General features: G+C 43.5%; 10 protein-coding genes across 13 annotated transcripts; 5 read left to right on the plus strand and 5 right to left on the minus strand.

The window, feature by feature from the left end:
• Nucleotides 1-2004: 2004 nt before the first annotated feature.
• On the minus strand, nucleotides 2005-5689 carry PHB2 (prohibitin 2). The gene is made up of 8 exons (XM_065742223.1): nucleotides 5522-5689; nucleotides 5360-5444; nucleotides 5197-5276; nucleotides 4947-5131; nucleotides 3805-3934; nucleotides 3223-3326; nucleotides 2689-2766; nucleotides 2005-2148 (listed from the first exon to the last, which is right to left on the minus strand). The coding sequence occupies exons 1-8, from the start codon at nucleotides 5646-5648 to the stop codon at nucleotides 2038-2040; spliced, it is 900 nt and encodes a 299-aa protein (XP_065598295.1). The 5' UTR covers nucleotides 5649-5689; the 3' UTR covers nucleotides 2005-2037.
• Nucleotides 5690-5743: 54 nt separating this feature from the next.
• EMG1 (EMG1 N1-specific pseudouridine methyltransferase) lies at nucleotides 5744-10873 on the plus strand. 2 transcript variants are annotated; one of them, XR_010622529.1, is made up of 7 exons: nucleotides 5744-5962; nucleotides 6037-6138; nucleotides 6483-6624; nucleotides 6931-6989; nucleotides 7123-7272; nucleotides 7646-7955; nucleotides 10244-10873. XR_010622529.1 is itself a non-coding variant. In XM_065742241.1 (6 exons), the coding sequence occupies exons 1-6, from the start codon at nucleotides 5828-5830 to the stop codon at nucleotides 7757-7759; spliced, it is 702 nt and encodes a 233-aa protein (XP_065598313.1). In that variant the 5' UTR covers nucleotides 5744-5827; the 3' UTR covers nucleotides 7760-7969. The 2 variants fall into 2 exon arrangements, 1 of the variants encoding a protein (XP_065598313.1); XM_065742241.1 differs by lacking the exon at nucleotides 10244-10873 and having other exon boundaries at nucleotides 7646-7969.
• LPCAT3 (lysophosphatidylcholine acyltransferase 3) lies at nucleotides 8155-23490 on the minus strand. Its single transcript, XM_065742215.1, has 13 exons — nucleotides 23298-23490; nucleotides 14157-14264; nucleotides 13939-14045; nucleotides 13687-13780; nucleotides 13528-13565; nucleotides 12280-12458; nucleotides 11799-11907; nucleotides 10761-10847; nucleotides 10285-10451; nucleotides 9516-9663; nucleotides 8869-9027; nucleotides 8625-8751; nucleotides 8155-8497 (listed from the first exon to the last, which is right to left on the minus strand). Exons 1-12 carry the CDS (start codon nucleotides 23488-23490, stop codon nucleotides 8635-8637), a joined length of 1506 nt encoding a protein of 501 aa, XP_065598287.1. The 3' UTR covers nucleotides 8155-8497; nucleotides 8625-8634.
• A 5040-nt stretch (nucleotides 23491-28530) lies between these two features.
• On the plus strand, nucleotides 28531-37376 carry C1S (complement C1s). Its single transcript, XM_065742193.1, is given in 13 exon segments — nucleotides 28531-28753; nucleotides 29203-29258; nucleotides 29665-29866; nucleotides 31083-31260; nucleotides 31523-31648; nucleotides 32436-32635; nucleotides 32832-32985; nucleotides 33258-33373; nucleotides 33602-33680; nucleotides 33931-34068; nucleotides 34567-34641; nucleotides 36125-36892; nucleotides 36895-37376. Coding segments are annotated over 12 exon segments (2100 nt in total). The 5' UTR covers nucleotides 28531-28753; nucleotides 29203-29220; the 3' UTR covers nucleotides 36921-37376.
• A 2474-nt stretch (nucleotides 37377-39850) lies between these two features.
• C1R (complement C1r) lies at nucleotides 39851-47425 on the minus strand. Its single transcript, XM_065742192.1, has 11 exons — nucleotides 47359-47425; nucleotides 46399-46627; nucleotides 45989-46181; nucleotides 45669-45812; nucleotides 45314-45510; nucleotides 44705-44852; nucleotides 44497-44618; nucleotides 43842-43920; nucleotides 43278-43418; nucleotides 41520-41594; nucleotides 39851-41308 (listed from the first exon to the last, which is right to left on the minus strand). Exons 1-11 carry the CDS (start codon nucleotides 47364-47366, stop codon nucleotides 40512-40514), a joined length of 2133 nt encoding a protein of 710 aa, XP_065598264.1. The 5' UTR covers nucleotides 47367-47425; the 3' UTR covers nucleotides 39851-40511.
• Nucleotides 47426-51607: 4182 nt separating this feature from the next.
• RBP5 (retinol binding protein 5) lies at nucleotides 51608-53113 on the minus strand. The gene is made up of 4 exons (XM_065740983.1): nucleotides 52906-53113; nucleotides 52513-52691; nucleotides 52036-52137; nucleotides 51608-51751 (listed from the first exon to the last, which is right to left on the minus strand). Exons 1-4 carry the CDS (start codon nucleotides 52976-52978, stop codon nucleotides 51698-51700), a joined length of 408 nt encoding a protein of 135 aa, XP_065597055.1. The 5' UTR covers nucleotides 52979-53113; the 3' UTR covers nucleotides 51608-51697.
• Nucleotides 53114-53223: 110 nt separating this feature from the next.
• On the plus strand, nucleotides 53224-68858 carry CLSTN3 (calsyntenin 3). The gene is made up of 18 exons (XM_065742175.1): nucleotides 53224-53452; nucleotides 55987-56109; nucleotides 57059-57254; nucleotides 57728-57936; nucleotides 58248-58397; nucleotides 59168-59353; nucleotides 59791-60060; nucleotides 60289-60401; nucleotides 60481-60643; nucleotides 62343-62399; nucleotides 63144-63301; nucleotides 63484-63632; nucleotides 64068-64294; nucleotides 65559-65729; nucleotides 66288-66433; nucleotides 66566-66701; nucleotides 68179-68396; nucleotides 68481-68858. Exons 1-18 carry the CDS (start codon nucleotides 53224-53226, stop codon nucleotides 68649-68651), a joined length of 3072 nt encoding a protein of 1023 aa, XP_065598247.1. The 3' UTR covers nucleotides 68652-68858.
• A 390-nt stretch (nucleotides 68859-69248) lies between these two features.
• Nucleotides 69249-77860, minus strand: LOC136052224 (solute carrier family 25 member 33-like). Its single transcript, XM_065742176.1, has 7 exons — nucleotides 77786-77860; nucleotides 72750-72926; nucleotides 72257-72334; nucleotides 71851-71951; nucleotides 71201-71267; nucleotides 70739-71022; nucleotides 69249-70639 (listed from the first exon to the last, which is right to left on the minus strand). The coding sequence occupies exons 1-7, from the start codon at nucleotides 77824-77826 to the stop codon at nucleotides 70440-70442; spliced, it is 948 nt and encodes a 315-aa protein (XP_065598248.1). The 5' UTR covers nucleotides 77827-77860; the 3' UTR covers nucleotides 69249-70439.
• Nucleotides 77861-86507: 8647 nt separating this feature from the next.
• PEX5 (peroxisomal biogenesis factor 5) lies at nucleotides 86508-96611 on the plus strand. Of its 3 annotated transcripts, XM_065742178.1 has the most exons (15): nucleotides 86512-86793; nucleotides 87176-87211; nucleotides 87392-87524; nucleotides 88133-88264; nucleotides 89249-89351; nucleotides 90474-90564; nucleotides 91010-91126; nucleotides 91512-91604; nucleotides 91779-91898; nucleotides 92445-92588; nucleotides 94463-94533; nucleotides 94700-94915; nucleotides 95055-95220; nucleotides 95405-95562; nucleotides 95917-96611. In XM_065742178.1, exons 1-15 carry the CDS (start codon nucleotides 86644-86646, stop codon nucleotides 96116-96118), a joined length of 1932 nt encoding a protein of 643 aa, XP_065598250.1. In that variant the 5' UTR covers nucleotides 86512-86643; the 3' UTR covers nucleotides 96119-96611. The 3 variants fall into 3 exon arrangements, with proteins under 3 accessions (XP_065598252.1, XP_065598250.1, XP_065598251.1); XM_065742180.1 differs by lacking the exon at nucleotides 95055-95220 and having other exon boundaries at nucleotides 86508-86793; nucleotides 95917-96004; XM_065742179.1 differs by lacking the exon at nucleotides 91010-91126.
• Nucleotides 96612-132906: 36295 nt separating this feature from the next.
• LOC136051529 (olfactory receptor 10AC1-like) lies at nucleotides 132907-133906 on the plus strand. The gene has a single exon (XM_065740984.1). It carries the CDS (start codon nucleotides 132907-132909, stop codon nucleotides 133873-133875), a length of 969 nt encoding a protein of 322 aa, XP_065597056.1. The 3' UTR covers nucleotides 133876-133906.
• The last annotated feature ends 6182 nt before the right edge of the window (nucleotides 133907-140088 follow it).

Here is a 140088-nt window from a genome sequence, read left to right on the forward strand (position 1 = left end):
TGAAGACGATGGCAATGGCACACAGTAGAACCAGAACCAAGTTGCATCTTGAGAGGCTGAGTGCAGGAAACATTCTCATCAGACACCATTCAAAAATATTACCTCTACTGCTCTCTCACCCTTGCAGGTTTTCAATCCTGGACAAATTCCCCAGCCCATATAATCTGCTGGCACCACTGCCACATCTAGCAGGAGCCTGGAACTAATGCCTTACGAGACCCCTTCTACCACCATTTTCTATGGATTCCAGTGAGCATTCCCAAGCATTGCAGCCCATCCTCGGTGGTGGGCTGAGCTTCAGCATGGCTTTCCAAATCTTACCAGTTAACAGTAGCCACTACCCATGAGATACACCTACCTGGGAGCTGCTAAGGCAGTGCTTGCAGTCAAACGAAAGCTCAGTTCCACCTTTCCCTACACAAAATAACTTTTTTTGTAGGCACCACTCACAGCACACACAGTATAAATTTTGAGATTTTTAATTTTTACAAATGTTTCAAAGAATTCACTGAGCACACAGTGACAAATATTCCAGCAGTTGACAGGCACCCAATGAATGATATTTTCCTGAATTCGGTATTGGGATCTCTTGGGATTAAGAGTGAGAGAGAAACCAAATTTACTACAAAAAGGTTTTGTGCTGATGACAGCAAAACTCCCCCAACTTGGCCCAAAATAAAAAAACAGGTCTGATTTTACCTTACAGAAATCTGAAGATTAATGAAGATCAGAAGTGAATTACTATATCCATGTGGGTTAGTTTACCAGTAAGTCCCCTTGCTCCCTCCCCAGATTTAACTGGTGAGCTGAAGAAGGGATTACAGCTGTGATGTGGTAGAGCCCACTCCTAGAACTGGGTCACTACAAATGGAGCCGGGGCATGGAAACCAAATCTAGGTACTGGTCTAACAATTTCCAGGTGAGGTCAAACAATACCAGTGTGCATGAAATTCCAAGCTCCTCACTCCTATCTTCTGCTGGTCAGTGCTGGAGGTTCTAGAAGGCTTTAGTTCTTTCATTTCTTCCCTTGCTTCAGTAGAAGACTGTCGCTGTAAAGGAGACAGAAGCGAATCATTAGCCCAGAAAGCACAACCAAAACTCAGTCAGACCCCTTCTGCAGACTTGGGAGCATGGGGTGTCACACTCAGATAATCTGGACTTCAAGTCTCCTGAAGTCCTTTTTTCAAGACCCCTTTAAGCCTGCTGGGACAAATAAGGTAGAATCTGGCCAAACAGGTGCAAAAAAGACCAGAGATACCACAGAAAATAAACCAGCTCCAGCTGCCTTTCTTGATTCTAAAGCTTTGAGCCACACACTACTGATTCAGCTGGCACTGCATTATCCAGCTAACACTGGACTAATGATGCTAAAATTCTGTCCAGCTCTGAATGCGGGGAATGACATTTTCTTGCATGGACTTGAAAGCTTTTGGAGGGTAACAAGCATCTTTTCAAGAGAACACTATCCCAAATCAGCACAATTTCCTACAACCATCTAACTGCTGCCAGAGAGCCCTCTGCTGTAACTGCAGGATGTCCTGTACATGTAGGATAAATCAGAGGACACTCCTCAGATTATTAATCCTGTCTTCCACACGCAAGGTTCCAAGGGTGACACATGCATAGCTCCAATTACTGAACATCCCCCACTTGATGCAGATGTTTGTATGGCTCCTGCGAGGAAAGGCTTCAAAAGCTTCATATGACAAATGGGAACTGGGGCAGAAATAAAATGAACAGGTAGCCAGAAATGGCCAAGAAAAGCAATATCCTGGGCAACTATCGATATCATCAATGTCCTTGTTCCAAATACTAACAAAAGGATTAAAATAAAGTTCAGTGTCCTACCTTCCTCTGCGTCAGGAGATGTAGTTACAGGGTGGAGGGGAGAAAAAAAAAAGAGTAAATCATTAGATTGGAAAAAAATGAACTCATTTCTGCAGTAAGCAAGAGCGCACTTCACTTGGATGTGTTCTCTGGCATCAAGGATCTTCTCAGGAAAGATCCTGAAGACCAGCTTCACAAGGAAGGTGCAGGTCAATTCCCCCACAACAGCTGCCTGTCCACGTACCTGGTAAAGCCCTCATCCTGCAGGTTCAGTACCAAGTTATCTGCTGTGAGATACACACGGTTTTGTGAGCCAGCAATCTGAAAAATAAATCCATCACAGGGATGGTGTTAAAAAGTTTCAATACACAAGGAAGGATGGCATTAATAAAGAATCACTCTCTCCCTCTGGATATAGCGCTCTTACACTTAAAATCGTAGTTAAATGAATATGGTTTCCAAAGCTAACTATGTAACATCCTGACTTCCCATCCCAGTGCCGTCAGACTGTTAAAAAGCAGTGCTCATTCTGACTCCTTGTCAGACAGACCTTTGATCCCATGCCTGTCTGTCCCCTCTTCTCAGTGTGCAGCAAGCCAGGAGCTTGTGCGGCTGAGGGAGGGTGATGAGATCTGATTTGGATCTGGCCTTGTCACATGAAGGGCATAAACTTCTAGCCCCACATATAACTGCCAATTGCTGCTAACTAAATCTTTAGATCTGTTTGATCAAATTGCAGAGCTGGGATAAAGATCAGGACAGGGCAGGTCACATTCGCCTTAAATTCATCATGTGGCCACTGGGCTACGAGGACAGCACAACTGCAAAAGGAACACGGAAATCCTCTGCTCCTCTACTCACCGTTTTTGAGATGTTCTGGGCAGCTCGTATCTTACGTAGTTTGATGTAGCCTGGATTCCTGCTCAGAGCTTCACCAAGGTACAGGGTACAGTCACAGAAAAAAACTGCTACCAGAAACCCCCTGCCTTCAATTAATTCCTCCTAAGGAACTCACACAGTTGTATGAACACTTATCAGCAAATATCTTGAAAGGAAAAAAAAAAAATAAGATTGCTACACCAGTAACTTGGGCCCCTAGGCAAGGACATTTTTACATTTCCAAATCAAGTACAAGGTTTTTGCCCCAGACAGCAAACAGTAATTACATCTTACAACAGGGAGCAAAGGCTCATGGTGTCTTCTGCCCTGATCTGTAACCTTAGACAAGTAACTGCATTTAACCTTCAGTCTGGTTTCTGCTGGGAAAAAAAAAACCCGAGGCCTACTTGAAACTATCACCTCCTCAAAGTATCCTAAACACGAACCCATGCAACAAACTCCAAGACCCATCAAGCTCACAAGACGCAGAGCACAAAACCCCCCAAAGCAGGATATCATCTTAGCAGCTGTAGCTTCTCCTTCAGCCTGAACAATCTTCTGCTTCTGCTCCTGCTTGGCCTTCTCCACCAGGAACTGCGCACGCTGTGCCTCTTGCTGAGCTGCAGGGAGAACGGACAAAAGCATTCAAAGCAGATCCCACCTCTCAAATCTTCTGCCAGAGCTCTGTGGCTGAGGCCTGGGGAGCTCATGCTTCTGTAAGAACTGAGCATTCTAAGGCCACATCCACAAGTAAGGAACGAATCTGAGCATACTTTTGCTGTTATTGTTATTTTTTAATAAATCCAACAGCAACCGCAACTTTTAAGTATAATCTCTGTAGGAAGCAGTAGGGAAGTCCTACAGCTTTGGGAACACAGTCCCATTCATGTCCTACTCCATTAGCTATGGCCCAAGATTTTCTGCTAATACTCAGAATAATGAAGTTAGATCCATCACCTAAGGAAGCTGGGGCTTGTATCCCTGAAGTTGTATTAATACAAAACTAATGACAGACCAGCTCAGATTTGCTTTCTTGTTTATTAATTCAATACAAAGAGAAAAATCAACGCACCCTTTCCAGGCACAAACGGAACTCACCCACTTGCTTGGCCTCCACAGCCGCTGTGTATTCACGACTGAAACTCAGCTCTGTGATAGCCACATCATCCAAGATGAGGCTGAAATCCTTGGCTCTCTCTGTGAGTTCTCGCCTAATGAGCAGAGACACCTAAAATGCAAGCACAGCAAGAGCACTCCACACAGGCTGTTTCTCACTTCCTGTACACTACAAAACCTAATCACAACCACTCACAGCTCATTCACAGCATGGCTGAGAGACCATACCTAAAACAAAACCTAAGATATGGACATTAATGCCTGCCCTCTAAATCTGTCACCACTAAATAACTCCGCATACTCAGTGTTATGTGTAGCACTTTCAAAAAGTAACTACAGTTACTTATAATTACTTAACAATGCCATACAATTAGCATTTTTCCTATTAAAACAATAAAACCCAGAAACTGAATTCAGCTGCTTACTTTTTTTTGTTGTAATGGATTCAAAACATGATAAATGAAACTTTGCATTTCACCTTTCTGCCAACTTATCCTCTTTAGCAGTCCCATGCAGGACCTCCTCCAAAGCCTTTTAATTGATCAATAATTCCACTCTCCCTCATCTGGATTAAGTGGCAGATACTCTCAAAATCCTTGGCACTCAAATTACTCGAACATAAACTTACAGGTAAAGGTTTTTGAAAGTTAATTATTTTTATTATAACTTCGCAATCCCTCCAAGTTACCCTCTAATCTTCTCCTAAACAGAAACATTTGACAATTTTTTCTGGCATCTATCACCAAAAGCTTATCGCTTTGCTGACTCCTGACCCACTTCTCATTTCAGATCCACTTAAATCATTCACTTTGCTTTGACACCTTCATTGATAGCCATGAAGGGTCAGACAACCACTTTTAAGACAGTTCCAGTGCTGTGTGCTCACTACAAATGACATTAGCTTTCCGTCCCCCATTATTATGTTACAGTGCAGTTTTGCCCTCTTTCCTCAAAAGCTGGTGGTACAGCGTTAGTGTCTGTACCAGAATCAAACCACAAGCAGAATACAGTTGCATACCCTTTCTGCCAGCAGATATGCATCTTCCACCCCTTTTAATGCTCCCCACGTGCACAATTTAAACGTCCTTTGCAATGTGAGCAGAAGCTCCCTCAGGAAGGGTCACCTGGGCTCTCTGTGTGATGAGCTGCGAGGCGTTGAACTTGGCTACCACGCTCTTGAGCACCTCGTTGACAATGGAGGGCAAGACTCGCTCCTCGTAGTCAAGGCCCAGGCGCTGGTACATGCTGGGCAGCTCTGCAGCGTTGGGACGGGTGAGGACGCGCAGTGAGATGTTCACCATCTGCAGGTCTGAGGAAAGAGACGTGAGCAGGGCCAGAGCCCAGCCCCTCCCGCCCCACAGACCCCGCTCTTACCTTTGGAGCCCGTAGGGGAGGAAATCTTCCGCGGCCGGGCGCGGATATCGTAGATGATGGGGTACTGGAACCAGGGAATCCTACGAAGGAGCAGGAGGCCCGCATCAGGGAGGCCGCGCGGGCACGCGGACTGTGGGGAAAGCGGGAGCGGGGTAGGTCCTACCTGAAGTGCAGCCCCTCGGCCAGGATGGTGTCCTGCTGCACGCCGCCAATGCGGTTGAAGAAGATGGCCCGCTGCCCGCCCTCCACTGCGGGGAGAAACGGCACGGTCAACACGCGGGGGATGGGGGACGTAGGGCCAGGGCGCGGACTGGGGAGAACTCACCGATGAAGACGGACTCGCGGACGCCATACGCCAGGGCGCCGGCGCCCAGCAGCAATTTGACGGCGGTGCCGACACCCCGCGGCCCAGCCGGCAGCCGCCCCGCCAGGTCCTTCAGGCTCTGCGCCATGGCCGCGCCGCGCTGCGCCGCGCGCCCCGCCGGGAAGGACACCGGAAGTTGGTGGCACCGCCTTCCGCCGCGCTCCGGAAGTGGTCCCAAGGGGGGGCTGAGAAAGGCAGACATCTTGGGTGGCTGCGGCGGCCATTGGCGGTGCTCGCGGTGACGCTGCGTTGTACAGCTCAGACAAAATGGCGGCGCCCAGGCGGCCGCGTGAGGAGGATGAGGGTGGTGGCGGTGATAATGTTCCGCTGGAGACCAAGCGCGTCCGCGGGCAGCGGCGGCTCCTGGTGGTACTGGAGGGGGCGAGCCTGGAGACAGTGAAGGTGTGGGCCGGACCAGACCGAGCCGGGGGCGCTCCGTGGCTTCTGTCGTCAACCTGTCCGTGTTTTGGCCCTAGGTGGGGAAGACGTTCGAGCTCCTCAATTGCGACAAGCATAAGGCCCTGCTGTTGCGGAGCGGCCGGGACCCCGGGGAGGTGCGGCCCGACATCACCCACCAGGTACCGTCCGGGTACAGGTAGCATGGACTCGTCTGGGGGTGCAGGCCCGTGCCGCTGCGGTGCTCGCTGTAGGAAAGCGTCCGTGAAGTGTGGGGTATCGTCATGTGGGTCTGGGGTGGGAACGAAGTTAGCTTCACTACCGTATTTGTGCCTAATAACGTGTGTGTTTCTATTTATTTACATATGGGATTGTTTTTCGGCAGTGGTACATGTACAGCCACATGGACTCTTTTTTTCTCTTGTCATTTCTGCCCTCGTGGCGTTTAAGTCTTTTCCAAGATCCCTCCCCTGCACCATTTTAATCTCCACTACTGCACGTTTGTTTGCTTTTTGTTATGTTTCAGAGTCTTCTCATGCTTATGGATAGCCCTCTGAATCGGGCTGGTCTTCTGCAAGTTTACATCCATACCCAGAAGAATGTTTTAATTGAAGTTAATCCTCAGACCAGGATCCCGAGAACATTTGATCGATTCTGTGGCCTTATGGGTAAGTGATTCATACTTTGTACTGGCCACAAAATTATGCAGGGTGGTGGTTAGGAGCAGAAAGTTTGTTGCTGTGCGTTCCCAGCTACATACTACAGATACACACTCCTTAGTTGACGATGGGGATTTGCCTGCACGAGACTGTTCTAATGGTAAATTAACTCTCTGAGTAGTATTGTTTTGAACTTCTTTAGAGGGTGCTGAGAACTCTAAAGTTCTTTCCTAGGTTGAGCTCTCATTGCTAGGCAGAGAACGTGCTTCCTCCAGCAAGAGAATAGACTGCTTAACTGCTGTTCTTTTTTGTCAGTTCAGTTGCTGCATAAGCTCAGTGTTCGAGCTGCTGACGGTCCTCAGAAACTGTTGAAGGTAAGTGATGGTTGACTGTTTACAGGTAATAGTACAACATTTCTCTTTGCATCTAGTAATATATTTGTTGTAAGTGCATTGTATGTTGTGGACTTAGTTATCCGACAGAGCCTCTACCTCTTGTTTTCTATAGGTGATAAAAAATCCAGTCAGTGACCACCTACCTGTGGGCTGTATGAAGATAGGCACCTCTTTTGCGGTTCCAAAAGTGACAGATCTGCGTGAACTGGCTCCTGCAGCAGAGCCAGTAACTATTGTTGTGGGGGCTTTTGCCCACGGTTCAGTAAGTGCATGTAACCTTTCTTACTTGGGGTTGTAAATATCTTTATGAATGTAGATTTTAGTGCCGCTCTGAGTTGGTTTTTTTTTAGTTGTTTTTTTTTGACTCCTCTGTTATTTGGTCACCATTCCCTCAACCTCTTCTCTGTTATAGGCCTGTTAATAAACTGCCTGGCTCTGTAACACTTGAGCCTTTTTCTGAAGAGAGGGCATTCAGTTGCTTTGAGGAGCTTTAACGTGGCTATATTAAGTCTTGGATGAACCACGGTCATACAAGAGCAATGCCTCTGAAACAAATGGCAGTAGGTGGGATTAAGTGATAGTATGCGGCTTGATATACAGACACATAGGTATTTTCCTCTTCTTTCTCCCCCCAGGTCAATGTGGACTATACAGAAAAGATGATCTCTATCAGCAACTATCCCCTCTCTGCTGCCCTCACGTGTGCTAAAATTACTACTGCCTTTGAGGAAGCCTGGGGAGTGGTGTGAGGTTCTGTCTCTGCTTCTGTCGTGATGGACTGCTACACAGTGACTCCAGATTCTGGAGAGGCTTTTTTTAGTTCTTTGTGGACCTGGTGCAGCTTTGGGCTCCTGAAAGGGAAAAGCTTCAGTTTCTTCTTTGTAGCTCCTGGAGCAATGCAACTTTAAATGGACTGCCCACCAACCCTTTTTCCTCCTATTAAAGGTAACCTTTCATAAGACTATGTATTGTACTTAATTTTTTGTAAATGAACAGCCTTGTGACATCACCCTTGATAGTAAATCCAAATTTGTTGCGGAACCAAAGTTCTTAGCTAGGCCCAGCAGCTCTTTCTTTGTGGTGTGTGACAGCTCATGACTCCCACACTGATGCACCCTGGAGGAAATGAGCTGAAGCAGATATGAAAAAGAACAGGAGCAACTTTATCTTGGATGACAAACGTAGAAAAGTCAGAGGGTAGCTCCATTCCAATATAGTGCCTGCGTTGTTTTACAATCATCTGGTATCAGCAGAGAGACGAGAGTGTCCACTGGAGGGCGGCAGAGAGATAAGGCAACATACAGAAAGTGGAGGGTCTGGCAGGAGGCAACTCCATTCCCCTCCTTTTGGGTCTCTGACCCTGTGCTTTCTCTTTTCCCCCTCCTCACGTTGGAAAAAAAGTCAGACTTCAATACAGCAAACTTGGCAGGTGACGCTTTGCTTCTGGAGTGTTAAATTAACTCCTACAAATGCATGGGTGATACAATCTGAAAAAGAAAGAGCTATTAGATCTGTTTCAGTTGTCTCGGGGCTGTAATGCTGCTGTTTCATGTCACCTCCTAGTCCGATGTGTGGGATTCTTTTCAGGGACACGTGGAAGGAGCACAACCTTACCTGCTGGCTGTTATTCTGCTTTCTTTAGCTTTTCTTTTCGTGGCACAAGTAATTTACGAATATAAGGCAACACGAGTAATAAGGTGAAAAACAACACGTGGCCAAGGAAATAAATAGACTTGTACACCTGTAAAGAGAAAGGGGTAAGGATCAGCGATCAGACTTCAGCTAAGACCACATGAGAGGGCAAGCAGGGGTAAAAGGGCTTGGTTGCGTGGACTGCGTGTTTACGGTTAATAAATACCTTCATCCATTTGTCCCAGGTGAAAAGGCAAAATGGCACCAGAGAATAACCCATAAACATCCAGTGGTTAGTCTGCTTTAGCACATAGAAAATAGGCTGCAAGGGAGTGATGGAGGCCAAAGTGCTTAAAGTAGGACTGTCCCGAACAAGGTTTATAACCTAATGGAAAGAGAAATAAAGTTTTCCTCAGTTAGATATCTTACAGCTGTGAATGTAGGCTCTGCAACCAAAGTATCCTTGTTAATTAACTTCAGTAACCATTTAACAAAAAACTAAAGAAGTACCCTGTCCTTCTTGAAGTTTTAATCAAAAAGGAAAAGGCTATATATGGAATATTGTTCTTTCACTATCAGAGATTGAGCAGAGGCGTTCAGCTCACGTTCTTGCCTTCCAACCTTCCCAGCTGCCAAACACTTCAGTTGCACTGTGCTCGTGTGCCAGTCGTACCATAGGAGCTGACAGGAAGAAAGCTATGGCTTGCCAGTATATAAGCTGGGAACCTACAGAACCCCTGAACAGGACTGTTCCATGTGTGAACGCCAGTTTCTAAGTGAACACTTATTAAACCCTTCAGTGTGGTAGTTTCCAGACTCAAGGGAGAAGGTTAATGCAGGTGACCTTACTCAGGTAAGTCAGACAAAGCGCACCTGTCTTTCAACGATGACTATGAGCAACTCCATTTGAAAGCACACCAGGTAGCCAGAGTGTAGTCCATGCCAAATAGCCAGGAAGAACAGGGCCAGTGCCTGTGACAATAGTTTGTTACCCAGGAACTTCAGACGCTTGAAGATGTAGCTAGAGCAGAGAAGAAACAAAGTGCTTCTAGTTTATTGTTCTTCCCTCTCCATGTCAGAGATGCAAGGCCCAAGGGACTGTGTCTTCACGTTTCCCTGTGGTAACATAAACAGCAAGGCAGCTTCCCTTATCAGGGCAACTTACGCTTCAGTCCTTATCTTAAAGAAACGCCAGCTAGTGGGGATAGGTGGTTCTGCCAACACTCACAGAGATGAAGATATTTCACTATTCGGTTGTGGTCCAGCAAGATCTGAACCAAAATCTGCATCACTGCACAGGAAGCAGCTGCCAAACTGTGGCAGCTGTTTCACCAGTTCTGTGGCTGTTTGACCAAGAAGCCTAGAGGGCTTGCTGTAGTTGCATTCCAGCCTCCTCCCTCTGGCTTATGCCATCTCCAACTTCTTGCCTCTGTTAACAAAGAACTGCCTTTTTAAATTGGATCTAAAGATCCACCCAACTCAGTAAAAGCTGTTTCAAATGTAGCAAGCAGTGAAATGTGGAAGGAGTAGTGTGAGAACTGAGAACTAGCAGATGCCAAGTGCTCCCTTCTCAACTTATGATCTTGGTTCTGTTGACGCAGGTACTACTGACATTACAGAAGTAGAAATTTGTCCTGCTTACCGGGCCACCCAAGCATTGGTGTTGATGTTGAAAGAAGCAATGGTTCCTGTGAACAAAGGTGTTGTCTCATACAGCCAGACCTTCATGTTGGCACAGGCATCCCACATAGGTTTTCCACTCTTGTCATTCCCGTTGTACCCTAAACCAACAAGGATGCAAACACCTTCCTATGGAAAAAGACAGAAAGATGACAAGAGGGCATCACTTTTATTTTATTTTTTTTTTTGGAAAGGCAGAGCTGAGGAAGCTCTGATTTGTGCTCAGCAGACAGCACCACTGCAGATGGAGAAAATGGGTTAAAATCTCCTTTTTGATTAGTTAACCTTTGCTTTGCTTATAGCAAACCACACTGATCTGCACTGATATCTAGATACTCAAATTGCTTCTGTTTAGTACTAAGTCCAAAACCATACTCTTAACTTCAGAGATGCTAACTTTGTTCATTTGTCTTGTTTCTAGAAATACTTTTGACTTACCGTAACAAGCCAGCAAGTTACGTATTTGTAGAGTATAATTTTGCCCCAGACAAGTATGTAACCACAGCGGAACCAGAAAGGCTTCTCCTGCACAGATAGAACAGAACGAAAATAATGAGTTCTGGCTACATGTGATGTGGACAGATGTGATCTCATCACCGTCTTTCATTTTAATCTAATCAATGTGCTGAGACACTAAATGAACTGGACTACCAGGCGACAGGGTTATATAAATTCATACACCTTTTTTCTTCCTTTGGTAATACTTGACTGTACCAAAGTAAGTACTCTGGAATAAGCGTAATAACTGCTGGAGCTGATATCTGCATTTACTCGCAGTGACACAGAAAGACTGAACAGGGATTGATGTCCCTGTTTGTTCTAGGGAGTTGGACTAGGTGACCTTTAAAGGTCCCTTTCAACTTTGAGGATTCTGATTCTATGATCTGCAGATAGAAATTGCTTGCTTCAAATAACCTCAAAGAATCCGTAAATTTTTAATTCAAATTACTCAGTCTGCACAATCTGCTGCTGCATCCCTCTACACAAAATAATACTGTACAGAGAAGCAAATCAAGTTTTTTCTTTCAAAGCTAGTCTGTACTCAAGGACAGCTCACCCCAATAAAGTCCATATAATGAACTTTCATCTTCAAATTTTAAAAAGCCTCAGAAACTACTATGGCAGAGCTCTTTGCATGTAATGGTTAAACGGTTAACTAAAAAGTGTCAAAATACATGTTAGGATTCCAAAAACAGCTGTAATATCCCAGATGAATTCTCTATTTGTAAAAGTTTGTATTCAGTTCAGTTCAATTTAACACATTCTTGTTCTTCACCAAATGAAATACACAGGACAAGCAGCAAAGACAAATCAGTTATGGGAAGGCATATCACCAGTTGCTGACTTATCTTCTTTTTTAATTGAGGCAAACTTAAAAAAAGAAACTGAGTTTCCTCTGCTCTTATAGAGTGCCCTCAATGCCCTCCAGAGGAGCAGCATTCTTCCACATATCAAAACTATTGAATATATACATACCATGTAATCATCTGAGATGAGGTACTCATCAGAGATGTATGGGCTTGACAAGGTATAGGTCACTAGAAATAAGAGACCCAAACTCAGGCGCTTGAGAGCAGGTACAAAACTGAGAAAGAAAAATATGAAGGTCAAGGAAAAGCCCTGTAAAAAACAGAAGTGGAAACAGGGAGACAGTCATAGAGGAACACCACATTCCACTGCAGCAGATGCCTCTACTTGGAAGCTTGAGGTGCTGACACTACCACGTCAGGACTGAGTGTACTAAACAAGTGAAATGTTAACGTTTGTGCCCTGGAACAATGCTAGGAAATCATGCAGAGTCTATGAGCAACTTCTGAATGGCTGCCTTCTCTTATAAATGACTTTTAGTCACAGTATTTCAGCGTCCAGGTAAGAAGGCACTCTGCTGCAGGGAATGCATGGAGGATTCAGCATTCTGGGATTTTAGGAAAGCAAGGAGCTAAGTGGATCTCATTACCTATTGGGTCTCTGGCCAGGAACGTCAGTCATCTCACCCCTTGCCAGTTTCTGATAGTCTGTCATGGAGAACTGAGGCCCCACCATGAAGGCACCATAGAAATAGGAGAATCCTGAGACCTCCAGCAAGGTAGGAACTCCCCGGACAGCAAATCGACGCTGCTCAGGGGTCAGGAGCTCCTGCACCAAAGGGATTGGATTAACATCATCCTATGGGTTGTCATACTTAGCTCTGGATGTTATGTTTTCAGCCCATCTCCTTTATGGTCTAAGTTCTTGCTCTCCACATACAGGGAACTTTTCACTTTGTACTTCATGCTCATTCTTCTTCTCACCCCTGTTTCTCTATCTCCAGTCACTCCAAATAGCAACGAGATCCAACAGTTTGAGAACAGCTGCACAGATCTATATTCTCAAACAAGCTCAAAACAAGAAAGAGCTTTATTAACATGCACCCCTGCCAGGGTAGATGCATAGTAAAAGCTCTGTATCTGACTTTTACCAGTCCCTGACTGCAACAGTATGTACCCACACCATGCTGTCCTACAGCTCCTACTTCTTGATGCAATAATTCAACGTCTTCATATACTTGAAACTTCATCTTAAGATATTTCAGATAAACATTTTTTTCTTGCAGCTAGTGGTGACTGGGTGGATGCTGAACACGGGGTCAGGCCCTGAACAGGAGGTGAGGAACAAAGACACTTGAAGTGGGATTAGGAGACTGTAACAAGTGTTCCATCCTTTCCCACATGCTGTGGTGTGTGACTTCTGTCACCATTTAATTTGCTGTAATAACAGGGCCCTAATAAATGGTAAAGGGCAAAAATCCAAGAAGATATGATATGACTCAACAAAAGAAAGGAAGATGGGAACTGAGATCCAGTACATGTTAAGGGAGTACTACCCACAAGACACAAAGCATTGGAGATTGGGAATCTAAAGCAATAGATTTAGGGGAAGCAGACGGTGGGGAATTTGGAAGGGGGCAGAATAATATTTTGACACAGTTCAGTACTGAAGCAACTTCTGTCCATCTGTAATTGCTATTGTTTCTGTTCCAAATTATCTTTTTCCACTCTGAATTTCACTGCTCTCAGATATTCACACATACTCCCCTCTCAGTTCAGACTTTTGCCAAACAATGAATGCAGCTTACTAATTTACATCCTTCGAACTTGATTTTCTGGCTTCTAGATCTTTAGAGCAGCAAACAGGAGGAAGGAAGGAGAATTTGTGTTTTACTCACCAGATCTTTTCCTCCATCATAGTAATCGATGGCCAGACCTGGAGGTGAGAAACAATCATTTGAAGATCTTTGATGGGCTACCTGGGCTGAACCAGCAGTCCTCTTTTCCCTGATGCATGGCTTGCAAAATGTGAAAGATAACAAGGCAGCATCGCTTACCAATCAGCTTGAGAGTCAATACACAATGTGGCATTGTCCACTTGATGTCATAGTGCTCTGTGGCTGTGAAGTAATAGCCAGCCATAAGGTATGTCTGAAAGAAACCATTATTTGGATTATTTAAACCAAACCTCTGGCAGTTTTTTATCTGTTTCCACTTTTCCACCCATATTTGCTACTGAGTAGTGCAAAACTGAACACAGAGCTCTTTCTATATATAACTGATGCAGTAAGAAAGGAAGGGAATTTTACCATCTGAAAGATGAACGTGGTAAAGATGGCAGTGACTGTGCGACCCATAAGTCTCAGGATGAGAAACTGGACTAGGACACATAGAAGGGAATGAAAGAACTGCATCCCTGTGGAGAGAGAGAGAGATGAAGCAAAAATCAGATTTTCCCATTACAGGTCCTCCCAAAACTGCAGCAAGCTCTGGGCCTAGTAGCTCTCTCTTCCAAAGCTCATCTTACCAAAATTGAAGTAAGCAATTGAGAGTCCTGTGAACACATTGTAGAGGTGAATGAGGTAGGTCTCCTTCTGGAAGAGGAAATAGCGCTGGAACAAGGCAAAAGGATATCCTAAATAGAGGGGGAAAAAGATGGAAGAGTTGTAAATTAGTGTTGGCAAGCAGCAACATTTGTAATGGTCCAGATTATGGCTTTGTTGAACACATTATAAGGAACATGCACTTGATATAGGTACATCATCAACACAGGTCACTGTATAATTGCTGATACTAAATTTCTAAGGGGGATAGATGCTAGATGACTTAGTGGAGTTTCTAGCCTTATACATTATGTGAGGAGGGACACTGCTGAAACACACGAATCAGACTTCAGTGGCCTACTCTATCATAGTTTTCCAAATTCTGTAACAAATACAGTGAATATCACAACGAGAAGAAGAGAGAACTTTATGGTTAATACCATTGCACTGTCTTCAAAATTCAGTCCTTGCTCCCCCTCAATAACCTCTTATATGATGCTGAGTAACTCTGTGGTCAATGGCTCTATGTCCAGGTGGAGGCTGGCGACAAGTGGTGTCCCCCAGGGCTTTGTCTTGGGATGCATACTCTTCATCAGTAAAGCCACAGATGATGGGATTCAGTGCACCCTCAGCAAGTTTGCAGAGACACTAAGCTGAGTGGCACAGTTGATATGACAGAACAAAGGGACACCATCAAAAGGGACCTAAACAAGCTCAAAGGGTGGACCCAAGAGATGATGAATCTTAATGAGATTCAACAAGATACTGCACTTTGGTCACAGAAATTCCAGATATGTGTACAGACTGGGAGAACTCCTTGAAAGCAGCTCTGCCAAGAAGAACTTAAGCGTCCTGGGAGATTAAAAACATGAGCTGGCAGTGTGTACTTGCAGCCTGAAAGGCCAACAGTATTCTGGGCAAAGAAAGGTGGCCAGCAGGGTGAATGATTGCAATCTCTACTCTGCCCTCAACAGATCCATCTGGGGTAAAGGGTCCAGGTCTGGGGCCCTCAGCACAAGAAAAACATGGAGCTTTTGGAAGGAGTCCAGTGGGGGGAAATGAAGACATCAGACCTCTCCTATGAAGACAGGCTGAGGCAGCTGGGCTTGCTTAGCCTGGGGAAGAGAAGGCTCCAGGGAGACCTCACTGTGGCCTTCCAGTACTTAAAGAGAGCTTATAAGCAGGAGGGAAATTAACTTTTTTGACAGGCAGATAGTGACAGGACAATGGGGAACTGTTTTAAACTAAAAGAGGAAACTTTTAGATTAAGGGGAAATTTTTCATTGAGGAGTGAAGTGCTAGAACAGGCTGTCCAGAAGTTACGATGTTCCGCCCCTGGAGGTGTTCAAGACCAGGTTGAATGAGGCCTTGGGCAGCCTGGACTAGTGGGTGGCAATCCTGCTCATGGAAGAGGGATTGGAACTGGATGGGCTTTAAGGTCCCTCCCAACCCAAGCTATTCTATGATTCAAAGATTTTGTCATTTTTAATCCCCGTGCTCCCCAGGTGACCTCCAGTCACACATCCTTTCTTTTCTGACTCTCTTACTTTAGATTTGCATCTAAATTGTTAAGTACTCTGTATACCAAGCTGTAACTAAAATCTACTGAGACTACCCATGCAGTATTTTGAAAATATTTTGAAAAAAAAAGAAAAAAGTCAGAAGCATTTCCTATTCAGTAGCTAAGAGAAGTGGAAGAAAGTTTTTCCTTGCGTTTTCTACATTTTAGATCATGTCCCAGTTTAGGAATGACTCCAGATTATTATCCGTGCCTTTAGTGAGAAGTAAACATTTGTGAAGCACTCTGATAGTATGGTGAGATGGGCCATACAAAATCCCAAGAGTAAATAAAACTGTTGTCTTAAGGTGAGGTTCATGAAGTATACAATGAACACTGCCACAAATGAGACAATAAATGTTTTAATACATATTGACATTATAAGTTTTGTCTATCTTATAAGTATCTGAAATCTATTCTTGCAACTGCTGTGTTTCTAAAGGTATACGTGTAAGGAAGTTGAATTGGGATAGCAGAAGCAACCTTAATGCTGGCTATGAGATGTCAGAAATGCGTGTGATCGCTTTACTTTGCAAACTTGTGTTCTGTTATCCTGATTAAAATCCAAACAAACAAATCTAACCCACAAAAAAAAAAAAAAATAAAAACCAGAAAGATTATCACAACACTGGAGCCCACACTACTTATTAGCACAGATGAAGTCTGTAGCAGTGGATAGATGTCTGCTACCTGAACAAATGGAGTAATAATAGCAGTAAGTAGTTATGTTTTATATGCTGCAATACTAACATTGTCAAGTGCATGTACTGCAGTCAGTGTTAATGGCTGGGGAGATGACTAGAGGCATTTTCTGGTCCTTCCTTTCTTCCCCAGATCCCTCATGAGGGAATTACAGAGTCTGGGACTTGGGCTACCTTACAGATCCTGGAATGCAGCATGCTCTACTGAGCCTAGTTGTGTACCTCTTCTTGAAACTCAACTGCTCTTCCCCATTTCCTCAGCTTCTTGCCATCTCTCATTCTGCCCTTCCTCCTTGTTACTGTTTCTTCCACATTCTGTGCTCTGCACCAGTTTTCACTTTGCAGACTTTCTCATTCTGAATGATTGTCCAGTCTCCACATTCCACAACTCTTTCCCCACAGACCCTGGCAACCTTGCTCGTGGATGCTCATTCAGCCTTGCTTTCCCTTTTGCAAGAACAGCTCCTAATTCCCATACTAAATGCCTTACTCAAACCTTCCTTTCCCTTCCTGCTCTACTTTTGTCTGATTCTCCCAGCCCTATCACATCTACCACAGCATTCTCCCTTCAGCACATGTCAGCAGCATCTTCTTCTACCATCCCTGAAAGCCAGCCGAGAAGGAAAGAAGTAATTGACAGAGTGAGTTCAGCACATGGGATCTCTGGGGATACAAGAGTAATTCAAACAATTAGAACAATTCACATGATTAAAAAATAAGGCATTGCCTACCAGCCTCAAGCTCAGAAACATAGAGACAGACACTCAGTCTTTCTCATTTCAATTTTCCAGTGAAACAGACACTATTCAAGTTTAATAAACTTATTAACAACTGCCCACAGTGCTGTAAAACCAAAAGTGGTAAAAAAAAAAGCAAAACAAACCTAAGAAGCGTTACTGTTTGCTCATCCTGAAAGCTAAAATACTTAAGTTTAGAGTAGGAAAATACTTTCCCCTTTTGAAAAAGCACTAGAAAAATAAGATTAGAAATATAGACAAAGTACAATTTATTGCTGCTTATCAACAGTTCTGGTTTTAAAACTTTTTTTTTTTTTTTAATAACTGTAATCTCGCTGAAGATTCAATTTTTATTAAAAAAAAAAAGTTTCCCTCAATTTCTGTATACAGAATTAAACTGTGACTGAAACTTTAGTGTACCTCCAAACTGTAAAATTCTGACATTTCACCCATTTTCTTTCATTCCCAACCAGTGTTCCTGCTCTTTAAATAACCCTGGCTCACATTTCATGCTTATTTCCTTATAATCCCACACAGGAAATCATATAATAGTTTGGGTAATGCTGCTTTAATAAATATGTATATATATAAATTACAAGCCCTCGCAAATGGAGGGCTACTAATACACACATCATGTCTGTTTTAAGAAAGCTAGACATTTAAGGCCCACTCTTCTACTACATAGGTGCTACTCCCGGTCAAAAGTCACAGTGTCAGCCCACATTCTTCTGATAACCAGAAGAAGCTGCTGTTACTGTGGAGTATAGTTTCCTTACAGCTTTCCTGCACACAGATTGTTTTCTTAGTTTTACAATTGGGCTAATTCCACACTGCAGATATAAACTTTAACCCCCACGTGGCAGTAGATACCGACTATCAGTGGACATTCTGCTGCGGCCTGTCCACTTCAGAGCACTCCCATCTATTAATTAGTTGTTCTTTCTGATAACAGTGGCAGCACTCCTACCCCACCACAGAGGCCTTGATAGAACATGAATTAGCACAGGAAAGGTAGGAAAGCAGTTACTGAAATTAGTGTTGCCATCTGGAAAACCTGCAGTCGTATTTAGATAGGTTGGATTCAGGACGCCATGCAACTTTCCTTTTGCAGTTCAGAAACAACAGGAATAGAAGCCCTGCTCCTCAGTGCTGGGACCATGCATACCACCTCCTGGCCTGCCAAACTCATCCTTTGCAGCTCTTTCAGGCAGAGCTGACTGAGACAGGAAAGCAGTCGTAATACTCTTGGAGAAAACAAAAGGCAACCTTCTGATCCAAGGTAACTCTTCTCTTCTGTGCACCATCAAATTGAAAAGCTGCCTGCATGCAGTTGATTTTTTTTGCCTCTAGATAAGACTTTTTATAACAAGGAATTAGTAATTGATGTAAAAATGACAAATTAACTGAGATATGCTTCTGACGATAAAAAAAATATGGAAGAATTTATGGGAACAAGAAGATGATCTCTGGTTAAGAGAGCCCTGGAGTTAGAATGAACAGCTTCTTTGCCACAGGCATTTGGGAGAGTAGTGGATTGATGCACAACATCAAGGTTGTCCACAAATACAAGAATCTAACTGAACAAAAATGTAAATGATTAAGAGGAGGGACTGGGGAGGAGGACTAATTCCAAGCAAAACCAGTGTTGTTAAATCCGCCATATTCTAGAATGTGTGATTAAGTTGTCTGTCATTTTCTAAAGATGAAACTGCAAATAAAAATACCAGAAGCCTTTTCTTATTTTTTTTAAGTCTTCGTTCCTTTTTTGTATGCTTATTCCATTTCATCTTCATACTTTTACTCTTCTTCCTATTGCTGATTAGTTAACTCTACCTTTGTTGGAATCCAGCAGGTCAATTGCCTCTGCATTCTTACAAGAGCACTAAAACTAAAAGGAAAGGGACAATGGGAAAAAAAAGATGCATTAGCATGTAAGCCCTATCTAGTATTTTGACTTCAACGGTGTTCTCTTTTTCTGCCTGTAATACCACAAGAATTCCACACTTTGGTGCACGTATGTGAGAATTTTAACTGAACACGGGAGTGTACTTTTGATGTCCACTTACAGTGATTCAGTTTGCACAGAGGAACCACGTCAAAGCATGAGAGCAGGATTCCTCTTGGATAAAACTAAACTGAACATTCACTCCAACTCTCTGTTCATACAGCCAGCCAAAGAAAATTCAAAGAAAACGCCTGCAAACCATTGGTGGAGATGTGGAAGATGAGTGGAGAATACTCACTTGCAAATAAAGCATATGATTTCTGGGACCTATAGGAAAAGTGTGACTCCTATGTGTCACTGCTGTATCTGTAGAACAGGGAACACTTCCCAGTAGTGTTTCTGGCAGGCCCGGGTAGATCAGCAGGTCAGTTCTGGCTCAGGGCTGTAAACAGCACGTTGCCCCCACCTCCATGTAAGGCAGTGGAACGTGCTAGGTAACTCCACAAGGCAGTGTGGTAGCATAGCCAGATCAGCACCTCCAGTTCTTGTGGATCATGCTCTGCTTTACAGCTAGCCACATAAATAAGGCCAACTTATAAGATAGACACGTAAATAGACAGTGTCAAGGCATCCTGATTCCTGGCTTATGCTCTGAACAGTGACAGCACGAAAGAAGCCATTCTCCTTTCACAGAAGAAAGGACAACCTCTTCCTCTTCTCTCTTCCCATAGTTGGAGGCACTCCCTCCCTTCCTCCTCCACAAAGCAAGTGCATTGCTGGCTCAGCCTGCTTACTTCAGTGACCAGAACTCTGTAAGCATGGTGCTAAGAACACCAGTGTCTTCCATGCTGACTTAAAGACAGGACTTCTCCAGGTAAAACCCTGGGCCCTCCACCTAGCAAAGAATAAGGTGGAATATATCTCTTAGAAGGCAACTTCATATAACTGACTTAAACACATCTCAGTTTTGAAAATTATAGGGCCTACTAGAACTATGCTTCAAGTAATGTTCGTAATATTGCCTAATTGCAGCTAAATTTCTTCAAAGTTTGTGTATACAAATTTTCATGTGAAGTGTGAAGTTTGTTTTTCATCCTGTACAATGTGAGCAATGGACTCCACTCACATTGTATTATTTGCTTCAAATTTACAGGATGTAAAAAAAAGCGTATCGTTGATACAGCAGGGTGACAAAAATCCCCACTGTTGACTTAGAAACATGCTTTTACAATCGCCATTAGTTTGCTGAGGAATTGTGCCACTCTTTAGGATTACTCAAATTATTGTTCTTGGTTACTCTTCCTTCCTCCTCCTTATCGTTTCACCCTATCTTTTTTTTTTTTTTCAACAGTGACAGACTGTTAACAGTTTCAAATGACATCTTTTGCTCATTTCAGATCATGTTTAAGTGAATATTCTTACCCTGAATCAAGAGCGTTTGTTCAGAATACTTTTTCAAAGACAAAGCAGCTTTCTCCAGAAATTAAAATAAGAAATTGCAAAGTCCTTTGCAATTCTTTCCATTTTTTCAGAAGGCTGCTTTTTGTCAGTTTCTGGTGATCTCCTGAACAGCAAAACCCTGGAGACAGCTCTTGCATTAGAACTGCATAGTCAAGATGGTGAACTGCATCACCGGAGGAGAAAAGAGCAACAACTTTTTAATCCATGTTTGGAAAACAAAATCATACTTCATCCTCACGGTCTTGCTCTGATATAACTCAGCAGTACTAGCTGCAGGCAATAAAAACAATTTTCTTCCTGAATCCCTGCAAGCACCTGAAATGGAGGAAGTCAAGAAAAGGCAACATTTTGCTTATCCTAACGCAATTTCCAGCTTTTCAAAATGCCTTTCATTTTTGCCCCATGCCATCCCATGAAGCAGTCATCGACAACAGTTTCCTTACTAAAGGCTTAAAGTCATCAGTAACAATAAGAGGACTTCAAGCTAAGCTGCAATGCAATGACCACTCCTTTTAATGCCAGTGGCAGGTTAAGAAACCGTTCTCTCTCTCCTGTTGCTCTAGAGTGGTTCTTTGCACTTACTTTTAATGCAATCATATAATACTTTACTACCTATCCATTAAGCAGGAAAGCTGGAGCCAATCCTCTCAGCCTGAACCTACACGACTTGCATGAGGACCAAACTGCAGGCAGGGTTGCTTTGCATGCCCTTAAGCTTTCTGACTGGAGTTATGTCTTCTCCTGAACGCAATTAAGAGACACTTTAATAAGAAGAAAGGTCAGGGAAATATGCAGGTCTAGCCTCTTGTTTCTGCATACATTTTGGTGATGCAGGGAGAAAAGACACGAGCAGGTTCCCAGCTCCTGATCCCAAGACTTTTGATACAAATTAAAAAGACTCACTGAGACTTTATGCAACTGAGTATCAAAAAGCTGTAATGATACCAACAAATCTTGGGCATGATTACTCTACTGACTGCAGTGGGTACCTCCTCTTATCAAGATGATACATTAGCTGCTGTTCATTTCAAATAAGGGATTTTATTCACCCATAAAACACCAAGCAGGAAACAGTGCCCTCCAACGTCACATTCTAGTTTACTGCTTCCCAAAGTAAGAAGCTCTAAGAACTGTGCAATGCATCACTCTACAGTATGTGTTTGCCTCCACATACACTTTCCAACACTTCTCCTAAATCAGTTCTTGTTGGACAAGTCCCTTGCTTAGTTCAGTTGACTTGCTCAGTAGTAGCCTATCTGCTTTTTCTGGTTTAGGTTTCTGCCAGGAAAGTAAATTGAATCAGCTTATAATTAAAGTCTCAGAGAGACGTGGGAAAAGCTGTGGAGAGCTCCTATGTTAATTCACACTGACCTATCTGCATGTCCTGTATGAGTTTCCTACTATTATTTTTTTTCCTTCTTTTTTATAAAGAAATGCAGCGACTTCTGAGAGTTCAATCTCCTGTATCTACCTTTGTTAGGAAGAATGTTTTGGTTCTGTTTGATGTTATTGCAGATGAAATCAAGCATGTTTGGTCTAGACTGCAGTTACCAAGTGAAACAACTTGTCCTCTCTGCCTTTCAGAAAGTACATTTTCAGTTAGATTAAGCTGTTTTTCAGACATCTCACACAGTAGCTGCCATTTTCCTCATATACATGTCCAGGTTCAGAGAAAAGCTTTTATTTCTTTTCTGGATGATTACACCATCCTTAATTTTTATTTTTTTCCCCCCAAAACTCAAAGTTTCATAGGTATCCCCAGAGATTTATACAGGCAGTGTATAAAAACAAACTTGAATGAATGTTTTGGGAGCTCTAACACCCATCCCCACAGCCGTTCGCCACATCCTGACTCCAGCCTTGCCTTGACCATTTTGCCTGTGACTTTTAACTTATGCTTAGATAAGCATAAGAAGCATACGTTTTGCAACACTCAGGTGGAGCACAGGACAACATGCCAGTTCTTCTAGCCACTTAGATGGCAGGCTTCGCTCACCCTACGTGGTAATGTGCACAAGCCACTCCTGCACACTCCCATTGCGGCTGTGGACACAAATATTGTCCCTTGGCCAAGAGGTGCTTGGACAGGGCCACGTCTTGGGCACTCTGAGTATCCCTGCTTGAGCAAAGTGTGGAACAGAGGACCTTGCCAACCGCAGCCATACTGAAGCTCTGTGTACCTGTGGTTTCCTAGCACGCACGTCTCCGGACCTGTGCTCCTCCGGGACCTGACGCAGCACAGCACCCGGCACACGCACTGGGGCATTAGGAAAAGGTCCCGCACCACAGGGCGGTGGGCCCTGGAACAGGCTGCCCAGGGCAGTGTGCACAGCCCCACGCTGCCGGAGTTCAAGGAGCATCGGACACGGCTCTCAGACACAAGGTTTGAGTTTAGGCGGTGCTGCGTGGCTCCGGGAGCTGCTCTCGGCGATCACGGTGTTCCCCTCCCGGCTCGGGGATACCCTGGTGGACGGCGAGAACACCGCCAACAAAGTTCTGCACCCAGCAGCGCTCAGGATCAGCTCTCCATCGCGCCCACCCCGCGGCGTGCAGCACGCCCGCCCCGCGCTATCCGGAGCCACAGGTGCCGGGCTCGCCCTCCTGCCTCCGCGCCGACAGCCTCGCCCCGCGTCCGGACACGCGTCGCCCCGCCGCCCGCAGAGGCCCCGCCGATTGTAGGGTCTCTGCCCGGGGCCGGAGCCCTCGGCCCCGCCCGCCCTTACCCATCAGGATGGACACGATGAGGCGCAGCGCCTGCTCTGAAGAGCCCAGGGCCTCCGCCGCTCGGGCCAGGCCCCAGCCGGACCCTGCCACCGCCATCTTCCCCGCCGGCCCCGCCGGCCGGTCGCTCCTGGAACCCAGCAGCGGCACCGACACCGCGGCCCCCGCACCGCTTTCGTCCCTCTCCGCTCCCATTGGCTGCGCTGCGCCGGCCACGCCCTCTCGGCGCCTCCGATTGGACGGCCGTTGGCAGAGGGGCGGGGCTCTGCGCTCACTAAGGCAAAGGTTACCCCGCGAGTGGGCGGTGCCGCGAGGTGTCCCCGCTAGCCAATGATTGGAGGAAGCGCCTCAGGGGGCGGGGCTCGACCCGGGCGGCGGGGGCGGGGCCGCGCCGGCGAGGCGGAGCTCGCCTTCCCATTGGCCGCGTCGGGACAGGAGAGAGCCGGGCAGGGAGGGGTAGCGGATGCGGTCGGGTTGGGGTTATTCGCGGGCAAGAGGCGCGTGGTGCTAACGGTCGTGAGAGCGGAACGGGGCCACTGCTGGCTCTGCCTACTTAACTTGCGCTGCGGGGCCCTCTGAGCGCACGGCGAGGTCTCCTCCTCGATGGCAGGCTCTGGTGCAGCGGCAGCGATCCTCTCAGTTGTGCCCCTCTTTTATGTGCTACTCAAGTCTTGCCCGAGGTGAGCGAGACTAAACGCTAGCCGGCCTAATGGCAGTAGCAGCTGTTAGATCCCGCTCCTTGTCACATCTGGCGATAGGCCTCATTGACTCAGAAGGCTGAGCAAAAAACCTTACCCCCTTGCCTTTTTCCTGGCTAAAAACTGCAGGTTCCTCAGTACTGGTTGTCCACTGGGCGCTGCTGAGTTTGCTCCCGTCTGTCTTTTGCTGAAGAAAACAGTGGGCAGATACATCTTTATCAGCGCCGTGTGGAGGGGAATGATCATTTGCCTTCATTCATTTCACCATAATTTCACTTTTGTTGTGGGCTTGTTTTATTTTTCTTATCCTCATGCTTTTTTTTTTCTACCCCATAGTGGCAAAATTAGAAAGACTAATTGAAAAGACTATTATCTTGAAAGAGAACAAATTTCCCTATATGATGGGCATATACAGCAGAAGTCAGAGTGCAGGAGTTAGCAGAGATAAGGAACGAAAGGAATGAAGTAATAGTTTAACAGAAACCTCACAAAGTTCAGAAAAACAAATGCTTTGCACCTGAGGTGAAAGGCAATGTCTTAGGAACATAAGGAGCACTAAACCTCCTTTCAGAGGTCCACAGTGAAACAGCGAGAAGCCATGGTTTCACATTCACATTCACAGTCAGACTGGTTGTTCAGGGAAGAGGTGCTTAGTCTGGGAAATCTTCACCCTCAGAGATGTTCAGAAGACACCTTGACAGTGCCCCGAGGCTGACAGAAGGTGAGAAAAATGGGAATGAAGAATAATCAGTGCAGTAAGGAAGTGCTGAAGAAGGGAGGGTCTCAACTCTGTGTTCCCCAAATCCCTTCAAGGCAGCGCAGAATATGGAGCAGCAGGCCAGGATGGCCAGCAGGGGGTTAGAAATCTTGCTAGATAGCCTGTTTGAGTTTACAGATAGGATGTTGTGTTCACCCTATCTTGGTTGCTATTAACCAAACTTTTTGTAAAGCTCAAGAACTGACTGAATACCCATCTGTTTAAATGTGCAAATTTATGGGTTTCAAACTCATTTCCCAAGTCAGTGAGGCCTCTCTGCTCGTACTGACTCTATCATCCCCTAGTCATATTTTACAAGGAACGAGCTGCAATGTTTCTAGAGGTTTCATGAAAGCAGAGAGCCAGACCAGATAGATGGATCTGCTGGCATCACTGCTGAGTGAATCCACTCCAGAAACAAACTTTCTGCCACGTTTAATAAAATTAAATAATTGTATAAATTTAATTTTTCTTCTAGAGTTATGACCTCTTAAAATCTCTATCCTGCTTGATTGTTTGGTTGTTATAACATCTCAGTAAAATCCACGAATGAGTGATGAGACCACTCATGTAAGAAGGATCCAACGAGGTCACAGAAACAGTAAGACACAGATAAAACTTCTGGCTTGTGAGTTTTTAAGCTTTATGTAGCCAAAAATGGGAAAATATAACAGGGAAAGATAACCGTATGTTTATGTGTTAAACAACATTCTTAAATCTCCATTTATTTCTTCCCCTCCCCTCATCCTACCCCTCCCCTCCAGAATGGAGGAGCATCTACTTCTGAGATTGCCTAACATTTTCCACTATGAGGTTCTGTTTTCAATTGTTTGAAATGTTATATTTGACCTGCTTAGATTAAATACTAAATAACCACTTAAAGTCAGCACAGTAACTGATTTTGAGACTCAGAGCATTGATGAATAACTTTTTTTTTTAATTTCATTGTTTGTTTGTTCATTTGTTTTAAATATTCATGCTGTGTTTAGAAGGAGGAGGAAGTGGATACATCACCAAAAATCTTTCTTTTCTGTCTAGGAAGTATGTAGTGATTTCATGACACTACTTAAAGTTCCTACAAGCTTACTGTGTTAATAAAGGAATGTAGCTGCTGAAGCCCCTGCAAATTTGTTTTGTTGACTGTGTTCACACAGACCATGGCTGCACAGGACCCCAGCCAGGTTCTTCATGAACTTTTGCAGGACTTAAATTCTAGGGCTGTCTACTCTGCATTGAAGAACCAAAACATGAATCTTGTGCCTCTTCTTTCCATTCTCTCTTTTCACAGGCAATCCAAGGAGCCTGTCCTGATTTAAATGTCAGTGGGAGAAGAGTAGGTTACTGAGGGGCAAGGTGACTGGAGAGTGTGTAGAACTGGAATTTGTGATTCAGTGCTGACAGAGAGAAAGAGACAGGATAAAATCAGATCTGAATGAAGCTTACATCTGGGAATCACTAAGATGAGGAAAGAAAGGGACAGAGAAAAATGTAACTAACAGAGATGAAGAGCCTGTGAAGAACCCCTTATGACAGCATGCAGAAGGTGTCAGGGGGTTATATACAATGGTTTTGAGCCAGTGCACAGACAGGTCTTTGGGAGATTTCTCTGCCTTTGATGTTAACCACTACCAACAAAACTAGCCTGGTGAGGAAGTGCTGCATGCAAGAAACTCACTGAATTTGTGTGTTAGCAGAAAGGGAAACGTGCAACTTTCTGCCAAGATCACAGAGGATCAGATATTTTACTTGCTACTTACATATCCTTGATTACTTGCTGATGGATTTGTTCTTATTAATGTCAGGTTTTGATATATTAAATTTTTAAATTTTAATATTTATTTCTTTTGTTTTTTTGCACTGACTCAGTGTTTTCAAGTAGAAAAATGAGGATTTTCTTAAGAAATCAGAAAAAGCCTTTTTTTCCTTCCATCTTCACATGGCAGACAAGCCACCTAAGTGTCTTAGAGATGGTAATTTTATGAAAAATTGAATACTACCACTCCTCTTAGCATCTGCCAGAAAGGTTATAGCTACGTAGCTCTGACTCATCTTAAGAAAAGATTTGTCTTATACAGTGAAAGATGCAGAGCGCTTTGGGAAAACTAGTATGTTGTCATGTAATTTAGGAAATCAACAGAATGCATATTCCTCAGAGTGGATTCTTACGGCATTGACAGCCTTCATGGTATCCTTTATCAACCTCAATGGCGGGATTTTGCCTCTTTTAAAGTATTAATTTCATGTAGTTTCTGATGTAGATTCAGTGAATTGTAAAATACACATGACCTAGCTGTTTTACAACAACACAAATGTAGACAAATGCAAAAAATGCTGTATGTTTATTTAATTTAACTGTATACCTTAATGTCATTGGTCTTCTGCATGAATAGTTAGCATTATGCAGATATGTGCCCACACAAAATGCAACGTCCTTCCCCCCTCCCCCACCAATTTCAGTATTCTTTTTCCTAATTAATAGGTATTTGCTTTCTTACTAGTTATTAATATTTACACACATACCAATTTACCACTGTGGCAGACTAGTTGAGTCAGATCCATATGAAAATACACAATTCCTCTGTGATGAAAAGACACGCAAAATATATGAGCACACAATTATTTTACTTCTGTTACATCCATTATGAGATTGTAACTTGAAATGTCACTGGTAGAGTTTTTATTTTGCCCAGTTCTGAGGAGAAAATATCTCACTGTTTCTTGTGTATCTTCCATCACTGTTTTCCCATTTCTCAAAATTCCAGTTAAAAGCATTATGCTATGCTCCCTAGAGGTGTCAGAGGCAAGATGATATACTGTTTTCTTTTTCTTCTCATTCTCAGTTAGACAATAAAACTGACTAGGCACGTTCTTCAGAGAAATCCTTTATCCTGAGTACAGCAAAGTCAATTATGATTCATCTGGAGGTGTTTTTTTCCATTGACAATATAGAGGAGGCTTTCTCATGGGCTTTGCTAACGCACTTTGCATATGGCCTGTTGAAACTTGAATGTTTTTCTTCAGGCCAAAACAAGCTCTGGAGCATGTTGTGCTGATTGTAATGGGTAGAGAGTATAATGGAGCTTTACACCTTCATTTACAGTCCAGCCCCAGTGTAGCTGGTTGGTGAGGTTTTCTAGAGTATTAGTGGTAGGTCTTTTGTCTTGTACGGTAGTGTTTTGGTCATGGCTTATGGGCACAGGCTGGATTAAGAGTCCTCCTGTTCTTTACAGTCTTAGATCTACCTTGGACCAGGGCTAAGCCTGATGAAGAGTTAGCTGCTTTTACAAAAAATTAGCTTGGAAAGTTATAAAGAGATAGTTAGTGGTTCTTATAGGAGAGGGGCCATAGTTAAAAAATAACAAAATAATGCATGCTAACTGCTGTTGGTATCCTCAGATAGGCATGACTTTGAAAGACCACTGCTTTTTCCTTTTTTATTTTTATTTTTCCTAAATACAATTCTCAAGCATAAGATTAGGAACAGACACGAGTTTGAAGTCCCAGAACAGATTTTTCAACCAAGTGGTCCCCAGAGCAAATGATCAAACATTTTTTTTCCATGAGAGAGCCCTAGGTCCATTCTTGTGCGGACTCTGCCTGTTCTACACCCTTCTATGACTTTCTGAGGGAGGAGGGAGAGTGAGAGATGGGAGGCAGCTGTAAGCTTTGTTCCCTCCCTTTTTCCAGAAGTCATCTGATTTCCCGAAAACCTCTAATACAGACCAGATCTGTGCACTCCCCCACACAGCCGAAGCCAACAAGGTTGTGCAACTTGCTCTGGAAATTCCCTTTTATGCTGAAAGCCGATAAGTTTTTTTCCTGCATCACAACCGACCGGGAAAGCTGGAAGCTACATCATACTGCTAGGTGGTGCTGCAACATTGCAGATGAAAGCTCTCTTCCCCATACCACAGGCTTGGATGTTTCGGCGTGAAAAGGAAGAAAAAAGAAAAAGGGAGAAAGAGAAGACAAGAGAGAAGAACACATGAACTAGAGAGAGAAGGTAAATATCGTAAGCTTTAGAAAAGGGAAATGAAAATATTCCTGAGTGCCATTGTCTGACTGCTAGAAGGGTCAGTGCATGCTGCCCCCATGCTGGGGTGCTGGGAAGAACGTATTGGGTCCCTTTGTTGGGAGGTGCTTTCTGTCAATTTGTTAGGCTCTATTGGCTCTTATAGGCTCCAAATGCTCTTTGGAGACACCGGTGGGGCATAGGGGAGAACACGAGTACCAGTGAGTAACAACCTAGAGATTACTGTTCCATTTTGTCAGCAGTGAGCCCAGCATCCCTCCTCAGTGCTTGGTGTTGCTATATGCAGGAAGGACTAGTGAATAATCTTGCAATTAAGGCAAATCATTGATAAATTTTCCGTGATCTTAGAGTCTTTGACCTGTGTAACAGGCATGCAGAGTACAGGCAACATCAATCAATCACACTGTTTTTTGTCCCAGGCAAAGTTCAGTCTCTGAATGTTTTCAGGAAAGAAGATCAGCTTTTTCCAGATGTGGTAAGTTACTGAATCTCCATGGGGCAGGTTTATTAATTATTTCATTTTATGAATTAGATTTTTTTTCTTTTAATGTAATGATTCTCAAATCTGAATGCATCTATCACCCAAGCAACCTCCAAAACAAGATAGCGAAGCAAGAAATATTATTTAAGACCCTTCAATGCAATTTCTGCAACATTACCAGTTCCTCTACAGCTGGAGTGAAGCAAAGAGCAGGATGGAAGTTGTACTCTTTCAGTCTGAAATTCTGCAGGAGACAAATCCCTCACCGGGTCATTAGAACTCCAAAGACAGGAGAAATGCTGTTTGCTATGTGCAGACAAAGACTAGCCTTTTCACTAGGGACTGTGTGCATGTGCAGATGGTGGTTTCTGCAGTGTTATCTTCCTTCCTCTTTTCTCAGGTACCTTATCTTCTGTCTCCCTGTCTGGGCTGATGCAGCCTCCATGTATGGTGAGATCTTGTCACCCAATTATCCTCAGGCATACCCAAATGATCTGCAGGAATCCTGGGAAATCCAAGTCCCTCCAGGATATGGCATTCGCCTTTATTTCACACATATGGATCTTGAACCTTCGCAGAACTGTGAATATGACTCTGTGAAGGTACTGTCCCTCCCTGTTCTCATCAAGAAAGAAAAAGATGAGAAGTCGCGATATAGCATAGAACAGCTGGGCTGCATACAAAACTCAAGGCTGGAAGAAGAGATGCACTTTTCCTGCTATGATCCCAAATAAGCCCAAGACTGAAAATATCTGTGCTAACAGTCCCTACATTAATTTAAGTTTACTTCATTTTGACACAAGCACTGTCTGTCAACTGAGCATATCTGTGCTGCACTCCCTGTGTTCCTCTCATATCCATTGGAAGAGCCCATTAATGACACCTCTCTATTGCAAAGCATAGGTATAAAAACCCATGAAAATGCCCATTCTTGCAGAAAGGGGATTGAGTTTCTCTTCATGGAATTATTCGGGATTAGTTCATGAGTGAACATAAACAGTTAATGAAAGTGGAGACTGATAGGTAATGGCTAATATTAAGAACAGTCAGGAGATCTGTGTATGGTTAGTGGCTACTCAGAAAAAAAATGCAGTGGCCTATTGTCTCAATCTTTGCACCTGCTTAAAACCTAGAGCCCCAGTGTCTCTGCTCCATGTTATTCTACAGGGCACAAAACATCTAACATTTCCACACAGACACATAAATTAGACCATCCCATTCTGCAATAGGTATGTGTAAAAAGGGGCAGTAAGACCAAGTGCAGCACCTGGAGAGCACTTGGAGGAGAACCAGTGTGGGACTGTAGGATGCTTGAGCTTTGCTGGAGGATACAATAACACATTCATTTATAACATAACAGTATACCTGTTAGGCTGCCCTGTAGACTGTCAGCCATTGGTTTTGAAACAAAATTTTAATTTTTTTTTTTTTTTTGGACAGGTGGGCCCAAGGAAAGGTGGTTAAGGGAGAACTCTGTGGTATAATTTGTATCTGAAAAGTTAGGTGTTTCAGAGCTGGGAAGTCAGTAAGAGGAAATGCTCCTTGAGGATCTTACATATGGCAAGAAATTTGTTCTCTCTTCTATTCAGTTGTACCTTGGCTGACTGTCTTCTACCCTTAGCCAGCTCTGGATGAAAAAGTAGCTTTAGGCCCTTCTAACTGTGACATAGCTGTGCCCTAAGAGATAAACCTGAGTGTCATGAGAAATGAATGCAACTTAGAAGCCTTTGATTAGCCCTCTATAAACTAGAGGAGTCAGGTACTGGTGATTACACATATTCCAGTAACAAGACAAGGCCTTTCTGAATTCTTTTGCAGATCCTGTCTGGTGAATATGTTGAAGGTTTGCTCTGTGGGAGGAAGAAAACTCGTGCCCCTGGCTCCTCGATTGTGGAGGAATTTTACGTCCCTTACAACACCCTGACTATGACTTTTCAATCAGACTTTTCCAATGAGGAGCGTTTCACTGGTTTTGCAGCCTACTATGTTGCAGTGGGTAAGGTTAAAAGTCTCCTCTGAATCTGTGTAGTGTTCAAGACTAGGAGGGGAAGAAAGTTGTCAGAATGGTTTTCCTTATGAAAAAGTCTTATTTAAAAGAGATCCAGACAGACAAGACTGCTTTCCAGTGTGGCCGATCTAAATACTGCCTTCAAGATGTTTCTTCCTTGTTGTTTGCTAGATTTTACTTCACTTTCCCATCTTCTTCCTGCCCTTAGGGCCCGCTGCTAGCCTGATGTATTTTCTTTTCACACTTGCAGACTTGGATGAGTGCACAGAGTTTGAGGAGGAACTTTGCAGTCATTATTGTAATAATTATATTGGAGGTTATTTCTGTTCCTGCCCACCAGATTATTTCCTCTATGAAGATAAGAAGACATGTGGAGGTAAGAGATCTACATGAATTGTGGTCAACAAAAAGAGTTAATTTTGGCCAAATGGAATATTGTGCTTGAAAGACTTTATCTGCTAAACTTCTCAATAAGTCACAAAAGATATATAATGAAAAGGACATTGCACTGCAAATCTGGACTGGCAGTAGTCTGTGATTTTGTTAATTCTTAATATTCTTTCTGTGTGTGTGTCAATAGAATTAAGAAACTATTATATGACATTCTCTTAGGACTGTGATGGATATCCCTCTTAGCGTACTGTGAATCTGTTAATTGTGACAAAACAAAGTAATTCAAAGAAGATAAAACAAAATAGCTCAAAGATGATAAAATCACAAGGCTGCTTGGCTTAACTAAAAAAAAGTGCAAAGTCACAAATGAGACATACTGAAAGAGGTATAAGATGAGAACCTACACATGAGAAAAGAGGGTCTAAATCATAAGTGGAAGGTAAAAAATAAAAAATAAATAGATGGAGGGAGAAAGAGAAGGCACTAAGCAAGGCTGAATAGAATTGGTGTTATGTTGAAGTTGTTCCCTAGTACTGAGTACATCAGGAAGTTGTCTTCCAAAGGATGGACAAGAAGGCAAGGTAGATCAGGCCACTAGAAGTTACAGCCCCTTGTTAATTGAATAGGGAGTTGTGACTGTTTTCATTTTCTTGGGAAATCGCAGTGTTAGATGTGGTTAATGCAGGAGAGACTGGAGATACGGTAGAAGAAGTCTGCTTCATAAGTGAATCATTTCCTTTCTGAGTTCTTTTTCTGCTCCTTAATCCTAGTGAACTGCAGTGGCAATGTCTTCACTGAGCCATCAGGAGAGATTGCTAGTCCAAACTATCCCAGTCAGTACCCAGAGAACTCACAGTGCAAGTACCAAGTGGTTCTGAGGCCAGGCTACTTTGTGGCATTGACCATAGGCAGCGAAGACTTTGATGTGGAACCAGCCGACTCAAGAGGGAATTGCCACGACAGTTTAACAGTAGGTGTGGGGGTAGGGAGGAAGTCAGGATGCTTCGGGTCTTTCCGTAGATTCAGAAGACTCTCTGATTGCTTAATTTTAATTTCAGCTATGTTGCCTTTTAAAGTTTTTGGGAATACTGAAATAAAGTTTTCGGGAATCTCTCTGTGAATACATTCGGTATTTCATCATTTCTTCTTGTTGGTTATTTTCCCAGCTTGTCTCTGGAAAGCAGCATTATGGTCCCTATTGTGGCAACAAATTCCCAGGTCCTCCTGAAATCAAAACTAGGAGCAACATTCTTGACATAATCTTCCAGACAAACCATGTGGTACAGCACAAAGGCTGGAAAATACGCTACTATGCTGAGCGTGAGTATGCACTTAGGAAAACATTCCCTCTGCTGATGAGTTAGGGAAAGACCTTCCCCAGGTCAGATTCATGGTACAACATCACATTCAGGATGCTGGGTTTGCTAGTCATAGCTAAAGACTAAATAGAGGGTGCCCAAACTAAGCTATAAACTAAACAGAGGGTGCCTGTTAACCACAGAGAATAATCACTATGAAGAAAGAAGTTTGTAACTGGAAGAAAAGCAAATCTTGAATCAGTTAATCACTGATTTTCTCCTATCTCTTCAAAGCCATAACCTGTCCCCTGAGTGTCACTCCCAATTCTGTTCTTGACCCAAAGAGGGGCAGGTATAACTTCAAGGACAATGTGAAGGTGACCTGTTTGGAAGGCTATGAAATCGTGATGGTAAGTTACACAAAAAAAAGCATATGCCCTCTTTGTCCCTCTCAGCAGTTTCCTGCTGCTATTTCCCATCAGGTGTCCTGAGCAAAAGGGATCAATGTTTTTGCCACAGCTGTATCAAATGCAGACTTCTTCCAGCAACTGCAGTATCCTGGGGAACCTCCACTAGAATGCCTGTATCGTATACAGTTCATGGCTAGTGACTTGTATGTGTCATGTTCTTTTTCCTAGCAACATGACAGCATCACGACTTTTCATTCCAGTTGTCAGAACAATGGTGAATGGAGCAACTCTAATCTCAGATGTATTCGTAAGTGACTTCTCTCTGTGTTGTGGGAAGCAGTCTTTAATGGAGTATTTATGCTCTGGACACACTATCTCCAGACTAGGAGAGCAATAAAGGACTGGGATGTGATCATGATGAAAGAACAGAGGAAGTAAGCATGGATGACCGTATACTAACCTGCAGAGCTGAGTAGTTTCCCATACTACAAAATAATCAGATTGTTGGGTGAAGATACCCTTTTGATTGTCTTTGATTGATTGTTTCTTCTGTACAGCTGTCAACTGTGGTGATCCCAGTCCTATTGACAATGGTGAATATGAATACATCTCTGAACTTCACGAGCCTCTGTACAAAGCTACTGTCCAGTATTTCTGCAAAGCACCTTACTACACCTTAAAAAATGAAGAGGAAGGTAAGTTGTTGTGCCTGCTACAGAAACATATTTATTTGATGAAAGGCCTTAGTAGTAGTACTGCCATTGTCACAGGGCTGGAATTATACCCCATTAAGCTAAGGCTGTGAAAAGATACTTATTGGTGTGGGGTGGCAGACAGTAGTTTTGTGTTGCTTTTGTGTTTAATACGCTGACATAACATCTATAATTGGGCTGTTAACCTTGAATGTATTTGCAAGTCCTATCTCCATTTGGCTGGTGTATGAACCACGTAGATTTTTACTACACATTTCTGGTGGAGAAGTAAAGAACTCAAGAAGCCAATTAAATGAAACTCCTCCTAAACAGGAGCAGAAGAACCCTGGTGGGATTCTCTGCTTTTAGAGAGATCTCACCAATATTTACCAAGCTGTGCTTGGTTTGGAAATGATAAGATTAATACAGTGTCTTATACAATGTCTTATGCCCTCTTCATCTTGATTGTATTCTTCTGGCACTCTTCTTGTGTTTTCAAAGTGGTGTATCAATGCTCAGCCAGTGGACAATGGATCAATGAAGAAATGGGAACAGAGCTACCAGAATGTGTTCCAGGTACTATCAAAACCTGTGAATATATATATATATGTAGTAATGAAAACCCATGCTTCTTTCATTTACTCTGTTTCTGAATACCTTCAAGTGTGCACATTCTCAAGCTGTTCAGTTCTTCAGATCTGTGACTGTTTTGCACATAGCAAAAAGACTGAGAGGTCAAAAGAGAAGTCCTAAACAGTACTGAGACCTGTAGCTTCTCTTCAAACCCTCCTTGGGTTCAGCTTTCCATCAGTCACTTCAAACTCTTAAAATCTCATTGGCATTTTAAAGTACAAGGCCCAGCTGAAGATGATTCAACTCTTCTAAGAGCCTTGTCAGTCAGTGATTTGGACTATACCAGTGTACAGTGCAAAATACAAATTGAAAAATGAAGCTCAAGTAATCTACAACTTAAAAGAAGGTTACAAAGAATGTGAAGCCAGATTTTCTCAGAGGGACACAGGGATACAAGTCAGTAAAAGCCAATGAGCACAAAATTCAACAAAGTAAATTCTGACTGTTTAAGGAAAAAATGTTCCCCAGAGCATTGAAGCTGTAGGCCAGAGAGGCTGGGTAATCACCAGCCTTAGAGGTGCTCATAAGTCACCTGGCAGAGCCACTGAGCAACCTCGCTTTGCAGTTAAGAGGATGGGGGAAAGGCAGTTAGGGGTGAGCAAGGGGTGAACCAGAGATGTCCAGAGGCCCCTTCTGCTTCATTTAAATGGGAAGCTACTTACCAGGTAGATTTCTTTAATCCGTAACAGTATGACTAAGGGTTCAAATGTTAAACAAGACAATGTGAAAAGCAGTCAATTTCCTAGCTATGTAATAATGGCCAGCCTTATTTTTGCCCTTAGGCCACATTTTGCATATCCTGATAGAACATTTTATTGAAAGAGCACAGGGCATTTCTGCACCCACAAGACTCAGATGAGATCTCTAGTGACCCATTGCTTAAGATTTTATGTACTAAAAAATGGAAAAACATCAGTAATACATCTGAACACCTAATCAGAAACTATCTGTAGTTCACACACATGCACAAAAAAAAATCCTTAGGAAGAGTAGTGTCATTCTTTTGAGTACTTAAAAATATATTTTTTATAATATTAAAAAAAAAAGGATGTAACTCAGCAAAGCAAAAATGCTAACTACAACACAATGAGATGTTGAGCTTTGGCAAACCCAACACTGACTGGTTGACAACAGTTGTGAGAGTTTAGCTTTACAGAACAAGAATTTGAGAATGTGTATTGTCAGCCTAAATTGAATATTTGATAGGATTTATGCTTGAATTTTGTTGAATTTCTCTGTAAATGCTTCTTTAAAATTCTATGGATTCTCTGACATAGAATATAGAAAGAAGTTAGTCGCTCAGAATAAAAAACAATTTAGAAGATATAAGAAAGTAGGGACTATGGGCTTTTCAGTATTACAAGATAAACCTCTGTTTGTAACTGCTAATTCTACCGTCTGGTTCCTCTTTTTCTTTCCCTTATAGTCTGTGGCATACCTAGTAATCCTATCCAAGAGACGGGAAAGATTTTTGGAGGCACCCGTGCAGAAAAAGGCAACTTTCCCTGGCAGGTATATTTTCAACACCCAAGAGGAGCTGGCGTGCTCATCTCTGACAGATGGGTAATGACTGCAGCTCACGTACTGGATGGATATGACATGCCTGACATGTTTGCTGGGATAATCAATGTTGATATAGAAGTTTTGTACAAACGTGGCAAGAGGCTGATTCCAGAGGCATCATTCATCCATCCGGGCTGGAAGAGGCTGCCCACAGGCTCCCACAGGACTGATTTTGATAATGATATTGCACTCCTGAAGCTGAAGGAACCTGTGGAGATGGGTCCAAACATCTCACCCCTCTGTCTTCCTGGTAAATCACCTGAATATGAGCTACAGACAGGAACTCTAGGCTATATTGCTGGCTGGGGGTCTAGAGAGAAAGGAAGACTGCCCAGTTACCTTTGGAAGGCCCAGATTCCTGTGGTGGACATGGACAGATGCCGTTCTGTGAAACCAGAGGGCTCTGCTGATTCCAGTGCTTACCGATTCACTGACAATATGATCTGTGCTGGTGGGGGCAAGGACAGCTGTAAGGGAGATAGCGGTGGAGCTTATTCCATCCTAGATCCACTTAATAACAGCCAGTACTACGTGGCTGGGTTGATCTCCTGGGGACCGAGATGTGGTACCTTTGGTCTCTACACCAAGGTAGTGCGTTATTTGGGCTGGATTACAGAGACTATGAGTAAGCATTAGATGAAGAATCTCAGCAGGATTAGCTCTTCCTCCTTTTAGTACAGTCACTCTTCCTAAATGTGATGGTTACATGTTCTGGCAGTAAGACTGGCTATGTTTCTGTTCACTTTTCATGTATAACAGGGTAACTCACTGTGTCTGTGCTGAGTGAGTAGATTCGGGAATATGTATTGTTTTTTCCCTCTGTCATCGTGTCTGGTAAGGGAATTTCACTTTCTTCTTCCACACATTACTATGAGGAAGCATAAGAGGAAGATATTACTCTGTATAAGGAGTTCTGCTTCCTCTCAGTTTTTCTGTTTTGTTTTTCCTGCTTGATGAAGACCTGCCTATGCCCTAGCTGACAGGGAGATTGCAGTGAAGAGGAGAGAATAGTTGTTAGTCCCAGGGTAGGTTTAATGCCTAGATTCTGATTTCTGTATTTCCTGTATTGTTCAGAATATCTAATGGCATTAAAGAATGTCCAAACTTGCTTCCTATGTGTGCACTGTCTTTCTCCTTCTTAGTCTAGACCTAGACTTCCTTGAAACTCCCTAAATCAAATAATGAACCAATGTATTGCCAACTTTTGTCAAGCTGCAACTTACGCTACCTTAGTTCTCTACATAAGAGTTTCTATGAAGTCTTTAGCTGGTTGCAGCACATTGAACAACCACCACCAGCAACAAAGACTTCAGACTTCTGAATCAAGCTAAGCAGAAGAACAGAATATCTCCAAAACTCTTCATTTAACTGCACCTAGGGCTTAATTTTTCAAGCTTTACTGTTTTAGATAAGAAATAAAGGTAGCCTGATTTTGGGAAGGTAGTATTGTGGAAGATCATCATATAATATGTGCTAAGAGTGTCTTCTGCTCCAGAACACTACTTCAAGTCCAAATCCCTCACAGTAATCTTTTCACTAAGATGGCCAGGGGTCTGGTGCAGATGGCATGTGAAGAAAGATGGTAGAAACTCACCTTGAAAAGGAAGAAGCTAAGAAGGGGATCTAACCACTGTCTTAATCTACTTATAGTAGGATTAGAGAGCAAACTCTTCAAAAAGATGAAGAGAGACAAGACAAGAGACAGTGGACTCAGGATCATGTGCCACAGAAGATTGCGGAATCTCTGTTACTGAATATTTTCAGAGTTCGCCCAGGCAAGACCCTGAAGCTCTAAAGCTAGTCCTACTATCAGAGGAATATTGGACTGGATGCTTCCTCCTACAGCTTAAATTTTTCTGAAAGTCTAGCATATGGTAAGGAGGATGTATGCATCTCCTGGGTGACTTCATATAGGCTCCTGCACTCAGCTCAAGCACCTTCATTTCTAAGTGTGTGTAACAAGCAAAATTCTGTTTTGTTGTTGGGCTTGTAACCAGGGCTTTTGTACCACGCTCCTGTGACCTATAGGATGTTGAACGATTTTTATTTGTATAACTGTATGTGCCAACTTCAATCTAGTATTAAGTTTTATAGTCATTCTTGTATGTAGCTATTGCATGTGGGCTCATCTCAGCCTTCATCCTTTGGAGCACAAAAGGGAATTGTTCTTCCTGGACAGTTCAGGATGCAATTTTAGCCCACGTGTGGAATCTGGTTGACATAGCATTGAAATGGAGTCAGCAGTGTGACCTAGCATCCAATACTCATCTTGCATATCCCTCAGTCTTTCTTCCCTCCCCAAAGACTGGGTTAATTCATTGCTCCTATGCAACTAGACACCTTAGTTAGCAGCCAGCTGAACATGATTCAGCAGTATGGCCAAGAAGGCCAGTGACGTCCTGGCTTCTGTCACGAGTAGTACAGTCAGCAAGACCACCAGGGATGTGAATATGCCCCTGTACTTGGCTCTGGTGAGGCTGCACCTCAAGTACTGTGTTCAGTTTTGTGCCCCTCTATACAAGAAAGACACTGCGGTTCTGGAGTGTGTTCAAAGAAGGGCAACAAAGCTGGTGAAGGTTCTGGAACAAGTTTTGTGAAGAGCAGCTGAGGGAGCTGGGGTTGTTCAGTCTGGAGGAGGCTCAGGGGAGACCTCCTCACTCTCTACACCTACCTGAAAGGAGGTAGTGGTGAAGTGGGGGTCAGTCTCCTTTCCCAGGTAACTAGCGATAGAACAAGAGGTAATGGCCTTAAGTTGTCCCAGGGGAGGTTCAGATTGGATATTAGGAAAAATTTCTTAGAAACAGTGGCAAAGTACTGGAATGGGATGCCCAGGGAGGTGGTGGAGTCACCATCCCTGGAGGTTTTCAAGAAAAGGGTAGATGTGGCACTGGGACACATGGTTTAGTGGGCGTAGTGATGGTGGGTTGATGGTTGGAGTAGGTCATCTTAGTGGTCTTTTCCAACCCTAATGATTCTATGATTCTGTGATCTAACGTTTACGTGCTTTTGTTCCATTTTGCCCGTAAAATAGGTGATATCAACAGAATTCTGACTTCTGGAGGTCATGAGTGAGTTTATATCAGATACACAATTACAAAAATACATGAAATTGTATATATAACAACTATATAAAATTTATATAATTATATAATTGTATATATAACTACAATATATAATAATCCTGAGGTTAATATAGTTAATATACCTAAGGGCATATTAACTCAAAAGCAAATGAGAAAAATTGACACCAGAGATTTGGACCTGGCTCACAGGTCTTACTCTGAAAACAGAACAAGAAGGCAACTTTGATCATACAGCCAGAGCTCCTGTCACTGGGGTAAGGTTCTACAGAAACAAAACTACTTAAGAGACAACTGCAGGGAATATGCACAACACTAGAGGCATCTTCTCTCTGAGTAAGATAATCATTTTAGAGCTACTGTTCTGCAGTTAGAGCTTTATTTCACATGGTATACAAAAAAATGTGATGTCAAGTTCTGCTCAGTAAATATTCCTGGGAACTTTTCTTCACGAGATGGATTGTTGTATTCCTTTTCACTTGAATGTGGTGTTACACAGTTGGCTCTTGACTACCTTGAAGCCATCTACAGTCTCAGACTGTGTAACAACAGCTTTGTGAGAAGAGAGCAACTACCACCAACTAGAAATATTTTAGTGGCAGATAAAGCAATCACGCTATAGATTAAGTCTGTAAGTTGCTTTCAGTTATAGTAGTTGTTAAAAAACAAAGGAAAACGTAACACACCCAGTTTCTCCAGCAATTATTTTAATATTCATAGAATTTGATTGATGCCAATGGGCATATGCACACTGTACTCAACACATCCTTCAAGGTTTGCTGCACTGCAAGCTTTACACACAATGTGGGCTACAAAATTAAACTGCAGTAGTTTGATAATTATTGTCAGCACTTTAGACAATAGTATATTTCCAGCTATGAGATCTCTGATATTATTAAGGCTTCATCCAATAATAAGACTGCATCTGGAAGAACTAGAACATCTATGAAGGCCTCCCATAGACTGCTAGTGGGACAGCAGTTTTGCTAAGTTTTGATGGTGCCACCAAATTCATCAAGCAATACAGTGGTTTTCAGAAATGCTCATGATTAAGGTTACACAGTCTCCATGTTTGAAAAGCCTTTGGGACATCGAAAAAAGCTTTGGATATGATTTTCTGTATCTGGAAATCTATACGACACCGGTGATTCTTCAGCTGGACAGGAACATTTAGAGCCTAACCTCCTTTATTATCCCTTTGATCCAGTCCAAATAGCTGAGGATCTTGGTGTAGAAGCCATAACCTTGGGCACAACCAATACCCCAAGAAACAATACCTGTAGCCACCCACCGACCACTTTCCATGTCTAACACTGTGAAGACACTCCCACTATCCCCCTGGCACGTATCTCGTTTCTCCATGCGGAAGCCAGCGCAGAACATGTTCTCAGAGAAAACCATGTCTCTATTCTTATTATTCAGCCAACTCTGGCATTTCTCCCGAGAAACTGCTGGGAGTTTCACATATTTCAAATGATTTGAAAGGAAGTTTTTTTCCACACCAAAGCCACTCACGTAGCCCATGTATCCATCCAAGTAGAATGTGGTGTTGCTAGTATCTGGGAGACAGATGGGTAGTACTGTAGGGCCCAGGGTTACTGGGTATTTCAGCTCCAGCAGTGCTATGTCTCCATTGTAGTTTTGCTCGTCATTAGGATTGTAATCAGGATGGATAAAGATCCTACGTACGGGGTGGTTACCCATCTTGTACAGCTCTTCTACATCAGTGTGGCCAAGGAAGATGTAGGCATCCTCTGTTAGCTGATCTAGGCTTACATTGTTCCTTGCTGACCCTTTGGGGAAGATGGTGTGGGCAGCAGTCAAGATCCAGCGATCACTCAGAAGTGCTCCACCTCCACGTCCATTGATTTCAGTCAGAGCCTGCCAAGGGAAATTGCCCTTGCCTGCTCGATCACCACCAACAATCCTGTGGACTTCGACAACAGGCCTGTCTGGCTTCCCACACACTGTGGAGAAAAGCAAGGAGATCACGACATCCTTCATTGCCTTGGCTTGTCTCTCTCTTACCTATACCATCACTGTTCACCTTATTTTTGTCTTCCTGGATGTATTTCCCTGTCCTTCCTCACTGACACTGTTATTCTCACTCTCCTCTCTGCATGTTGCTGATAAGCATAGATTGGTAAACACCAGACAATGTCCTGTTTCTTTACTGACCTGGCAAGCAGGTAGGAATCCTCTCCTGGCCATCTCGATCCACCCACGTTCCCTCAGGAGAGCAGGTGTATGTATCTGTAGGATGAGAAGGGAGTGAATGAGACCCAGGCACGGGGCAGGAAGAATGGAAAGGTTCCTCTCTCCAAGGAGTCCCACATGCTGCACTCAGTCCTCCCATCCCAAAAGCACCCTTTGTCAGGAAATAGCTGCCTGTAGTATAATCTGGAATGTGTCCATATGGGACACATGCATCTTGAAGTGCCTCAGTTCTAGGTGAAGAACAGGAAAGTTCAGGCACCACTTCTGTAGAAGAAAAGCCTAAGGAGTCATCTGAGCAAATAACTTCATGTGCTTGCAGAGCTCTGTTTGACTTTATTTAGCCCAAAGAGAGGTAAGAAGAAGATATGGGGATTTTACATTCACGTCTCTGGTTGCGGTTGTTTGAAGAGTGTAGGACAGTGTGTTTTGTCCTCGAAACAGGAAAAAGATTAAGCTGTTACTGTACACGATCAGTATCTATTTCTGAGTCTGTGTTACCTGCCACATAACATAACTTCTCAACACAAATTCCACTGCCTCCAAAATAACTGCTCTTCTTGGAAAGTTGGTGGTGGTGACTAAAAATAATTTATATACAATCAATACATTTTATACAATTTACACTGCATTAAGTGTTTCCAAGAAACTGTTGGCTGTTCACTTTGAAAAATGACACTTTCCCATCAGAATTTTACATGTGCTAGTGCTGATATTCACTTGCTTCTGATTTGACCTATTCAGACTGAGCTCTGACTCTTTAGCAAGGAGTTAAGCGCAGGTGCAAAAATAGTCAAATTCAACATTAGTAATGGGCCAAACTGTCCCATAAACTGTTGACACCCCTTCTCCCCCCCTTTTTCAGGTCAGAGGGCCTGTGGGCCTACTGTCCCCCTGTCATGGACACAGACAGATTTAGAGATAACTCCATGACAGTTATCAACTTAAAGCAGCCCCCTTACCTGCCATATTCCCTGCCCCCATTGCCAGTGCATCAACTCTGAGGCATGCTGCAGAACTGTTTGTGGGTCTGTGTTGCCAATCATATCCAGGAACAGATTCAGGTTTATTTACGTATTTATTCATTTTTGTGGAAGCTAAATGAGCAGCCGGGGCAAAGAAATCACTGATGTTCTGTTTTTCTTGTCACCAAAACTCCTATGTCATCAAATCACATCTCAGGTGCAAAAAGAAGGCAAATGAATGGTTTCGAATGTTACCTTAATTTTTCTGACTTGCAACATTGATTTTTCTGCATGTATGTTATTTAGCTTCTAGATGTCTCAGCTACTGGTCAGAATACCGAAGAGAGTAAACATTAGAGTGGAGTGGAGCGGGTTTTGAGTTTATTTACTGACATTTAGAACAACATGAATTTATGTGATTGGGCTGCAGCATATTGGTGCATTGTGTCTCAGATTTTGGTGAAAGAATGAAATACACCAGAGGAAAAAAATCATGACTACAGATGACTATCATGAGAATCATGAATAAAACCTTCAACAAAAGTAAAAGAGAGCCTGGAGGAGGGATATGAAGGACTCTGGGAATGAAGTACGGTTGCAACACACCTCAGGACCTATGCTGCAGAGCCAAGGAAAGGTTGGAAAGTCTTCACAGGAGCCCCAAGACTGGGGAGTAGAGATTAGGACAAGTCTAACTAGAGATCGTAGTGGGATTTTCATGTCAGTATTTCAATATTTGTGTGTGATCAGAACTCACCACCTCCTGCTCCGGTGACAATGTGATAATACGGTTCATTGCACTGGTATGTGATCACTGACTGGTAGGTGTTGTTTGCAAGTTTGTTAACATAACTGAACATTCCATTGGTCAGTTTGGCAGGGCTGCCACAGTTCACAACTACAAAAAAGAAAGAGAGAAAGAAAGAGATGAGTAGAAGACAGCCTTAATACCTGTAGGTTAAGGCTTGATTTGGATTGTGGCCATGTTCTGAAGGATGGTGAGGACCAATTAGTACAAGTGGGCAGAGACTGGTTGTTCCAAAATGGATCCCAAACTGGGACCTTTTGCTTTTAGATGTTACAACACTGTATTGACTTATTAGTGATAATTTTTGTAGGGGAGGAAAAACATTTGGGTTTTTGGAAACAAAAAGTGAATGAGAGTTAACAGTGGACAAGGTGGCCTTTACAGGTCCTTCCAGTCAGCATACCTAATAAGTCCATGACCAAAGACAAACTGAGGCACAGAAGCTGAACTCCCTGCGTTACATGAGGGGATAACCTAGAGCAAGGGGCAAAATTCAACACTCAGATCACTCACTTTCACACTGGGGCATGGGTTGGTGCCATGTCCCATCAGCCTGGCAGACAGCAGTGAAGGACAGCAGCTTCTGCTTGCCCTGCAAAGAAAACAAACAAAAAAAACATTGCTGGCTGTATGGAGCCCCATATTCCCTTCAGACAACAAATTCCCTTCCCTCACACATTGTCCTGTCTGCCCTTCTATTGCTCCCTCACAGCACTGCGTTCCAGTTGCTGGCCTCTCCCTTTGTTGCCCTCCTTCCATCTTGTATTTGCTACAGGGTACAAATTACATATAACAGACCAAAATGAAAGCAGCCAGCAACCATAAAAATGTGGCAGGTCTGAGGTGCTGGCAATACAGAGTCCTGACAGCAGGATGGCAATGAAGGCAGGCAGCATATTCTGCTTCAAGTCTGATTTTATACCCTTTCAATGAGACTCTTGTTTATCAGTTCTTCCTGGGATCTCTGCTCTCATCTACAGGGGCTTGCCTTTTTGTGAGACAAAGAGCATACAAGGAAGGAGGCTAGGAAAAGAGAAAACACTGGGAAAAAATGCCTACAGATGCAGGGAAAAACAGAAACCTCGAGAGATCGCCAGGAGTAAAGTCTCCAAAGAAAACTTTCAACTGAAAGTTGAAAGACATGGACTGAAGACAGAAAACAGCTCACCTCCATCAAGCTATAGCCAGTCTTGCAGCTGACAATGAAATAGTCTAGATATCGATACACGGGTTGCAGGTCTTTGATGATGGTAAACTGATCCCGTGGGACAGGCTGTGGGCACCGTATTCCTGTTAGAAAAAGGGATGAAGTGGGTGGTTATTAATAAATGGTGTAGATAGGCCGTAGTAGTCTTTGGGGGGAAGAAATATCTTACTCTCTGAGGTGTAGTGGATCTTCCAGCCACGACTGAACCCCGATTCATCAGTGAAGAAGAGTATGTCCACCTCATTGCTTTTGGTTTCTATGCTGCCAGGTGACTTCTTACCACAGAATTCACCAATCTCTCTCCCTCGTGCTTGGATCTGGTAACAAAATCAAGTATCACAGGGAAAGAAACATAAATGTCTTCACTTTAGTATCCATCCCTCAATCAAGACCAAGTTTGCCAAAGTGCCTAACGATGGGCAGGCTGGCTGTCTGATCTATCTTTGCACTCTCAGATCAGAATTGACCAACAACAACCTCTACTTCTCCTTTACTGTAGGAACTGGAGCTATCAACCAGTTTGAATCCTGAGACTAAAGCAAAAGGACAAAAAACCTCAAGAAAGATGATTTTCTTGTTCCATTCAGAGGAGCCTATTGGTCTCAGGACAATGATAATTAAAGGCTCTGAGGGAGGGACAAGGGAACAGCTCCATTTTCCATGCTGGGGCATTCTTTTTGTACTAATTCTGTATTTCTCATGATAGTAGTGGTATCTGTAGAATTCCTGTCCAGCCCTGGCTGCAGGGCTTGAAGGAGAATTTGCTAATTTCCAGTACCTTGAGCTGATCATAGGGACAATGGACTTGCTGGTGGTCATCAATCTCAAAGGGTTCCAAGAACTTTAGAATGATAGACAAGCCTTTTTCCAGACGGATGCTGTAGTTACACTGGAGGTCTTCAGGATAGTGGTGGGGATACTCGGGGCTGCTCAGGTACCCAGATGACTCCGTGAACAACTCACTGCTGCACTCCACTGTTGTAGAGGAAGAAAGCAAAGGTCACAACATGGGGCTGCGCCAGCTGATGTCCCGTTAACTGCTTCCTAAACCACTTCTCCCACCCTCTCCGGCCAAAAGGCTCCTGCTCTGGAATCCTCCATAGTCCATCTGATCTTTCAGACTTTTGGTTTACCTTTGCAGGAGTGGTAGTCACTTTGGAGCTGATAGCCAGGTCGGCAAGAACAGAAGTAGCCACCCACATAGTTGTGACAGATTTGCTGGCATCGAAGCCCATCATCATCCTCAGCAGCATTGTTTGGATCACATTCATCAAGATCTGAAGAGGGAAGAGAGGCTGGGATAAGAGGAGGAAAGCATCAAACCTATCTGCTGTATACTGAAAGTATAGGGAGATCAGTATCTTTGCTCAAGGATTCTCTTGATTTGCCTGTCGAGGAAAATTAGTTGAACCCACAAAGCTTCTTTCTGCATGACAGAGTATTTCCTACTCACCCACAGCTTTATAATAGGCCAGGAAGCCCTTGTAGGGGATGACAGTGCCATTGTCTTCATTGGAGAAATCAGAGTGAAATGAAAGATGCATTCTGTTTCCCTTAGATACAAACTCCTTTCTTCCCGGGTGATTGCCTGTGGTTGACCCAAGCTGCCCACAATATCGCCCCAAGCTCTTCTTGTCTGCTCTGATCTGTCAAGGTTAAGGGGAAATCACTGCAGCCTCGTAACAGTCAGTTATGCACCACTATTATCTAGCCACAAACTGGCAGTTCCTGCTTCACCCGTTACTGTCTTTAGCTCCTTCCCAATCCTCTGTGGGGAGTGTGAGAGGAAGCCTTGTGAATGAACAGCATGCCTCTAGATTCCCATTTCCAGTCACCCAGTCCCCAAGGTATCTATCCACATACCTTAACATAGTCATAGAAACAGGTCTCAGATGGCTCCACATCAAAATATCTGAAGGTCAGCTTCACCACATAGCCTTTGGGAACAATGATATCCCAAGTGCTGATGTTATTGTTGGGATATGGCTTGGGAAAATTTGGGGATCTGATCTCCCCAAAGAACTTTCTCGGGACTGGACTGGAACTGATCACTCCAAAAAAGAGGATGGCCCACAGGAGAAAAGGAACGTGCCTGTGAATACGGCAAGTAAATTATGACATAGCACAAAATTCAGTCATCCAAAATCGGGGGAGAGACTTCACAGGTGCTTGCACCCCGTCTAGCAAAACGCGGACATGAGAGGCCTAGCTGCAGCTCCATCTTTCGGCTAGGGTCACTCTGGAACAAGTAGAACCACAGAAATGAAAACATCAGCACTGACAAACTCCAGCAAGGTGTTGTGATCCAGCCTGCGATCTGTTCACCTAGCAAACACTTTGAGGGAGCATGGGTGAATTCCCCAGGCAGTGGCTGGTTGTTCCCAGTAGTTACAGGCTGTGTTCCTCACAACCATCGTATGCATGGTTCCCCTTTGCTCTGGGGCAGTGGGTTATTTCTGATTGTTGCTAGTTTAGGAGCAGTTTCTGAAGATTTCAGTCTCAGTTTATTAAGGAGCAATCTTGCCGTGCCTCCCATGTAACCCTGTGCGCACACATGCCCAGGTCCTCCTCCTGAAAAATCTGTCTGTCGTTTGTTTCTCTTTCCTTTCCCTCTCCCTCTCTGGGACATGGGACTATCTGTACTCCTCCGAAACACTCTCAACGCCCAGATATAAAACGATCCTTCTTCCTTACCCCTCGCAAAGGTTTACCGGAGTGACAGCAAGCACGGGGTAAGCCTTTTCGATCTGTTCACCTCCCCGAAGAGCCTAATCGCCCACCTCCCTCCCGGAAAGGCGTTGCGTCCCTGTTCCCCACACTCACATCTCCATGCGCTCGGTCGCGGGGCCCGCTGCTCTCTCTGCCCGCTCCGTCCGAGCCCGAGCTCCACGGCCCCCAGCCGCGCAGCCCGGCCCCGCCGAGGGGCGGTGAGAGCAGTGGGTGGGAGGCAGAGCCGGGCTGCGGGCGGCCGGGGCGGCAGCGGGCTCCTCCAGCACGGCGCCTGCTGCCCTCTGCTGCCCAGCTGCCGCAGCTCCGCCTGGCTCTGGGGCCAGGGAGCGCTCTGGGGGTTATTAGACCCTAGCCAGGCAAAAGCAGGCTTTCATTTGTACAGAAGAGGGCAAGGAGGACTAAAAGTGATCACCGGAGGTCTTTGGTGACGATTTTAACTGCATTCCAGCAGCTCCTAAGTATGCCCTCCTACAGCCTCTCCTATTCCTTCTCGGACAGTTTTCTGGTATAGAGAGAAGCACGGAAATTTCAGTCTTAACAGTTTTTTCTAAATGAACTTTAAAAAATAAAACCATAAAAAAAAACCCCACATCTCCTCTGTTCTCATCTGCTAAAGAACACTTCTAATCATTTATTCATTTATTTATTTAGAGATGAGAACTGGGAGCTTTTTCAGGGTAAGAAAGAAACCTCAGGCTTTTGAGTTAAGTAGACATTAATAAAAAGGAATGGGCCTATAGAATTATAAGCATTCTGAGAACAAGTCTTTTATCAAAGGCTCTTATTTGCTGCAATTGTCTGAAGTGTTTTTAGGAGAAACAAGATGGACCAAGCCTTTGTTATATAATGGAGAAAGGAGAAAATATAGAAATTTGCAAACACGTTTCTGGCTTTCATCAACACAGTGCCCAAGCCTTGTACTGAACTTCACAAACTTCAAAATCTCACAGCTTTCAGATTTTGTTGTAACACCATTCTAGTGTTTTCTCTTTGAATTATGGATGCATGGAAGTTAATGAGTTTCTTGCATTGAAATCACAGGAAATAATCCACAACTACAAAAACATGTTGAATGAAGAGGAAAATGGTGTTTATAAAAGAATGAAGAAAGCTTTTCCAGGATATTTATGGAACTGCACTGAAGACCAGAAGAACTGATGATCAAAATGCCTTTGAATTATTTGGAAAAGATCATGTAAATGTGCAGTTAGTGCCCCTTGAATAACAGCGTATGGCCCCAAATGTCTGAATTAAGATTAAGCAGGGGATATTATACTGGTACTTCCTATTGTATGAATTTGGGCAGCCTCACTTCTGTGCTGTGGTAGAGGTGGTTCTTCTGACTTACTGTCCCACCCAAAGGGAAGCTTTAACTTAAAGGCACCACATGTGGAAAGAAGCTGGGAAGCACCAGAAACTGCTGAGTGACCTGTTAACCAGCAGGTCACTGGTAGAGAGTGTTCACTTGCAAATAATGGATCGGCAGATGTAATTTAGGATCACCTGTAAAGAAGCTGATCATTTCAGTGTGTCATTTACCGGAATCTCACAACCAAGCATTAGGAGCTATTAGGAGTTCCCAGAGGCACTTTCAAAATAAATCTCCCCTGTGTTTTGTTGTTACTTTTCTTTTCCCCCTGGCAACACCAGGGAGAGTACTTCAGCTGCTAAAGTGGGGGTGAACAGCTTGGGGTGCGCCTGTCTGGAGCAGCCCACTTCCTCTTTGTGCCCCATAGACCTATTTGGATTCCCTTTGTTTTGCTCCAGTGCTCCTGCTGGGTGGTGCCCCACTTCAGATGTTCTGTGTAATTTCTCTGGTGCTTTAAATACAATGTGTTTCAGGAGGTTATCAAAAAGAAAGATGGTCGGCAGCCTAGGAGCATGCACGAGATTATTCTCCGATGAGCAGACCCACTCACACACTGAAAAGACATTGAGATACCTCATCCTCAAACCTGAAGCAAGAAAGACAGAGGAACACCTCTCTTAGGCCTCCTGTAGCTACTCCACCTCTCTTACAGTATAATCATCCAGCCAGGGCCACAGACTTGGGTTCACCTGTTGTAGTGCAGCCTCCCAAGACACTCTGCAATCGCAGGATAAGCTACCACTGTGCTTTGACTGAGTGAGATGGGATGAGCAGGCACTCCCTGTCTCTGACTGGAATTCTGGCAATTTGAGCCACAGCCTGATCTGAGGTACTAGGACAGTACAAGCTGGAGAGCACTGGAATGGCATGGCTGGAAGAGAGTTCCAAGATTGCCTCACTGCAGTTATGGACAGAGAGGAAAGTTTGCTAGCTAAAGTCAATTATACTGTTGTCTAAAATAGCCCTAAGTGAAAAGGCCCTTGAGCTCTCGAGGACTGCATCAGGCTGTGATCCTTGATGTCTCTCTGAGTTGGGACGCCTCTCAAAGTAAGCTTCTTGAGGTTCACTGCTGATAGATGTCAAAGAAGAGGAGCCCTTTTTGGGACAGATCATCTGCTGAGAGCCAACAAAAGGAAAAGGTGAGTAATTCACTGAAGGAGAGAAGATCCCTAAGCATGCAACTGAGGTTAGAAACCTCCCCTCCAATACTCTGTTGTAAGTTTCAAATGAACATTGCCATCTCAGTCCTTTAACTAAGTCACTGCATTTGACTGTGTCAAATTGGCTAACGCTTCACTGTTGATTAAATACTACTTAGAATCATACGATCTATCTTTGTGATTTATCTTAGAAGTATTAATAAACCCCAAATAGTTGCTAAAACTAGAGTTGCGTGGAAATCAACTGGCAGCACATTAACACCGAGATTCTTTCCCTGGGCACTTTACCTCCAAACACTCCTTTTGACTAAGCAATGTTCAGATATCTCCACGTGACCATTTATTGCCCTTTGGGGACACTCTGCCACTAGTCTGAGGGCTTGGGCTTCACACAGCTTCACTGTAATATTAAATGGTTTATCACTTTTTCAGACAAATCACGCCACTTCTACAGCTCTGGTTTATGTACAGAAGGTGACCTACATCAAAAAAAGGCTCAGGACTGTAGGAATGGATCTTCTCCCCGGTGTGAAGTGGTAAACAGCAACCAACAAATTGTTAGTGCTATTATGTAGTACTTGAAACACTGTAATAGTCTGGAACACTTATGATTATTATGGCTGTGGACCACATCAAACAGGTCTGATTCCTATTGGTGGTCAGGCACAACTGAATGCTTCCCTAATATGAAATGCTTCCCTAATATGATCTGTACAGAATGGCTGGCACAGTCAGAAGCAAACCATTCGGCCCACTCAGGATATCACCTCAGGGGCTTCTTTGTCAATTATGTGGATGGTTGGCCTGCCAGTGTAAGAGTCTGTCATGCTCAGCCACTTGAAGGCAATAGCTATCTACCACCAAACTAGAATGTAGGACAGAAGACCAAAGTTAAGAAAGTACAGCAGCTTTTGGTGCAGAGCCTGAAATAAGGCAATCACACAATCTGGAGGATATCAGTCTGGACACGGTGAAGCAACCTTGTGTTGGGGATCAGAATCAACTCTCAGCCTCCTTGTACAGAAGAGTGGGATGAGGGCAATTACTCAATCAGCTCCTCAGCTGCTGTCTATGAGCTATGAAAGTCAAGGGGAATAGTAAAGCCAGGTGAAGTGCAGACACTAGAGACAGAGGTTTCTTACATCTGGAGGAAAGGCAGAGCAACCTTCTCTCTCTGGGCTTTCCCAGGAGTGCAGTGAACATGAACTACAAGGGGCTTCCTACCTTACCCCAGCCTTTGGATTTCACACAAAAATCTTTGACATCGAAAAACCATTTCTGTGCTATAGCTTGAAGATTTCGGGATCCTGAGAAAAATATGATTGCATGCAACAGGATCTGGGGGCTTGCCCTGGTGGTTTCAGAAGGGGCAGCCTCAGCTGTCCTTGCTGACTCGGGCCTCCAAATTCTGCTTTCCAGAGGAAGCCGAAGGACCGTGCTGGGGGTGCCACAGCGGGGGGAGGCAGGAGAAGAGAACAACGCGGGCCAGTGAGCCGCCTGCCTGGGCTCAGCAGCGGCAAGTGCCTATGGCCACCCATGCGCAACTCTCCGCAGCGTGGGGGGGCTGGATGGCCTCCGCCTCACCTCACTCCCTCCCATTCAGCTCTTATTCTGAAAGGAGCCGCCGTGCACTCTGCGGCCCATCTTCCTCCCTGCCTCGACCCACCCTGGCCGCACTCCGGCCGTGCCCTCTCCCCGCCTCTCCCTTCCAGGGGCCCGGCCCACCATGACCTAACCACGGGCCGGGGGAGGCCTTCTTCCACCCTGCCGCGTAGCGAGGCAGAAGAAAACACGCTGCTACAGGGAGCCTGGCTCGCTGCCATCGAGTTTGCTTCTTTAATCTGTGGCAGTTCACACTGGAGAGTGGGGCACCAGCCTGGGCATCTGTCCCAGCAGCCAGCGGTCACTTCACTTTCTGGAAGACCTGAACACAGACCTCATCTTCAGCCGTCATGCGCTGGGGAAAAGAAGAGAAAAAGGAGTTCAGGCTGCAGCCCTGTGTCCTCTGGCCGAGCCTTGTCAGGTCACCCTGAGGGTAGGAAGGGCTGCAGCTTCTGCTGCGCAGCGTTAACTTTTGAACCCTGGTGGCGGATGTTTATGAGAAGTGGCCATCGCCCCTGAGGAGACACAGCGAAGCCTGAGAGGAGCTGGAAGGAGGCTGTGCAATGACACCAGCATCTCACAGCACTTGCACTGTGCTCCCCACCACCCAGCAGGCAAGCTGCATGGGCTCTTCCTCACCAGGTGCAGCCGGTCTCCCTCCAGCCAGTGCCGCCAGCCACGGTTCCTCTTCTCCCCTAGCTGCTCACATACCAGCTGGTCACCCTCCCAGAATACAGTCGTCTGAAAAATAGCAGAGGGAAAGACATGTACCGAACAAAAGCAATACAGACTTCCAGTGATGACACTGTGCGTTCCCATCACATTTTCAAATGGTCCCTGATATAGTTGGTGTCTCTTGGATGGCTCCTTGGGAGTGATGCTCTTTGTGGCAAGATCTAGTACCCTTCTTGATCCCAAAGCATCAGGTCTGTGGCTGTGTGTTGTTCGCCCCGCTCACTGGGAGTGATTTACTTATAGAGCCCGTGGCTCCAGACCTGCAGTGCAGGCCAGCTCTGGGCTGGGCTCTCACCTTGCTTGTGAACTAAAAGCCAGACAAGTCCCTCAAGTTCTGGTTCATCCCAGTTGCCATTATCTAGCCCCACTCGGGATCCTCACCTGGCACTTGCGCCCATCTACGGGTCCCAGATCTTCCTCAAACTGGACCCCCAGGTCAAAATCCATGACATAGTCTCGCAGGGAGGTGATTGTGCGGATGATCATGTGGTCCCCTGTGTGGATAATCTCTTTGTCAGGCTTCAGCAGGCAGACCAACTTGCGGAGGACCACGTTGATATCTGGAGGATGAAACGGAGGGGAGACATATGGGCTGCCCAGGCTCCTCATCTCTTTGAGCAGGGGGCCCCAGCTCCAGGGATGCCTCCTCTCCCCCTCCCACCGAAAGTGACAGTCTCAGACAGAATGCCCGACGGGTTGCCCAAGCCCGGGTCCCGCGGGCTGACATTTTTGGAGACAAAAAGGAGAAAGAGGGAAGGAGGAGGGAAGAGTTACCCAACGCGCGAAGGTAATTGTCCATATTCTCCTGCGAGACGAAGCGGTAATAGCCGCTGAGGTTGGGCAGCATCTCGGGACGGAGCACCTGGCCGGCGGCAGAGCGCAGCGGGGAAAGCGTAGAGCGGAGCGAGGAAGCGCAGCGCGGGGCGGGCACGGCGAGCCGCGGGCTCCTCGCCGAACTAAGAGTCCCGGCGGGCCCGTCCCCGCTCCGGCACCCCCGCCTCGGGGCGGGAGAGCGTGAATCACCCCCGCCCCTCCGCCCGCCTCCCGCCCGCAGCCGGGGCCGCCGCTCCCGCAGCCCCGGCCCGTGACGTCATGCTGCAGTGGCGGGGCGGGGCCGCAGCGGAGCCGCCGAGCCGCCGAGCGAGGGCGTGGGCCGGGCCGGGCCGGGCCCGCCGCTGTCCAGCACCGCCGGGCGGGACGCGAACAGCAGCCGCCGCCGCCGCCGCCGCTGCCGCAATGGGAGGCCGTCGGCCCCGCGCGGCCGTCCTGCTGCCGCTGCTGTGCCTCTGGGCCGCGCTGCCCGGCGGCTGCCCCAACAAAGGTGAGCGGAGCGCCGCGGGCACGGAGCGCCGCGGTCCGAGCGGTCGCGCTGCCGCCGCTGTCACCCGACAGTCCCGGCTGGGGCTCTGGGCGCCCGGGCTCTGGGGCTCGCTCTGCCCTTTCACCATCCTTCCCCGTGCCGGCTCCATCTCCCACCACCTCCCTTTTCAACAGCCTTTGATTTTAACATTCGCTTTTCGTTTGCCCCCTTTCCACCCACTTGGCTCGCTTCGTGCCGGTTCTTGCCGTGTGGGTTTAGCTTTTCTCCCGTAGCGTGCCGAGAGGGAGCGTGTTGCATTTCCATAGACCCTTGTGCTCCCCGAAGCACATCCCCTATCTCCATCTTCTCATTCCAGCCCATGCATCTAGAACGTGTCAATGGGAAATGTTGCAGCAGTTACGTGTTATCTGTGAAGGTGCCTTATATAAAACAGCGCTTTATGTGCTAAATAGGAAAAAAAGGAAAAAAAAAAAAAAAGAAAAGAAAAACCCAACACCAAAAAGACAAAAAAAAAAAAAAAAAAAGCCCGAGCCCAAACCCCGCAGCTCTAACACGCTGGATGCAGACGTTCTCAGACGCAGAGTGACGGAGGAAGATGTAGGTTACTGGATCTGGGGCTGTAGACACAGGCATAAGAAATTCATTTTCAGGGAATCCAGGAGAAAATAATCTGTTGGGGTGGGAGAAACTGAAACATGCGAGGGACACAGGGGTCATTGGGAATGCTGCAGCTTGGTGTGCTTTCTGTGCTTGGGGGCTACAAGCAGGGTGCAGCACAATGCTCTGTGTGCACTGGTACCAGCAGGGGCATTGATTTGTGTTGCTCTGGTGCTGGGGGGACTAGTTGTGAAGCCAGGCCCCTCACAGTCTGTATTTTCTCTCTTTGTGTTTCAGAAATTACGCTCTGAAACACGTACACATCCTTGGCAACTGATTTTAGCTTTTCAGGAGCTTTCTTGAAGATGGTATGAGTCTGCATCCTAAAAATATCCCTCAAATGTATTACTAATCTCCAAGAAATAATTTCCTAAGAAATCAAATTGGTGATTCCCAAGGTGCAGGTGGATGCAGCAAAGGATTTCTGTCTCTTCCACCAGCTTGTTACCCCAGCAACCGGGCATATTTGGCATTGGTAGCTATGGGTTCCCACCTCAGTGGGGAGGTGCACGAACTGGAACTGACGGAATAGGGTCTGGTGAGAGTAAGAGGGATGGAGCGAAACGTGGGTGTTTGTACATGGGAGAGATTCCTCCCGCATACTGAGCAGGGTGGATATTTTTCTGGATCTCCTACGCAGTGCTTTATAATGTTAATCGATACTGTGGAAGAGAAATGCCAGTCCACACCTGGCTGCTCTGCCTGGCTGGGTCAACCCACTCTGATTGCAGTCCCACCACTGGCCCACCCAAGCTCCAGCAGCACCCCTTGGTGCTGAAGTACAAAAGAGACTGACTGTAGGGGACGTTGTCCCTCTTGAGTCAACACAAACGCCATGCCGATGTGCACTGCAGAGGATGAGTTCCCATACTGGAAGTAGTGCCCTTGAGGGGAAAAGCTCTGTATCCTGCTCTCTACCAGCTCTGAGCCTTGCTGTGTGCACGGCATCGTTTGGTTGTAATAAATCTCGTTCTCCAGGGGGTGGGAGTGTGGGGGATTATCTGGCAATGGGGTTTGTAACTAGGACATGTAATATAATCTCTGAGGTCCATTTGGCAGGGAGTGGGCATGGGGGAGGGGTTCTTAATTTATAACGATTTTACTTCACTTGCCTCCGCCCTTTCCCTCCTTTATTTCTCCTTTTCCCTGCCCTGGAGCCTATGTGATAAAGATTAATTTGCTATTTCTAGGCCTGTGACATTTTTCAGAGCCTCCGGCTGGCTGCTGCCTCCATGCCAAGCCTGGCTGGGCAACAGCCAATGGAACAGCAAGGAGGGGCCAAAGGAATATGGTGCCCACCATGGAATGGGGAAGGAGGAAGCAAGGGGCTCAGCATTTTATTTTACACATGGGGCAGCTGACTGGACATGTACCTGGGGGCACATGTGTGGATCCTTACCCTTAGTACAGAGGGTGGAAGGCATGAATGATAATGGCTGAATGTAGCACTTGTCTTCTGGGAACACCCCAACGGAAGATATCTCCTGGATCCTTTACTTATGGCTTCAGTGATCTAAAGTATTTAGCATTTGGAATCTCTCTCCAGAATCAGAATACTTGTGCCTCTTGATTTCATTTCTTAAACTATCGCAGCTTTCCAGGGTACACAAATACCCCTCTACATGCTTCTAACAAGAGAGCATTGAGGAGGTGAGAAGAAACATACTGTTTCTGATGGCATCTTCCAGGAAAGGTAGAAGAGAACTGAAGAAAAGTAGCTTCCTCTTCCCAGTCTACCTTAGCCTTTATTCTAGAGATAAAGGTGGGGAGGGGTGGTTGCTAAATGCTGCTGCATGATATTCTGCTCTTTTTCTACTGAGTCTGTCATTTTGGCTAATATTTTTCCATGCTCCATCCCTTACCCAAACTCACCTCAGCAAATAAGCATAAACCCTGGATTGAAGCTGAATATCAGGGCATCGTCATGGAGAATGACAACACAGTCCTACTCAACCCGCCGCTGTTTGCACTGGACAAAGATGCTCCTCTGCGCTATGCAGGTATGTTGGTGCCAGCTCTGGGGAGGTTGGGAGCAGGAAGAGACCTCCAGGGAGGCAAAGGCAGGATCACATTCATCCCCGTACTAGATTCTGTTCAGGAAATGATTACCTCTAAACCTTGTTCCAGAGAAGGTCCCTGGTGTAGTCTAGAGCCAATTTGGGCATAGCTTGATTTAGGATCCTGTGAGCTGTTTCCATTATGAGAGGAACTGAGGGTGGAGCCAGCTACTTTTTGATGCAGTTCTGCTATTTTCAAAGATCACATGCACAGCTCTGTGTCTGTGAGGACTGAAGGAAGCTGGTAGGGCTCGCTTCCTTGGCAGTTCCACATCCCTTGCATGAAGCGCAAATCTCTGATAGTACAGATGATGCTTTAGTGCTACTTTGAGGTTTGTATTGTTAGTACTTGCTTAGATTGTGTCCGGAGATTCCTCCTGCAACCTCCATCAGCTTTGGGAGAGGAAAGAGGGCTCATGTGAGCTGAACTTTAGGATTTAGATGATCTTATCTGTAGTTCCCAGAGGAGATGTACACATCCCATGTGGGATGAATGAGACATCGTGGAATTTCGTGGGATGTCTGTCTGAAATACACAACCTGTTTTGCCTCCCTGTGGGATGGAGAGGCAGTCTAAGCTATACTTGAATGTATAGCCCTGACACATACAGTTTAAGTCTGTCACCTCAAGCCTTTCTCGGTGCTGAGCAAGACTTCTTGTTGTGGGGTTGGTCTCCGGTAGAGGGCAATCTACACCACTAATGACTAAACTACCGGGGGAACTCACGGAGAATCAGAGCTGCTCCGAAATGGGAGACGATAACGAGGGAGAAAGGAGAAAGGAGAGTCTAAGTTAGAAAGGAATAAAATATGGCAGTGGGAAGCAAGGAGGCATGTTGTACTCCACTCAGTCTTCTTCATTCTCCTTTTCCTTTCTGCCCGTGGGTGCTAGGTGAGATCTGTGGCTTCAGGATCCACGGGGCAGGGGTGCCCTTTGAAGCTGTGATCCTGGATAAAGCTACAGGTGAGGGGTTGATCCGGGCCAAGGAACCAGTGGATTGTGAAGCACATAAGGAGCACACATTCACCATCCAAGCTTATGACTGTGGAGAAGGACCTGATGGAACCAACACTAAAAAATCACACAAGTAAGTCCATGCAGTCATAGATGCATATTACAAAATGTGATCTGTCACAGAAGTACAAAGGAAAAATGTAGTGGGAGCTCTTCCCATTGCCATAATAATTATTCTTTAGCCTTGATACTGTAACTCAGCATGTGAATAAGACTCAAACAAAATGGTTCTGTTCACTATCTGTGTCACGTGAATTAATACACCAGAAGCAAGGGCTGCTTAACTGCTGAGTCTAGGAGTGATGCCTCATGTTGCTGCACACAAGGAAAAGGTCCAGGTGACATTATCACCCTTTTTCTCTGGGGTGGAAAAACACTGTACAAGCTTTTCTATGTGAACATTGCTGTTTTGAAACCCAGATCTTTTTGTTCTTGCCTTTGATATCTGGAAGTCAGACTGATACACAGAGTTACTTGCTCTAAAATCTAAGTGGTGTATGGCTCCTAGTCAGCTAATTAGTTCTCATTGATGTTTCTCTGCCTCAGGGCCACAGTGCATGTTCGAGTAAATGATGTGAATGAGTTTGCTCCTGTCTTTGTGGAAAAGTTGTACCGTGTCGCAGTGACCGAGGGAAAGCTGTATGACCGCATCTTGCGTGTGGAGGCCATTGATGGAGACTGTTCACCACAGTACAGCCAGATCTGTTACTATGAGATCCTGACCCCCAATATTCCCTTTCTGATTGACAATGATGGTAAGAATCTGAAACTACCATGAGTACACCACTTCCCCTTTCCTGCTTAGCTCTCCCTCTTCCAGTCCCATATGCTGGCAGAGCTGAGATATATGAGCTTTGATTCCTCTAGCACTGCTAATCTCTCTGTCCTTGTGCAGAGATGCAGCAGCCATTTTGTGGGATGCCACTGCATATTACAGAGTGGCACTGTGGGGGAGCTCAGCCTCTTTTTGGATGTTTCTATAGCTGATAAAAAGCAGAGTTGTTTTTAGAGGCAATATGTTTGAGGAGACTTTCTTCTCCATTGATTGATTTATTTCGTTAACCAGGGAACATTGAAAACACTGAGAAACTTCAGTACAGCGGAGATCGTGTCTACAAATTCACAGTAACAGCCTATGACTGTGGAAAAAAGCGGGCATCTGATGATGCTGAAGTGGAAATCCAGGTGAAACCCACCTGCAAGCCCAGCTGGCAGGGTATGAAACCTCCAGACACAGTTATGTCTTCCCTTGATGCCAGTCTACTCAGTCCTACTTATTGAAAATATTTGTATATACATATATAAATTTATATGCACGTATATGGTTAAATACTGACACCAAACCAGTGATTGCATCTAAGGTATCACAGAGCTACTGGAAGGCAATTCTGACAGAGGAAAATTATTCCCTTGATTACTGTGAACTTCTTTGTATTTGATAAGGCTCATAGACTGTATTCATGGAATCACGGAATTATAGGATGGCTTGTGTTGGAAGATCACCTAAGTTCCAATACCCCTGCCATGGGTAGGATTGCCACCCACTAGATCAGGCTTCCCATGCGCCTATCTAACCTGGCCTTGAACACCTCCAGGGGTGGGGAAAATGTGGATTTCGGGGATGCTCACCTTGAGGAGCTTTGTTTTTTTCCAGTGGTGCTGTGCGTTTAAAAATTGATTTATGTCAGTAGAATCAATACTGCTAAATATCTAGTCGACCTGATAAAGAGAGGCTGAAAATAAAGGGAGTGTTACTACAATGACAGTAGCTGTAGAAGATGAGAATTTGGACAATCTGTGCTTCCAGGAAATTTTCTTGCACTGATGCCAGCTGTATAAAGTTGATGTTCAATGAAGAAAGGGCCAAAAATCTCTTTGCTGATGGGCTGGTGCATAGATGCCACCTGTGTACACCAAATTCTCAAGCAGGAGAACTTGATCTCACGGCAGGACCTAACCCTCCTCACTCTCACTGTTCTTCATTAGGCTGGAACAAGAGGATTGAGTACACACCGGGTGCAGGCAGCCTTGCACTATTTCCTAGCATTCACCTGGAGACCTGTGATGAGCCCCTGTGGAATATCCAGGCCATGGTGGAACTGCAGACAAACCATGTGGCTAAGGGCTGTGACCGGGATAACTACTCTGAGAAGTCACTACGCAAACTCTGCGGTGAATTGATTCTTTCCTACCCATTTCCCTGAAGGGATTTAGAGCAATACCCCTGCACCTCACACAACAGAATTTCTAGAACACATTCCTCCTGCCTGCTGTGGTCAGCGGAGCTGTGAGGACACTTAGCTCACAGGCTGTGCTGAGGAACAGTGAGCACCCTGCCTGTATTTGCAAGGGGCTCCCTGTGCTTTCCTTACTGGGAAGCCAGAGATTTCTGTGTGTTGGCTCATTATGCAGAGTCTGTGGGACTTCCTTCACACAAATGGAAAAATCACCATCCTTCTCCAAACAGGAGGAAACCTATAGGCCATTCTTCCTCTCTGTACTCTGGGATGTTACAATGAGCCCTATACCACCCATTTCTTCCGTGCCCCAGTTCCCACGCTTCTCAGACTTCTGTACTACTGACTCTTGATTCTTTCTGTTCTTGGTAGGTGCTGCCTCAGGGGAGATTGACCTGCTGCCTGTGCCTAGCCCCACGGCAAACTGGACTGCACGGCTCTCAGTGCACTACAGCCAGGACAGCAGCCTCATCTACTGGTTCAATGGCAGCCAGGCTGCCCAAGTGCCTGTCATGAATGGGCTGAATGCCCATGAGGGGCTGAGTGACCACTTCACCCTGTCTGTGTGGATGAAACATGCTGTGGTGCCCAGCAAAGGCAGGCGGGAGGAGGAGACAGTGATCTGCAGTACAGTACAGAGCGGTGAGACACTTTTCCTGGGGACTTGTTAGAAGGCATTGTCCCTGCAGGTGGAAATCCCCGTGTCCCAGAGCAGGACCCTCCACATAGCTTCTTCTGGGGGCATTCAGACCCACTGTGAACACATGGTGCTGAGTGCCAGTCGTGCAGGCTATTATGTGTTTTTGGGTTCTGGCTAGTGAGATTGCTTTGAAGTGTGATGCATAATGCCTTGTGCTTGTCCCCTGGCAGAGGACGGCTACTCGCATTACTCTCTGTCTGTTCATGGCTGCCGAATTGCTTTCCTCTACTGGCCATTGCTGGAGAGTGCAAGGCCTGTGAAGTTCCTCTGGAAGCTTGAGCAGGTAAGGAAGCGTTTACTTCTTGCCAGTGTTCTTTCTTCTCCTTCCCCTTGCTGACCCCTTCTTCTGCTGTCTACCACAGGTCTGTGATGATGAATGGCACCATTATGCCCTCAACCTTGAATTTCCAACTGTCACACTCTACGTGGATGGTGTCTCTTATGACCCTGCCCTCATCCATGACAATGGCCTCATTCATCCCCCACGGCCAGAACCCTCACTCATGATTGGAGCCTGCTGGACCGGTGAGTGCCCACTCCCTGAGCCTTGCTCTTTTTGTATGGGAAGTGAAGGGAGAGGCAGAAGAGGTGTATTAGAAGTAGTGCCTGTATTAGAAATAGTGTAGCCAGCAGGAGCAGGGAGGTGATCATCCCCCTGTACTCAGCTCTGGTGAGGCCGCACCTCGAGTACTGTGTTCAGTTTTGGGCCCCTCACTACAAGAAGGACATTGAAGCCCTGGGGCGTGTTCAGAGAAGGGCAACAAAACTGGTGAGGGGTCTGGAGCACAAGTCTTATGAGGAGCGGCTGAGGGAGCTGGGATTGTTTAGTCTGGAGAAGAGGAGGCTCAGAGGAGACCTTATTGCACTCTATTACTTCCTGAAGGGGGGTTGTGGTGAGGAGGGGGTGGGCCTTTTCTCCCTGATAAATAATGACAGGACGAGAGGGAATGGCCACAAGTTGCAACGGGGAAGATTTAGATTAGACCTGAGGAAACATTTTTTTTCTGAAAGAGTGGTCAGGCACTGGAATGGCCTGCCTAGGGAGGTGGTTGAGGCACCATCCCTAGCGCTGTTCAAGAAGCGTTTAGATGAGGTGCTAAGGGATTTGGTTTAGTAGTTCAGTGGGTAGGGATGGTGATAGGAGGATGGTTGGACTAGATGATCTTGTAGGTCCTTTCCAACCTAATGTACCTATGAATCTATGAATCTAGGTGAAAAATGCTGTCCATTACTAAATTAAGCAAACTACCTGCAGCCGTCTTGTCACCTTGGCACCAAAGCCATTGTTGCTCCTTCCCTCCTTACGAAGTAAGCCATAATACCATGCCATGGTAATAATAGCTCAGGAGTGAGTATCAATGGTGGCTTCCTGGGCAGCAGTAGTAGAACTTGTGACAGTTAACTAGCTTTCATGCAGTGTAAAGTTGAAACATCATTCAGGTGATGTCCTTTCTGTCAAAGCTCTTCACCAGAGAGCAGGGGTATTATTTATGCTACTGGCTGTATTGACGGTGATTTGTGTGTTGTGAGGTTCTATGCAGAGAAGTCACAAATCATTGTGTACAGGAGTTCTATTGGAGGATAAAGATCATATTAGGAACATAGTTAATCCATTAACAGATTAAAACTGTTTCTATGGAGATGTTAGGACTACAAAGACATTGTCCAGGTCTTTCAGTCTTCCTATGAGACTGGAGCAGTACAGAACTAAGGAATTTCCCTGCTCCTTGCCTTCACTCCAGCAGAAATTGCTAGCAAGGTCAAACCTTTACTGTAGTCCTGCTTTTTCGTGCTCAGGGATCTCCCCACAGCTTGATGTTCTCTATTGGTCTTTTGTGATCAGCAAATATTAATCAATTTGAATCACCATCCTGAAGCTGCCTGAGTTTCAAAGGGATGCTCAGAACATGGCTAACTGAGGACATGGCAAGGACTGTGTTCCATAAATGGAAGTCACTTAATTCTTAGAGTAGATATTATGGGGAAAGGAGGAAAAGTAAACCCTATACTATCTTGATACAGTCTTACCATCCCCTTCATGAAAGGGACACCACTCTCTTTCATTTGTGGAATGCTGTCTGTAGGGTTGAAGGGTGCACTGTTTTGCATGACTCCAGAGCTGTTCATTCGTCCAGCACTGGCTGATGCAGGCACTTACATAGAGACCTGCCTAATCCTGTAACTGCCCTCTTCCAGTATGTAATTGCTCATTCTCCTTTTGCAGAGGAGAAAAACAAGGAGAAAAACAAAGGAAATGAGAATTCCACTGATACTGTACAAGGTATGGAAAAGAAAGAAGGTGGTTCTTTTCTCCTCTTCACTGTGCATGACCGTATCACTTTTTGCATGGTGCCTTCCTCATACAGCTCCTTGATCTTGTCCATCCACCTCCCACCATCTTGGGAGGAAACCCCTTATCTTCTGGCAGACTGGTCCTTGGCAGCTTGATTTTGGTAGAGCATGAAAATGCTGATAGGACTACATCCTGCTTTGAGAAATAGGGTATGCTTTTCATGTGGAGAAAGTGTCCTCATGTCTGGTCATTAAAGCTGAAGAACACAGTAGCCATTGGAGACATCAAGAGATGTCACCTCATCCCTAACTATCTGTGGAACAGACAGTTTTTTTTAAAGCCCTCACAGGACTGAGAAGGGGACAAGAAATTGTTTCCATCTGGCATTCAGCGGTGTGGCAGAAACTTCTCTATGCTACCTGTCTCTCACTGCCCTGGTCTTTCTGTTGGTCTTTCCTCCATCTGGAATTCAAAAAATTATCATCTGCAGTATCATTCATCTTTTTGTTATCTTTGCTTTTCCATGTCCTGTATACCCCTGTGTTCTCTCCTACCTCCCCTAACATCTGTATGTACCTCACATTGTTGCTTTCATTGTCTTTGCTCTTCCATGCCCCATGCACCCCTGTCTCTGTCTACTTTAACAACTGTGTGTCCCTCACATTTTTTTGTTGTCTTTGTTTTCTTCCTCACTGTGTCTCTCACTCCCTCCACGTCCCATGTTTCCCTCAGGAGATCCTCTGTTGATACACCACTACTTCCATGGTTACTTGGCTGGCTTCACTGTGCGCCCTGGTAGCTTGGAGAGCCGGGAGGTTATTGAATGCCTGTATGCCTGCCGTGAGGGGCTTGATTACAGTGACTTCGACAGTCTGGGCAAAGGGATGAAGGTACGCCCATCTGCCCAGCTTGCATGGGTCTCTTCCACTCTCCTCCCTAGCCTTGCTTCCCTGGACTTTGCCTGTTCTGCCACCTCAGATAGCTCCCCACCTTTCTCCTCTGTGTCTCTCTTAGCCTAGGGTGTTGGCACTTGATAAGGAATCCTGAGTATTTTCTTCTTGTTCACCTGTAGGTTCATGTGAACCCCTCTCAGTCCTTGCTCACTTTGGAGGGTGACGATGTGGAAACTTTCAACCACGCAATCCAGCATGTGGCTTACATGAATTCACTGCGCTTTGCTACTCCTGGAGTCCGGCCACTCAGGCTCACTACTGCTGTCAAGTGAGTAGATAAAGCAGCTCTTCTCCTACCTCTCTTTTGACTAACATTACACTCCCTCGCCTTGTATTTAAATTCTAATTGGTAGTCTCGAAATGAGTGAGCGTATTCCTGAAAACAACTATGAAATTATCCATTTGGGTACTTTAATACTGGTTTCCTAGAGTACTAGGGAGCAGAACTTCTGCCTTTGCTGATGGTGTTCCAGACATGTGGGCTGTTTTTAATTTTCTTTGTGGTGTGTGGGTGTGACCAAGTCACCTGAAATCCAGCGATTCCTACCACACCTCTCTGTCTTGCACAGCAGGCCACAGGGAATCTTTTAGAAGATAACCACAAAAAAAAATTCCCTCCACTGCCCATAATAGGCAAGGAACAGTCCTGTGAGATGTTGGTGGGAGCGTGGGCTAATTGATGCTTTCTGTTTCTCTCCTTCAGGTGTTTCAGTGAAGAATCATGTGTCTCCATTCCTGACGTTGAAGGTTATGTTGTGGTGCTACAGCCTGATGCTCCCCAGATCCTGTTGAGTGGCACTGCCCACTTTGCTCATCCTGCATCAGACTTTGAGGCTCCTGATGGAGTCCCCCTTTTCCCCAACCTCCAGATTACCTGCTCTATTTCTCACCAGGTGGAGGCCAAGAAGGATGAGAATTGGCATGGTACTGGTGAGTGGAGTACAGGGAGAAACAGAATGGAAAGACCTGCAAGTTGCTATTCTGAAGAAGAAGGAGAGCTCATAGTTGTACTCGGAACAGAAAAGAGTTTACAAATACAGAAGCAAGGCATTGTCTGTTAATATGTAGGCTAATCAGTTCTTATCCCTCTCTGCTCCTCCCTGTACTTTTTCAATTCACCCAGTTCCTTGCCTCACTCTCTTCTTCTTTTCCCATGCTATTCATTCCTAATCCCTTTTACATTTTACCTACATTTCCCCTTATTGAATCCATCACCAGATGTTCTTCCTGGCTGTTCCCTTACCACTTCTGCACTTCCTCCTGCTTCCCTTATTTCTGGTCCCCTCCCAAAGCTATACAGGAGAGTGTCAGGTTGGGAATAAGGAAAAGGCTTTTCACTGAGGGAGTGGTTGGGCACTGGAACAGGCCCCCCAGGGCAGCAGTCATGACCTCAGGCCTGTCGTCATTAAAGAAGCATTTGGGCGATGCTTGTAGATATATGGTTTAACAATTAAGCTGCTCTTTGTGGATCACAAGTTGGAACTGATGACTCTCATTTAGTCCCTTCCAGCTCAGGATATTCTGTGATTCTGTGATCTCTTTCTGCATCACTTGTTCCTAAGAATTCCCCAGTTAGTTTCTTTACGCCTTGAGTATCTCTGCCCTCAGTTCTCTCCATCATCCTCACTTTCTCTGCACTTCATCCTCCACATATTTTCATTTAAATTGTATTTCTTCTGCTAACAGGATTTTTTTTTGCTCACAGTTTTATGATCAGCAGCTTGAGGTTCTTGACCTAGAGAACGTCGATCTCGGCCCTGCTGAATGTAGTTAGTCTTCAAAACTGCTTGTCATTTTAAATAAGATAAAATCTGAAACTTGGTTACCAGCAGTTGTGAGGAGGGAAAGCTTTCAAAAGCACTCAAGGTCTGGGAATGCGTGGTACAGTTGTTCATAATTTTAACACCACCATTGCCAACAGCCCTTTACAGCTGAGATGTGAGTCAGTTCCATAACAGTATCTTGATCTAAAATATAAGCAACTTTCTTACATGGTTAAATAATGTAATTAGGATCAGAGGGGACTCTTCCAACGAGTAAATAGACTAACTCTGATTTTACTCAAGGTAAGTGCTAGCCAGAGAAAGAGAAACTGTTACTTAAAAGTTCTTTTAAGAGGCTATCACTCTGATGCCTGGCTTTGTTAATGGCTGACTGGCTTTGTGGCCCTGTCTTCTTTCCTTTGGCCTTTCAGTGACAGACACACGAATGTCAGATGAGATTGTGCACAACCTGGATGGCTGCGAGATCTCATTGGTAGGAGATGACTTGGACCCAGAGAGGGAATATCTGCTCCTGGATGGGGCACTGCTGCAACAGCAGGGCCTGGAGCTTGTTAACACTTCTGCCTACCTCACCATCACAGGTATGTCCTCTCCTTTGCTGCACCTATCTATTTATGCCCCTTTCACTATCTGTCAGGCATCAGTGGGGGAACACTTAACTCAGTGCATTGGTGTACTTTGTGAGCTATAAACATTTGAACTCCTGGCTATTGAAGTCCCAGGCTGTTTCCTTTAGGAAGCTTACTCTTCCTGCACCCAGTGCTAGGACATGGGAGTCTGAGCTCTGCTTCAGGCTTGTATCACCCCTCCTTATTTACTCCCATTGTCTATGAGGGCTCATGTTCTTAGATGCCAGTAGTATTTTGCATGACATAACAGGGGACAGCTTATCCCCCAGGTTGTTAACTGGTGCATTGCCTATATACACTACAGAATTTAACAAGGCACCTTCCCTTCCGCGTGCCTCAGAAGTGCAAACTGGGCTTTCACCACAGACAGCTTCAGCCGTGGTCCTTTCCAGAATTTATGAACCCAGCCTTGGATTATTCTGTAGCTCCTAGTTGTTAAAGGGTTGATACCAAATGATTTTTAAGCAGGAGCTCTTTGATCCCCCTCCAATTCTCTCTTCTTGGACTCAGGGGTAGAGAGCATTGCAGTTTACGAGGAAATACTACGCCAGGTCTCATACCACATCAACCGTGGTGCTGCTCTTTATGAGAGGAAGTTCCACCTGTCCTGCACCGAGATGAATGGACGTTATTCCAGCAATGAGTTTTCTGTTGAGGTACAAGATCAATGCATGCACACATGGGTGTCTGTACATGCACAGTGAGAACACTGTGAACAGAAATGCACCCAATATAGACTATCACAATGAACACAGGGTTAAATATTTCTCACTCTGATCTTTCTGCAGATGAATGTCCTCCACAACATGAACCAAGCTGCTCATCCTAACCATATGCTGAATTCCCAGCAGTTTATACACCGAGGTCATCATTTACCTCCAGAGCTATCTGGCCACAGCTTGGCAAGCACCCATAACAACCCTAGTATGTAACACGTCTTTTGATTTTATTCTTTTAGGTCAGGATGTTTATTTTCTGGCATTCTGTTAGAACTTGGAACAGAGGATTCCTTTCAGCCTTCACATATGCATTTTGATTGAGTTCTCACACTGTTGCCCCACTCTTCATCAGAAAATGCACTGCAATATGGGTTCAAACCATGTCTTAGAGCTTGCTGCAACAATCCTTCTCCTCAGGTGTTTTGCTTTCTTGATACAGAAGCAGTCTGAAATCTCTAATTGAGAAAGTCTAAAAAGAACAACGATAAGCTGGTACTATTTCACTTGTGCATCTTGCAAACGTTGCTATGCAGGGCTGTGTAATACTATTTTCAAAAAGAAGCTTCATCAGCAGCAGTGAAACAAGAGAACCAAGACTGCCTCTACTCTAATAAGGAGATGGGAGGTGGTGATCAGCAAAGGCAGAAAAATACAGGAGAGTGCACCACACAAGTAAGATAAGTATTCTTGCTCCCAAAACAAAGTAGAGAAGGCTGAAAGCTAGATAGATTTGTTGGTTTGTACTGCCAGCCCTATGCCACAAACATGGCAGCAGTCTAATTGGCTCTTTTGAGGCTATTAAAGCTCTAGGATCCTATGCTGGGTTTGGCTCCCTGCTATAGGGAACATAAAAAGTGCCTTTTGTTCTAGCTTTTGCTGCAGCTTTCTGCAGCAGCTTACCCAAAACTGATCCAGTCCTGCAGCTGGAACTGAATCACTACAAGGACAGCCTGTAGAGAACACCAAATATCACCCTTTGCTGCTCCCTTCCCCAGCTCTGCTTGATTACAGCAGAAGCAAAAGGAAAAGTTGTCCGTACTATATAGAGCTACCCAGAACAAAAACATGGCATGCTTGAGTTAAATTTTCCAGGAAAGGGATTTATCTGGGGACTCAGGGCTTGACCTACAGGCCTAGAACAGAGAAGGTGAGGGCTGGGCTAAGACTCTTAGATGAATTTCAACTTTTATCCTGTGGAGAAACCAGGCTTTGACTGTGGCATTATATTAGAAGGCTGTCATAGCAGTCTGTCCCATGTGCAAAAGCAGACTTATTTTGGTTTTTCATCTACTGGTCACAAAGAAATCACACTATGAAATCATCCTTGTTCCCTTGCAGTCTCTTCCCACCACACACCTCTCTCTTTCCCAAGGAGAAAACACAAACAACTGCTTTTTGACATAGTCTGGTGACTTCTGAAGCTAAGCAGAGTCTACAGGCAGGCCTGACACTAGCGAACACCTAGACCTACACATATTGGGAAACACTGAGCAAGGGTACAGCAGCAAAAGGCAGGAATCACCTGTACCCAAGGGAGCAGAAAAGCCAGGACGTACTCCTACCTAGACCCAAATCCTACATTATGCCCAACAACTTCTATTCCTGCAGGCTGGGTGCGGGTCAGGTCAGAAACACATTTACGTGACAGTGTGTAACCACGTTCTCCTTTTTTTTCTCCTAAGTGGTCCCCAGTGCAGCCACTATCATCATTGTGGTGTGTGTGGGCTTCCTGGCGCTCTTGGTGATCCTGGGCATCCTGCGCATCCACTCCCTGCACCAACAGGGAATGGGGCAAGAGGCCCCTGGGGATGCTGCAGGGGGACACGCAGGCACCGGCAGCAAAGACAGCGACTTGTTCTGGGACGACTCAGCCCTCACCATCATTGTGAACCCCATGGAGGTGAGGAGCAGCCACAGGAACCTGGGCTGGGGGGTACAGCTGGGCTGCCAGAGTCTTCCTCTTACGATAGTCTCATCTCTCCAGTCCTACCAGGGCTGTCAGGAGAGGGCTGCAGAAAACTGCGAGGGTAGAGCAGGTAAGGGCATGGAGGAAGATGATGACAGCAGCGATTCGGAGACACCTGACTCCCCAGACAGCAATGACATGGATGACCGGCACATCATTGGCAAAAATGACAGTGCTCACCGCTATTAGGAGCTTTAAAACATCTGTCCGATGGATCCTCCAAAACATACGGCTGGAAGGAAGAGGTGTCTTTAACCTCCTTCTTCTCCCACCTTGTACATGTTCTCCTCCCTCATGTCATTTTTGCCTCCCACATTCCTTTGTCTTCTGCCATTCTCATTGTGGACATTCCCTATGATTGACCCTCCCCCTATTTGGCTCTCTGGAGACACGTATTTGGGCACTCGCACATGACCATGGCACAGTTCAAACTATGAGGAAGGAGGGGCCTGGAAAGAACAGAAATGTGGAAGGAGGAGCCAGCCACACTGCTCAAGAGTGGGGTCTCTCACAACCCCTCCCCAGATATTATATATATATATATTGTATATTTTTTCAATGTTGTTGTTTGAGGTTTATTCTCATTTCATGCAAAACAAAACAATCAAAAAAAAAAAAATTCCCACAACCAGAACACTGCAGCTTGTGTCACTTTGTAAAACTGTCGATACTCCTGAACTAAATGAATGATGGTAAGGATGAGGAAGCAAAGTGCATTTTAAAATAAATGGATTTCAAATAAAAGGTTCAGGGCTTCTGCAGTTTTTCCTCTATACATTGTGAAAGAAGCAGTCTGTGTAGCCACTAATATAAGACTGGTGATTGTCCAGACTATGTATTTATGAAAATTACTGCCTTATTTTGTGTTTTTTAAGTGTATGTGTTGTTTCAACTGTTCCATCTCCACCCTCCTCCCCTTATCTTTTTGAGACTCAAAATGTTTTCTTTGTAAAGACAATGTAGCCTTTCTCAGTACACCAGGCTGTGAGCCCCCAGAGGAACAGAAGGCATCCCAGCCCATTATCACAAACAAATGTAACATATGCAGAAAAATCTTGATTACAGAAAAAAAAAATAAGGCTCTTCCTACACATCAACAGAAACAGGCCAAATACTCAGCTTCATCCACCTTTTTACATGATCCACTTTCTTTATGAGCATAGAAAAGTGCATTTCACATTAGGGACTTCAGCTTGTAGCAGAACAGCTCCAGCACTTCAGAGGGAAGTAGGTGTACTCCTCCTCCTGCTACTCGGGGAAGGAGGGGACACAATATGTATGGGCAAGACATGGCTGTGAGGACAGTAGCATAAGTTACTAGGGTAGTGCTTCACTGCAAGTTGCATTTCTTCCCTTGAGCTACTTGGTCCAACTCTTCAGACCCAGCAGGAGGAAAAGAAGCTGCCAATGGCCTCTTCCTGGGGCAATGGCTGTAACATGTTAAGGATCCACAGAAAGATTTTCCAAAAAGATGTTTCCTGGCATCGAAGGTTGAGGAATCCTCAAGGGCAGGAGGACAGCACAACAGATAAAGAGTGAAAGAGCCCCTCTGGATATGACAGGCATCAGCATAAGATCTCTGCTTGCTGCAACTCTTGTCTAGCTGTGACCCCATTTGGTTGTTACTGGGTCCAGACGATGCAAAGATGCTGAGGCTCAGGTACGCATACGCTTTCTCCATCTCCTTTCCAGTAAGTTTCATGTCCTTGTCTCATATAGGGAGCTAAAAGCAGGCACTCTCAAACCAGTGCCCGGACATCTTGAAGCACTTGGGAGTATTCAAGTCTCCAGACAGAAGAAAGGCTACATTGTACACATTGGAGCCAAAAACTTTGGACCAATTAGTCTTACATCCTGAGAATGCTACGCTTGACCAGTTCCAGTGTGTGCTGAAAAGCACCACCTCTCTGGACCATGGAAAAAGACCATGTCGCTGGACTCTTTCTCCAGCCACCTCAGCCAAGCGCTACAGTGTTCCTACAAGGAGGGAGATGCCAAACGTACAATGAGTTCATAAGTAGCCATCATGATGGCTGTGTTGGGGATCTGGCGGATCAAATGGGCCAGAAGCCCTCGGTATAAAGCCAAGGCTCCCTCTTCATGGACTATAAGCTGCAGAGTCTGTATAAAGGAACGATACCGCGACCCTTCTTCTCGCAACCGTGTTCGAATTACCTCTGGAGAGACAAGAAGAGGAGCAATATTAGCAGAGTGATCTCATAGGCATGACATCTTCTGTCAGGAGGAACAAAAAGAAGGAGAGCAGACCCACTCACCATGTGGATATGCAATGCATGAGGCACACGTTTTGGAGACAGCAGCAGCTCCCATTAGTCCAAAAAAGTCACGGCTGTTTGGTGAAAGCGTGAATGGTGTAGAAAGGGAATGATGGCCACTTCTCAGCCGCTGTTTCAGTGTTTCGTATATGACAAAGTGTATGATGGTCTCTGACACTCCAGCATAAGAGGCTGTGATTCCACGGTAAAATCCATGAAGGCCCTCAGTGCGGTACACATGCATAGCACACTGGAGGGCATTACTGCCCAGATCCCCCTTCACCCTGTAAAGGCAAAAGCGAGGAGGGAAAGCTAGAACCACATACTGCTCCACTGACCAAAATACAGCTGGATGACTCTTCCCCACTGTGCCCTGAAGATATATGTTCTGATGGGCCAACCCCACAACCAAACAAGTCTTGATGTGATATGGAATGGTTCTGCATGGCTTGCCTGCCTTACCTGGCTTCCAGCTGCATCCTGGTTTTCACCAACCAGATGGGGTTGGTGAGTGAGGCAGAAGTAATTCCTGGAGAACAGAAAAGGAATAGAACAATGAGCACCAGGACCCACTGAATTTGAGGAGTTGCTGATTTGTCAGCTCCCTGAATTCTATATGAAAAGCTGCAGTAGTTTACAATTTGAGATTGACCTTGAGCTCCCAAAGGAGGTGAGATACTTAAGAGAGTAGACTACCTGATTTCTTCTTCCCTCATCCTGAAGACAATTAGAAACTCTGCCTTCCACATAACCTGCTAGAGGAGGCATGAAACACTAAACTTGCAGGAACTGAATATTTTGTTAGAGAACTTTAAAGTATCAAGAGACATGATTCTGCAAGGGGTGCATGCTATATGCTATCTTTTTCCCACACATATATGAATGGAACTCTTTTCCTGACAGCAGCAGGAGTGGAAAAGACTAGATCCATCACCTGAAGAAACAAGACTAAGAAGGAAGAAGACTGAGAAAACACGTTTAATTGCTGCTCCAGATGTGGGGAAACAAAGCTTCAGAAGGCAGCAGCAGTGCTGAAAGGTTAAAAGCTGCTTACATCCACAAGCAGAAGGACTCCTTAGCTCTGACTTCTGACTCTGAAAGAAGGGGCTCACCTGCACAGGCAGCTGATAGCATGTGTACTTTCTTGGATTCTGGTACAAGGACAGTATTGAGCCTCTCCTTCACACCAGAATAGGCAGCAAAATATATAGCCCTGGTTGGAAAGAAATACAGAAGAGGTTACAGCTCACCTACAAGAAGCACTGCTACAGAGTCTCAGGCCAAATTTTATTCTCAGCACAGGTTTGTCTAACATGACATGAGATACTACCTATACTTAGCAGACAGCAGTCATCCTACAGCTATGACCAGAACATCCCAAAAATGCTTGTATGAAGGGGAGGAGCCCTGTGGCACAGTGGGACTATTTTGATTACTTTCAGAATGAGAGGCAATAGCTGTCATGGAGGTCCTTTAAGAAGAGTACAGTATAGGCTATTCTTGGTAATCAGAACTCACCGGGAAGGGGCAACCCCAACAAGGTTTGGGCCCAGACCTCGGAATAGGGATCGCATGCCTTCCTTCTCAAGAATGGTCCTATAGAAGGAAATAAACAAATGAGCAGCAGAATGAAGCTGGAGGGTCTCCTGTTTCTCCTTCTTTCTACAGTGATCTCGCTGCATCCCCTCCTCATCTCCACTGTTATCATTTTCTGCCTGGCTCTCCTTTTCTCTCCTTAGTCATTTATTCCTATTTTTCCTGACATCAGCACTCTGAGTCTGATCAGACTGCTAGCTGTGAAGCTTATCAAAGTCCCAAAAGCTGCCTTGCAGACTCAGCATTCGAAGCACAGCTCAGCTATGAGAAGCAGATTTATCTGTGCCCTGATGGAACTTATCACTGCACTTGCAATTTCCAGAGCTTCAACCCAAATGCTGCTTTCATCTCTCCACATGATAGCCAAACCTTAACTTCCCTGTTGCTCATACACACACTGCCTTGCCCTACTCACCTGAGCAGCTTGACCACTCCAGGGGCTGGTGGGGTGGGGTTCATCAGCCTCACACTCAGCCCCGGCAGCTGAATCTCAGAGAGACAGAGAGGCCGCAGTGCCAGCTGAGATGACTGCAGACGTGTCTTCACCACTTCCAGGGGACAAGTCAGGATGGCGCCAGCTGTGCCACCACATCTAGAACATAACAGCATAGGTAAGGATGACTCCCATGCAAGAACAGGGCAATAATTCCAACCTTGCTTTTCCACTCCCTCTCCCTTCTAGGCTAGGTCCCTCAGCCTGCGTCACACATGACCTACTGCTCTCTGATATTGATTAATGTAGTAATGGCTTCTCTTGGGACATCTCCTGACAGCATCACTCTGAAACCATTTGAGACAAACAGTCCCAAGTCCACAGGGACTCAGCTCAAAGTTGCTGATCTTTGCAGTCAGAATTTCCCAGAGTAAACAGTTCTGCTGCCCAGCTTCTATGCAATGGCTTCAGCTGACATCACCAGGCACTCTGCCTGTCCCTGCCAAAGCAGACAAGGGCAGCACAGAATTCTCCCACCCCTCTGCCTGCCTGTATCTTTCAACCCAAAATTCATTTGGCTCCAAATTTTCAAGGCCTGTAAGCAGGATATGTATTTTCTGCCAGCAGCCCAACTTGCTTAATGAAAGATGACCTCAACCTTAATCAGACTGAAGTTATTTTGGGAACTCAAGAACCATCAATTGCTAACACTGAAAATACTTGTATCCTCTTTGCCTACTTCTGCCACTCAAGGACAAATCAGAATGAGAGAACTGGTACGTTCAGTTCTCAGCTCCTGCCCATTTGGATCCTTTGACTGTCAGCTTTGCTCTTCTGGAGGGTGCTCAGTCCCTGAAAGGTTGTTTGTTCTGAGGTGAATTTGCATGGAAAAGCCATCCATGACTTGAGATATACAGCCATACAAAGGTTTGACAAACAGACAAATATTTCTATCTTCTATAGCCAAACTCACTTTGTTTTGTAAGAGATAGAAGGTGGAATAGAATCCCTCACTTTGCTTCAAAGAAAGAAAAAACAATTATACAGCATCAAGAAAGATGCATGTATATTAAGGGAACTTCATATGAAGATGAAGGTCAGTGGATAGCTAGAATTCCTGAGAATTTTTCTGAAGCAGTCTCTACAGCTCAGAGCACACATATGTTGCTTTTATAGCCTTTACTAATAGGACTTCATCCTTGGGCAGGTTAGAGAGGAGAAAAAAAAAAAGAAGAAAAAAAAAGGCTGCATATCTACTGTAAATTAAGTCCAGGGGTTAAAGATCTAGCTGCTGAATTGGTCTAAAGACAAGTTTTATGCAACTAACAATGCCAGCAGCTAGTTACATCACTCTATTGCACCCGTGTTGCTTTGCCAAGACCTGTAGAGACCTAAGCAGTGGTGATAACTTGCAGAGCAGCTGATTTGCATCAACTTTCTTCAGCAGCTGCAAGTGGTAGGAGGCTGGGATCAGGTGGAATGTGACCAAAGTGCTTAGCTCAGGCTCAGAACAAGTCAATCAAGCATGGAAACCAAGACAGCCTACTTAATGGTTCCAGGAGTCACACAACTTTTACAAAAGCCAAGTTGATTCTTCTGTACTCCTTCTAATGTCCAACAGTATTATTCTTTATCACAGTTTGTATGGGGAAAATCAGCTTTCCTGATCAAAAGTGTAGTTTCCACTTTCCTGATCAGAAGTGTAGTCCTTGAGGAAGGATTGAATCCAATGGTGACAGACCAAAAATATCTGAATAAATCCTACAAGTAGAGCAGCTTCAACTTCTCACCCAAGAGTTGAATAGATGCTGTGGAAGGACTACATTTGGAGAAGCAATTGTTTGGTACCTTAAAGATTTCTAACACACAGGGAGGCACAGCTTTATGTAACGCTTTCATTATACTTATTCAAGAAGCCCCTACCAGAGCGTGGTTAAGACACGAGTTTGAACCTGTGCCCCAAGTATATAAAAAAGTTTCCCGAGTTCAAGTTCCTCAAGTAGTGGTTGTGTGTAGCTAACAGGAGAACTCAAAAATAAAGAAGTAAAAAAAGCTAAAAATAGATAGTCCTTTGCACAGTGGTCATTTAATTGGCAGTATGTTTTCAAGATAGAAGGGGCTTTCTAAGCCAATAAGGCTAAATGGTAAGACTAGGATATTTTCCAAGGAGCCAAAAACTCGACTAAACATAGCTAAGGAAATGTATCAGTTGTTCAAAACTAGAAGAAATCTTAACTCTGTCTCATCGTGCACATGATGATACAGCTGCTCAATGTATAAAAAGCATAGGTTTCCAAAATTCTTCTGTTACAGAAGAAACAGAAATTGAGACATTTTCATCACAAAGAAATGAACTGTTCATCAGCCCAGTACTAATGAAGGCAAAAATAAATGAAATTTAGTAGGAACAAAGCCATAACCAAAGGTATTCAAAAGAGCCAGCTGATGAGAATTTAGGCCTACAGTTTTAAATGTTTAATACACTTCAGAATATAGGAGATCCATACTAGCCTAAAAGAGAGTTCCAGTGTCTACCAGGATTAAAAATAAAAAGATATTTGTGATAATTTATGCTGGTAAAGTTATACGGTTATGTAACTTGAGATTCATGCCAGCAGAGAAGTATAGCAACAGACTACTACAGGCTTAAAAGACAATTTGTACTGGAGGAAGGGATACATTGGGTTTGTTTTCATGGAACTTATCAAACAAAAGCTGAATTCACAAAAGCAACTAGAACAATGCAACATAATTCAGATTTTGTAAAAAGCTAACTTAGCACCTCACAAAACCATACTTACAGTCCTAGAACTCTCTTTGTAATACAGATGCTAAACAGATTAAAATTATAGCACAAAATACGGCCAAGAAAAAAATAAAAATAGAATCAGCCCCAGTCTTCTCCCGCATTCCTATCCCAATTACCAGAAAAGAACCAAACAGCAGTGGTCCTGCAAGAGTTTAAACACTTATAGGCCAGACCTAATTTTTTTTTTTCCCCACCAACAAACAGGAGGCAACATCTGATAAAATTCATGGGTGACAAAAGTTGTCACAGTGGCAAATAATAAGAAAAAAAGCTGCAGTGACTGGCAAGTAATAGCACACACCAAGGCAACAACAACAAGTAACTACGGAACAGAGCAGTCACCAAGGGTTGTTACATGGTGCTTAAACAGATTGTTTTAACACAGACAAAACCCTTGAGCCATTACTCTTGAAAATGCATCCAAGTTTCCGTAAAATACGCAGCTGAGCAGTAGTAGATAGCCAGTACAACACGTACCTCCAGAAACGCCAAAAAACGCTACAGAAAGGCAGCAATGCAGACTCCAAAAAGAGTACATGTCTACATCTGTTTTATACATTTTTAAGTTTGCAAAGTTGTCTGCAAAGCTTAAGGTGGTGAAAAGAAAAAAAAAAGAGTGCTAGCAGAGAGAAATTAAAAAAACACCATTAACTTTTTTTTCTAATGATCTGAAAAGGCTGTGAAGATGCACAGCCACATTGACAGGGCTAACTGGTAATTCACATTTCAAACCTTATTTTGGCTAGCTGAAAATGGTGATAAGAAGACCTTTCAAGAAAATAATTCTTGGTCAGACAAATCTCTATCTACACTAGGATTCTGTCCATAATAACTGTTACCTATAAAAGGGAAGAAACTCTCTCCTGAAGAGCACTCTCCAAGCTTTTAGCAATTTCCAGCTTTCCTCTGCAAGACGTGCTGTATCACATTCAATAGTGACTTTAATCTGAGACAGGGTAGATTTTGACTAGATACTAGGAAGAAATTCTTTACTGAGGGTGGTGAAATACTGGAACAGGTTGCCCAGTGAGGTTGAGAATGTCCCCTCCTGGAAGCATTCAAGCCCAGGCTGGATAGGGCTTTGAGTGACCTGGTCTGGTGGAACATGTCCCTGCCTATATTGGAGGGTTGGAACTAGATGATCTTGAACGTCCCTTCAACCCAAACTATGATTCTATGATGATAGCTTTTCAAGACATTCTTTTTTTATTCATCAGTCTAAATGGTCTTTGGATGCATAAAAAGTTTTTATCCTCTCAAATCCTGTGGCCAGGAGTCCACCAGTTCAACCGTGTACTGTATTAAAAGCTATGTTCTTGCACTACTTTTGAATGACTCCCTTCATATTCTTTGATGGTCCCCAGTTCTTAGACTAAAAAATATAATAAACAACTGTTCCTTCATAAAAGAGATCTATGTAATTAGGTGAAACAATATCAGTTACCATAGACCACAGCAATAACTCAAATTTCTTAATTATTTCTTGAGTTTTAACTAATTGTAATTCAAGGGTGACTGCAGGGACAAGATTGAGACTGACAATGCTCCCACTGTCACGAACTGCCTTGATTTTTCAAAAACCAAAGCAGAAAATGAGGTTGAAGAAAAGGTTAAGAAGAATGAAGAAATACATAAGGAGATGTGTAGCCTTCTAGATGCAGCGATAATTCAGAGAAATACTAACAGGAGAGAATGGTGCATAGAAAGTGACACTGGGAACTCACAAGGCAAGTACAGAAGCAGACTGACTCTGCACAACTGTATTACTTGAAGAAAGCTGGAAATTTTCTGAGAGCAAGGAAGCAATACACCTTACAGCACCTTGTATTGGAGACCTCACTGTGAGACAGGCTAGTGGAAGTGGAAAGGGGCGAGACCTTCGTCTAGACAAGGGCAGGCACTCAGCAGGTGTGGAGGGCTGGAATAGCTTGGCGGCAGCACGAACTCTAAGCACAGCGCTGTTCTTAAAGAGAAGTGCGAGGAAGGTCCGGCTGAAGGGCAGGACGCACGCTCCCGACGCCTGACTCACCAAATCAGCCGCACTATTTAAAGCCAGAGCAGAGCCGCAGCAATGCCTGCCGCACGGCTGCCTGCCTGCCTAGATCCCGCGGCGTCCCCGCTTCCCTCCCCGCCCTCCGTTCGCAGCAACCTCAGGCACGAAGAACGTACAGGCTCAACCCGAGCGGCAAGGCCCGCGGGGCCTACTCACCCTCCGGCGACAAGGTGGAGCAGGGTGCTGTGCTGCGCCATGGCCCCGCGCTCCGCAGGTACGGCCGAGATCCGCCGCACGCACCCCGCGAGAGAGGCCTGGCCCGCCCGCCCTCCGCTCGCATTGGCTCCCCGGGCAGAGGCGGGTTGGCCTGGCTGGGCGCGCTCCGGAACCCTTCGCCACACTACACCCGCGCACCTCCCGGCCGTGCCTGCCGCTGATGCTTGTTCCTGTGCGCTGCATTTAGGCGTCACCATGCTTTCTCAGCCCTGTCAGGGAAAAATCTGCTCAAATGGGCTCCCTCGATTATCCCAAAAAGAGACAGGAGTTTTGTTGTTGCTTGTTGTTTTTTAGTCTTTCTTTATTCGAATAAAAAGGTAGTCACCTGGGGGCATTTGCTGGTAGGATCTCTGCTAGCTCCCTGTCTGGTTAATCCCGGTTATCAGAGAAGGCAAGCAAGCCTTGTCCACTCGTTTAAGACCTTCCATTAAATGTTTTAAATCCTCAGTCTTTCACTCTACTAACTGGAATGCGTCGCTAATATTAAAACAATGCAGGTACAGGTGACCACAGTAAATTGTTAATGTTTTGTCCTGGTACTTCCACTAAAGATACAGCTAAAACAATCCCTTCCCCCTTTGATAGTAGCATTTCATCCCTATCACAGTTTGCATCCAATTGTAAAGCCACTCGTTTGGATTGCTGTCCTCTAGACATAAAGGAATGGTCACTGTATCACCAATTACTCTCTGATAAACAAAAAGCAAAGGTATTGGAAGCCTCCTGAGCTAACCATACCCGCATTTTCCCAAGAGTCTAGACATGAAACATGGTGGTTCCAGTTCATGTGCCCTTTGCCACTATCCTCTCAGGCTTTACTGGAGGCTAGTTGCTTGGGGTCATTACCCAGTGGGCTTCGTTTAAATGTTATTCTCTATCCTGTGTCTTCCATCTGTATTCCACTGTTTTCACTGCAGTGTCTGTAGTGAGTGATAGATGAAAATGACCATTCCCCTTAGGAGTCAATGATGATTCCTACCAGTGGATCCTTTTACCAGAAAAAAATCTCCAGGTTGAATATTGTACTCCTCCACAAAGTCCAAGGGTAGGGTTTGTGCTAGATGGGCCTCCTGTTGAAGAGATTTGACAAGAAACAGTCTCTTGTCCACATATTGCCTTAGGTAGATATCACTTATTTGCTTTTCTCTTCCAGGTTGGGTGCTACTTGGGTAGGGTGTTCTGAACAGCAACTTATAGGGGAATAACCTACATCTCCTTTAGGTTATGCCTTTATTTGGTCCAGGGCCAAAGGTAGCAATCTGGCCTAAGGTAAACAAGTTTCCATCACCAGTTTCAAGTGGTGTTTTTATTTCCCTATTCATTTGTTCTACCTTCCCCAAACTTTTAGGGCACTATGGGTGTGGGGTAAATAACTCCCAAGGATGGTACTTCACAACAAAGTAGTATAGATGATGACATATTTTGAGTAGTTCTATATAGATAGGATACAAATAATACAAAAGAGAAGATAGCTCACCTTCAGGATGTCAAAGCTCACAGGGGACTCAACATGGGAGGGATCTCCAAGAAGAGACCCTTCCCTGGTGGTGGTCAGCCCTTAAATGGGGTTTGGGAGAGGTGGAGCCAGGCTCCACCCCTTCCAATCACACAGGTATATCACCTTCACCTGTGGCCCCATGGCTGACTTGGTGCTCACCTCAGGTGACCAATCAGTGGTTCAGGCCATGATTCAGCAGTTCCCATACAATGGGGTATGCAAGTCCCACTGTATCTCCAGTGCTATCATGATTCCCTGCAACATCTTCCATGTTGAGTGAGTTCCTCTATCTGAATCTATTGCCTCAATTATCCCATAGCTGAGAATGATTTGCTCTAGGAATATCTTTGTGACAGAGCAAGATGTTGCTGAGGCCACAGGAAGTGCTTCCAGCTACCCTGTAAGCTGGCACACTATCACTAGGAGATATTTACATTACCCAGCTCTGGGCATCACAGTAAAATCTATCTGGCATCACTGGAATGGTTGCTCTGCCCAGGGCTGGCCTTCTTTTGTTGTTTTTTTTATTGTCTACTTTAACACATCAAGCATCCCTCAGTGGTTAGTTTTGCTAGGGCTATTAGCTCTATGGTAACAAAGATTTTCACATAGGCATCTGCTAATCCTTTGGAGCTTCAATGGCTTCCCTCATAAAATTGTTTCAGAACTTCTAGAACCAATGCCTTGGGTACCCACTGTTTGCCGTCCATGGTGAAACAGTTATTCTCTCTTCTGCCCTACTATTTTTAATCATCTCTAACTCCTCTGTCAGGAAACACATTTTACCAGCACTGACCAGGCCACTAGGAGGAAGGGGAAGATCCTAGATACTTCCGGCAGACTTGCTGTGCCTCTTTCTGAGCTTCTTTGTCTGGCAGTCAGTTATCTATTTCCTTCTTAAAAAATCCTACTTGATGTCCTCTGGCATGTGTTATAGCCACCTTTTATGGTAGATTCACCACCTTCAACAGGCAAGTAATTAAGCCTTCATGGACTATGGCTTTTCCTCTGCAAGTTAATAAGCCTCTTATTTTTTTGCACCATTTGGCTTACACTCCTTAAAATAAATAAATGAACAAACAAAACACTTTGGTTCTTCAATCAGAACCAAATACAGAAATGTCATTGTCAAAACATATGGCCATAAACCCGCTCTCTTCAGAAACAAGTTTTGGTTTAACTGGGACAGAAAAGATCAAGCCCATTTTCCTGCATTTCCAAGGGATCATAGAATCATAGGACAGCTTGGGACTGAAGGGACCCAAGGATCATCAAGTTCCAACCCCCCTGCCACAGGCAGGGATGCCAACCTTTACATCAAGTATTGGAGCAGGTTGCCTGGGGCCCTATCTGACCTGGCCTTCTTGAAATACTTTCCTCTGACATCTAATCTAAATTCTTCCTCCTTTTGTTTAAAATCATACCTTCTTATCCCATCACTATTTACTCATATAAAAGGAGTTTATTTCATTCCCCTTTATAAACTTCTTTTAAATATTAAAGGCCACAAGGAGGTTCTTCTGCATCCTTCTCTTCTCCAACTGAACCAGCCCAGCTCCTTCAGTCTGTCTTCATAAGATGTACTCCAGCCCCCTGATCACCACATTCAAGCACCTTGTTCTTTTTTTTTCCTCCTCAACTTAATTATCTCTGGCCCCAGAATACAAAAGGTGCTAAATAAAATGAGTTTATTATCTGGAGGACCTCCATTATCAAGTACTCTGTTTGCTTTAGTTTGGACATCTTCATCCTCCAGCCATACCATATCATACCCAGGGACTCAGCTTGGAATGACTCTCTTGGCTCTCTCATTGCTGATTGAGGAGCATGACATTTTTTTATGGCTGGAGCCACAGCCTTATCCTGTGAGCGTATTTTTGTTAATGCCCAAACCCTTTATGACTGGCACAATGATATTCTGCCAAACAGGGCCTTCCAATGGGAGGGTCCCCTGACTCTTCTCCCATTGCCCCTTTCTCCAGAGTTTCAACATACATCCTAAAGGAGATTTCTTCAAAAATCCCACCCCTTACAACAAAGCTATATTACGTACTATAAAATAACATAACAGTGACACAAAACACAACAATGTTCTGTTTCCCATTTTCACACTTCATTGTTTGAAAGAAAGGTCCAGCCTTTCATTTCCCTGTGGCACCAATTGCTGGCAGAAAATTTGTTCACAGGCCCTTTAAACTATTTAACATGCAGTGCATTGGCCCTGCATAAACTAAGAATTTTAACTTAGTCCCATTACTCTGCATTTTCTCTTGTTCATCCTAGGGGGAAACCTGAAACCTATTCACTGAGAGAAGGTTTGTGCTTGATCTAATACATCTACCAAAGTTGCAGCATTTTTTGTTCCCTTCAGTTTCCCTTTATTTCTTTTTTTTTTTTTTTGTTACCTGACACCATCTACAATTCATCCCGTTAGCTGTCTTATATGGGTCCTCTCTATATGTTCCCACTGATTCCTTCCATGATTGTGAATCAATCACTGCCTCTGTGTCCTAGTACCAGCAAAGACACCCATCACACTTAAATCACCTCCATCTAGATCTGTCTCTCTCAGACACTGTTTCTCCTTGTTGTTTCAATGTAATTTGGAAGAGTTCAATTTCTAGCTTCCCATAATTCCCTGGTGTAACCTGGACCAAAAGGTCAGCTTCAGCTTAGGCTTATTCTGGTAATTCATACAGAGTTAGTAGAGTATTGGATTCACTTTGTCCCTTGGTGATATTAATTTACATTCCCAATTTAGCCATTAAATTCATTTCCAATAGATTACAATCACAATTTGGTACATAAAAAAAACTGTGCATCTCAAATTTATCTCCCACACATACTAACAGTGGTTGAAGGAGGCATACCGTTTTCCATTCCCACTGATTGACTCCTTGAATTACTAAATATGCACCCAAGAGTGCATATGCATTCATATAAATTATACACCCCTGCACCCTGGAGGGAATTTTAATATGTAGACTAGAGATGGTGCCTCCTCTGATCCAGACCCACTCCACAGGTTACCAAGGGCTCTGTATTGGTGGGTTTCTGAAACAGCGAGCCCCTGTGAAAAATGCCTAATGGGAGACCTGCTCCTGAGGTAATGCCTCACATTTTATCATATTGGCCCATGATGTCAGAGGAGGGTGGTAGTGTTATGGTGGTAGAGGTTGAAACTGCCCACCAATATTCCATAATATTTTGCTGTCATGTGACAGATGGAAGCAGAGAGGCAGCCTGAAAAGGTGATGTCTGGCATGAATGTGTGTACAAAACAAATATGTGGAATTGAATTCCTTCATGTGCAATAAGTGGCACCCACTGACATTCACTGATGCTTGCTGAGTGTTTATGGAGATCATACAATGGATATAAGCATAGTACAGCAGTGGGTACTGCATTTCAGCAGCAGAGACAGTAGCAGTGGGTTGCCTCCACTGGTGCAGATTTTCACAAGCCCAACGTGCAGGTTCTTTCCACCCCTGGCAAAAACATGCAGCTAATGGTAGTTATGTTGAAAAATAGTGTTTTGGAGCTGAAAATTTGGTCTATCAAATAGTGTTATTGCACTCTTTTTATCCATTGTCTTTTCCATGGAAACAAGTAGGAGGCATCACTTTCAGAGTGATCTATGTATACAGGCTATTACAACAAAAAAAGAAAGGATCTAATGAATTGCTGTCCATCCAGCTTTGCTTTACTGTCTGTTCCCGTGGTACTAGAACAAATAACATTAAGTATTCAACTTACATTTCCCACGTTACTGTCATGGTTTTGTGTAACAAAAGATGTTCAAGTCAAATTGATCTTTCACAGTGGAGTAGCAGGCCTTGTAGGGAAAGTAACAATAGATGTCATATATTTTTACTTCAGTAAAGATTTTGCTTGTTTCATCTGGCAGTCTTACAAGCCGGGTAGAAAACATGGGAAATGGGATCTGCTGAAAACACTGTTAGGAGTATCAGATTTGAATTAGTAAACTGTGAAATTGGTTTTCAGTGATGTAATATCATGGAATCTCAGAACCACAGCAGGACTGAGGTTGGCAGGGATCTTTGGGTCCATCTGGCCCAACCTGTGCTCCAGTGGGAGTACCCACAGCAGAGTGCCCAGGCCCATGTCCAGGTGGCTTCTGAAGATCTCCAAGGAGAAAACTCCACAGTCTGTGGGCAATCCTTGCCAATGCTCCATCTCCCGCACAGCACAGAAGTGCTTCCTGATGTTCAGAGAGAACCTCCCATGTCCCATTTTGTGCCTGTTGCCTCTGGTCCTTGCACTGGGCACATCACGGAAAAGAGCCTGGATCTGCTCTCTTTGCAGCCTCCCTATATGTACTTAGACACATCAATGAGACCTCTCTTGAACTTCCTCTTCTACAGCCTAGCTCCAGCTCTCTCAGCCTCTCCCTACAAGACAGGTGCTCAAGACCTTTTAACATTTTGGTAGCCCTGTATCTGACTCTCTCCTGTAGCTACTTGCCTCTCTTTTAGTGGAGAGCCCAGAACTGGACACATTACTTCCAGGAGCAGCCTCACCAGTACTGAGTGAAGGGTGAGGGTCATCTCTCTCGACCTGCTGGCAATACTTTGCCCAGTGCAGCCACGAATACCACTAGCCTTCTTAGCAGCAAGGACGCATTGGGTCATGTTCAACTTCATCACAACCTTCATCAAAACTTCATCACAAGGACTCTTTAGGCCCTTTTCTACATAGAAAATATCTGGGAAAAGCATATCAGTAAAGCATCTTAATGAGATCTGCTCTCAGTTTGGTAATTCTTAACTCTTTCTTCACTGATATATCACAGTCTTTTGGAGCAGTGAAGGATTAATGGAGCCATCCAACTTATCCCTCTATCTCCTTTGCTCTAAAAGATCCAGAAGCCCTCACTGCAGGTTTCTCTCTATTCCAATGAATAGAGGAGGCATCCACTCCTCCCTCTGTCCCTAGGTAATTGCAAGCTGTGTTTGGGCCAGAGAAGAAGCTTTTCGGGGTGTAGTCAGACTGTTGCAAATGTTGTCATGTCAATTGGAAAATCAAAGGATGAGTCAGTGATGGAATTGGTTTGATGGTGTGTGCTGCTTTGCAAGAGTCTTGATGAACCTGATGTCAGTCAAAAGACAAGGAAAAAGTACTGTCTTTCCAGAAGGGAAGGAGGAGAAGAGAAGAGAAGGTCTCTCTTTAGTGTGCCTTGTCCCTGCAAGTAGGAGAAATGAGCCTGGGTGCATTCCTTCTGTGGCTTGCTTTCGCTGTTCAGACTGAGGAAGGAATGCTGTGGGGACATATTTACCAATCAGCTTTTGAGAGCCCCTGCCTTGAACCAGGAGGACAGTCTGAGCTTGTATCACAGGCTGGTGTCATGGACATACCCCAAGACCCTAATTATCATAGAATCATATGAACGCTTATGAAAAAACTGCTTCACATTTATTTCTTCACTGTCCAGCCCTGGATTGCTTTTGGATTCCTGCACATGCTTTATCTCACTGCCTATACTCCCCTTCTCCGTGCCTTTGGGCAGTATGTTATTTTTTCCTACAAGTAGCACTGTCTGTCTGTAATTCTTGTTCTGTTCAAAAGCCTCCTCCCTCTTTGCTGTCTTCAAGTGCTCTTAACCCATGATACTACTGAGCACCTTATAACAGCAATCAGTCTTGTTTGTCAGACCAGGGGCTTCATTCTTTATGGATCAGAACTGCACTTGTGATCCTAGGCGGACTACAGGCAAGTAGAGAGCAGTATCACAAGGCAGACAACTGAAAGAGTGGGGTGTATTGTGCCAGAGTTACACTGTGGGCAGCCCAGATCCTTGGATTTAACAGTGGTTATGTAAGTGTCTTAAAGAGTTGCCATCCTATTGCAGCTACCTGCCAGGTGCAGGGTGCTTCCACAGCAGTGTTTGAGTCGGTTTCTGAAGCATGCTTTTGAAGTGGTTCCTCCAGCAGTTCTCATTTTCTGTGCTTCAGTTGTATTGCAGAGCAGTTTTGTGCGCAGGCTGGATTTCCTCCTGGTGGAGCCAGTATGGCAGATGTCTGTATATGAGGCATTCCTGAGGCATTTCAGCCACCAACAGGCCACGGAACTGAAGGAAGATGTAATCCAAAGCTCCACAAATGTAATTGGTGTGGGTGTTGGATTTCCAGCCTCCACACCGTAACATCATAGACTCGCTCCTGTTGCACCATAGTGCCTGCTAGCATGAACCTAGCTGAGGGTGACATATGCATTTCAAAGCTGAAAGGAGATCAGTCAAGAAGATTTATGGTTATGAATAGTGCCTGAGCCAGCACCAGATGCTAGTTTGTGGAGAGATGAACTGCATCAGGGAAGTCGAGAGAAGATTCTGCAGGGGAACACATTCTTTTCAAAAAGGAGGAGATGGGATTTGATTTTGTGTGTTTCTAGCACCCAGGTTTCACAGGAGCCAGCACGCATCATGTCATCCTATCCTGTACCTGTTACAGCCAGATGCAATATTTTAGTGATCCAGAAGCAAATAGTGAAATAAGACACGCTCATCGATTAGGTGATTGACAGACACTGCAGGAATCTCGTGTCTTTTGTGTGCCTTCACAACAGCTCCTTATCCAGCCTTCAGTTTGGTAACATGCACATCACTCATTCAGCTGAGTAGTGAAGAGTACACCAACACCACAGCAGGACTATGTTTCCGGATGAAAGGAACATGTTTATTGACAACTTCCGTGATATAGATTTTATCGCATATGATAAAATTATGCCTCTTTGCGCCGTTCCTGCACACGCCACACCGCCCTGCTGGCAGGCCAGCGCTGGCAGCCGCAGGCACTCAGCCCCTTTAAGGGCCGCGGCGCTGAGCTGGCGAGGCGACTGTGCCTTTAAGGGCTGGCCCCGCCCCCTCCCGCCAGCCCCGCGCCCCAGGCGCCCCAGGTACGGCGTGGGGAGTCCCGTGACCTGGCTTGGCCCACTCCGGCGGCCTTGCGGGGCGGGGGTCTTGCGGGGCTACCGCCGGTGTGGGGCTGCAGTAGGGATCGACCGGACCGGACCGGGCTGGGCAGGGCAAGGCCGGGCCGGGCCGGGCCGCGGCCTGGCTGCTGGCGAGTGGGGCGCCTCCGGGTGGGGTCGGGACAGGGAAGACGAGGGTTACCAGACGGAGGTGCTTCTGCCCAGGCGGCGGCCGGAGCAGCCTCGCAGGGTCCGGGTTTGGGGGCGGGCTGCCGCAGCGGGCGGGAAGGGCGCTGCCTGACGTCGGCCCGGTGTCGCCCCGGGGCCAGGTGGAGCCCGGAGGGGTCCGGCGCTGTCCGTGCCTCGCGACATGGCGATGCGGGAGCTGGTGGAGCCGGAGTGCGGGGGCTCCAACCCCCTCCTGAAGCTGGCCGGCCACTTCACCCAGGACAAGGCCCTGCGGCAGGAAGGGCTCCAGGGATCCCTTGGCTGGCCGCCGAGGGCGGCGGGGGCCGCCGACGTGAGTGTCGCGGGGAGCTCGGTTAGCTGGGGGCAGCCGGGGGCGGGGCTGGGGCTGCGCTGCTTTTCGTGGGAAAGAGGCTGTGGGGCTGCCCCATTCGTCACCGGGGTGGTGGGTCACGGTCTTGCTCGTAGTGGCCGCATCTGGGGGTGCTGGGAGGATGCTGGTGGCTGCGGAGGTTCGCGTGCCTTGTTGGCACGGTGGCTGACCCAGTGGAGGTGGTGGGAAGCTTGCACGGTGTGATTCAGGGTATTCCTGTGCCTGTAGCATGGACATAAGTAGACAGTTAATGCGAGAAAGTGTGGTCAGCCTCACCTGAAAGGATTGGGTTACCCATGTGGGTAGCCCAAGCTGTTGGGATGATTGTCTGCTGTTATTCTAGGTATCCAAGCCACTGGGAGTAGCCTCTGAAGATGAGGTAAGAGCAGGTGGACGCATCTCCTTATTACCTTTCTCTTCAGTGTTTAGTTTGCTGTTTTTCCCCCGTATCCGATTTTACTCTTATGCCGAGTCTGTTTCTTTCTTTTGCTTCGTGGCTCTATCTGTTTGTCTTCCATGCTTTAGGTAATGAATGTTAATCTTTTACTGTCTTTGGTAGTTGGTTGGAGAATTCCTGCAAGGGCAGAATGCCCCGCTACTGTCCCACGCACCCCAGACCTTTAAGATGGATGACCTGTTGGCTGAGATGCAAGAGATCGAACAGTCAAGCTTCCGACAGGCACCTCAGAGAGGTGAGGGGAGCTGGAGTAGGTAGATGCTGGAAAAGGTCTTGGTTTTGAGTTTAAACTCGTAACAGAGCAGTCCCCTCACTGTTGTGAGGTTATGTGGAGTACTCTTTCCAGCTTTGGATTTCACAGTATGTTGACATATTCTAACAAGTCCACTGGAGATCAGGAGATGGGATACATGGTGTAAGAGAAGAAGCTGGAGGAACTAAGCTTGTTCAGTCTGGAGGAGTCTTGGGGGGGAGTAGTTGTCTTCAGCAGCAATAGCTGGGGTCTTTACACTGATAAACAGCAAAAGAGGGAGAGGTGGAGGAATAAGGAAACATGTTCCCTTGGTGGACAGTTCAGTGCTGGAGCAGATGCTTAAGGAGTCTGGGGAATCTCCAGACCACGAGACGTTCATAAGCTAACGTGGTCAGTGCCCTGAGCTACCAGATCTAACATTGGTGTTATTTTTTTTTTTTTTTTGCTATAAAGACTTGCAACCTCAAGAGATTCCTTCTAAGTAGAATCTTCTGGTGGTTTTATTCTAACAAAGGAAAAGGATCTGATCTGAGATGGTTACCTGAAGATGCCTTTGAGTCCTCTCACATTCACTTGTGTTTTTCTTCTAGCTCCAGGTGTAGCAGCCCTTGCACTGTCTGAAAACTGGACCCAGGAATTCTTGGCTGCAGACAGTGCTGGTGATGTCTCTTCAGATTACAATGAGGCTGATTGGTCACAGGAATTCATTGCTGAAGTGACAGGTGAAGGGTCCCTTTTGGAGTTATCATTGAGGTGTTGCCCAGTCACATGCCTGCATGCAGTGCAGTTAGTGAGTTTAAAGCTGAAGTAATGCTCTGGTCTCAGCTGTTAAGTGTTTACTGGAGCAGCTTTAAAAGGGAGGGGGAAAAAAGAAGGCTGCTTTCAGGTGGATTAGCTAAATTGCTCTGTTTGGTTTGGAAGCTTTTATTTGGGTGTAAGATCCTTTTATTTTCGGTTTGGATTATTTGGAGAACTTGGGAGAAGCAGGCTTCTCAAGCTGCTTCTATTAAAATTATTATGGTTCAACTGATGTAATTTCTGGAGATGCTGTGTTGTTCCTTTTTCCTTACGTATGCTCCAATTCCTAGTACATTTTCCTTTGCTACTAAACTGCATTTACCTTAGAGTGTTTGGCCAAATTTTTGAATTGATTTTATGAAGTGGGAGAGGGGAAACATTTGAAAGGGGATTCTTGCAAGTTGGAGAAAAGCCAAATGAGTATTTTTGGATCAAAGCATGAGCTTTCTGTTGTAAACGAGGTGGTAGTTTATTTGAAAAGCTGTCTAGCATTGTGTATAGAGCTGTGTATTGAATATGGTCCTTTGACCATCTATGACCTAACCTGGAAATTGTGTAAGATTTTACTAGATAATGTTCTGTTCCCCAGAGGTGGCCACTGTAGAAAGTCAGGTAGTTCCATTCATTGATCAGCAGTCTTAATACTCCTGGTAATATAAGTCAACACTTGGCAAAGACTACGAGACAGTTGTGATGAAGAGCTAGTGCTTTCTAGATAGTGATTTTGACAGAGTCTTGTAGTGCATTGCTGATTTCCTTGACCTCATGGAGCAGCTGATTAAATTAAGAAGTCTTTACTGCATGTGTTAGATAACAGTATGTAAAATGAAGAAAGCAAAATCTGAAGTTAGTCTTAGTGATGATCTGCTTATCTCACTCTTCTTTCCCTGTCCTAATGTTCTGTGCAGATCCACTGTCTGTGTCTCCTGCAAAGTGGGCAGAAGAATACCTTGAGCAGTCAGAGGAGAAACTGTGGCTTGGGGAATCAGAAGACCAGTTGGCAGATAAATGGTGAGTCTCTACTCCCAAGACCAGTTATTGCTGCTAGACTTCAGCATGGATGAAGGTTAGACCGATGGTAGAAGAACATCTTGAATGTTTTTGAGTCACTCACCTGGATGGATATTTCCAGACCTTAGTTTTAGCGAAAGGAGAAAATGATGCTTAAGAGATCACTGTTTTCCTATATTCTAGTTCCTGGAAGTGCTGTGATTTTATAGTCTAATGTAATTGCATATGTAATGAAAAGCTCCTTAACATGATTTCAGGATTCATTGCAGTAACTCCTACTTGAGCAGAATTTGTTTTCTACGTATCAATAGATGATATTTGAGATTAGAAATCCCAAATGCTGGATCCAGTAGTTGTGAACTTTCATAACTTAATTCTCCTTATTTGACAAACTGCACCCAGCTTTTTCTTTGCGTATTTGTAGATTCATCCATTCAGATACTTTCAAATATTTCTGTGTGGTAAGAAAAGGTCTATTTCTAAAAATCTTCACCGAATAGGTACTTGTGGACTGTTGTCAAGTTTTTCAGATAGCAAAATATAAGCAAGCATTTGAGCTACATAGATCTTTCTCTAACAGACTTACATGTTTAGATACTTTCTTTCTCCTGGCTTTTGTTTTTTCTGGTATCTTTTTGCAACTATTGAACTTACTAAGTTACTGCCTCCTGTTCCAATGACTTGTCCCAGACTGATGATACAGGTTACAGGTAGAATTGCTTCTGTGCTGCTGTAAGCCATACAAAACTGCATGCTTACTGTGAGCCCTTGATCTTTTTTCAGAGTTGCTGCTTTTTCAAAATGCTGTTGCTCTTCTGTGAAAATGGCCTACTTTCTTTGTTCATATGACGTTCCTGTATGATCCTATGATTGGTGGTGCTGAAACTTGTTATACTTGATAGATTTGTGCTAGTCTTTTGCAGGCTTAACCTAGTAGTAATTTTGATTATTTTTTTTTTACAGATGATTTATTCATCTGAATCACTTTAAACTCCAGAGTCTGTTAGGAGGGATTGTGTCTCTCAACACTTGTCTGCCCCACTCAGTGGACTGTTAATGAAAGAGGTTGCTGCTGCCTAGTATCAGACTATCTCTTTCTCTTTAACTGCTTCCTTTAAACAGGTATGAGGAATATCAGCCTGAAGATGATCTTAAGAAGACTGCTAGTGATTTTCTTTCTAAAGTGGATGATCCAAAGCTCAAGAGTTCTGAGGTGAGGAATTCTGTGACTGGGGCAGATAGATATGGCAGCCTGGTCTACTGGTTGGTGACCTTGCCCATGGCAGGGGGGTTGAAACTAGATGATCTTTGAGGTCCTTTTCAACACAGGCCATTCTATGATATGATATCTAATGTGCCGAAGGGGTTTGGGGAATGGAGAAGAAGGGGAAAAGACAGTAAAGGAATAAAAGCGTGCTATCCGGTGCTTCCATTTCTTCCCTGTTTCCTAGAAGTTCAGCCGTTCAGTTCCCCCAAGATATTCTATCTTTCTGCAACTACACTGTGGTGAAGTGCTTTCCTGCCCGCTTTTTCTGGCCTTCTGTGCTCACTTTGCAGGGAGAAATCCTATCTGCAAAGAAGGAAGGGGGGCATGAACAGAAGATTTTTTTGGCAAAGCGTCTGCCCAGCTCCACCCTTGTTTCATTTCTCTGCCACAGTTCCTAAAGTTTGTCCGCCAGATCGGAGATGGGAGGGTATCGATCGAAGCTAATCAGGTGACCCACAGAGACCAAGATCAGGCAGAGCAATGGGCAGCTGAGTTTATGCAGCAGCAGGTAGGAGCCCCAGCCCTGTGTGCACTGAAGGAGGAAAGGTCTTTGTGACAGTGCACAATCTGTGAGCAAGGGATAATGGCAAGTCTGAATTTCAGCAATGCTTTACTAATGACTAGGCTGTGGGAGGTAAGGGAGGGACTGCTGGGCTCACTGGAGCAAAGTCTAGCCAGATGCTGGGAAGATACCTGGCACTGTCAGTGTTCTCATCTTCTGTAGCACCTGGGAGGAAGGATGTATCCATAATAACTCCTCTCCATTTTCCAAGGCTGTCAGTTCTCACTTGTGGGAAGGAGCGGTCCTCACAGACCCCCCTCCACTTTTGGGTTGTGCACTGATTTTACCAGACTCTAAAAAGAAAGGTGTGTTTCTGTTTCCAAACTCCCAGGGGGCATCCGATGCCTGGGTGGATCAATTTGCGCGATCTGGGAATGTGTCAGCTCTTGATACGGAGTTTGAGCAGGCAAAGACTGCTGTGGAGGTAAAGCTGAAGGAGGAGGAGGGCTGGGGTAACATCTGAGAGCCCATGGCAGGGTTAACTCTCCTTTGCATGTTGTGAGGAGGGCTAGAAACGTTTAAGAGGGCATGCTTTGTGGTATTCATAGAGCTCAGTTAAAAGTTGGGGTACTCCAGTCACTTTCTGTTCTCCCTTCAGTCAGATGTGGATTTCTGGGACAAACTCCAGGCGGAATGGGAGGAGATGGCCAAAAGAGATGCAGAGGCTCACCCTTGGCTCACTGATTACGATGATCTCAGCTCCTCTTCATATGACAAGGTAATACAGAACAGGGTTTCCTAATACTGTGATGAACTGCCTTGAGGAAGGTTGTCTGCTTTGCAGGTGAGTTCCATAGATCCCCAAATGCTATTAGGATTTCTTTTTGTACTGTCGTTTACTGTCAAGTCTACCCTTATCCCTGATCAGCTAGGAGTTAAATACTATTTTCACTTGTGCTAATTTGCAAATTATGTCTAGTTCTTGTCCAGTACCAAGTACCAGTTAATGCTGGGATTGCTTGCAATGAATGCAAGTGCCCACTCCCACCCTGAACTGGTAAGCTAAATACCAGCTATTTAATTCCTATTGCAGTTTACCTCAGGTCTTCTGTAGTCTGAGATTTGGAAGAATTCTTCAGGATAGGGCAGGCGGAAATAAGAGCTGCTTTTCTCTAAACTGCCACAAGCTAACAGAGTGAGCTTGCTACTTGCTCTGTGGTTTGAGCGTTTCTGATGTGGCCAGACTAGATTGTGATATCCCACAGAGAGTGCTTTTCTGTGTAGCATTGCCTAGCATTAGCCCTCTTCTTGTTTCTGCTGCTAGGGTTACCAGTTTGAAGAAGATAATCCCATGAGAGATCATCCTGATGCATTTGAAGAAGGGCGAAGGCGTTTGGAGGAAGGTGACCTTCCCAATGCTGTCTTGCTCTTTGAGGCTGCAGTGCAACAGAAACCAGATCATATGGAGGTGGGTGAAACTAAAGGTAATGGGCCTTGGCTAGGTGTCCTCCTTCTTGGATCCTTCACCTTTGAGGTGTTAGGGTGTGTGTAGAAAGCTCACCTTGATTAGCTATGCAGAACATATGAAAACATTTCAGTTGTCTGTGGCTCTGGATATGTTGCTGGTGTGTGAATACCAAGGGGGATGGTGGGCAAGACGGTTTAAGGCAGATGAACAAAGTCTTTGCAGAGCTGTGTAAAATCATAAGAATGTGTGCATGGGGGCAAGACAATGAGCTCTGATCTCTTTAAGCTGCTTTTGTGGTAGTCTTTAATGGCATTATGAGTTTGGAGGTGCTTGTGATAGTGATGATGACAGTCTTTTAATATGGATATTAAAAGCAAATTCTTAGCAGCTGACTGAGCTAGATTCTGGTTAGGACCTGAATCTGCAAGGAGATGTTACTCAGGATTGAGAGATGGCATGAGTGTCTCCACAGGCTTCATTTGAAGTTGTGGACCAGAAAATGATTTTTAAGCTGAGACGTGTTCCAGCAGCTAATTCAGTGAATGCTTACTTCCATAAAGCTTCAGCTTCTGTAGGATGGATCTACTTTCTTCAGAAGTGGAGCGTGTTGATATTCTCAGGGGTATGAGATGGAGTGCAAACACACATGTGCTGCTGGCTGTTTCTGGAGTGCCTACCTCAAAAGGATGCTGAATTCTCATTAGAAGATTAAAGTCCTACTTGAGTGGTAGTTGGGAAGTAAGCGGGTGTTCTGAAAATCTACTTTTGCTTTGAAGTGGTCAAAAGGTAATCCTTGAGAACTGGATGTTCTCTCAGACTGCTGGGCTGCAGGCCAGGCATGATAAATACATAGCTGAGACCTTAGGAGTAGAAATCTTGAACCCTTTCTGACTGGCTATACTGAGGAATGAATGTTCTGAGTTCTCCTACAGAAGGTACAGGGAGTCAAGTTCAGTGGTGGCTTGTGCAGGCAACTGTAGTATGTCTGCATCTCTTAATGCCTTCCTTCTTCAAGACAAATGCCATTGCTCTTCATGTGACTTAAGTCCAAAAAGCAGTAACTTCATGCTGACAGTTTAGCCACCAATCCAGCCTACTTATGGACAAAGACTGTAGTTATCAACATAAGGTGAATGGATACTTACTGTGGGTTTAGTGCCTTAAGTATTCCCATTGCCAACAGCCTGGAAATTGAAGTTTTTAATGTACTAGTGTCATGATGATTAAAAAACAATAAAATAACAGTGCTTCTGCTTCTAAAGTTATCACTTTCCAACGGATTGTATGTTCAGCTGCCTGCCTTGGAGGTCTCAGTGCTGTTGGTATACAGTTTTGTTTTTAGGAAACCTGAGATCTGCTTTTCTCTCCTTCCTTTGCAATTTGACCACAGGTAGAAGCTAAAGGTGGAGACTGTGCAATTTAAAAGGGTAAAGCTACAAACAGTTGCTTTATGATAGCTCTTCAGATTCACATTCACTTATTTTCTCCAAAACTCAGATTTTATTGTCCTTGATAGCATATAAACCAGAAGGCCTAAATACATATAAATTTATGTGGAAAGATATTTGTGGCTAATGTATATGGGATGCTCTGAAAGTAATGCTTCCTATTTTATCATGTTGGCCTGTGATATCAGAGGTGGATGTTGGTGGGATGGTAGTTGAGGTTCAGCCTTCCCATCAGTATTCTGTTGTATTTTGTTGCCATGTGGCAGATGGCAGCGGAGGGACAGTCTGACAGAATGGGCATCTGACGTGGAAGTGTGTATGAAGCGAAGATGTGTGTATGTGTTGTATCTCAGATATAATCTCTGTGCTGGTGGATTTTCTCTGGATCTGAAAAAGTCTGACTTTATGCACCTTTATTTTTAACAGGCCTGGCAGTATCTGGGAACCACCCAAGCAGAGAATGAACAGGAACTCTTGGCAATCAGTGCTCTCAGACGGTGAGTGTTGCAGAAGATCTGAGCAGGGGTCTTTATCTTGTGCATAATGCCTCAAGGATCATGTGTCTAGTGTTGTGAGTTCTGTCTTGACTGTATTATCACCTGTAGTTGGGCATGTCCAATCTTGATTTAATGTGGTAGTTGTTTCTCTTTCTATGACCTACAGGTGCTTGGAGCTACAGCCTGGTAACCTTACAGCACTTATGGCTTTAGCAGTGAGCTTCACCAATGAGTCCTTACAGAAGCAGGCGTGTGAGACCCTGCGGGACTGGCTATACCATAAACCAGCCTATGCCCACCTGCTGGAGAAGGAACCAGGGCAGAGTGCCTCAGAGACAAATCTTGGGACTTCCAAGCACGTACTAGGGTCCCTGCTGTCTGAGTGAGTTGGGGGTACAAATCTTAGCCTTCAGCTGAAAAGCTTCTTAGAGGACTGGGGCTGGGTCGGGTAGGTGTGAGATTGGGCAACCCAAGGTCAGCTTTTCTGCAATATACAAATGTCCTTTTCCATGCTTTTCCAGCTCACTTTTTGTGGAAGTCAAAGAGCTGTTCTTAGCAGCTGTGCGCAGCAACCCCTCAACTGTTGATCCTGATGTTCAGTGTGGCCTGGGTGTCCTTTTCAACCTTAGTGGAGAATACGAGAAGGCTGTGGATTGCTTCAGTGCTGCACTTAGTGTGCGCCCCAATGTAAGAAAGGGCAGAGTGGGGGTGCTGGAGGAACCTGGAGGTCTATGGGTGGAGGTGCTGTGTGTATGAGAGGTACATCTTTTGAAGTGGAGGAACAAGGCAGACGCATTGGTTAGGAAGGGATGGCTTGGAACTTAAAAAGAGACAGTTTGGCTTAGTCTTTTGTCTCTGTCCTGTTTTCCAGGACCATCTCCTGTGGAATAAGCTTGGAGCCACTCTGGCCAATGGGAATCGCAGTGAGGAGGCTGTGGCCGCGTATCGGCGGGCACTGGAGCTCCAGCCAGGATATATCCGGTCTCGGTACAACTTGGGCATCAGCTGCATCAACTTAGGTGCCCACCGGTGAGCAGCAGATGGGCAGATTTCCTGTGACTTAAGAGTCTGCAAATGTGTGTGGGAGTGAGACTGACAGGTTACTAGGACAGTGCCGTGCTACCTGCAGCCTTCTGGTAGCAATAGACAGTGAATGCATAGAATCTGCCCTGAGAAGATGCCAGGCTTAGAGTAGGGTCTATCCGGACTTGAATCCCTGATAAGGGGAAAAGGGGGATCACTAGTGGCTTTGGAGTGGGGAAGGATCTGCTGAAGAGGGGGATACAGTTGTAAAGGGGAAGAAATAGCAGTTCAGAAGCAAATGAGGAGGGTCTACAAGATGTACCATCTCCAATAAGCATGTGTATGTTCTCATGTTGACAGTGAGGCTGTGGAGCACTTCTTAGAGGCTTTGCACATGCAGCAGAAGAGCCGAGGTCCACGGGGGCAGCAAGGCGCTATGTCTGACAACATCTGGAGCACCCTCCGCATGGCCCTCTCCATGCTGGGGCAGAGTGATCTGTATGGGGCAGCTGACGCCCATGATCTTCCCACGCTGCTTCAGGCATTTGGCCTCCAGCAGTGACTCTGGGATCAGCTCCCCTGCGAGTGCAGGTTTGGCCCAGCCCAGCAGTGACCTTCTCTAGGGAGAAAATGTTCACTTGGCTTCACACACACCTTTGCTCTGTTAGGGCAGATCACTGGCAACCTTTTGTTTTTTTTTTTCTTTGATACATCTCCTGCTGAAGTATGCAACTTCCACTACCTGTCATATGTGGCCTGAGCATCTCTGAGTGGTTCACATTACCACATCTGTGGCTGACTGACCCTCTGCTGCCAGGCAGATGGTCAGAGTGGGGAAATGGGAAGCTTTCCCAGACTGTGTCTGCAGTGGTGCCCAGTGTGGCTTTGAGACCTTTTAGTAACCATTCTGGAGAAGAGTACCTGCTGGATGTGTTTTGAAGGCAGGGAGCTTTGGTGGGATGGGAATAAGTGAAACAGTGGAAAAAAAAAGATATCTGGGTTTGAATATGCTTCCACCCATGTATGTGCTTGTTTGTGTGTGTTTGTGGGCTGCTAGGGAAAGCTGAGGGGAGCAGTCTCTTTTCTTTGGATAGTACTAAATTTATAATACAGTCAGTTGCTAATTTCTCAGTGTCTCTTTGGGAACCTTCTGAGAGCGGACTGGTGTACTTGTGCTATGGACATGAGTGGACCATAAGAGTGAAAGGAGGTCCCAGGGATCAAACTGGAGACAATGTGATAGGAATGAAAGCCTAATTATAACCTCCCCTCCCAGAATATGGTGGGGAAAGGGTCAAGTCTTAATTTTCACTTGATCGTCTGTCACTGTTTTTACTTTGTGCAGAAGTCCCCAGTCTTGACTGTAACTGAATCTTGTTCATTATAAATATCTGTATATGATTCTGTTGGGGGAAATGTTTTTTAATTGTAAAATATTTTGTATAATAGGGGAGAGAATTAAAATTGCCAAAATGACATCTTTCTCTGTGCCTTTGTTGGAGCTGCATGCGGTGGGTAGTGTAGTTCTGTGTGAGTATAGGCCAGCTGGAACACAAAACATAAATCTGCATCTTTGTCTCAATTTTCCACCCAGGTGCTTTGTTTTATTGATAGCTCATGCAAATGGAGCATTAAGGACCTTAGGCATATGGGTCACTGTAACACGGATTGATTTTTCTTACCATCTGTGATGAGGGAAGTTTCCCTCATCACAGATGGTAAAAAAAATCAATCAAAAAAGATTCACTTTTTGATTAATCTGGCTGCTAAGGTAGTCAAGACCAGGAGCACTTATTCTTCCTGTTCCACCAGGCATCTGTTCATTCATACCTTCTTCATACCTATAACTTACAGGCTTACTTTTCTCACATTATTATCTGTAGAGTAACAGTGAGGAGTACTGCAGGAAGCAGTTCTTGCTGTGTTTTCTAAACCCTCAGCTTCTCCTTTCTCTCTCATTCAGCACTGTGGCCCTGAAACCTGCACGCACTGTGGTAAAATTGCTGCAATGCTTGCTAAGTTATTTACTGCTTGTGCTGTCCAGAAGAGTGGAAGATTCTGCTTCTGCATGCTCTCCTCCTGGTCAGAGTTGCACCTTTTGCCTTTTGGTGATTTCTATCCTTCTGCTGGATCCTTCCCTGCTTAGGAAAAAAAATAGTTGTGTATGCTATTTATTACCTGAGGTCCATAATTTTTGCCTTCTTGCCCTAAATTCCTCTCTATGCAACTCCCACTATCCCTGCTTTGCCTTCTTTTTTTCTCGTTCAAGTGCCATTAATACTTATCTCCTTGCTTCTTAGTTGTCAATTTCCCTCTTCGTTTTGCTTAATCTCTTGACTTGCATTTGGTGTCCTTCTCTACCACGTTACCTCTTGCCTGACTGGCTAGAGTTGCCAGCACATGTTCTTTTGTATTTAAGTTGTCTTCACTTTCTCTCCCCTCCACAGTATCTGTGCTACCTTTGCTAAGATCCTGTCTTCACCTAGACATTTGTCTGCCTTTCTCTTGAATGAAGGTTGAGCTGCCTATGTCTGTATCACATCTAACCTTGTTCTGTTAAGAATTGTATTTAGTAATAGACTATTTTTGTTAGGAAGAGCAGCTGGTTGATCATGTTTCTGACAGCAGTTTACACCTTTTGCCTACTCTCTTCAAGCTTGCATATCCAATCATCTTCGAACTATATTGACACTGAAGCTCTGCCTTTCACATCCCCTGAATCCGGGAGGGAGCAGGGTCTATAGTTTGTTTCCAATCAAATAATCTCTGCTGCTAAACCTTGCTGTCCAGTGGGGGTAGGTAGCAGCACCAAGGATTTTAGACTGACAAAAGGATAAAGAAGTGAGGATTTTTCAGAGATATATAATCCAGAGCCCTTTGAGACCAGGCCTGATATGAATGCTTTATCAGGCAGCTAAGGGCATTATAAATAACAGTGCTCTGCCAATTCTATTACTACTTTTTTTTTTGTACTTTTCCTAACAGATAAAGCAGTACTAGCACCTGCCACCATCAAATCTATCTCAGAAATCCCAGCAGGCCCTTCTTTGATTTTTACCGATTCATGGGCGTCATGGGACCCAAACTAGGCCTTTCATATAGGGTACTAGGTATGTGGATGGTTCAATACGTGTCCTTTCACCTATACCTCTCACTGTGTTTCTGCTGTATTCTTCTGTATTTTATTTGCTTCCTAAGGCCCAAAGAAGTCCTAGAATCTTCTCTTGGTGTTTACCAAATGAGGAGGTACCAGTAAATGAAAATTTATCCTTTTGAGATTCCAAAGAGCACTATGGCATATATTAGCTTCCTTATGGTCAAAGAAGATATGCTGCTGTTGTATACTTTCCTTTACCACTGTTTTTTCCTTATCTTAAATCTCTGATCTTTGCTGTGATCCTGGGTTCCAGCTCCCCAGTCTGTTTTTCATTGAAGGATCTTCCATCTTTTGACTGTGTGTGATGAAGACTTTTCAGTTCTGAAGAGGCTGAGCCATACCTCTCTAGAAGAATGCCCTGGGATTGGTAACTGGAAGTGTGTATCTGGTAAGAGTCCAAGGGCAACCATATAGTGGGGTGCCCTTTCTTTCTCCAGGAATATGCTGCTTACAGGCTACCTGACCTAAAAGTTACGTACTTGTAATATATGCTTGTGTAACAGCCTTTGGTGAATTTATTCCCTGACAGTGTCATCTTAGTTTTTAATCCAGTTGGTGCTTTTAGTCTCTGCAAAGTTCCTGTGTATGCCCAGAAGATCTGTATTTAAATATGGAAAGTATTTTATTTTGTTTTCAGCCTGTAGCCTTTCCCTTTGTAGTCTATGACTTTCTGGTACTGTATGACATGGCAAATAATTGGCCTTGGGGGTCAACCAGCTTTAGTTTTACTGGCCAATTTTGCTCCCTTCTTTAGTGTCTCCTTTCTAAATAGAATGGTGCTAGCACAGTCAATATCTCCCCAAGGGTGGCTCTTCCTCTTGCTCTGTACCCTTCGCTTCCTTATCTTATTCCTTTTAATGTACTTTGTGCCCTAACTTGCCTCAGGCCCTGAACACAAATGCCATGCCTCTTTCTTCTCCTTTGAGTCGGTCCCAGGTGCCCTGATGCAAATCTGTTCCTGTGGAAGAACAGAAAGCAGAGCAGTGCTTGCCCACCTGCAGTAAATGAAGCCAGCAGGACAGGATGCTTTGTCAGAACAGACTCTGACAGCTTCTCATTTAGTAATCCCTTGTTCACCTAGACAGGAGTTTCACTGCTCATGCAAAAGAGAGATGTTTTGCTGGTCAGTATTACATCTAGTGTGGCAAAGATTTGTTTGGTATTTTCTGATGCATTCAAATGTTTGATTTGAGACATTAAGAACCTTAAAACCCTGTAAGTGCATGGACACTTCTTGGAGAGTCCATGCTGTTACTCTTCTAGGAGTCTACACCATTACTCTTCTAGGAAGAGTTTGTAGGTCTGGAGATCTCCTGAAAATCTGATGCTGGAAAGGTAGTTTCTTCAAATAACTTTTCACATCTTGTTGCATTTTTGAAGCAGAAGTGACACCTAGTGTTGAATTGAGGGCAGGTCATTGTCTGTCATGTTTGCACACGGCCCGGAGTGCTGAACTGGTTAGGAGAGCAACCAGATGATAAAATTTGTGAGGCGGACAAAATGCTGGATATGTTTTCCGAATGTGATACTTTTGTGAGCTTGGGGGTCTTTCTTAACTAAATGGGGTGCTATTAAGCTAGGACCTTCTGAGTTTCTGTGGCTTTTTTTCCTAGTATTGAGCACCCAGATAGTCTATGCCTTTGTAGTTTTCAACTTAGTAACCATGCTATGGATACCCATTTGCACATTTACTAGACATAGGGACAGAAAACAGTCCTGCTGGGCTTCTGACATTTTGAACTAAAACCATCATTCACCGAGTTTGTTTCCTTTTCCTTGATTTCAGAAGACGACATCTTGGGAAGGTAATAACTAAAAAAGTGCTTCCCTTTCTTTGCTGGCTCCCTTATCTTGTCAACTGGGACTCATAAGGCTTTTGTCAGTCTGTATTTGTTGTGCTATGAGAGGATTTGCAGCCCCTGTGTGGGGTGGTATTGTCCCTCCTTCAGCTGTACAAAAGGAGCGTTGGCAAAGAGGGACTGCAGCAGAGAAAACTAATACATTTTTAAAAAGCAAGACTCTGTGTAAGATGCAATCAGGCAAAAAAAAAAAAAAAAAAGGCATATTTTTCCTCAAGGGTTTGTCAGTGCATGTTATTGGTTTGTCTTTTAGTGGGTGGGCTGTTCACAGCTGGGAACTGTGTGGTCCAGTCATATGTTGTATTTTCACAAACTTTTTTTCCCCAAGAACACAGGTCTGATCCAGAAGCGTATAAGAGACTCTCTGGTGAAGAATTGTTTGACCATTACTAGCTAGCATCAAAAGAAGATAAGAGCAAACCAAAACCTTCTCCAAAAAAGCAGTCCTAGTGCCTTGCATTCACAACTACCAGGGAAAATAGGAAATGGGAAGATGCAGCTCATGTATGATTACCATCCTCTCTGCCTACCATTTTGAAGTAAGGTATTAGAAAAGACAAGTAGTTACTGAGATAAAAGCTAAGGTAAACACTGTGACAGAGAAGGTAGGTGGCTAAACAGCCCTACTGAAATAGTGTGGTCTCGAAGCACTGTGGTGAGGTGACAAGGCTATATTTATTTAACCTGGCACTAAAAAGATTGGAGGAGAAGAGAGTCTAATTGCTGTCTGTCACTTCCTAAAGAGAGTGTTGGGCAACAGAACAAGACTCACTTGAGGTACACAACAATAAAACTGGAGGCAATGGAGGTGACAGAAACAGATTGTGCAATGGGGAATTCTGTCTGGACATTAATGGAAGAATTCTTTATCTAAGAGTGGTTCAGCACTGCCCAGCTGGGCAGTCTCTGTCCTTTGGAGATGTCTGGAAATAGCCTGGGCCAGGCTCCTCGCTGCTTTGAAGTGCTGCTGAAGTCTGGGGTAGGATCTGACAATGCAATAAGCTCAACCTTTGTCTCTGTAGTGAGAACCTGGTAGTGTTTCTGCTGAAATTTCTCCTTTGCAAAAGCAGGCTTTGTTTCCTGTCCTTGCTCACCCTGGATGAGTTGCGTTTGTCTATTTTTGTTATGTACTTCAAGACTTACAGATGGAAAAGCAACATGCCAGTGTGCTGCAGTACTCTTCAGATGGAATAAATCACAACTTGGGAAAATATCCTTTCTGCTGGAGGCACCTATGTTGAGTGAAACGCAGCAGTGCTTCTAATATGGGTCATGCTGCCAGGCCCTCTAAAAGCATTTTGCTGGGTTTTTTTTTCTCCTAATGTTTGGAGCAGATCCAGGTTTACAGTGAGGTCTTCCTTCTGGATATAAGCACATCTTACTAGACTTGACCTGATTGAGATGGATTTTCATGAAAGCTATATTTAGCTTTTCCAGTATGTTCATCATTTACTTTAGTGCTGTTATTTCTTATGACTTTATTGTCATTTTTTTGCAGTCTTTTTGCACGCTGTGTGGCTGATGTGAATTTACAACTCAACTTGCTTAAAATGGACAGGCTGTGGAGACATACCTAAAGTGTGAAGCAGCTGTGCTACAACACCAGCAGGAAAAAAACAAAGTCATTTGATAAATATTTTAAAATCGCTTGCTTTTTGGTGTAATGCTGAGCTAAAAGTACAGTAGAATCTCTGTCTTCAGCTATGGTTATTTACTGCTTGACTGCTTGGTTTTGAAACGGTATACAGGATGAAGATTAATATTAGGGTTGCCAATGTTCAGGATTTTTGTTATATTTTGCCACTAGTAGATAATTTGGGCTGATTGTTATATCTAGACTGCTTTCAAGTTCCATGTGCAAAACTTTCCCATTCTGTTCTTAAAAAGTCAAATTAAATTAATCATCAGAAACAATTGGTCCAGGGATGTCTTTGCTTATATGCAGCGCCTTTTCAGGCAAGCAGATAGATCTGATACTTGAAGAAAAATACAATGGTTATGCTTTTTGGTCCGTAGCTACCTGGTGAGGACTCCCTGTTGTTGGAAATGGCTTGTATGATGTTGTGGCAGTATGAGTCAAGTAAGGATTATTCATTGGCCAATCTTCAGTTTGTTTTTCATCACTGTGGGCTTTTTTTTTTGTTGTTGTTGTTTTTAATTATTCATTTTAACCAGGATACCTGTGGAGCTTTCTTAACAAGGTCTAGTAGGAGGAAAGAGTGGATGTGGAGTTGGACAGAGTTGAATTCAAATTTTCTACCATTTTACCTTTTCCAAAATGGTTTTGAAAAAGAACCAGAGCATAAAGGCTGCCATCCACAGCTTTGAGTTAATTGTTTCATCCATCCGTAAACTAGTGGAAAATAGACTCCAAAAACGTAATGATAATGAAGTCAACCAAAGAAGAAATATAAGTTTAAAAAAAAAAAGTTTAAGAGCATTGTTTAAGAGTTTGAATAGTCCTCTGGGAGAATAAAAATGTACTTCTAATAAATCAGCTCAGTATGAGTTCTAGTCAAGAGAAGAAACAGTTGTATGAAAAATACAAAAAACCTTAAGTAGTTTTTGTTCCAAATCAGCATAAATCTCAATTTGTGCTGCATTTTTTTGTATAATATTGTTCTAGATGCCTTTGAAAACTTTGTGTGTTTGCATTCATCTCCCTCATTTTTCTCTTTTGTATTCTGAAGGCAGGGAAGGATCACAGAATCACAGAACTGTAGGAGTTGGAAGGGACCTCTAGAGATCATCTAGTCCAAACCCTTGCCAAAGCAGCTCCCTAGCCCAGGTTGCACAGGTAGGCGTCCAGGCAGATCTTAAACGTCTCCAGAGAAGGAGACTCTACCACCTCTCTGTGCGGCTGTGCCAGTGCTCCATCACTGCACTGTGAAGAAGTTCCCACGCATGTTTGTGCAGAACTTCCTATGCATCAGTTTGTGGCCATTTCCCCTCATCCACACACTGCTGAAAAGAGTCCAGCCTCATCCCTTTGCCTCCTGCTTCTTAGATATTTATGGATATGGATCACATCCCCTCTGAGTCTTCTTTTTTCAAGGTTGAACAGACCCAGGCCTGAGTTTTGTTTTGTTTTTTATTATTTTTTGTCATAATCTTTCTTTTACTGATTTTGAGTTCTTATTTTTGTAGATTGGGAAAAAAAAAAAGAAATGTTTGGTAAACATTACAAGAAAAAACACTGTAAATATTCATTATTTAATAATCATATTTAATAAACAATCTCCATCTCTTAGCTTCCCCTGTGCCAGTCTCCTTTGTTCAGTGGCTTAGTTCTCTGTGCGGATGACACAGGTAAATGAGACAAGAGACTTTACAATCTGTTTTCTTTTTATCCCCAAAGCACTAGGGCAGATGGCCTTAGATACCAGAGACTCTTTTCTTTTGTGAGTTTGTATGTAAAGCTTTTTGTTAGGGATGCGTCAGCCCACCTCATGTGTATCACCTCTTGGTTTTCCTCAGAACCACAAGAAGTCCCACTGCCAGCTTTGGTGCTCTTCAGAGCGAGTGTGGGGGACTTAGGTGTTTGCTGCTGCTTGCATCAGTCCATAATGCAGTTGAGACACAGATTTGCTCCTAATACTACTTTTGTGACTATAGGAAGTCTGTCCCAAGGGCTTTTCTGAGTCTGCAGTTGCTGAGAAAGATGGAAATGTTTTGTGTTAAATTATGTCTTGCGTGTATAGACATATATTCAGAAACACAGCTAAGTGATTTCATGTGTGAAATATACTGGCAAGCTTAAAAGATTGCTTTTCAATGACAGGATGAATCCATAATAGTCTAAGCAGCTTCAGACTCTTTTCTTCTGAACTTTCCTCCTTTCTGCTTGCTCTCCCCTTTCTTGCTGTATGGTGGGCGCTATGTTTTGACCACACATTGAAATAAACTTTTTCATTGCAAAGAAAATGAGCCTGTGCTCTGCACGAAAGCTTATGTGGGAAGCAGGCTCATAAACAGCAGCTTAGATATATATTTAAATGAAAATGCCTTCCAAATAATCGCTAGTTGCAGTGATACCTGAAACAAAGCTGTTGATATTAATGCTGGTAGGTGGGATGGAGGTAGCCTGCTAAAGGGTGTGGTTGTTTTTTTGTTTTTTTTTTAGGGATAAATATAAAACTGATATTTTTTTCAACTGACGTAAGCCAACATAATTTGAAATAATCTGCATTTTAATTTTTTTTTTTTGTATTGAACGTTGAAAAACAAGTCAGGAACTTGGTAAGTGACTTCTATTTCAGGTAACTTTGCATTTTGTAGCCACTCAGTTATTGGAAATTTTTGGCCAACAAAGTCAACATAAGTGAAAATACTACTGAACTGCTGCTCTTTAACTTTAATTGGAATATTTAGGTGTTTTTTCATGATTGTTTTGTGCTGTTGATGAATTAATACTTAGAGTTGTGTTAACAGTGTTACGACAGTAACATAACGGCTTTGCCAGTTTGACAGCAGTAATTTATGGGCCATATACCATATTAATCTCCTTTATTTAAAGTAATTTAGGAATTGGAAGTTTCTTGTACATACCTGATAAAATAAGATTTAAGAGATGTTGTTTAAACCTTTCTTTGGGTTGATGCTCCTGAACATTGGGCTACTTTGCTTCTTTCAGATGCAGCTGTTCCAGTTTTGATGGTAGTGAATACTGGTTTTGCATCTTGATTTTTGATTAAAATAATTTTATTTTCACTGTGTTCTTTCAGAAATGAAGCTACCAACTATAATGAGTGTGCACATTTGGATATGTCATATCATTCTTGTGAGATTTCAGTCTCCAGTTCTTTTTTTGCCATCTTAAACTCACCCAGTCTCAAGACTTTGTGGCCAAGCACAGGTGAAGCCTGGACTAGCAGGCAGAACTGGGACCCTGTCAGGACCTAGTGCCCTGGCCATGACTTAATAATGGTTGGTGCCAGAGGCTGAGGGGCTGTCTGTCTGTTTGATTGTGGGGCTTGTCCTGGTTAGCATCTTTATTGATGACCCAGATGAGAGGATTGAGTGCACTTTCAGTAAATTTGCAAATGACACCAAGCATGGGAGGGGGCTGTCAATCTGCCTGTGGGTAGGAAGGCCATTCAGAGGGATCTAGGCAGGCTGGATTGCTGGGTTGAGGCCAATGGGATGAATAGGATCAAGATTATTGTGTCCATAATAACTACAGGTAGTGTTACAGACTTGGGGTAGAGTGGCTGGAAGACTGTGTGGAAGAAATGGACCTGGAGGTGTTGACCAACACTAGGCTAAACATGAGCCAGCAGGGTGCCCAGATAGCTAAGAAGGCCAATGGCATCCTGGCTTACATGAGGAATAGCATAGCAAGAAGGAGCAGGGAAGTGATAACCCCCTTTACTCAGCTCTGGTGAGGCTGCATCTCTAGTACTGTACTCAGAGGCCTTGAGACTGTAAAGAGTGTCCAGAAAAGAGCAATGAAGCTGATGAGAGGTCTGAAGCACAAGTCTTATGAGGAGTGGCTGAGGGATCTGGGACTGTTGAGGCTGGAGAAGAGAAGGTTCAGGGGAGACCTTATTGTTCTCTACAGGTATCTGAAGGGTGGTAGTGGAGAGGTAAGGGTTGGCCCCTTCTCCTACTTAACTAGTAATAGGACTAGAGGGAATGGCCTCAAGTTGTTCTAGGTTCAGGTTGGATATTAGGAAAAATTAATTCTCTGAAAAAGTGTTCAGGTACTGAAATGGGCTGCACAGGGTGGTAGGTTGAGTCACCATCCCTGCAGTGTTCAAGAAACATTTAGTTGTACTGAGGGACATGGTTTAGTGGGGCTGTATTTGTAGTAGGTGGACAATTGGACTGGATGATCTTAAAAGACTTTTTCAACCTTGGTGATTCTATGGTTCTGTAATTCCATTGACTTTTGCCAGTGTACACTACAGCCTGCAACAGGATCACTTCTTTGGCTGATGGTGAGCTGCTGGGGAGAACTGTGCATTTGCACTGTCTCATTTGAGGAAGAAATAACAGGACAGAGTCTCAAGACTGTTCTGGAAAGGAAAGGGAGGGTGCACAGATACTGATAAAGGAAGAGCTGGCCTCCTTTCTTCCCTTCTCCTGAAGTCTAGAACCCAGTGCAGAGACCTCATCCCGGAGTGTTCCGATAAGGTGGCACAATGTTGCTGGTAGCTGTTATGTTCAGACTCACTCTACAAGAACAAATTAGCTAAAACTGATCCAGCTTCAGGTGTAGGCTGCTTCCCTTCTAGCTGAGAGTGGCACACACAATGTTGCTACATAGCAGCCATGCTGAAATAAAATTCTGATTAAGATAGCACTGGAGGGGAATGTTTGATTTCATTTTAAAATGAATTAGCTGTTCTTACTCGGTCCACTGCTATGCCAACAGGAGCACCAAGATACATCTGTCCCAGTTTCATTGCCAGCACTACTTGTCACAACATGGAGCACAAAGGGCAATGGCATCATGTCTTCAGGATCCTTCCTAAATAAGTGACCCATGGTTTTGGTTATGTCTTTTGTACATTTTAGAAATAGACTGTGATCTTGATCTTTAATCTTCTTGTTTATCAGTCACTGGAGTTCACCCTATATCCTTTGCTTCATTTCTTGTCTGTGTCATGGCTCTTTATCTTCCTATAATGTCTTAATTCTCCAGATTGTCCTTTTGTTCAGTCTTGGTGGAGGCTGATCTGATCTGAGTATCTCATGAAGTAATGTGTTGTTGTGCTTGATGACAGTGATCTAAGTGCCACCAACACCTGCCATTCTTAACAACCAATCTCCTGTTTGTTTCTTCTGTCATTTATATTCATAGCCTGACCCTTCCATTCCCTACTCAGGTCAGTCTTAATGTTTCCATTACAAATCTCTGTGAAAAGAAAAGTTAAGAAACTTAGATTCCTTCAAATCCAGTTCCTGGGATTTTGACCTTTCCTTGCAGTATGTCCTCTTCTTCATCACAAAGTTAATAAGTCAGGCTCCTTCCTGCTGCTGTGAATTACCTCAGTAATTACCTGCTGTGAATGCTACCTCAGTAGCATTAGGTACTAATGCTTTGTTATATAGTCTCTTGCATCTGCTAAATCTAGATGTGGACTCTATGAGTGGTCTTAATTACTTTAGGTTGCCACTCAAGTTGTAGTGATATTGAAATTGATCCGTTGAAACAGTGCTAGGATTACTTTCTTGCTGTCTGAGTCTTTGAGGAGATTCTCAGGTTGCTCTTTGAGCATCTTGCTGAAAGTATTGCCACCTCTCCATTCGTCTTTGGTGGTAGTTTTCCTCATACTAGGATAATTTTCATTTAAAATGTCTCGATTTCAAAGTGAACTAAGACTAAGCAAAGTTTATTTTCCTACTTGAGTAATTTTTATGCAATTATATTCAGAATACAAAATAACATAGAAGTTGGCCTTTATTTTTACATAGAGGATTTGTGTCCAGACAAGCAGCAGGGGGATTTCTCTAGAGCTGGCATGCTCTCTTCTGGCAGAGGTGAGCTCTCCCTGCCCCACCTCCTCAACTTTTTCCAGTAATGGTGTACCTGGTAGCAGGACTGCCTGCAACATCATCCTACAGGCTGCACAGGAGCACTGCATAATGATGATGACCTTGAAGGATGTCCTGCTAGTTAAATGTTGCTCCTTGAGGGCATTATGTTTAATGACAGTCTAGAGCAGTCTGGATGCATCTGCTCCACATTTGTAAGCACTACTTCTTTTCAGGCCTTCTGGTGGACAAAGGTCTGGCTCACAGCTCTTGACTTTTCAGTCCTTTTCTGCAGATTGCACTCAGAGCCCTGTCAGTCTGCCCATATGCAAGACGTGCTTGAGATCTGCTGCGCCTGGGCTTGTGGGTATTTGATAACCTTAGTAGAATAACCACTAAATCTTCCTATTGAGTCTTTTTTTTCCATGAGCTTTCTCATGTCTAGCATTACGGAAGAGAATGCTATCTCTGAGAGTGCCACAGCATCTGAGAAGCTGGGCAAGCTTCAGCCTTGATGTTCACAAGTCACTAGAGCAAGGTGCTGAGGAACCAGATTTAGCTTTTGATTCAGCACAGATGTGGGCTGGGGGTTGGACTTGAGACTTCCACAGGTGGGGAAACCACCGAAATCTTTCTGTGAAGATAAACATTTGCTCCTTTGCTTTCACCACTACTGTAGCTTGTTATTTGTTGTTGTTTTTCTTCTTACACAATCAATGCCATTCATCAGACTGTTGTTTCATTTCAAAATCCTGAGATGGGTGAGGCAAAACAAGCCTTTAAAGGAAATCTGTTGGTTTTACTGCTGTATTTGCAAGATCTGAATTGCTCTTAAGCTCCCATTGTTTCCTCCCACAGTAGCTTACCTTGTCAGCATGCTAACCAATTAACCCGTGTGAAAATGTATTGTGGAGTAAAATGATAGCTCAGAAAACAAGCAAAAATGTTCATACTGTAACTTTGCCAGAGCTGCCTTGCTCTGCCCATATGACTGCTGAAATGGGTACATAGGAGGGCAGGGAGAAAGACTTTAAAGAAATCTTTGTAAATGCCTCCTCTATCACTTGGATATTGTCAGCGAATGTAAGGGCTCCAAGTGTGTAATAATGCAAGTACAATTTAGGACAAGTCAGAGCAAAGCTTTTATTAATTATAATTGTAGGGAGAACACATTCAGATGGATGCCCTAATGGAGCTGCCAAGTGACTTTGGTGATGTGACTTCATGCTGTTCCAAGGTAATGGAAGAGGAGAGAGGAAAAGTCTAATGCTAATGAAGTTAGGTATGCACCCTTGGGTGGGGGTTGGGGTTGAGAATGAAGTCTGGACAATAGCTTAAATGTTAACAGGGCTGAGTACCCATTGCTGAGAGAGTGAGTTAGCTTGCTAACTGCTGCAGCTGACAATATGGAGCTGGCTCTTGGCAGAGCCTGCAGGGGTGGTACATCCTATATGGGCCTAGCTGAGAAGTGGGAATGACCACAGGCTTGAAAACAGGAATGTTGTTTTCATCAGTGTAAACTTCTTAGCCAGACAGTTCATATCTTAAACGTTAATAATTTTACTTCCACAATATCTCACATGGAGACCCTTTGGAAAACTAACATGTATTATATGCACTTGCTGAGTAAGCAAAAAAAAAAAAAGTTCAGCAAGCTAAAAATTTCTACAGCTCATCAATCACAAAAAGTTTGATGTGCTTATATTACTGTGACCCAACTGACTTCTTGTGGGTGAAGACTACCAAGAATCAAGAGACTAAGTTTTGCCAAACTAATCAAGGTTCGGTTGACTTTTGTGTCAGAGCAGGAAGCACAGAACAAAACAGACAATTTCTGATCCTTGAGGGTAGTATCAGACACATTTCACTTCTGCTGGATGGCATGTTTTGAAGCTGCTGTGCCAGCTATGACTGTAGGTGAGCTGCCTCTTTTGAATGGCAGCACTGGGCTGGACAAAGTGCCAGCAGCTCTTCACATCTAGAAGCTGGCATTGAGGTGAGATGTGTGCTTTCTATAATGAAATATAGAATGGTTTCTTGGGGAGCTACTATGAAATGAAGTTGACAAGGCTCAAGTGTTGAGATGAGAGCTGTAATGTGTATGTCAGGATCTGATGTCTGCATTTACCGGAGCTTGATACATCCTTTGGGCAATGGGAAGACTCTTCAGCAAGGTAACTGTACCCAGCAAAGGGGTGGAGGGGCTGGAACAGGCCACTGAGTGAGGTGAAATAAAATAGTTAACAAATGAATCTTGAGACTGGAATCTTAATGTTGCCAAGAATTAACTGGTTTATTTTAAAACATTTTTGTTAATAATAATAGACGAGGGAAAATCCTAGATGAGGGAATTGAGTGTACCCTCAGTAAGTTTGCAGATGACACCAAGTTGGGAGGATGTGTCAAACTGCCTGAGGGTAGGGAGGCCCTTCAGAGGGATTTGGATAGGCTGAACAGCTGGGCTGAGCTCAATGGGATGAGGTTCAATAAGACCAAGTGCCGGGTCCTGCACTTTGGCCACAATAACCCCATGCAATGCTATAGGCTTGGGGCAGAATGGCTTGAAGAATGTAGAGAGGAAAAGGACCTGGGGGTGTTGGTTGATGCTCGGCTCAACATGAGCCGGCAGTGTGCCCAGGTGGCCAAGAAGGCCAACAGCATCCTGGCCTGTATTAGAAATAGTGTAGCCAGCAGGAGCAGGGAGGTGATCATCCCCCTGTACTCAGCTCTGGTGCGGCCGCACCTCGAGTACTGTGTTCAGTTTTGGGCCCCTCACTACAAGAAGGACATTGAGGCCCTGGAGCGTGTTCAGAGAAGGGCAACAAAACTGGTGAGGGGTCTGGAGCACAAGTCTTATGAGGAGCGGCTGAGGGAGCTGGGATTGTTCAGTCTGGAGAAGAGGAGGCTCAGAGGAGACCTTATTGCACTCTACCACTTCCTGAAGGGGGGTTGTGGTGAGGAGGGGGTGGGCCTCTTCTCCCTGATAAATAACGACAGGACGAGAGGGAATGGCCACAAGTTGCGCCGGGGAAGATTTAGATTAGACCTGAGGAAACATTTTTTTTCTGAAAGAGTGGTCAGGCACTGGAATGGCCTGCCTAGGGAGGTGGTTGAGGCACCATCCCTAGCGCTGTTCAAGAAGTGTTTAGATGAGGTGCTAAAGGATTTGATTTAGTAGTTGGGTAGAGATAGTGATAGGAGGATGGTTGGACTAGATGATCTTATAGGTCCTTTCCAACCTTATGAACTTATGAACTTATGAATAGCACTAGTAGTACAGGTAGAAGGTTACTAAACCAGCTTTCTAGCAATCAGTAAATCACACTTTCATTTAGAAGCTAATTGAACATTTCACATTTTTTTTAACTTGTACTATAATGAGTTCTGAAATCCAGTCCAAACAACCATCACTGATTTCTAAAATAATTCTCAAATGCAATGTCAATTATATTACTAGTGATCAGTCTTTCAATTCATATTTTATTATATAAGATATTCCAATACAATACTAAACTCAGGTATTATTTGAGCAAATATATAAACAAACATGCTTGACTAAATAAAAGCAGATAATTTTGATGTACGTGTCTCATTTTACTTTCCCAAATTCAAATTTTGACAATTCAAATCTTGTTCAGCAGCTGCTATGTTTATCCTTTGATCGAACTCTTTTGTTCTCTTATCCCTTTTTTCCTCTTTATTTTCTGTCTTTTGTCAAAAAGACTTCTTACTAGTATACTTTGTTTTCTGTTTTCCTTTCCTGCAGGCTGTCATCCAACTTCCACAGCAAGAAATCCAAAGTACAGAAGTACTGCTGAGAAGGCAAAAATCACCAGCTATGAGAATGCCAACTTCCAGGGATCCTCCAAGATCAGTGACACTGCCAAACTGAAAGATGTGCATTGAAATGGCTGTGTCCTCATTAAAAGTAATCAAACAGCTTTGGGTGGCTTATGAACACTTCAGCTATGCAGGCCAGGTATTGGTATTAGAGGAGGGGTAACATAGATTTGTTGGTGAACAGCTGAATGACCTGATCTCTTTCCTGCAGATGACTGCTTGAAAACCTTCACGACCTGCAAATACTCCATGAACGTGCTCAGTATTGAGGGAAGAGCAATGTGATAATGGAAACAACCATTTGAGGTTGGAGACATGCCATTGGCACTGTCACGAAGTTCAGAGACGTGCGTGGCCATTGTGTGAACACAGAGATAGAAGAGATTTTTGCTAGATTGCATGAGAATGTGAACACCTTCCAAATTACAACACAATCAGTTTCAACTACAAGCTTGGGTTTATACATCTACTTCTGCCACAGGCAGATCAAACAGCTGGTGTACCAAGCAGTGGCATAGGCTATGACCACCAAAAGCATGCAAGGAATCTCAGCAAGCCTATCTTAGTTCTTCACTAATTCCATAGACATCTCTGGATACAAAGGACATCTTTCATGGATCAAAGAGGCAAATGGGATGAAGTTGGAAGCTGCAAGAAGCAGGATGCTTCAAGAAGAAATGCACTGAAGAATCTTTGTTTCCCAAGCCACAGATCTGCTTTGAGGACAACCTAGTGCTCAGAAATTCTTCAGGATTGTGACTGCATTTTTATACTTTACCTTCAAAGCAGCACACTAAAAAAACTACATGTCAGTTGAAGTTTCTATATAATTTGAATTATTAATTGCATTTGCATAGGAAACATGACTGTTTCAGGAACTGTTTTGACATGTTCAGGCTTATCTGGAGAATTTGGAATTGCAGTTCCAAATTACACTGCTAAATGGCATCTGTACTCTGAGCCACATTATATTGTAGTTCTTGTGCAGCTCTGCATTGTAAATTTCATCTGCTTGGTGCTGAGTTCCTGCTCTTGTATTCATAGCTGGAAACGGTGCCTATAAGCATGCATAGTGGGCTGGTCAAAGCTGCTGGGCTTTGACCTGTTTTAAAGCACACGCAGCAGGATCTTCTGACATGTGTCAGCACTCTGGTCTTCTCCAAGGCTTCTGTGGGTAGATGCAAAGATGCAAACTCAGGCTTCATGTGTTATAGTACACTTCTCAATAATTTGGGCTCGATTTCTGATTTTCTTGCTTTATTCATTGCAGATCTTTTAGAAGCTCAATTCAGAGAACCCTGAGTATTGTCCCTACTATAGGCCAAAATAACTAGACACACTGAATTGTTTCCTGAGGAAGGCAGCTGTGCCAAAAGGAAGAAGTGGTACCATGAGGCGGAGGGAAAGGATCTAACACTGATGTGTTCAAATGTGGACTATGGCAGTGGTGCCAGCGAGTGTGCTGTGTGTGGTGTTCTCAGCATGCTCAGTAAGGCTAATCAGTCTGGCTCTATCATCACTGTTAGGTTTCTTCTAGAAGGCACAGTGCTTTGTGCAATACATAAGGTAGCTACAAAATATCAATGCATGTTATGTTTTTAATCACATTATTAATGTAACTTTCCAATATTAATACCTTTTGGAGTAATGAATCTAGATGGCAGAGGTCATCATCTTCTGTTCAAACCAATGTGCAAAATAAATGATTTTGGAAGTCCTATTGATTTGCTATGTCTCAGGGCTCCATTTCAACACCTTGGCACGATATCGACAACATATGAGCACGACTGATAGGCATGAAATTATTTAGGGTGTGTCTAATGTGATTTCTAGGAAATGCACATAACATTATTTACTTTGTATAAGGTATCATTTCTTAAGAAATAATGTATTCTCTTATTTTCTTGGCATATATAACTGACATTTTATTTATAGTTGGAACATTTCTAAATTTGATAAGCATCATTTCTGCATTTAAGTTTTCCCTGTATTTTTGATTGCTACCTTTTCAATTTATTTATTTTTTTGTAATTTTAAGCACATTAGATTCCTGTCAGTCTATGTCTAGTTCTTCTGGTACAAGAGAGAGGCCTTTCTTTTTGTGGAGGTTAAGGAAAAGGTGTCTAGATGCTCTTTAGTTACAGTGAAGTACAGACCAGCAAGCAGCTTCTCTGCTGCTCATCCATTAGTGACTTTAAATCATGTTCTCTGGTGACCCATGCTCATCACCCTTTTAGAAAAGCTTTCTAAAAGAGAGATCTCAGAAATACACAATCCCTCCCTGGCATCTCCTACTGTAATCATGTGTCCTTATTAAAAGGTACAGAATGGCACTCTTGTTAGGGAAGGAGCATCAGTATCTCAGCCTCCTCCCTGTAGACGAGTACCTGGAGGTCTCAGTGCCTGTTAAACTTTGTGTATTACAAATGCAGAGTAGAAAGTATGCTTCCAAAATAAGCAATCAGTTAAGAATATTTGCAGAGAGGTTTATTGCATATTCATAGCAAAGTACAAATAATTCTGAGTAAGGAAACCTTGTAAAAGGTTCTGCCAGAAAGAAATGCCTAGAGAAGGATAAACTATGATGCACATAACCAAGGGGTGAAACATAAACAGGCCGAACTTCTCTCTGCATAGTTAGAAATGTCTGCAGAACAAGTTGAGGCATGTTGGAGTAATGACAAAATATAAAACTGGGCTTAAGGCTCAGATCCTGTTTGTGCAGAAACAGCTTGATGGTTAAGAATAGCCACTGAGCTTATTTTGTAATGATGCAGCATTCTGTTGCTGGTCAAACAAAAGCTTCTTTGGAGAATAGTTCTTCAGCAGCTAACTCTTTGTGGAACAGGTGGCCTGTGCTGTCCTGGCTTGTGCTGACACATGGTGCACTGATGGGCTGCAACTCTGGCAGTGCAGCAGATATCTCTCCTTCCATCCACAGCTTTTAAAACAAGAATTGCATTCCTTGGAACAATTATAGGCTCTAGATCCTCATAGTCCTTTCCAGCTCTTGGTATTCTGTGATTCCAGATTCAAATGTCATTCATAAAATGCTACGTAGAAGCCAAAGAGAAAAAAACAAAACAGTGTAAGTATATTCTATATCTCTTCAAAATTATGTAACAATTACATCACATTGCTGTTCCTCCTTTGTGTTTTTCCATTTTTTAACTTGTTTGCATCAGAAGTTGTTGTAGGCACATAGGAGCTCCTCCCACAGCACACTATACTCAGATGACCCCACAGGATTAATTAGCTCTCAGAAGTGAATACATACAGAGCCTAGGGCAATGCAAACTTTAATTTCCATCACAAGTTCCAAGTGAGCCTGAGGAGAAGCTCCACAGAGCTTCATCAGCTGTGTATAATTTTTGTTGCCCCATTGTTCACTGTGGAAGGATCTCACTGATGGACTCCATTTCCAGGTTCAAGAAGAGCATCTCCAGTAACAGTGACCAGTTCACTCCGATTCTGAGGGTTTTGTTCACAGGCAACCCTATCACAGAATTGTTTGGGTAAGAAAAGACCTGCAAGATCCCCAAGTCCAATCATCAAGAAGAGTGCCAAAGCAGGAGAATACATTGTCCAGAGACTACATGCAATTTAGAATTAGGTGTCCAGATTTTCATTTGCTTGGAGCACTTCCTATGGAGTATACAGAGATGGGAACTGAATTCTGTAGGTCTAAGATGGCAGAGATTGAAATTGTCATGAAAATAATGATGGCTGAGTGATCTCAATACTGAGTGAAGCATGTGAGAAAATGCTGAAGAAATGCTAGGCTTCCTTTTCATCTTCATCACCTAGCCATCCATTTGTAACCTTCTAATGCTTTTCTTGGGTCAGCAGCAACTTGATCTCCTACCTGGTCATTCTTCAGTGAAATTCTACTCAAAAGCTGCAATCACTGATGGGAGAGCAAAACACCTAGGAGAGCTCAATTGCTTATCAATTATTTGTTCACGTATAGCAGTCAAATATTAATAAAGCCACTGTATACAAACAAAATTGTGTTTGCTCTTCAGAGGAGGCAGAGACATTTATTATGAGTTGATACACCTACACTTTTATTTAATCTCTTCACATTTTCTTTCTATCTTTGAGACAGATCAGGCCTTGGTTTGTCCGTCAGATGCAAATATAAAAGTGTGAAACAAATTATGACTTTTTCCCATTGAAGTGTAAGCAGTTGTGTTTGCCAGCAAGTATGTGCTTTCTCCAAGGGAAGGTGTTCCTGGAAGATGTTCCAATCCTACTCTCCTCAGTTAAGTCCCAGGAATAAGTTCACATTTAGAAGTATCAAAACAAGGATGCCATTTGGAGCAACTGGCATATTCTACATTTGTGTCTGACCTAGTCCATGTCTGCATAGAATAATCCAAAGAGCTTCCACCTAGATCGGCAGCATGCCACAAAATTACCTTGGCTTCTATGTAACTCTACCAGTCCACTCAGATGAATAAATCCTCAATTTTTGAAAGCTTCTATCATTACATTTTTGGTATCCTGTTGTCCAGTATATCAATCAAGCCACCACGGCTGCAACTTGAAGCCAAGTGAAAAGTCATTCACAAAGTACAAGGGTTTTGTCTCATACAGAAATCCACTTCTTTAAAGCTATGATTCACACTCATGGTTGTTAAGTCATCCTTTTCTAGAAGTGAGCTACTCCATCCACCATTCCAGTGCTGGGATACTTGCACTGCAGTTTCAGTACCACTCACATGCAAGCTACATAGTGCTTTACAATGATTTAAAATCAGGAAATGGCAGCAACCTTTGAATGCATCTTATACAAGACTTCTGCTGTCTCAAATGGTCAAGACTTCAGAAGAGGAGAAACACTGACATTGCTCCTGCAAGAAATCACTTGACACCATTACAGCCTCAATACCGCATCTTTATTGAAATTTACATTGTTAGGAGTCAATGGTAGGGTTCTTCTCTATATTAATCATTGGCTCTGCAATATTTTCAAGGAAGGAGCAACATAATTTCTGGTTTGCACAAATGATTCTGTGATGAGAAACTCTTACAGTGTTGTGCTGACTAGTGCACAAACTTATTAACTACACTTTTGCCAAGCTTGCATATGAGACCAAATTAGGGGCAAGTGTCAGTCTACCTGAGGGTAGGAAGGCGTTCCTACAGAGGGACCAGGACATGTTGGATCAATGGGCTGAGACTAATGGGATGACGTTTAACAAGGCAGTTTTGGAGACCCCAACACAGGAAGTACATCGAGCTCTTGGAGCAGGTCCAGAGGAGGATCATGAAGAAGACCAGAGGGCTGAAACACCTCCCTTTTAAACTGGCAGAGGGTAGACCGAGACTAGATATTAGAAAGAAATTCCTTACTGTGAGGGTGGTGAGACACTGGAATAGGTTGCCCAGCAAGGCTGTGAATGCACCCCCCCTGGAGGCATTCAAGACCAGGCTGGATGGGGCTTTGAGCAACCTGGTCTAGTGAAAGGTGTCTCTACCTATAGCAGGGGGCTGGAACCAGATGATCTTAATGGTTCCTTCCAACCCAAACTATTCTATGATTCTATGATTCTATGAAGACAAGTGCTGAGATCTAAATGTTGGTCACAGCTCCATGCAAGGCTATAGGCTTGGGGTAGAGTGGCTAGAAAGTTGTATGGAGAAAAAGGATCTGAGGATCAACACTCGGCTGAACTTGAGCCAGCTGTCTGCCCAAGTGACCTAGAAGACCATGGCATCCTGGATTGTATAAAAAATATTGTAGCCAGCAGAGCAGGGAGGTAATCATCTCTCTGTACTCAGCTCTGACGAGACTACACTTTTAGAACTGGTTTTCTGAAAATAACATCTGTTCAGCAAAACAAAACAAAGATGCAATTTCAGCTTAATAATATTAAAGGAAACTGAATACTGAAATTATTCTAAAATTTAAGGTGCTAGTGGACAGAAAGAAAATACCAGCCCTTTTGGGACTGTATTCTTCCCATGACTTTGTCATTAAACCTGAGTGTATGAAGACCTCGTTATGTTTTCAGGTGGAACATTGGCATTAAAACCACCTCTGTGGCAAAGGAACACTGCTTTTGGTAAATTGTATCTTTAGGTAGCCGATCCTTAGCATCCTGCACTATTACAAAGATAATAAAAGTGTGTTTATTTGTCATCTGGTTTACTGGAAGACAAGATCTGACCTTGAGCCTAGTTTTTATATCTGGTTGCTACCTAAACCATTCTGATCTTGTTTTGTGGTTGGTTCACAGTTTCTACCTGTGAAATATTCATTCTTTTTAACACCTCTCTGAATCTAGGTTGTCTGCAGGGTGCTTTGCAAGCTTTACAGGCCAGACATGTTCAAGATTTCCCTCCCAAGATAGCAACTGAGAAACTCTAATTACTCACCCAAGAGAGCCCTACAGGATATTGAGCATATAAAATTTGGGTAGATGGCTTCAATGGTGTTGTTGAACATGCTCCTATATGGCAGTGCAACATGGTCTCATTATTTATAATCTAAGACTGTATAAATTCCTAATATTTCCTGTTTTGTATTGTTCCTCAGCCATCTTGATAGAAATAAAGATCATAGAATCAGAGAATCTTAAAATGGTTTGAGTTGGAAGGATTAAAGATAGTCCAGTTTCAATTCCCCTGTCATTCTCAGGGACACCTCTCACTAAATCAGCTTGCTCAAAGCCCCATCCAACTTGACCTTAAATGCTTTCCACTGTAAAAGAAGAGCAGGTTCAAGACTGCCTCGTAACTAGAGTGGGTCCAGAGGAGGACTGTGAAGATTATCAAAGAGCTGGAAATACTTCTGATGCAGCCTGGAATACAAATGACTTTTTGAGCTGCAAGCACACATTGACAGCTCATATTCAGTTTTTCATGTGCTAGTACTCCCAAGTCCTCTACCATGTGGACAAGTTGAGGCAGCTGGTCTTGTTCAGCCTGGGGAAGAGAAGTCTCAGGGGAAATCTCATTGCTGCTTTCCAGTGCTTAAAGGGAGCTAATAAGCAGGAAAGAAATCAGCTTTTCAGATAGGCAGACAGTGATAGGGCAAGGGGGAATGGTTTTAAAAGAAAAGAGAGGATATTTAGATTAGATATCAGGGGGAAATTTATCACTGAGAGGGTGATGAGGTGCTGGAATAGGTTGTCCAGAGAAGTTGTGGATGCCACATCCCTGGAGGTGTTCAAGGCCAGGTTGAATGGAGCCCTGAGCAGCCTGATCTTGTACCTGATTTTGTAGTTAGCAACCTTGCCTCTGGCAGAGAGATTGTAAACAGAGGAACTTTGAGGTCCCTTCCATTCCATTACAGTCTATTCTATTATACATCCATAGCCTCTTTGGATAACCTATTCCAGTGCCTCACCATACTCTGAGTGAAGAATTTGCTTCTTATATCTAATCTAACTCTACCCTCTTTCAATTTTAAACTGTTATCCTTTGTCTAATCACTTCACACCATAGTAAGGAGTCTCTCTCCTTCTTTCTTGTAGTCTCCCTTTCCCTTTAGGTTCTGGAAGGTCTCCCTGGAGCCTTCTCTTTAGGCTGATCAACTCCAGCTCTCAGCCTGTCTTCACAGGAGAGGTTCTCCAGGCTTCTGATCCTCTTTGTGGCCCTCCTCTGGACTTGTTCTAACAAAACTGTGTCTTGTGCTGGGATCCCCAAAACTGCAATGTTCCAAGTGGGTTCTCATCAGGGCAGGGTAGATGGGGAAAGTCATCTCCCTCGACCTGCAGGTCACACTTCTTCTGTTGCAGCCTGGAATACAAATGACTTTTTGAGCTGCAAGCACACATTGACAGCTCATATTTAGTTTTTCATGTGCTAGTACTCCCAAGTCCTCTGCAGTGCTGTTCTCAATCCACTCATTGGCCACTCTGTATTTGTATTTGTATGATATGCAGAACCTTGAACTTAGACTTGTTTAACTTCATCAAGTTTGCTTGGACTCACCTCTCAAGCCTGTCAAGATCCCTCTGAATGTCATTGTATCCCCTCTGGAGAACTGAATGCATCACCCAGCTCAAATGCACTGTCCATATCACCAGTGAAGGTGTTACAACACAGTAAAATAGACCCATGAGAAACACCACTCATCATTAATCTCCACCTGGACATAGAGTAACTGAATCCAATTCTTTGGATCTAGCTAGTTCCTCATTCCCCTGACAGTCCATCTATCCAATCCATGTTCCTTCAAGTTAGAGACAAGGATGTTGTGTGGGACAGTGACAAAAGCTTAAAACAAATTAAGATGGATGACATCAGTTGGTCTTCCTTTGTCCATCAGTGCTGTAATTCTGCTGTAGAAGGCAACCAATGTAGGCGTGAGTCATCCTTTGTGAAGCTATATTGGCTGTTCAGCATCACCGTGGGGGACATATGGCTTGTGCCCTATGTTTTCCATATACCTTAACATGTTTTCCAGGAGGATCTGCTCTGAGATCTTGCCACACACAGAGGTGAGGCTGTTCTGTAGTACCCCGGGTCCTTCATTTTTTACCCTTTTAAAAAATGAGTGCTATGTTTCCCCTTTTCAGGTCACTGAGGACCTTGCCTGAATGCTGTGACTTTTCAAATTCATGGATAGTGTCTTAGCAACTTCATATGTCAGTTCCCTTAGATGTATCTCATCAGGTCTCATGGGCATTCACATATTCAGCTTCTCTAGATAGTCTTTAATCTGACCTTCCACAGTCAATGGATCTTAATTCCCCCAGTCCCTGCTTTGCCATTCTGTGACTTGGGAGGTATAGTAAGAGCAACTGACAATGAAGACAGGCAAAAAGTTGAGTACCTTTTCCAAATCAGTTGTAGCCAAGTCCCCTGTCTTGCTTTCAAAGGATTGTGCAGCTTCTTTTATCTTTCTTTGCTGTTTTATGCATCTGTAGAAACCTTTTTTGCTATTCTTCACATTCCTGATCTGATCCCTACACTCCTGGGCCATATTGCTATAATCTTCCCAGGATATTATGACCCTGCCTCCAGTGTACTATAGCATGCACTGTATATTCCTGTTTATCTTGATTAAGAGGTTCTAATTCAGCTGTGATGGCCTCCTGTCTCCCGCGCCTGATTTCTTGCATGTTGTACCTAAGAACTCTTGTGCCTAAAGAAAAATGTCTTTAAATATCTCCCAGCACTTTTATGCTTCTTATCTCTGTGGGCAATTTCCCAGGGCATCCTATACACCAGTCCCTTAAACAGATGAAAGTTTGACCATGATCCATCCTTTGTTCCTCTTTCTTATTCAAGTCACAGCATTACGAAGCACAGCCAAGTTTGTCTGCCCCATCCTGGTCTGGATTTACTTATATTGATGTTGACTTGAGTGAGACTAATTATATTGTTTGTTCTGACTTAGAATTTAAAAGTCAGTCCCTGCAGTTTATCTCCCCTCAGTGTCTGCAAGTTTGTCAAAACAAACAAGCGAAGAAACAAAGAAAGAAACAAAAAACAGTAAAAAAAACCACATCTCAAAACATATCTATATCTAATTCCGTAATTAACTATATGATTAATTCAATTCAGTAATTTATTAGATGCTCCTTCTGGTGCTTGCTCTCAGAGCAGAATACAAGACACCAGAGTCTTTTAGACAGAGGTTGGTCAAGAGACATTGGGCCAAACTCTGAGCACTTGTGCTGGAGAAGAAACTACAACAGATGCTGTCTTCTGCAAAGAAGAGATTTAATAAGATTCAAACTATGCAATCAGCTAAGGACACTCATCACACTTGATCAAACCACTCTTTGTGTTCATTAAAGGATGTTCACCTCAAGCTTTCTGGAAAAGCAACACTGAAAACAGCTTTTGCAGAAAAGTGTGTTTAATTCCTGAGACACAACCCCAAAAGTCACAGGTTACAGAGATGATGTACAGACTGAGTTTTTATAGGATACACCTAAAAGACAGGCACTACACAGCAAGGGCAAGATTCAGGATGGCACAGCTCATCAGAGAGCTATCTCTGGAGTGTCCTCAAAGGGTGGAGTTACTGGTATGTCACATCTTGTGTCACTGTGCTGTGTAGGTTGGCCAAAGTACTGTCATGATGAGCTGAGATCAGTGGTTGCATCCCACAAATATCCAGTGACTTCACAAATTCATGTGAATAGAGAGGTGGAAAAAAAATGTAAGTGCTGAATAAACTGAAAGATGATGTTGTGCTAAATACCAGCTGGAGCATGAACTGAAGTTCATCATGAGCATCAGATTCAGCTGGTTTGAAAGGACTGCACATGGATCTAAAAAGGAGTCACCTACTAGGAGGATTTGGACAAACCCTCAGGTGGTTTGTGGAGGACCTAACCTTCAGCAGGGACATTCTAGTTTCCAGCTGGCAGGGAAGATGAGATTCAATCTAGTGCAGCTCCAGCATGGTGAGGACATTCCATGGAAAACCAGTGCCAGAGCGATGGCTCTAAGAACATGAGCAAGACTAATAGTTTGTGCATCCATGTTGTTTGGAGAAAGATCTAAAGAATCCAACAGTTATAGCTAGCTATCTAAATGGAGAAGAGTACTAAAGAAACTATTCTTTTTTTTTCTTTTTTTCCTATTATTTTCTTCTTTTCTTCCCTGTCTTTACTTGATTTATATTTTCCATGAGTGATTGCTTCATCTGCTTTACCAGAATCTGACATCCGTCTCCTGGTGCATCATGCTTTTGTGATCCCAGAAGAAATACTTTGCCTTTATTCCAGTGTATAAGTGTAAATCGGAATCCTGTGATGATGTGATCTTTCAAAAAGATTGCTAAGTGCTTGCTAACACCTGTGTTGTTCTTTTTCTGTCAAGAGCAAAGTCTAGTGTTTGGGAGAAACAGTGTCTTTATGCAGGAAGTAATTTTTACTCATTTATAAAAAAAAAAAAAAAAAAGGAACATGAAGATATTAAGAGAAATAAGATCAGTGATTCAAAATATCCTGGGAAAAATAATCTCTGCTTTCATGCTCCATGGACATAAATTGAACCTATTGATATAGGAAAAATATTAAAAATAAATCTTGTTTTCATATTGCCTTCAGAATTAATGGGGAAAGTGGTCATGTTTAGCACAATATTATTATTGTTGATTGTCAATTGTATGAAACAGAGTTTCTAAAAAAATTATTTTATAAACAGACAGTATAAAGCACCATGTAAATGATTTGGTACTTGCTGCAAATGTATCATGTCTACAAAGATGCACGTTTGTTTTCCACACTTTACTTCAAGAATATGATTTTTAATCTGTATTTACACCATAGTAATAGGTCTTAATTTACATCCTATTTCTGATTTCTATGCTGGGACTTTCCTTTGTGTTTCTAAGACGTTCTAAGATGTTAGTGCTTTTTATTACCACCGATAACGACTGCTCTAAAAGTAATGCCTCCTGTTTATTATGTTAGCCCATGATGTCAGAGATGGATAGTGGTGATATGGTAGTAGAGGTTGAGCTTTCCCACCAATATTCTCTTACATGCTATTCCTGTGTGATAGATGGCAGCAGAGGGGCAGTCTGATAGAATGGGGGGTTTGGAATTATATGATCTTTAAGGTCCCTCCTAACACAAGCCATTCTATGATTCTAAATCACATCTTGGGATATTCTAGCTGGACATCAGGAAAAGCTTTTTCACTGAAAGACAGCGAAGCATTTGAGCAGTTATCTAGAAGAATGAATGAATCTCCAGCTTTGGAGGCTTTCAAGATTCCGTTAGACAAGACTATGGTGATGTGATGTGGCACTGGTGATACTTCAGCTCTTCAGTTTCTGTGATTTTGTGAAGAGTTTCAGTAGAACTGGAGAGTGTTTCAGTATAACATCCACCTGATCCAGTTTCATTCTATTGCTCATTCATCAACCTGAAAGAACGTCTGAGTAATTTGCTTGGTTTGTTGCTCAAGCTGTCACAGGATCTTCAGGCTATGTTTCCTAATATGGGAAAAGTAGATTTTGCTAATAGGAAATGTTACTAATACTGAGTGTGTAGATAGTTCTTCTCAGTGTTTGAATATAAAGAGTCATAGATATTCTTCTCAGCCAGCTTGTGCTCCGAAGAGCAGTTTATTTTTAAATACAAGACTGTGAATGAAATAGATCCATGAAAACATGGTCTCAAAAACATTAAGGACACCAGTAAAAACAGCCTTTGTGTCTCCCATCCAGGGCCTAGTTCTGCTATACTGGTTAGCAAGCACATAAATATGAACAAACTTTCATGCTAAATGTGCATTTGCCCACTGTTTCCCTGTCCAGGAAGATGTTCAAGACTTTGACAGTGTAAGGAAGTTTGTTAGCACTATAAGACAAGGTCCCACAGGAGGTTCCAGATTGCCTAGCCAAGCACAAGTCAGCTGTTACTGCCAGATTTTCACAGAGCCTCCTGAAGGTGACAAGGGCTTGATCTTGTTTGTCATGTGTTTACAATGAAGGTTCAGTGTAATCTCACTTACCAATTATTTGTGTTGGTGGAGTCCCAGTAGTAAATGGAATGGAAATGAGTTGTGAAGCTGCCTGATCTAGGCTGCCTCAGCACAAAACTAATGCTGCACAACTCATGGTTTTGTTATGCTACATTGCCTCTCCTTTCAGATGAAGGTTTTGGTCACCCATGGAGTGAAGAAGTGAAATGCATGACACATCTCTAGATAAGGATCCCAGCAGGCTGAGATTTGTATTTCATAACTAACAGGTGCTCATGCAGAAAAATTAATGAAAGTCTGTTTCTCTTGCATATACTTGTCCCAAAACTGTTTCCTGTAAACATGTGTTCATCCAGAACTGCCTTTTGTTCTGCAGTAGTGTTGCATTGCTTGAGCTTGTATTAAGGACTGTTTGCTGAACTCTTGCTGAGACATTTTAGTTTTTTGCACTCATGTAAGGGTAGAGAAATATCATGAACATAAGAAAGTAATGACAGAAGTTGGTAAAATATAAAGAATGTATTGTGTGAAATGACAATCAGAAATGATGCTGAGGAGTGCTGAAGTTAAGAGCTGGATGGCTGTTTGAGCATTTGCTCCCTTTCTATCCAATCTAACCATCAGCTAGTTATGCATAGTTTCTAAAACATAGGTTTTGTTCACCATTAGTAACAGATGGCTCTTTTCTTTCACTTTCTCCAGCCAGTTGACTTGAAATACAGTTTGAAATAACCCCAATCTACAGTGCTGGAATGAATTCCGCGGCCCATCTGCTTTCTCTGACCACTCATACACTGACTACTGAACACAGTTACTCATGTCTGTATCAGTTCAAGCTCAACTTGAACTTTTGCATACAGTTTAATATGTTGGCAGCCAGCATTCATTTTCTGTGATAAGATGCTTTGGAATAACATTTGTCTCATAATTATATTCCTTGCTACTTTGAAAATGATCCCTGGGCTTCTTACAGATACAGATGTAAACATTAAGCTAGATGGCCAGATATGAGACTGGAGGAGAGTATTCTGAGTACACTGAGGATGGAGTGTGTGCAGAATCGGAATGGGATGGTATAATCTGCGGAAAACTTTATAAAATAATGAGTTTTTATGCCATCCCTCCCAGGAGTTGCAGTTGCTGAAGACCAAATTAAGTAAAAAACAAATGATGTCCCCAGACAGAGTGTCTCAGCCACTGCCACCCTAAGGAAGAGCACAGGTGGAACAATGCCTCATTTACCATTACATTGGGAACAAGAAGAGGCAACAAATATGTGACTTTCAGAAGTCAACATCAGTGAATTTCAGTAAGGCCCCCAGAGTGCTGTGATCCATGTCCCAAGAGCAGCTGGGCACTGCTGAGCTTCTACAAAGATTGTGGGAGATGCAGATATTTCTTTCCCTTCCAGATGAGCCCCTCAGGCTACAGGTTATCATCTGGCTCTCAAAACAACTACAACATTTTAATTTAATTAAATCTGCAGAGACACCCACAAAGTTGTCCAAATTAATCTGAAACTAACTTCCAATAATGATGAGTTGTACTTGCAAGATATATTCTCTGAAAGGTCAGCAGCTTGTTTTGAAAAACTGGGAAAGACTTTCAGAGTTGAGATGAAGGTGACTGCAGCCCACATCAACCTCATCTGGCGTGATGCATGTACTCCTTTCAAGTGACTGGAGCGTGCTTTTGCACTTTCTGATCTCATACTTGTTCAGCTTCCCCTTTTTCTTCCTCTATCCAATATTTCTTAAGTTCTTTTTAGTGTACTAGAATTTATTTTTCTTCACTCTGCTCTGGTTTATGTTAAAGATATGCAACTATTTCATACTTGTTCTCTTGCCCTACAGCAATGTGAGGCCATGCCATTCTGCGTCACTGAGTCCTGTCATTTTAGTCTCATGCAATCACCTTGTTGAGGACTTGACTGACATTTTAGGTGTGGTAAGAGTGGTTACACTGTGAGACCTTATGTGGGTACTTGTCACATGGTGAGAGGAAAAGTTGAATAGGACATCTAACAGGCAGGTCAAGTTTTTCAGAATTAATGAAGGGTAATTGCTTCCCCTGAAGGGCTGAGAAAGGCGAGGACATTTGTATAGATTCCTTACAAAGACAACTAGATGCCCGGGAAAGCTGAAATCCCAGAATAATCATGAAGCTAGTTCTCAATCAGATAAAAAGCCCTTAGTTCTGTCTTCAGGATGTCATCCTTCTTTAACTCCTTTCTTTCTCATCTTAACCACAAGAGTTTGAGTTAATGTTTTCCGGGGCCTGTAGGTTAATTTTCATTTTGCCTGCTATTTTCAATCATTTCCACTTGCTGTTTTCATTTAAGTATTTTCATCCTCTTTTTCTTTACTTTCCTTTTTACATTTGCATTTTCTTTCTCCAGTTTTACAGCAGTTTTCTTTCTGTGACTTCATGTTTTTCCAACTAAGAAAAGCTTGCATATTTATGATAGTATTAAATTATATATTCAACCAGTTTCTTAGCAGAGATGTAGGATAGTGCTGTGGCTGGACAGTAGTATGAATAAGTACATTGAAGTGAAGGAGATGCCCCACCCTAAACAAACCAAGGGGAGAAGACAGCTGCTGGGCTGCCTAACTCCTCCTACCCCACACCCCTTCATTTTTTTTTCTCACAAATCTCTGTTTTGGTTGGTTTATGGTTCAACATCATTCTCAAAGTAACTTACCAGGCAGTGTTTACCAATCCAAACGACAGAAACTCAGTAAAAGCAAGGTGATGCTTTTCTTCATGATGGCATATTGCTGCCATTCATCCTACTGATTCAGTTTCCCAGTTCACAGAAAGCTCGGAACAATGCAGGAATAAATAAATACCTTCTCCTAAAGTTTATGTGCAATTGCTTCAACATCTTCTCACAGATGAGAACAGGTGTCAGATGATGCTAACATTTAATTTTCACATTACTAACATTACACTGCCATTAAAGTAAATCTTACATTTCATTATTCATTAACAGCAGTTCAAGAAATACACCTTAGAACTGCCTTAATATCTCTAATCAGATAAGTCAACTTCTCTGAAAAACAAAGCTTCCACTTGTGAACATGTCTACAGTGAAATATCCAACAAGCATCTAAAGTTGCTTCTAGTTGCTGTCTACAACAGTATAATACCCACAGAGGATCAATGCTGAAGTGTTTTGTGTGCAAAGGTCTCCTAGACAAGAAGGTCTGTACCTAGGTGGGTTGTGATGTCAAACACCATGGTAATTTCTTCCATTAAAACTGTGTCAAGCTTGTTTGCATGTCATTGTTCAGAAGTCCAAGTCTCTGCCAAGTTCTCCTACTGCAGACCAGAGTCTCAGGGTGCTGCTCTTGATGCTAGAGATAGCTATCAGGGGAAAACTGCCGGTCCCCATGGGAAAGAATAATACCCTTCTTTGCACACATATCCTTTTACTTTTTGAAAACTAGCCCAACTACAATCTTTCTCTATTCTCTTTTAGCACCAACATGTTACCTCCTGTTGCTCAGGTAGTATTTTTGGCCTGCTGACAAACGGCCTGTCTATCCGCCATGCCAGAGGCGTGCAGCTGGCTGAGCTGAGAGACCCATTTTCTCAGATGCCACGGGGGCTGTCAATTCCTCTACTCCAGACCTCCTGGTATCTGTCTTAGTCGTTTCCATTTTTGTCCATATTGTTCCATATTATGTTTAGTTTCCCAGTAATGCTCCCCCAGCAATTTCATTACTTTTCCTCATCCTCCTTGGAGAAGACTGATGATTTGCAGAAGTGGATAGGCAAGTATATTATTGCTTGCTATTTTTTTTTTCTTTTCTTTTCTGAAGATGGAAGGGAAAATCCTCTGATGTATGATGCAATTGTTGATAGAAACAGATACGATGTGATTCATTAACCATACCTGGATTCCAAGAAACTCTTAATACAAATTTGGGCTAAGGCAGGCAAGTCCCAAAGCCTTGAAGGCATACAGTGAAAAAAATCACAAACACTGTTACAAAGAGCACGGGGGAGGAGAGCAGGGCTAAATGGGACCAAGGAAGAAGTGTGCTCCTCTAACATGCTCCATACTCAAGGCATGTAAACACCAATGCAGTTTTTATTAATCTATTACGAATTTGGATAAGCTGATGCAATGAAACTGCTGGGAACCTAAAAGAGGAGGAAGTATGGAGCCACTTGGACGTGTGTATTCTCTTCCTCTCCTGATAGTTGTTTGTACTGTTGCTGTGTATTCTGGCACTGGAATACATGCCTCACTCCAGCTAATGCTCCCCTGCTCAGTCAGTGAACCATGTTTTGGAGGTAATGTGTAGGCGTGTGTTGAAACGTGGGAGGGGTAACTTATATGTTAATAAGCAACAGCTTATCTACACACACAGAGACTGAAACAATAATTTGCTTTACTTATTTCAGTGTAAGGCCAGACACTAGCTGAGAAAAGAATAGTGCATATTACTGCTGACTGCATGGTATTGGTTCCTGGTTACACGCTGACTCATCTGGGTTCACTTCCAGTTGAGCAGAAGAAAAGGGCCATCTGAAGATGAGAAACTGCAACCGACTTGTCAAAATAGTTCCCTGTAATTATTTTTACACTGTTACTGAGGTAGCAGAGCTTCTTGCCTGGTTTGTGTTGGAGAAAAGAATAAATACAAAGAAATAATTACCATGCAAAATGCTGAATTTTATTTGGTATCACAAAGAGAAAACACATATGAATGAATTAGCTGGTATTCTGAAGTTCTTATGGAACTTGGCAGAGAGAACAATCTGCTCTGAAAAGCATTTGAACTAAACAAATTGTTCTCTTTAAAGATTTACTTCCACTTATTTGTCTGATGGAATTATGAAATAATCATCTTCTAGTTGCTACTCATCTTCCAGTATCAGAGATGACATGTCACAGAGAGAATTTTTGAGGGTTGTAGTTTTCTTGATTATTATACAACAATATCTAGAAATTCCAGGTAGATTCATAATTCAGTTTTGTAAATGCTTTAAGGCTGTTATGTGTCCTAAATTATTTGCAACATTTTAAGTGAAAGAAGCATAGGGTAAGAATTTGAAACAAAACAAATCAAATTGATGTTTAGTAGTTGAATGTTAAGGAAGCAGACAGAGAGACACAAGAAAATAGACTTCAATGTTTAGTTTTAGTTCTAATAAGTTACGTGATAGGTTTAAATGGTGGTATAAAAAACACATAAATACAACTAAGGCTTATTTCAAAATTGTGACACATTTCAGTTAGCTGCTTTTGCGTAACCAAAGCAACTCCACAATTGTTTCAGTTTGTGACAACAGAACTCCAAGACACACATAGTTCTGTTCCTGGAGGCCTGATGGAGGTGGGAAAAAGTCATAGATTCAAAGAAAGTTTTAGAAAAGGAACTTCTGGAGGTCTCTAGTCTGCACCCTACTCCCAGCACAGCTAGCTCCACAGCCAGATCAGGTTGCTCCACAGCCTCGCCCAGGCAACTTGTGAGCATCTCTAAGCCTGAAGATCTCCCAGCCAGCCTCCCAAGGCACATGTTACAATGCTCAACCACCCTTGTGAGCTGCCTCATGCTGTTGAATGCTGTTTTCTTTATGGCCTTTCATGCAATTTCAATGTGTACATCTGAGAGTATTCAGGCTCTGTTGTTCCTGTGATTCCCCGTGAAGTCCTCCTTTGGCTGCCTTTTCACCAGACTGAACAAATATTATTCCCTCAGCCTCTCCTTGGAAATCACATGCTTCTCTTGATTTTGTTGCTCTCTCTCTTGTATGGAGGACACTGGCGGACATTGTTCCAGGTAGGGTTTTTGTGTGCCAGATAAAGGAGAATAATCACTTAATTTCACCTGTTGGTCACTGTCTTGCTAATGCAGGCCAATATATGGTGTATTCTTAGTTCATGTGCATCTTGGTGTCCACTGGAAGGTTATTTTCTGCAAAGCTCCCCCTAGTCAGTCCCTAGATTGTACTAGGACAAGTTCTTCTAAATCATGTCCTGGTCTAATCTAAATCTTAAGGTATTATAGTTACATGCTTCTGGAAAGCTATGCTAATGAAGATCCACTTTAGCATTCAAAACTCTTGACTTTGTCTCTCCTTTCTACTTACATGAACATACTCTTTAATAATTTCAGTGTAAATGGACAGGATTTAATGTAACAATGGCAATAAAATATAAACTGATTATGAATAATCTTAGTCCAATCCATTGCTAAACACTGATTTCATCTGACTCAGTAAGAAATAATGGGCTCTCTGAACTGGTGAAAATTGCACACAAAGTTCCATAGATTGGTTTAAAGGCTTTATTTTTGTTTTGCTTTGCTTTTAAGTGTGGGTTTGGTTGAGACATTAATTTGATTGAAAAAGCAGCAATGCATTCTGTTAGGTAAATTGTTGCCATTTTGGAGTGCAAACTTGCCCAGCAAATTATCAGCTCCTTCTAGCTTGATTGGTGGAAGGAGTAACAACCTCTGGAGTTACAACACTGCCTTCCTCTGAAGGTGAACATAGATTTTCTTGCTTGGTTTACAGAAAAACTGCAAAGTCCCTTTCCTTAGGAGGAGTGGAACTGCCTTGTCATTCATGTTGGAGGGCAGAGACGGTGAAGAGGAAAGACCTCTGAGTTATACTATATATAAGGAAGTCACTCCTGTGAAAGATAAGAAGTCGTAATTCTGAAGTGCTGAAAGAAAACACTGGCTCTAGGGAACGCTCAAAACCAGAGAGTATCCAGACAGGGAGAAATAAATTCTCAGCCCAGACAGAACAGCACATATCATCAAGAGGAAGAAGTCTGTACTTCTTTGTCTTCTAACCTAGAGAAGGTATGTTGCCACTGAAGTGATCGTTTCCAAATAAAATGAAGGGAAACCTGTTTCCTCCTTACTCATCAGTCTTGTATTTAGTAGCGTCCCTTTAAAGTCTCAGTACCAGGAGTGAGGGGAGCCCCAGTTGGTCTGCTGATTGAATTTGCAGTCTTGAGGTAGTGTATCTACTTCTGTTCCAAGTCAAGACCTACTATTTGTATTTAGCACCAAGAAACCTTTATAGCTGCACTGTTTAGAACAGCTATTGTGTGTGTGTTATGCACTAATGCAGATATTTCATTCCTAGCTTTGTAGCAGAGATTATATAGCTGTAGATGTTTTCATTATCCACCAGCATTGACAAATCTTTTGAATAATGAAAAGATGTGTGAGCTTATTAGATTCACCTCTTCAGCTGTATTGATTATTTCTTTCTGGTGCTTTTTTGAGAAGTCTACTTCCCAGGAGATCCCCTCTCTCCACTAATATTTCTATTCATTAACTTCACTTTTTTGTTTTATTTTAGTTTCCCTTACTTACTTCCCCATACCTAATCACTGATCTGTTTTTTTGTTTTTTGTTTTAATTTTAATGTGGTTTTTTGAGCAAACCTCTTCCAGGAATCTCTTTCTTTATCCCAAAATACCGTAAAGTATAGAAAGAATTTGATTTATTCCTTGTAGCAAATGTTACTTTATGTGATGCACTTGTGAGCAATGAGCACTGTTCATCCATGATAACTATATGTAATATATTATTCTACTGTTCTCTCTGCCCTTATATGTACTAGATTTCTACAGTTTCAACAGGTTTATTACCCATGAACTTTCTACTCTTCTTCTGACATGTGTAATTTCATTTTTCCCAAGTCCAGGATAATAGCTTTGTATTTTCCTTAAAAAAAACAACAACAACAACAACAAAAAGTCATACAAAGTATGTTACCATAGACATTTTTGGATTTTGAGTTTGGAAATTGGTCTATGTAACTGTGATGCCACAAGTGGGCATAAATGTAAAAGCAGCCAAAATGTTATCTCCAATTTTGGAATCCACATGTCTAGCCACCAACATCTTCTATTCAAAATCCTGTTTTGGTACAAACTGTGTGGCAGCTCCCTGATGGAGAAAGGAGGAGTCAGTCAGTGAGGACCTGAAATTCACATTAATTGGAGTTAGATGTGAAGCAGAAGCTCCAGCCCATTGCCTGGTTGTCCTTGTACACCCCTGGCACAAACATAGAGAATTGGTACGAATAGAGAACAAATCTATCTGCCTGGGGGTGGAAGCACCAGAAGGAGCAGTAGCAGAATGTCTGTAAATAAGGCACCTAGGTGTTGATGGCCCCTAGATTAGCAGGTCATCCTAGCACATCCACACGTATTTTCTTACAGCATTCAGGTCAGGATGGAGAAGCAAATGACGGTTCTCAAAGGCAGGACAGAATTAAGAGACAAATCAGTGTCATCTGCTAGGTACCTAAGACATTCAAAAATACATGTAGTCATCAACATAAAAACAACTCAAAATAAGTGATGAAGATCCAACAGTTGATATTCCTCATCATTAATTTCATAGCAAAGAATCCTGGGCAGATCATTTGGACAAAAATACATAAATGGTTATGATAATATGATTATGAAAGTGTGAATTTATGTTTTACAAAAAAGTCACCTCCTTCACCATAAAATCTTTACTACACTGGCTCTACACACTTGCAATATAATTTTATATGTGTAATTGAATACCACGCATCAGGTCAAATTCAGCTACCTATCTCCATCTGTTTTTCTCCCTGTAGATGCCATGCGAAGGCTGCATGAAGGGGGACAATGAGAGCACTGATGCAACCATGGAGTTCCTCCTTCTTGGCTTCTCTGAGTTGTTCTGTCTGAGAGTCCTCCTCTTCCTTATCTTTCTCGTCATCCATTTGGTCACACTGGCAGAGAATATGATGATCTTCATAGCTGTGGTTATGGAGCATTCTCGTCCTCCCATGCTTTTCTTCCTCTGTCAGCTCTCTGTCATTGAGCTATGCTATACCTTAGTCATTGTCCCTAAGGCACTCCTTGGCCTGATGGTTATGAATGGCATCACCATTTCCTTCATAGGCTGTGCTGCCCAGATGCACTTTTTTGTGGGACTCGGTGGAGCTGAATGCTTCCTCCTGGCAGCCATGTCGTATGATCGCTATGTTGCCATCTGCCAGCCCCTTTACTACACAGCAGTGATGAGCGAGGGGCTCTGTCTTAGGCTGTCCATAGCATGCTGTCTGGGAGGCTTTGCTGTTGCCCTGTGGTTGACAGTGGCTGTTTTCCGCTTACCTTTCTGTCAGTCACACCGCATCAACCACTTCTTCTGTGATGTCCCTGCGGTGCTGCACCTGGCCTGTACGCAGAGCTACATCCCCGAGCTTCCCCTGCTGGCTGCCTGTGTGCTCCTCCTGCTGTTTCCCTTCCTCCTGATCCTGACCTCTTATGTGTGTATTGCTGCTGCTTTGCTGCGCATCACTTCCTCCCTCAGAAGGGGCAAGGCCTTTTCCACCTGCTTTTCACACTTGGCCATCGCCTTGCTGCACTATGGATGTGCCTCTTTCATGTACATTCGTCCTAAGTCCAGTTACTCACCAGCTCGAGACAAGATAGTGTCTCTAGTCTACACCAACATTACTCCATTACTATACCCCCTTATTTACAGCTTGAGGAACAAGGAAATCAGAGGAGCCCTAAAGAAGATGTTGAGGAGGAAGAGAATATTTGAGCTTAACTGAGGTACTACTAGGGCTGTTACGGGTGTAACTAAATTTTAGTAGAACAAATGTTCTTGCTGGAAATGCAGCCCCATAACTTGACTATGGCAAGATTCTCTATAGACTTCACTATGCGAACTACCCAGGCAGAATACAACGTGCATTGATGTATTTTTGACAAAGTGACATCTCAACCTCCAAAGAAAAAAAGAAGAAAATGAACTAAAAACAAAGCCTCTAACGTAACACTGCTTAAAGGGAAATGTTTTATCAATTTGTGAGTAACAAGAACTTTGATTAGTTTATGGTATCACTTCTATGATCACATATATACCCGTACTTACACTTAGAGTCATCTCAAAAGTCATGCTCAAAAGATCAACACAAAATTATTTAGTGCTGCTGACTTGTTCTCATTATTTTTCTATGAAGATGCAAGTAGATGCTGGAAACTGGAAAGTCAATAAATATTTTTAGTCTGGTAAGTTTTTCAGCACAAAAAACATTAGGTTTCAAAAAGGAATACTGTGCTTTGAAAGAAATGGAAATCAGGCTATGATTTTCTCCAGATTTAGCATAAGGTTGCCCTTCTAACATTCTATCACACGTGAAAAGATAATCAGTGTAAACTCATATTACTTTGATTTATTCTAGGTAATGAAAATGCCACTGATATGACAGGAGTATGACTTTCCTATAAGTGTTTTCCAGGAAAAATATTTCCTTTTATAGGGAGATGCTTCAGTTTAGATGGTTCCTATGGTAACACAAAGACTCAGATACAGGTCCTATCATGTAACTTTTATAAGGAAAGACTGTACCATGTAAATAAGGATGCCTGAGGAGTGTTAATATCTATCAGCATAAATCTAACAATACTGCTGCTGCAACTACTGTTGTTTCTAGCTGTTAATGAAACCAGCAAGAATTCTAGCATATGTTGCAATGCAGCAGACGAAATACTCTGAAATGCACGCAGCAGTGTTATTTTGTGTGTTTAGAATCATGGAATTATCAAGGTTGGAAAAGACCTCCAAGATAATCTAGTCCAACCTTCCACCTACCACCAATACTTTCCCACTAAGCCATACCCCTCAGTATAACATCTAAACATTCCTTGAACACCTCCAAGAACAGTAACTCCACCACTTCCCTGGGCAGCCCATTCCACCAACTGACCATTCTCTTAATACCTCTCCTAATATCCAATCTACATCCAGGCAGAACAGAATGATTTAGGCAAAAAAGAAAATATCAGTTTTGTTCAGGAATAGGGGTAAGAAAACAACTTCATTATTTTATTTATTACTTTACTCCCCCATGGCTTTCCAAAGCCTCAAACAGACCTTGTGACTCAGATCTCAGCCCAGTAGCTGAATAAGTTGACTTAGACTCCTCTGACAAAAGAGGAATGTGAAATTTAAAACTCACATTAAAAATTATCCTCAAGTTGACAGTCTGGTGAGGTTAAAATATTAACACAGAATATTGGCTGTCATGTCAATGAATCTAATTACTCCTGTGAGCAAAAATTTGGCAGCATTATTTGAAATGATCAGTGTTGTAGTGAACATTTTAAATCACCTGCCAGGTCTTCCAGAAATGAGAAGAGGGTCTCAATAAAAGCACATTACTTACTAATAGAGAAACATTTTAGAAGCATGTTAGAGAAATACTTTGCATTAAATACTATTAAAGGATTTAAAGATGGTAAATAACTGTTAGAACCAAGGGACAAAACTGATGCCTCGAATCCAAATTCTCTCAAGTCAAATAAGGCTTTGAAGTTAATCCTGTTGTAAGCAGTGGGCTGGGCTAGAGCTCTCCAGAGGTCCCTTCTGAGGTTAGTAAGAGCAGAAGTTTCTATCCTGCCTTTTAGGAGGTGGTGACGTGCTTATATATGTGTCAAGAAAAATAAGGGGCAGAAAGACACTGTAGTTTAAATATACTGATAAGAACTTTGGAAGAAGCCCTCATGTTTATGGCTGTTGTGAGGTGGGATGACAGGATATGTGAGTATTGTCTGCTTCTGGTTGTTAGAGCTGGTAGCAGGAATGTGCCCTTGAGATTCTCCTTATGGATAGTTATTGGTTAAGGACACTTAAAGAGAACTATCCTTAGTGTACGGATAGTGATGATGCTCCTGAGAGGGATGCCATGACTGAAAGAGCAACCACAACCAATGGTGGAAAACTTTTGAGAGGACACACTCTTCACCCAGTGTCTCTGTGATGGATAAAATGAAGAGATAACTCAGAGCCGAAGTCTATATCCCATCCTACATGGCCATAAAAAACAACATTCACCTTTTCAGTTTCTTCTGTCAAGGCTGCCCTGAGCAAGGTGCTAGATGAGAACATAGATCTCATCAATAGATTGCACCAGAGCTCAGCCTGTGGCCACTCAGCCTGTATGGCCTGCAAAATATAGTTAGTGTTGTCCTTGTGCTCAAGAGTGGAAACGATTTGGAGGAGGATGGCAGATACGTCAAGTAATGTTCAAGGTACTCCAGGTCCAGTGTCTTCAATGGTACATACCATAGAGGAGCCTTTAAATAAGAAAATACTTGGAGAAGTATCCTGCATACTACCTACCATTACCACTGATGTGATTGGTTACCAGAAAAATCTTTTCAGTATAGTGAAACCAGTGAAAAGCTGTCATGCTTCACTGGCATCCCAGGTAAGACATTTCTTAGAAGTGGTTCCTATAAATAATCAATCTTCAAATGATTTAATGGACTTAAATTTAAAAATGTTTCCATACTTTACTAGGAGTCTAAATACAAAAAGTTTACAAAGGGTATGTGTTTCTGTTATGGGCTAGGGAAGTTGAAATTCTGCTGGAAATCCAGTTCGAAGAACAAGTTTCAGCACTATCACTTACCCTTGACAAAGGCATTTTGGCACAGCCTATCCGTCTTGGTTTACATGGAAAGTGAGTCCACCAGTCTCCCTTCATTTTGATTGTTTAAGAGCTTAGCAAATGTGCAGATATTCCTACAACTGCCTAAACAACTTCATTTCTCCTTTGATCTGAAGGAGGAGGATAGCCTCAAGGTGAAATTAATGAAGCTATTTGCAACAATGGAGTTGCAGTCAATGAAAATACATGCATAGATAGTATTAAATAGACTATAATATAATGAGGGTGAAAATCTGTCAAAAAATGATGGTTTTTCTCTGTTGAGAAAGTAGCCATGTCAGTCAACATACCAAAAGCAATAGATAAATGGGACTACGATAAAATGTAGAATGTTATAGGAGTTACTCTTGCATGCATGTATTGATAGAAGATGTATAGAATAAGGGAGATGGTCCCTCCCTGTGACTGTTTTATGCTGTAGTACAAAATTATTTATCCAGCACATAAAATCTGATAAGATATCAAAAATAGAGTCTGCAGTCTTATATTAAGATTTAAAACTGAAGTGGGATTATGAACTGGGAAGAGAGTTGGCTGTGAATTGGATAGATGTTATTGCAATCAAAATATTCTCATTCCAGATGCAAAAGAGCAAGGTGTTTCAAGTACTTGATCTCAAGATAAAATCCACTTGGGATGGGTACAGATTGTTAACACTGTCACTAAGGGAAACTATTTCATTTTCACACAGGACAGTGGGAGTTTGCAGCACTACAACATCAATATTATGCTACCATAGCAAGGGAAAAGGACAAGTGTATTGACTTTAAATCATTGAACTTTAATTTGTCAAGAAAAAATAGTAAAAATAACTGAAAAACTGGAACAGAAATAAAAGCATCAACATTTCTGTTAAAAAGTAGAAATTAAAAGCTTGATTTGTACATGTGTTCCGTTGTTGGTGTACAAAAAATAATTGAAAATTGCATTATCAAAGCGATGAGTGACATGAATACTGATGGTGTGTTTTCAATCCTATAGTGACTTTTTCTGGTCTTGGTGAGGTATTTTTACGTTTATGTATAATTAATCTGAGAGTGAGAAAGAACAAGAAAATATGAATAAACAAAAATATAGAGGTATATACTTGAAAATATTATAATCCTCTTTGTCTACAGCCTTGTTGAAGTAGTCATGAGCATCTCCATTAGAAATCAATGTTCTCTGGGCTGACTTTTATGCTTATGGCACATATGCTGTTTTTCTAGTAATCCTCAAGATAAAATTGAATCCCTTTTTCCTCCCTGCCCACCCACCCTCAAGAGGTCAGTAATAGAAATAATAATAAACTGGAAACTTGACACCACCAAGATAAATAAGTATCTTCAAATATGCCCAGGAATCAGACGCTGTCAAAAAAGAGTGTGAGTAGAACTGGAATTCTTTTCATCTCTTAAGTATATGATGTATACTATAATATCTATTAGAAAGTAACAAACTCTTGATACTTGAAATTGCACCCACTTAGGGTAGTTTTGTGAGTGAGAATATAAATCAAGTTATATAATGTCTCTGGATTGCTTTTCACCTCTGTACCCAAAATGTAGCAACTTAACATAAGTAGAGTGTTCTCTTGCTTATGTTGTGAATCAGACGTTTTTGCTCGAAGAAAACAAAAACAAACAAACAAAAAAAACCAAAAGAAAATCACAAACAGCACCAGACAAAACTGCTTGTGTCACTCTAAGGCTGCACGTAGTCCCGGTGGGTGGGATGGGTTCCTCTCTCGTCCTGCCACAACACCTTCAGGCAGACGCGATTCCCAGGGCTCCACACCCATTCGACCACCAGAGGGAGCAGAACTGGGATGTAAAGGCAGCAAATTTTTTCAGGTGATTTCTTCTGGAAAAAAAAAAAAAAAGATCCTCCTAATTTCTAATTGTTCTTATTCCTGGCTTGTAAGCCCAGTGAGAGCATAGAGAAAAGCCAGAATGTCCATGGTTCAGACAAGAGTGGAAATACACTATTGTACTAATTAGATCTTCAGACAAGGCATCAATACAGAAAAGCCTGTAAGTGTGCTGTTGATGAACAAATAAATGAAAATTTATGAAGGGATACTGATTGAAATTTTAGACTAGATTAAGTCCATCCCAATGCTAAGCTATCACTTTAAGGTGAAGAATCCATATGCAGCTACCCTCCCATTTTGGTTGGAACCCAGGTAAGGAGTTGTCTACATTCCTGGTAGCAGGAACATATGATTGTTCATCTAACAGTGATTGAAGAATCACAAAAAGATTAAAGTGGAAAATTACTACTGGAGGTCTCTATCCCAAATATCTGCTCACAGCCAGGTAAACACCCAATCTGTATCAGGTTGCTCAGGGCCTTGTTCAGGCAAATCCTATACATCTCCAAGGATGTTCATCTCCAGATATGTGAGGAAAGGTGAGCAAGTGTCCCCTGAGCAATAAAAATCAAAATCCAGATCTACACACTACCTCTGTCAGCTTCATTAATTCCCCCGCCCTTGTCTTCTCAAGGGAGAAAGACAACTAGCTTGACTAGTTGTGGAGTCAAGTGCACAGGTCCCTAAATAAGGTTTGCTTTGTGGTCAAGAAAGGTTACTTGTGTTCCTTTGTAGGAATGTAAAATATCTGTTTAGAAATGCCCGAGTTTCTGGGTGAAAAAATAGGCCTAGTAGAAAACTAACTTAACAGTTTAAGCCAGTATATGGTGGGAGTATATCTATCTTCTGTAGACTACCTGAAGTTAACTATATGAAATGTTCTAACATAATTGCGAGTGGAGCAGAACCAGGAAATTTCCAAGATTAAAAGAAAAGATAATAAAAGAATTTTAAGCTGTGGTCATGCAGATGAGAATAAGAGGGAGTAGGCACAGATTCTTTATATGGAATGGAACACCAAAACAGTGTCCCCTGTGATGTACAGACCTGTTACAATTTGTGTAGAGTTAATGGATAAGGGAGATGAATCAGAGGTCACAGAACAAGGGTCTGGTTCCTTCTACCAAACTCCAGGGCAAGTTCCTCCTTTGTACTAAAGTGCGGCTTGTTGCAAAATGAGATTGGGGCACCAGGGAGCTCTATACCTCTGACAGCAATTACAAAGTGCACAATTTCAAAAATGACAGTACTAAAAGCTGAAAGATGTAAGGATGCATTGTTAGTTTGGGAAATAATATCCACTGAGGAACTCAAGAGGTTGTTTCTAGATTCAGTTATGTTTCTGATCTGGAGGGATGTCTTGAAACTTATAGCTCTTCATGTGAGGAGTAGCAAACACAGTAAACAATTCATTAGAAACATTCCAAAGAATTCTATCTGAACTACATTTCAAAAGA

This window comes from Cyrtonyx montezumae, unplaced genomic scaffold (genome assembly GCF_038088225.1).
Source record: "Cyrtonyx montezumae isolate F1298 unplaced genomic scaffold, pur_monq_1.0 scaffold_3, whole genome shotgun sequence".
NCBI lineage: Eukaryota > Metazoa > Chordata > Aves > Galliformes > Odontophoridae > Cyrtonyx > Cyrtonyx montezumae.

Coding starts and splice junctions, on each gene's coding strand:
- EMG1 (XM_065742241.1), top strand. CDS start 5,828: ATGGCGGCGCCCAGGCGGCCGCGTGAGGAGGATGAGGGTGGTGGCGGT. Junction 5,963..6,036: donor CGAGCCTGGAGACAGTGAAG/GTGTGGGCCGGA, acceptor TTTTGGCCCTAG/GTGGGGAAGACGTTCGAGCT. Junction 6,625..6,930: donor TCGATTCTGTGGCCTTATGG/GTAAGTGATTCA, acceptor CTTTTTTGTCAG/TTCAGTTGCTGCATAAGCTC.
- RBP5 (XM_065740983.1), bottom strand. CDS start 52,978: ATGCTGCCCAACCTCAGCGGCTATTACCGCTTCGTCTCGCAGGAGAAT. Junction 52,692..52,905: donor CAATTACCTTCGCGCGTTGG/GTAACTCTTCCC, acceptor TTCATCCTCCAG/ATATCAACGTGGTCCTCCGC. Junction 52,138..52,512: donor TAGATGGGCGCAAGTGCCAG/GTGAGGATCCCG, acceptor GCTATTTTTCAG/ACGACTGTATTCTGGGAGGG.
- C1R (XM_065742192.1), bottom strand. Junction 45,511..45,668: donor TGACTACCACTCCTGCAAAG/GTAAACCAAAAG, acceptor CCTCTACAACAG/TGGAGTGCAGCAGTGAGTTG. Junction 43,921..44,496: donor CTGGCTATAGCTTGATGGAG/GTGAGCTGTTTT, acceptor TTTTCTTTGCAG/GGCAAGCAGAAGCTGCTGTC.
- LPCAT3 (XM_065742215.1), bottom strand. CDS start 23,490: ATGGGAGCGGAGAGGGACGAAAGCGGTGCGGGGGCCGCGGTGTCGGTG. Junction 12,459..13,527: donor ATGATGGAGGAAAAGATCTG/GTGAGTAAAACA, acceptor CCTTTGGTGCAG/GAGCTCCTGACCCCTGAGCA. Junction 8,752..8,868: donor CCTGGGACAAATGGATGAAG/GTATTTATTAAC, acceptor TTCTCTTTACAG/GTGTACAAGTCTATTTATTT.
- LOC136051529 (XM_065740984.1), top strand. CDS start 132,907: ATGCCATGCGAAGGCTGCATGAAGGGGGACAATGAGAGCACTGATGCA.
- LOC136052224 (XM_065742176.1), bottom strand. CDS start 77,826: ATGGCGCAGCACAGCACCCTGCTCCACCTTGTCGCCGGAGG. Junction 72,335..72,749: donor GGAGTGGTCAAGCTGCTCAG/GTGAGTAGGGCA, acceptor TTCCTTCTATAG/GACCATTCTTGAGAAGGAAG. Junction 70,640..70,738: donor ATGCATTGCATATCCACATG/GTGAGTGGGTCT, acceptor TTGTCTCTCCAG/AGGTAATTCGAACACGGTTG.
- PEX5 (XM_065742178.1), top strand. CDS start 86,644: ATGGCGATGCGGGAGCTGGTGGAGCCGGAGTGCGGGGGCTCCAACCCC. Junction 92,589..94,462: donor AGAAACCAGATCATATGGAG/GTGGGTGAAACT, acceptor TATTTTTAACAG/GCCTGGCAGTATCTGGGAAC. Junction 94,534..94,699: donor GCAATCAGTGCTCTCAGACG/GTGAGTGTTGCA, acceptor TATGACCTACAG/GTGCTTGGAGCTACAGCCTG.
- PHB2 (XM_065742223.1), bottom strand. CDS start 5,648: ATGGCGCAGAGCCTGAAGGACCTGGCGGGGCGGCTGCCGGCTGGGCCG. Junction 5,277..5,359: donor GCCGAGGGGCTGCACTTCAG/GTAGGACCTACC, acceptor GCTCCTTCGTAG/GATTCCCTGGTTCCAGTACC. Junction 2,767..3,222: donor AAGCTACAGCTGCTAAGATG/ATATCCTGCTTT, acceptor TGTACCCTGTAC/CTTGGTGAAGCTCTGAGCAG.
- CLSTN3 (XM_065742175.1), top strand. CDS start 53,224: ATGCTGCAGTGGCGGGGCGGGGCCGCAGCGGAGCCGCCGAGCCGCCGA. Junction 60,402..60,480: donor TCCTCTGGAAGCTTGAGCAG/GTAAGGAAGCGT, acceptor TGTCTACCACAG/GTCTGTGATGATGAATGGCA. Junction 63,633..64,067: donor AGGCTCACTACTGCTGTCAA/GTGAGTAGATAA, acceptor TCTCTCCTTCAG/GTGTTTCAGTGAAGAATCAT.